At 39.7% G+C, this 144,179-nt stretch overlaps 5 protein-coding genes across 7 annotated transcripts; 2 read left to right on the top strand and 3 right to left on the bottom strand.

Annotated features, from left to right (window-relative positions):
• Nucleotides 1–16,082: 16,082 nt before the first annotated feature.
• On the bottom strand, nt 16,083–17,324 carry LOC138929206 (uncharacterized). The gene is made up of 3 exons (XM_070288519.1): nt 17,058–17,324; nt 16,791–17,004; nt 16,083–16,402 (listed from the first exon to the last, which is right to left on the bottom strand). The coding sequence occupies exons 1-3, from the start codon at nt 17,322–17,324 to the stop codon at nt 16,083–16,085; spliced, it is 801 nt and encodes a 266-aa protein (XP_070144620.1).
• A 10,696-nt stretch (nt 17,325–28,020) lies between these two features.
• On the top strand, nt 28,021–29,073 carry LOC121502196 (uncharacterized). Its single transcript, XM_041775200.1, has one exon. It carries the CDS (start codon nt 28,021–28,023, stop codon nt 29,071–29,073), a length of 1,053 nt encoding a protein of 350 aa, XP_041631134.1.
• Nucleotides 29,074–97,233: 68,160 nt separating this feature from the next.
• Nucleotides 97,234–99,532, top strand: LOC108086050 (cylicin-2). Of its 3 annotated transcripts, none has more exons than XM_070288375.1 (4): nt 97,234–97,386; nt 97,442–97,671; nt 97,732–99,310; nt 99,363–99,532. In XM_070288375.1, exons 1-4 carry the CDS (start codon nt 97,343–97,345, stop codon nt 99,436–99,438), a joined length of 1,929 nt encoding a protein of 642 aa, XP_070144476.1. In that variant the 5' UTR covers nt 97,234–97,342; the 3' UTR covers nt 99,439–99,532. The 3 variants fall into 3 exon arrangements, with proteins under 3 accessions (XP_070144476.1, XP_070144477.1, XP_070144475.1); XM_070288376.1 differs by having other exon boundaries at nt 97,245–97,386; nt 97,436–97,671; nt 99,405–99,532; XM_070288374.1 differs by having other exon boundaries at nt 97,245–97,386; nt 97,436–97,671.
• An 18,375-nt stretch (nt 99,533–117,907) lies between these two features.
• LOC121502197 (uncharacterized) lies at nt 117,908–120,405 on the bottom strand. Its single transcript, XM_041775201.1, has 4 exons — nt 120,105–120,405; nt 119,357–120,006; nt 118,311–119,246; nt 117,908–118,069 (listed from the first exon to the last, which is right to left on the bottom strand). The coding sequence occupies exons 1-4, from the start codon at nt 120,403–120,405 to the stop codon at nt 117,908–117,910; spliced, it is 2,049 nt and encodes a 682-aa protein (XP_041631135.1).
• A 307-nt stretch (nt 120,406–120,712) lies between these two features.
• Nucleotides 120,713–123,334, bottom strand: LOC138929205 (uncharacterized). The gene is made up of 4 exons (XM_070288518.1): nt 123,001–123,334; nt 122,391–122,911; nt 121,847–122,105; nt 120,713–121,761 (listed from the first exon to the last, which is right to left on the bottom strand). Exons 1-4 carry the CDS (start codon nt 123,332–123,334, stop codon nt 120,713–120,715), a joined length of 2,163 nt encoding a protein of 720 aa, XP_070144619.1.
• Nucleotides 123,335–144,179: the final 20,845 nt, after the last annotated feature.

Here is a 144,179-nt window from a genome sequence, read left to right as displayed (position 1 = left end):
GATTGTAATTCGTTAAAAGCTAGTCGTACCAAACTAGACTTAACGCCGAGGGTACACAGATGGTGGGCATTTTTACAGTCATTTGACTTTGACATAGAGTATAGAAAGGGTGAGCGAATGGCTCACGCAGATTGTCTATCTCGGAATCCAGTGCCAGATAAAAATAATGTTCCGAATAAAATACCTGAGAAACGAATAAATTTAACGGAGGTAACTGATAACTGGTTAATTTCGGAACAGCAGCGTGATAGTGAAGTATTAGAAATAGTAACGAAACTGAGAAACAATGAATTATCAGATAATTTGAGTAGCACATATGAACTGCGGAAGGGTGTTTTGCATAGGAAAATACAATGAAATGGGAAACCCAAATGTTTACCGGAAATTCCAAGATCCTTCATATGGGCCATTATAAATCATGTCCATGAATTAGTAATGCATCTTGGCTGGGAAAAGACACTAGATAAGGTTTATAGCTATTATTGGTTTGATCATATGTCAAAATACGTTCGCCGGTTCGTTGAAAACTGTATTACTTCTAAATTATCAAAGCCTCCAGTTGGAAAAGTACAACAAATGTACCATGGCACACAGTTCATATTGACATAACAGGAAGACTAAGTGGTAAAAACGACCTTAAGGAATATGTTATTGTTCTAATTGATGCGTTTACAAAATTTGTTTATTTTTACCACACGTTAAACTTAGACACTGAAAGTTGCGTTAAGGCCGTAAAGTGTGTTGTTTCTTTATTTGGCTTGCCAACTCGAATAGTAGCGGATCAAGGCCGATGTTTTTCAAGTATTGGTTTTCGGAATTTCTGTATATCACAGAAAATTAATTTGCATTTAATTGCTACTGGTGCAAGCAGGGCAAGTGGCCAAGTCGAGCGAGTAATGAGTACACTGAAAAGCATGTTAACAGCTGTAGAAACCAGTCAGAGGTCGTGGCAGGATGCTTTAGCAGAGGTGCAACTAGCCATGAATTGAATAGAACAACCAAATTTAGCCCATTAGAACTGCTAATTGGTAAGGAAGCTGGACCTTTGGGCTTACTACCAGTAGTCGAAGAATGTGATGACGAAATCGATAGGGAAACTTTAAGAAAACAGGCTTCACAAAATATGGTAGAGAGAGCACGATATGATAAAAACAGATTCGATAGCAATAGCGCAAAAATTATTAAACATAAGTTGGGTGATCACGTATTACTTAAAAATGAGGAGCGTCATCAAACCAAGTTAGACCCTAAATTTAAAGGACCCTTTGAGATCATTGAAATACTAGATGGAGATAGATATTTGTTAAAGTCTTTAACAAGTAAGCGAACTTACAAATATTCTCATGAATTTTTAAGGGCTATGCCAAATAATCAGTTAATAACCGAAGATAGAGACAGCATTATGGAAAATGCGTCTGAAGCTATGGAAAATGAGACCGCACCATAACAGAAGAACTTGTTATGGCGGGGGTCAAGAGAATAAAATTATGTAAAGTGTAAGAAAGATGTAAGAAATTAACGAAATGAAATGAGATGAAATGAACGAACAAAAATGTGTTAAAGGAATTACACAAAAATGTAAATGTGTTAAAGGAATTACACAAAAATGTAAATGTGTTAAAGGAATTACACAAAAATGTAAATGTGCTAAAGAAACTACACTGATGAGAAATTTTTTAAACAATGAAAAATGTAATTTTGATTTAATTTCGTAAATGAAAATTCGATAACTTGGTTAAGTTTTGTTAACTGTAAATAAAAAAAAAGATAATTTATTTAAGTGGTTTTGGTTAAAAATAAGCGAGATTAAGCACACGAGGACGTGTGAGTGGTCAGGAAGGCCGTGTCAGCGAATTAGTTGCTAAGTGAAAAACTGCTTAGTCATGCTAAGGAATGAGCCCTGGAATGCTTGTTTTCATGGCAACAGAATAATTCGGCATTCTCTGGTATTTGAGTCCTGTTAGCTTGACAGGTGTCGCCGGCGCGCAGGCGCAATGACAGTTGAGCATGTAACAGGACAAGGACAGAAGACAGTCTATTACTGAGTGAGGTCCGTTCGTCTGTCGCAAGAGAGAGAGAGAGAGACAGGTAGACATTGCCTAGGATTGTCGTTTGAGTGAAAGTGAGAAAAAGGTGAAAGGGTAAAAGGAAAAGTGGCGTGATACACATTCTCTTGGAGACGGCGAAGACGAACGGAACTAACTAGCTCAACGATGGCTGAGGAGATTATTCGTTCGTACACATGCATACACTTTTAGCCCTAAGCGAATGTACACACACACTAAGATAATCTGTGATATACAGGATACACAAAAAAAGAGAAGTAAAGAATAAAGAACAGTCTTGCCAGTGATCTGAAGCAGAACGGTCGTCATTATTGCTGCTACAATATCAGAAGTGGGCACAGAACCTCGTGCCAATGGCCATTCCTGCAAGATTTTATAACAAACACTATCTCTATACTGGATCCGGTTAACGCGAATGATTTTTCGGTTAACCAACTGTGCAATTGGTGTTCGGTCCTAAATTTGGCCACTCACGGCAGTAAGAGCACGTTGGCAGCAAGATTGAGTGAAGTGCACTTTCGCGGAAAATGTCCAAGTATGCCAAACGAAACATGTTCCAATAAACAGCGACAAGCAACTTCAAACGAAGCGGCGAATGCAGAGAATGTTCCAGAATTAGACAATAAATCAAACGAAACGGCGAATGCAGAGAATGTTCCAGAATTATATGAAAAATCAAACGAAACAGCGAATGCACAGAATATTCCAGAAACAGACGAGAAAGCAAACGAAGCGTCGATAAAGGAACGAGAGGAAGAATCGAACGAAGCGGCGTTAAACGAACGTGAGGGAAAAGCAAACGAAGCGGCGATGAACGAACGAGAGGAAGAATCAAATGAAATGACAAACGACGGAGAAGGAGAAGCATCAAACGAGATGTAAAACTGCGATGAAGACGGAGAATCAGAGGAAGATGCAAACGACGAGCCAAATGATGAGTATGAAGAAGCAGATCCAAACGAAGGAAAAGGAAAAGCAGAACCAAAAAGAGCGGCTAAAAACGAGCTGAAAAATCTAGAAAAATCTGGAAAAATACGGAACAAAGGAGAGAATGCAAATGACGAAAAGAAAGTGTATATTTTAAACGACATGCAACGAAAATTGGCGATTGAAAATGATTTGCAAAAGGAGAAATTAAAATTAATGACCAGAGAATTGGAGCTGATGCATTTTGAGAGAGAGCTACTGCGGAGGGAGAACGAATTATTGAGAGCATCTGAGAGAGTGAGTGAGAGAGAGACATCGGTCAGAGTTACGAAAGATGATAAAATTCTGTTTCAAAGCATAAAGGAAATGCTGCCAGATTTCGACGGAAAAACAAATGTTAGTGTATGGCGCACACATATAAACGTATTAAAAATAACGTATGTATTGACAGAAAATAAGCTTCGGTCGCTCATATTTAACAAAGTTAAAGGTGATGCGCAAGCCTGGGTGTACTCAAAGCCTGAGCTTGCAAATCAGAAGGTTGATACCCTGTTGACATCGATGGAGAAAGTATTTCTACCAAAAGAAAGTGCCATTACACTGCGCAAGAAGCTCGAAGCACGCAAATGGCAAACAAACGAATCGTTCACTGATTACTTTAATAATAAAGTAACACTGTCAAATGGATTAGAAATGCCAGAGTGCGAGTTAATTGATTACATCATCCACGGTATACCCGATCGTCAAATACGCACAAGCGCCAACATGATGTGTTTTAAGGAGAAGGATGCCCTACTGTCAGCCTTACAGCATGTAAATTTAGTAGCTCCAAGATCTGGAGGGGCTACTAATAACTCAGGGAAAATCGAGAAGCCAGTTTTCCGCTGCTACAATTGCAATTGTTTGGGACATATCGCCTCAGATTGCCGCAAACCGAAAAGAGAAGTTGGAGCCTGTTTTGTGTGCGGAAAAATGGGTCACCCTGCTGCGACCTGTGAAGAAAACAAGAAAACGTCGTTCCCAGCCACTCGCAGAGATGATTATGTAAGATATTTAAGTATGGAAATAGAGGGTAGTTCTTATGAACCTTTTTTATAGAATGCCTCTTAGACTCAGGGAGCCCAATCAGCTTTATGAAGAAAAATTGTGTTCCGGCTAGCGTTATTTTGAAGTCAGCGCCACCAGCCACGTATTTTGGTTTAAACTTCAGCCAATTAATTATCATTGGAAAAATTGTTGTTTTCATTACAATTTATAATAAAAGAATAAAACTTGGAATGTTAGTTGTTGAAAACGATTCAATGAATGGAAAGGTTATCTTGGGTAGAGATTTTCTAAATGCGAGTGGCGCTGGCATCGTCTGGGATGAAGATGAGATTATTTCAACAAATGAAAGTACAAACGAAAGTATGATTATAAATAACTCGAATGACATGATTAGATTTGATAGTGAAGACGATTTTCTAGCAAAAATTTGCATGATTGAGTATGAGAATAATAATGAAAACGTTAATGTAGGGGTAAATTTAAATGCATATGATAAAGTTCTTTTTGAAAATATGTTTCACAAATGTTATATCGGGGCTGCTCGACCAACTATGCCAGAAACAACGTGCGAAATGAGCTGTAGCCTCAGACGCCGTATGCTGAGAAAACTGAACTGCAAAAGATTTTGGATGAATATATTGCCAAAGAATATATTAGACCCAGCGAGTCTGAGTTTGTGTCGCCGATTGTACTAGTGAAGAAAGCAACTGGCGAAATTAGAATGTGTATTGACTTTAGGAAAATGAATAAATTAACAGCAAAGGACAGTTATCCCATTCCATTGATAGATGACCTCTTAGATCAAATGACAGATAAGAAATGGTTCACTAAGCTAGACCTAAAGAATGGATTCTACCATGTTTTTATGCAAGAGGAATCGGTGAAGTTCACTTCGTTCACGACACCTCTTGGCCAGTTTAAGTTTCTAAGAATGCCTTTTGGGCTGAAAAACGCACCATCTACGTTCCAGAGGTTTATTAATAAAGTCTTAAGTGACCTAATTAGAGAAGGAAAGGTTATTGTTTACTTAGATAACATAATGATAGCAACGAAAGACGTAAAGAGCCATCTGAAAATTTTAAATGAGGTGTTTGACAGACTAGTAGGTAATAATTTAGAATTGACGCTTAGTAAGTGTGAGTTTTTTCAAACGGAAGTCAAGTATCTAGGGTATACGATTAATGGGTTTGGCATCAAAGCTGATGGTAAAGGCATATCCGCTGTTAAAAATTTTCCAATTCCGACAAAAACTAGAGAGGTACAAAGTTTTCTAAGACTTTGTTCCTATTTTCGCAGGTTCATTAAAGACTTTTCAATTGTGGCGAAGCCTTTATACGATGTTACGAGAAAGAAGGAAAATTTTCGGTTTGGGGAATTGGAGCTAAAGACGTTTGAAGTTTAAAAGAAAAAGTTAATAGACTCACCAATACTTGCTTTGTACAGCCCAACAGATGAAACCGAACTGCACTGCGATGCGAGTTCGATTGGTTTTGGGTCAATATTGATGCAAAAGAAAAGGGATGGGCGTTTTCACCCGGTATTTTATTTCTCTAAGCGTACAACTGATGCTGAGTCGAGGTACCACAGTTTCGAGTTAGAAACGTTGGCAATAATTTATTCACTCAAACGATTTAGAGTATATTTGCACGGAATAAGTTTTAAAATTGTCACGGCTGCAATTCTCTTGCACTCACGTTAACTAAAAAAGAGATAAACCCTAGAAAAGCACGATGGGCTCTAGAGTTAGAAAACTATGATTATAGGCTAGAACATAGGTCTGGTATTAGAATGCAACACGTAGATGCCCTCAGTAGATGCACTAACATTATGGTAGTAGATACAAACTCGTTCGAAGAAAATCTGATTATATGCCAAAACAAAGATGAGAATATAGTCAGCTTGAAGAATTTACTAGAAAAAAATGAACACAAACTGTATGAGATGCGAAATGGAATCATTTATAGGAAATATCATGATTCTTTATTGTTTTACGTTCCAAAAGATTTGGAAACGCATGTACTTTTTAAATACCACAATAGTCTTGGACACGTTGGTATCGATAAAGTTCTGGAAGTTATTTTGAACCAGTAGGTCGGTTCCCTAAAATAAAGCAAAAGATAGGACAGCATATCAAAAATTGTTTAGAATGCATTGCATTTACAGCTAAAGGCAAGCACGAAGGCTATTTACACAATATTCAAAAACCTACAAAACCGTTTGAACAGGTACATATTGATCATTTAGGACCAGTTAATACGAAAGATAAGAAGTCAAGACATATTTTAGTGATTGTTGATTGCTGCACAAAGTTCGTTAGATTATATTCTACAAAAACCACAAAGACAACTGAAGCGATTGCAGCGTTGGGAAACTATTCTAGATCATATAGTATCCCCAAAAGTATAGTATCTGATCGAGGTTCCTGTTTTACCTCCTCAGAATTTTCAGCTTTTTTAAGGCTTCGCAATATAACTCATACACAAATAGCAACAGGTTCACCCGAGGCTAATGGACAGGTAGAGCGGATAAATCGAAGTATAGGCCCGATGCTTGCGAAATTATTGAGCTCAGAGCCGAATTGGGGTTTTTATAAAGATTCTAGAGGAAATTGAGTTTGCCATAAATACAGTTCATAGAATGATTAATCAACATCCAAGTGTAATGTTATTCGGAGTCGGACAGAGAGGGAGTTTAGTTGACTGCCTTAAAGAAAAATTAACAGGAAGGACAAAAGGAAGGAAGAACAATTGAAAGTATTAGGGAGAATGCCCAAGAAAGAGAAGCCCAATTACAAAATTATAATGAATCAACAAAAAATAGCAAACGGCTGAAGGCAACACTATATGAGCAGGGAGACTATGTTGTAGTTTTTTTTATATAAGTTCATATTTATTTATATGTTAATCAACCAAAGCAATGATTATAAAACGTAGGGACTTTTTTTTTATACCCTTGCAGGGTATTATAATTTCAGTCAGAAGTTTGCAACGCAGTGAAGGAGACGTTTCCGACTCTATAAAGTATATATATTCTATAAAAAATTATAACTTCGTTGTTTTTAAACGTATTTTAATCTAATTTGAGACATGAGCTTCTGGTATTATTTCAGAATTTTGGTATAAATTTTATGAAAATCGGACAACTATATCTTATAGCTGCCATAGGAACGATAGGGAAAGTAATAGACATATTTCAGAATTTTGGTAACAATATTATGAAAATCGGACAACTATATCATATAGCCATAGAAGCGATCCGTAGATGTAGAGAAAATGTATAGCTGGGAATGAATAACTGTAACTGTCAAACTGTAAACATAATAAGTATAGGTAAACTGTTATGAAACTCTATTTAGTGTCTGTTTTCGGCATTATAATCTATATATATAAAAATCAATTGCTGTTCGTTAGTCTCGCTAAAACTCGAGAATGGCTGAACGGATTTATCTTATCTTGGTCTTGAATTATTCGTGGAGGTCTAGGGAAGGTTTAAAAGGTGAGAAAAATTCGAATAATTGCCGGGAAAATCCTCAAAACAGTATTTTTCTATTTCCCATACAAACGTTTTCTAAATAAAATGGAGAGTCAATTTGTAATTTATTACCGCTGTATAAAGTTCAAATTCGCATGCGCGTTGGAGGATCTAATATCGCGTTCCGAAACTCAACAAAAGTGAAAGTGAATCGCGAACGCGACAAAATTGCATAGTCTCACAGCTTCATATAGCTTCGAGAAAATTAATTTTAGCTAACTTCAGTTGTTAATCTGTCTTTTGTTTTTAATAAGACTATATAGAAATCGAAAGATAAATCTTAAGTTTTGTCACAAACGTTAAATTATAAATCTTAAGTTAAATTTCTGAACGCAATCATAATATTTGACATTAGATTTGACAACCAACTAATATGTCAATCCATCCTGTCTGTCGCTTTTCAGTCAGAATGGCAGTTTCGGCAGGACAAGGAGGAATCTTCTTTTTTATGCACTCCTCCGAAACGGCTTTACCGATTCTCATGAAATTTAGTGTGCTTATGCAGTTTGGTTCAACTTGAGAGATAGGATAGCTAAGAGCTTTAACATCATGGCAGTTTCGGCAGGACAAGGAGGAATCTTATTTTTTTATGCACTCCTCCGAAACGGCTTTACCAATTCTCATGAAATTTAGTGCGCTTATGCAGTTTGGTTCAACTTGAGAGATAGGATAGCTAAGATCTTTTACATCATGGCAGTTTCGGCAGGACAAGGAGGAATCTTATTTTTTTATGCACTCCTCCGAAACGTTTTTACCGATTCTCATGAAATTTAGTGTGCTTATGCAGTTTGGTTCAACTTGAGAGATAGGATAGCTAAGATCTTTTACATCATGGCAGTTTCGGCAGAACAAGGAGGAATCTTCTTTTTTTATGCACTCCTCCGAAACGGCTTTACCGATTCTTATGGAATTTAGTGTGCTTATTTAACCAAATCTTTATGCTTTGCTCGGGCTATTTTGTTGATGAGTTTGCACCAAATTGGTTGAGCGGTTCTTCACGTATTACATATTTTGTAATATATTATTTCAATAAATCGCATTTCGTCAGAATGTCTTTTCTTTTATTGTCATTTGTCATTCATAATTATTGTTTTGTGTTTATAAGTGGTGAGTCTCTAAATTATCATTTGAAATACATTAAGAAGGTAAGATAATATTTTCAGCAAAATGCTACCGAAAAGATCGAATCTCAACAACGTAAGCAGCAGAGTGGCACGACGCAGACGTTTCGAAAGAGCTCATCAGTTGCCAGAACAAGTCAATACAAGAAATAGAGCTCAAAGAATTAGGACAGCAGAAGGTCGTGCACAAGAATCCCAGGAACAGCGTAGCGAACGTCTGCAGCAGAATATTACGAGAATCAGGGCGGCTCGAGATAGAAACATAGATATGTATAGTACGAGCACAAGTACGACAAAGGCAGCGGAACAGTCGCTCATTAGTTCGTACATCATTCGTTCGTCTTGCTTTTGAATATGCACCAGATATTAACTACTTTGCGCATTCAAAAATTGCTATCGGTGGAATGGACAAAGTATGTCAATATTGTCAAGCGTTTAAATTTCGGAATGAAACTGCCGGTATGTGCTGCGCAGCAGGAAAAGTCGTTTTGCAACCTCTACTTGCTCCGCCAGAACCTTTATTATCCCTTCTTGCTGGAAATTCAAATGACTCAAAATTATTTTTGCGTAAAATACGCAAATTTAATAGTTGCTTCCAAATGACGTCATTTGGGGCCACTAAAATTTGTGATCTTGCATCCGATGGACGTATTTTTGAAACTACATTCAAAATACAAGGCCAGATGTACCACAAACTTGGATTATTGATGCCTGATGATAATCCGAAATTTCTTCAAATTTATTTTATGGGCAATTGTGAAGAGCGCGTAACGACCCGATGCCAGTATCATTTTATTGAACAAGCAGAGGAAGCGGTTTAGGAGTCTATAGCGAACAAACATAGTGACAGGAGATTTTTATATATTAAGATTACTGTTGAAGGTTTAATATTTTATTTACTGACAACTCTGTAATATGCTCATTGTTTCCGTATTGTTTCCTACAAATAATATGCATGACAAAACAGTGTTTGCCGGGTCAACTATAATTAGTACGGGCCCAGCAAAGCGGGTCGGGTCTGCTAGTTTATAATATAAATATGAAAACCAATCTGCAAGGGTATACAAACTTCGGCGTGCCGAAGTTAGCTTCCTTTCTTGTTTTTTTTTTCGATTAATATTTATTGGTTTTATAAACTTTGCTGCTTTAAGCTTAATATCTACTATTCAATCATTGGTTCAATAACATGTAGCAGAGGAAACAATTCAAAAAAAATATTTAACTAGGTTATTCGCCGGGTGGCCAGCTCCCGTAACTAACATCAAACATAACATGGAAACATAACAGTAAACGATAAACAACAATTTTACAAAGGCATTTCATTTATTGGTGTAGGACTCGGGTTCTTTGCCTCCCTCTTAAGTTAAGAGTCTTAACCTATGTTGTAGTACAAAGTTTTGATTGTCATACGGGGGCTTCAAAGAAGCTTGTCCCGAAGTTTAAAGGACCTTTTGAAGTAGTAAAATGTCTAGGAAATGATCGCTACGTAGTTAAAGATGTCGACGGATTTCAACAATCTAGAATTCCATACACTGGTGTTTGGGCTGCAGCTAATATAAAGCCTTGGTTTGGTTGGTCGAAAGTTGAAGATGAGGATACAAATAAAGTTGAAGATGAGGATACAAATGAAGTTGAAGATGAGGATACAAGTGAAATGGAAAATGAAGAAACTAATGAAAGAGAAGAAAATGAAAATACAAATGAACGAGTTATCAAAAGGAATACAAATGATATGTTTGATGAGGCGAATGAAGTAGTAGAAAACCACATAGTAAATAGGCCAAATAAAAACACTAACTTAGAAACAAATGAAAGAAATATTGTTAAAGAGAATTAAAACGTTTGGAGTAAAAAGGATAGTTACTGTAGTAATAAGGTAGTCAAAGTGTATAAGAAGCAAAACCAAAAGAAAATAATGTAACTCAAAACTCAACCAGGATCAGGAGATCCTTGTCGGTCAGGACGGCAGAGTTGTAGTAGCCCTAAGCATAAGTTTGTACATACACTTTTATAGTAGCCCTAAGCATTCATTCCAAAGCCGGATGGAAGTGCACCTCAGAGTACGGCGCACAGCAATAAGAACTCCTCCTCGTCAAAAAATTTATTATTGAAGAAGTACTTGTTGAGCCAAGTTTCAACTAGAATAATGACATCATAATCGCAGGACGATGTGGCCAAATAGACAGCGCCAGTCTTTGTACGCATGCCAGATATATTTTGAAAATATATTTTCAGGCTGGGGGAATCGCTATTTATAGGGGAAGGAGAAGGTTGCGCAGTTTCTGAATAAGCGTGGGGCACCACCAGATCATCTATTGCAAAGTTAGGTGAGCCTCGGTGCGGTTTATGAGCAGCTAATCCAGAGGCAGCCTTAAATAGCGACATAGTTCCAACCTTAATTGGTTTAATAAAATCCAAGTGTGCCGAAGCAAATTGAAAAGAGCGAATATAATCTCTTAAGAGAGCCAGGCATGCAGAGAGCTGCAATCCAGCAGCAAAGACATCAGCCTGCATCAGCTGTTGTTGTTGATGGGCGAATCCATAAAGAGCATCAAGTGAGCGCCCCCAGCCAGCACACAGCATCCAAAGAAGACGGAGAAGATCCAACGGCAAACCCAAGCAAAGAGCGGCTTCTACATGCAGAGTAGACGGGGCGTTGAGAGCGTGGACGAAAGCGCCAAGCCAAGGCGAATATCGCATAAAAAAGACGGCAAAAGCACTGGATGATGTTGTTGTTGCAGCATAGAAAACGATGATGACGAGCGCAGGCGCGGAGAAAGATGAAGATGCTGCGAGCGCTGTTGGCTTAGCCCGAGCATATGATAACGGGGGGAATGAGCAAGAAGAGTAGTAGTCGACACCAGCGGCGCCGATCATTGGGGGTTTTTTGACGAATGAGTGGGGTTTGAGGTTCTTGCAGGTCCACCCAGCTCAATAATGGTATCCTCTTTATTTGTCCTCTCCCTATGGACAAACCTTTTGACTTTAACAGAGCAAGGCCAAAACTCATTACTGAAGACAGCATTATAATGTTGGTCAGGAACGCCGAGTTTGAAGTTGACGAATTTTAAAGTAGATATGTCCACATCTTTTTTTATAAGTTTGATGCAGGAAAACATTTTGCAATCAACATTTAATTTGGAAGAGACATAATTTAAAACAGCCTTGGGCTCCGTAGCCGCTGTAAACTTCAACACAGCCATCGCACTGCCACATTATATTGGGATTTAGTAAGAGTTTAATTGCATCAGCAGGCAAATCAACTCAAGCTGTATGAAATACCCGACGGCAAAGAGAAGCGCAGCGCACCGCCTCTGTGCAGCTGGGATGCCGAAACTTCTAAATTACACTCGGCACATAACATAACGATAGCAATAATGGCACGTCCGAACGAAAAGCTAGTCAACGACTGATATCTACTTCCAATTATATTTTTTTTTTAGAATTTCGGTTTTATTTAAATGTAAATTAAATATTCATTCATTTATGTTTATCAGTGAAAACCCCAAATAAATTAGAAGTCTTCATGTGTTGAGTTTTTGTAAGAAACTGATTTTATTCCATTCAAACCCTAGCTTATATAGCTAACATGAGAATGTATATTGTAGATCTTAGTTCTAGACCCACGCATCGGACAGTTCCCGATCGTGAGAAATATACGATAAGGGTGCAAACAGTCACCCCGAAAGAACATATCTTAAACAAACCCAGACCGCTCGCAGGAGGTCATATTTCGGGATACTTGTTACATAGGCTCAAGTGGCGGTTGTATTAATAGATAGATATGGTGCTAGGCCGTGCTCTGCTGCTGGCACTTTATCGCTAACAGATGCTTCTTATCTAAAACCGTGTTCATGTTTGAACATTCTGCCAAGGGCCAGCAAGATTCGGGGTACATTTAAATTAGTTGCAATTAAAATTAAGTGGACTGTATTTATTTTGTTTCATTCGATATAATTAATTTTGCAACTAATATTTTACAAAGCCCTCCGTATCATGGCTTAATACATGTACAATTTTATTTCTTTTTAACTTATAATTTTTAATTCATCAAAATTAGTTTATCCGCTTGTATTTCTTTTTTCTATTATTTTTGAACAATTTCCTTTATATTAAACAATTGGTATTGAAACTGACTTTATGACTTTAACTCCAGCTTTATAAATACCTCCGAAGTGAGGTCCTGCCGGGGGAATATTGCGTTAAGTAACTGCTGATTGAACTTTCTTTTTTTTTTAGTGCAATATTTATAAATTCTTTTTTTTTTTTACAAAATCAAAAAATTATTATAAAAACGAATTTTAATTAAGTTGACTTAGCTGCTGCTTCTGCCGCGCCGCCGTCGTCTTTAGTGTTGATGTTGTTGTTTTTGCTGCTGCTGTCGTCGCTGCCGCCGTTGTTTGTTGTAGGATGATTTCCTGATGCCGCCTGTTTCTGTATCGTCGCTGCGGCCGTCGTTGTTGTTGCAGGCTTATTTGTAGTTGCTGCCGTGAGGTCGTCCCTCCTTCTACTTTTCTCCGTCAAGGGCTGGGTAACTTCCACACAATATCTTAGCCGATTTCTCGACCCCAGAAAATTATTTTATTCTTATTTTCTGGTTGCCATATCTGGCATTTACAAAAAAAAAACCAACCAATGGAGTTGGAAAAAAAATATTAATAAGGACTCTTATTGTCCTTTAATTTTAAAAAACCAACCAATGGAGGTGGAACAATTTTTTGTTTTTTTTTTTTTTTAACAAAAAGGACTCTTTTTTATCCTTTTGCTTTTGGCAATTTCAAATGCCACAAAATCATTTTATTTATTATTTTCCAATTTAATGCACTTTTCTTTCCTTAGCACATTCACTACTGATGTTTTCTTTTATTTTTTTTTGAAAAAAAGGCCTCAGTACGCCTTCAAACCATATATTTCCATGGTATTTTATTCACTTCTGATGTTTTCTTTTATTTTTTTCAAAAGAAGGCCTCAGTACGCCTCCAAACCATATATCTCAATGGTATTACATTCACTACTGATGTTTTTTTATATTTTTTTCATAAAAAGGCCTCAGTATGCCTCCAAACCATATCTTTTAATGGTATTATAGCAACCTTTAGCTATGTCAAGCCTAAACGGTGCTTCAATTTAAACATAAAAGACTCTTTTGTGTCTTTTTGTTTTATAATATTATTCTCTGTTCCTTACCACGGGTGGGGGGAAACAAGAGATAATTATTTTTGCAGCCTTAATATTTTAAGGTGCTGATTTATAACTCTGAACCTCTTACCACAGGGGGGAAAGTTGCAGAGCGGTCGAAGGACCAAAATGAAAACCCCAAATAAATTAGAAGTCTTCATGTGTTGAGTTTTTGTAAGAAACTGATTTTATTCCATTCAAACCCTAGCTTATATAGCTAACATGAGAATGTACATTGTAGATCTTAGTTCTAGACCCACGCATCGGACAGTTCCCGATCGTGAGAAATATACGATAAGGATGCAAACAGTCACCCCGAAAGAACATATCTTAAACAAACCCAGACCGCTCGCAGGAGGTCATATTTCGGGATACTTGTTACATAGGCTCAAGTGGCGGTTGTATTAATAGATAGATATGGTGCTAGGCCGTGCTCTGCTGCTGGGACTTTATCGCTAACAGATGCTTCTTATCTAAAACCGTGTTCATGTTTGAACAATCAGCATCAGGTTTTTTCTTACATAATACTAATACTTATGAATGTTTATATTTTTTATAATTATATATATATATTTTTATATTTATAAATGTAGTTTTAATTTTTTTATTATTGGATCCACGATCCTGCGCATATGGAAAGTACTTTTGTGTTATTCTGTCAAAGTCGGCGTCGGCCAACGAAGATTTGTTCCTAAAAGCGTCTGTAAAAATATAAATTGATATACATAAGTAAATATTTATTAAAACTATATGAAAAATATACCTCTGCCGGACGTAGTTTGCGCATCCCTCTAATGCACAGTTTCGACTCCGTCCCACGACAGGAGCATGGCGCGCCACTTTACCACGGAAATCAGATCAGATATTAGCAGATTAGTACATATTAATAAATTATAATTTAACACTTACCGTTTTAAACAAGTGCGTTTTGTAAAAAACGGCTCTCGAGTCCGCACAACTCGCCGATCAAAAAGAAAAGAGACGCGACGGTATCAATTCCTCAAACCAAAAGAGTTGAGCAACAACAATGACAACGAGGCGACGAAGAGATGATACAAGAATAACTCCTCTCCCTCCATTTAGTATTTCCCTCTCGCTCATTGGCAAATAACAAGATACAGGCACGCGACAAAAGAAGGAAGGAGAAGAACCGATCACCGATTTCTAGAAGTTTCGCTGGCGACAAGATTTTTAACGCGAGCGTGTAGCATCCCTGTAGTACTGCGCGCTGGTTCGTAGCTGGTGAAATAAGTGCTTACCAGCAGACCACCCCTACTTACCCATCGGGCCCAAGCAATGCGATCTTTCATTTCCGCTTTTGTATGAAATGTCCGCAAATAGGGTCAATCGCCACCGTGTCGTTTACCCAGGAACTAGTGAAATAGTGCTCCATGGAATGGTCGGTAATGTAAGTACTTACATGGGACCCCATGGAATGGTCGGTAATGTAAGTACACAGAAAAAAAAATCCGGGATAATGTGCCCAAAGTCAATCTCAAGTGGTCATGATTTCGAGCTTAGCTCGGTTATTAAATTACTTATATTAATGTATAAATCTTATTAAAAGCCACTTAAACTTACTTTTCCTTGTTCCCGGTCGGGATTCGAACGCATGTCTTAGAAATCACAGACCGTCTGCTTACCAACTGGGCCACTGAGTCAAATCAAATGCTAATGTCGGGTACCCGAATACATACAATTTGAAGGTAAGAGCAAAAATAGATGTATCCCTTTATCTCTCTCTCTCTGAGCTAAAAATAGATTTGCTGCTCTCACCAAATTTTTAGAATCCAGCTAGTAGCTGGTTCGCAGCTCGTTTACCGTAGGGTCAGTATAGTAAGTACCCATATAGTAACCGACGAAGTAAGCAACTACGCAATGCCAATCGCCACCTACAGTACTACAGGGATATAACGTACATATCCGAGAAGGATCAGGGAGATGAGAAAACGAACGGACGGTCGGGGAGTCCTATTTCGCAGAGCACGTGATAATTTTCCGGCTCAGTGTTAGTCGGGCGTTGGGGAGGTTCCCTAGTTAATATTCTGCTAGGCTCATTGCTCGCGGGTATGGTAGGTAGGTATAAGTGGTGAGGCAGCCCTGGCCGCCTCCAATTAGAGCTGATCTCCGTTTTGTTCCACACCCTCGATTTGTTGTTGTCTGCGCCCTACTTAGCACCAGCCGGTGTCATTCAGGTAAGCTAGGATGGCCGCTACTGGCTGCCTTCCAACTCGAGCTGGTGTGCTCCGAAGTGTCGGGCTCTTTGTTTGTTGAGTGCCGGGCAGTGGCACAGCAGATGCTCTGGTGTCTCCTGCTCGCTTGGTTCCTTGCAGCTTCTGCATTGTGGGTTGTAGGGTAGACTCATTTTACAGGTTTGCGTGCCTATTGGCCAGTGGCCGGTGATGGTTGCCGCTATCCTCCTGATGTCCTTTTTGCTCTTGGAGATCAGCTCTGCGGTTCGCTTCCTATTGAATTCTGGCCAGCATAGTTTCGATCTTCTGTGCTCTACTTTCGTCGACCATTCCTTGCTGGCTAATTGTTTGAAATGGTCATGAATTTCCGTCTGGACTGAGTTCAGGGAGATCTGGATGTTTGTTGTTGCTGAGTGTTCTTCTGACCCTTTTCTGGCCTGCTCGTCTGCTTTCTCGTTTCCGTCTATGTCATTGTGTCCGGGTACCCAGGCTATTTGTACCCTGTTGTCTTCTGCTAGTCTGTTTAGTGCCCCTTTACATTTGGCCACTAGTTTTGAAGTCGTCCCTGCTTGTGCGAGGGATTTGATCGCCGCCTGGCTATCTGAGTATATCCTCACCTTGGTATTCCGGAGGCCTTGGTCTAGCGAAAGTTCGGCAGCTTTCAGTATCGCGAGAACCTCCGCCTGGAAAACCGTCGCTGACTCTGGGAGGTGGAAGTATTCCTCCACCTTCCAGCTTTCGGTAGATTCCGGCCCCTACTCCGCCGCTCATCTTTAAGCCGTCGGTGTAGAGTGATACTTCATCCGCTTCGGTTACTCTCCCTCTCTTCCAGTCTTCCCTTGTAGGGTATATAGTGGTGTATGTGTTACCGAATCGCAGTTCGGTTGTCATGTAGTGTAGTGTGTGTCTACTGTCCTCCGATAGTTTATCTCGTTCAGAATCCTGCAGTGCCCGGTGTGGTAGTCTTTCCAGCTTTGACTAGCCTTAAGTCGTACCGCACCTTGTGCTGCAGTGTTCCTGATGAAATGCTCTATCGGTATTATGTTCAGGATGGCGTTCAGCGCCGCCGCGGGGCATGATCTCAGTCCTCCCGTGGCTCCTGCGCATGCCGATCTCTGTATCCTTGTTAGTTTCTGGACGTTGTATGCCCTAGTTAATGCTGGCCACCATACTAGTGCTCCGTATGTGATTATGGGTCTTACCACCGCTGTGTAAAGCCGTATTATTATCTTGGGGTGGATGCCCCAGTTCTTTCCGAACATCTTCCTGCAGGAATTGAATGCTATGCTTGCTTTCTTGACTCTCTCGTTGATGTTTTGTTTCAATGAGAGTTTTGCATCTAGTATCACTCCCAGATACTTTGCCTGCTGTGATATCTCTAGTTCTATGCCATCTATCTTTGGCTTTGTGAATCTTGGGACCTTAGTTCTCCTGGTGAAGAGCATTAGTTCCGTTATACTTGGATTTATGCCCAATCCGCAGGCTTTTGCTCATGCATTGAGTTTAGTGAGTGCCCTTGTCATTAGTTCGCTGATGACGTCGGGGAATGGTCCTGGGATGAGTAGGACTACGTCGTCTGCGTATGCTACCACTTTTACTCCTTCGCTATTTAGTGTTCTTAGTACGTCGTCCATGTTTATCAGCCAGAGCAGTGGGGACAGGACTGCCCCTGAGGTGTGCCCCTCTTCACTAATCATGTGTGATGAGTGCCACTCAGTTCGGCTGTTATCCTCCTGCTCGTCAGCATTGCGCCAATCCATGCCCTGATGCCTCCTTCTACTCCTATACCGTTGAGGGAACTCAGGATGAAATCCGCATTGACGTTATTAAAGGCTCCTTCTATGTCCAGGAAGGTGGCCATGGCGTAGTTTTTGAAAAGTAAAGCCTTTTCTATGTATCGAACTACCTCGTGTAATGCTGTTTCCGTGGATCGGCCTTTCCTGTACGCATGTTGCGCATTGGAAAGGTTTTTCTCCGTTCTTTCTCTGATGTGGATATCAATGATCCTCAAGTGTTTTCATTAGAAAAGAGGTAAGGCTTATCGGCCTATAATCCTTGGCTTGGATGTGTCCCCTTCTTCCTGGTTTTGGTATGAAGACTACCCTCGCTTTCTTCCATTGAAGTGGTATGTGTGCTGTTTTAATGCATGCCTGGAAGATGCTTGCAGCCATTTTCCTGTGCTTGCTTTTGTTGTCTGTAGCATTGCTGGTATGATTCCGTCCGGACCCGGACTTTTGTATTTGTCGAAGGAATCTATCGCCCAATGGATTCTTTCCATGGTGATGATCTCTTCTATTTGTAACTGCTGGTCCGCCCCCTGGCTTTCCATTATTCTAGGTTCTTCTTTTTAGTTTCCTGGGAAATGCGTATTCAGCAGGATTTTCAGTGACTCTTCAGCCAACGTACTTCCTGTCCCATCGGGTTTGTTTATGAGCGTGGGGCTTGTGTGTCCTCTCGATAGGATTTTACTTAGCCTCGCCGTGTCTTTGACTCCTTCAAGCGATTCACAGTAATTGCTCCAAGATTCCTTCTTGGCTACGTAGATTGCCTTTTTGGTCTTTGGTTCCGTAACTTGTGTTGAAGGCTTTTCGAACTTTCTTTCTGAGCTCGCATAGCTCTTTGTTCCACCATGGTGGGTATGTCTTCTTAGAGTATGTTAGTCTGCATGACTCTTTGTAGGCTTTGTTCAGAATATTTGTGAAGTCCTCGACTTCCTTATCTATTCTCTCCGGGGTGGATCGGGTCTTGATCCTTCTGTCTTTGACCTTTGACTGTACAATCTTTCCGTATTTGTCCCAGTCAGTGTTTCGAGGGTTTCGCTTCGGCGCCGTTTCGCATACCGGCATCACGAGTTCAAAGAATATGTATCTGTGGTCTGAAAACGGGTCTTGTGTAGAGACTCTCCAGTTTCTTACCTTATAGTCGCTATGCTCCATTTGGAGGGTTATGTCTAGGACTTCTTCCCAGCCCTGAAATCCTTCCGTACTTGGAAAGATGAAGGTGGGCGTGTTTCCCTTGTTACAAATAGTGACGTCACGACATATAATACTATCGAAGAGAGACTCACCCCTTTCGTTTGTTTCCTTACTTCCCCACAGTGTGTGCCTTGCGTTGGCATCGCACCCGAGGATGAGCGTCGTTTTAGTCTCCTCGGCCCACTGCATCACCCTATTAAACGCTTCAGGTGGTGCAGGTTCGTCGTGGGCCATGTATCCGGAGGCTATTAGTATGGCTGTCCCATCCGCCGCCTTGAATCTTGCCACTGCTAGATCTAAGTTGCTGAGGTTGGGGTAAAGAAGAGCATTAAGATTGTTTTTAACGATTATACCCGCCCTCGGCCTACCTGTCGAGTTTGTGTATAGTGTTGTGTATCCCTTTATGGCCATGCCAGAGATTCGTCCGTCTCTAGTCCATGGCTCTTGTATAAGGCCGATGTCGATGTCCTTCTCCCGGAGAAGGACCCCCAGATTAGCTGAAGCGTGGGAGCTGCGCTTCAGGTTTATCTGAACGACCGTCGGCATTAGATTGGGGTGGCGTTGGGAGAGCTGTCGTCGATCGCCAAATCGTCCAGCAGCTTGTTGGCGTCCTCGACTTCATCTTCCAGAATATCGTCCGGTTCGTCTAGGAAGACCTTCACCTTGGCTTTCCTGATGCCGTACCGGACCTTGTTGTCTGCTGCCTTCAGCTGTTCTAGGCAGCGCTGGTTAATTAGGAACAGATATGGCTGGCTGGACTTCATTTCTCGCTGAGCTCTGAGAATGGCCCAGTCCTCCATGTCGACTCCCTTATTCATCGCTCGCAGAGTCTTGAGCACCCTTTCATGGCTAGACAGCCCCTTGGGCAACCAGATGCGAGCTCTGGGTCTCATTGGGATATCCTTGGCGGGGACTAGCTTTATGCTAATCCCCTTCCATGCTTTGGTTAAAATTCCGAAAATGACATCTATTCTGATTATAAACCCGTATTTATTTTTCATTTCGGACGCTCTGGAGACCCTGAATCGTGGCCGCCAGGACGACACCTTTTTTTCGACCACCAAGTTTGAAGTCTCATTACTCTTTGAAAAACCCTCGTATCGAGGCCAGAACAACTTTTTTAGTTACTTTGCACATTTCTGAATACAATAAATAAAAAAAGTTTTCAATTATTCTTTGCGTTTTCAAATAAGAATTTTTTTAAAAAGGGTCCAAAAAAGGGCTTTTGAATGAGAAGACCCCCTTAAAGTTAATATTTTATCCCGAAAAATGAATTTTTGTTTTTAAACCTGAACAAAAGTTCCGATTTCACGATTTTCTCCAGTTTTTCTTAGTTCATGTAGAAAATGCACTTATAAAAATGGAAAATTTTTTTGAATTTTTTGTTTCAGACAAGAATTACGAGCTGCACATTTCCCGCCAATTAGGGACTGCTGTGACGAGGCGCTTCAGTGAACTACTTATAAGTCCGCCATTTTGAAATATTTTTTTTTTTTTAATTTATTTAAGCACTTTAAATATGTATAAAAATATACCAAAAATTGCAAGAAGCTTAGTCGTTTCTTTACCTTCAAAAAAAAATCGCGAAAAACAACTAATTTTTGGCCTCCTGATTCAGGAAACCCCCTTAACGGACACTGAAACGTACAGTGGGCGGTCAGATAGCGGACATACCGCAATAGGTTTGCCTAATTGTCGAAACCTGGCCCGAAAACGGATACTGAAACGGACGAATACTGGGACCCGTGCAAATGCCCGAAAACGTCCCGCTATCGGACACTGAAACGCAACGCTTGTGGTAGCGCTTGTCACTAGCCACAGAGCCATCTGTCGGCTGAATTCAAACTAGGCGCCCTATCGGCTAGTATGATCAACAGCGCCACCTATGGGCGGAGTTGCCATACCATAGTTAAATTTATATCGCATACTTTATTTCATACTGGCCCAAAATACAAGCCTGGGCTTAGCGTAAGTGCAGCTAACTTTGCGCTGCCAATTTCCTTTTCCTCTAAGATCTTAAACCGGACAGACGTGGAATTGGTAAATAAAAATGAATCCTCCACCTGTCCGCCAATCTATAGTGTTTGAGTGTGCCAGACTCAAGGTATGTACTGGATATTATTTCAACCCAGAAAACTAATAAAAATTAATTTATTAGTTTCTGGCACTTTGTGCCTAATTGAGGATCGACTTGCCTCGAGGAGCAGCCCCGGCAGTACTACGGCCAACTGGGCCTAGCGGCAGAGCGGCCAGCAGAGTCCGAGGTCTGCATTTGGCTTCCACGGATCGAAGACCGAGCCAAAAGATTGAGTTTGGCCATCGAGGTCCCAATTTTTCCATTGGCCAGCGGAGCCCCATTGGCCAGCAACAACAAAAAGGGAAAGACCCTAACCTCCAGCTTTGAACAACAACAACAAGTGAAAATAACTTCAAGCCCCGCTTTGCATAACAATAACCAATAGGGACCCCATGTGACCATTTTTGTGTACAACAACAACAAGTGAAAATAACCTAAATTCAGGCAACAACAACTAATGACCATGTGCCCTTAGTTTTGGTACAACAACAACAAGTAAAAATGACCTAATTCGGTGCCTGAGTCAACAGCAACAACAAATAATAATAATAATAATAATTTAATTAATTAAATAGAAATAATTTGATTTATCTTGTTGTTTGCCGCATCTTAAATAATAACAATAAGAAATAATGAAAATTGCACAATATTAGATTAATTAATTTTCGACTATATTCATTTCCTTAATTATTTTTATTTTTTTATTTACCAACTTAATAATATAAATCAATTTAGATTGTGAATATGAGCGAGAAGAAATGAGAAAGGAGGCTCGAAGTACAGTGAAAGAAATAAAAATAATTAGTTCTACTTGTATAAAAAAATCCTTTTATTCTTTATTTTTTTATTTTGGTTATATAATTAGAAAGAAGACAGTAGGTAGGAATTTAATTAAATGCAAAAGCGAATCAAATTATAAATAATAAATAAAAAAATTGTTAGAAATATAGAAGTATATGGCAACGCCGTCTGTCAGCTGATTCTGATAGTTGCCTGCGAGCAACTCCATATCGTTGAGTATCGATACTATCGTAGTTGAGTCTATTCAGAAATTCCGCAACGTGTAGACGCGTCTCTGTAATTTTGTATTATTAAAACCTCGTAAATAAAGCATTAAAACATTTCTAATAGGTTATGGGCCCAGAGTGCCTTCATTGCGTGAAAAGAATACAAAGAGTTTTTAGCGGTCGTATTTACTAATCGCGGTAAATAAGTGAACTTGTCCCTGCGAGGAATGTTCTGGACTTAAGGCCGAGTAAATAGCTTCGCGCGAAAAAACTGTGGTTGCGGTTGTGTGTGTGTGTGTTATAGTTGCGGTAAAAAGTGATCTTGTCCCTGCGAGGAAAGTTCTGGACTTAAGGCTGTTAGTGGCTTCGCGACTAAACACGGGAAAATGAATCCAAGTATGAATTCGATCGAAAGACTTGACGATGAGAATTACAGCGCGTGGGCTGTGCAAATGAAAAGCGTTTTAGTATACGCAGATTTGTGGGCGGTGGTTTGCCGTCGTTTGGTAAAAAACGAACATGATAGTGAAGAAGTGAAGTCTGCATTTGATGTGAAAGACGAGAAAGCTCTTGCGAGCATTATGTTGCACATAAAACCGTCTCAGATAAACCATGTGAAACATTGTGTTAGTTCTGCAGAAGCCTGGGAGAAGCTTCTAGCAATACATAGGCCAACAGGGCCTGCGAGGCGTGTTTTTCTGCTTCGACAATTGCTGCGTATGAAAATGGCAGAAGATGACAATGTCGGAGCGCATATAAATAAGTTTTCGGACATTCTAGAAAAACTTAACGAAGTCGGGGTGACGCTACCCGAAGAAGTAACGGTTATTTTGTTGCTGTCTGGCCTAAGTGATGGTCTTGAAAATTTTGTTGTTGCTGTCGAGACGCGCGACAGATTGCCGTCGTTGCATCTCCTTAAAATAAAATTGCTGGAAGAAGGAGAGAGACGGAAGAACGACGAAACGGTTCGCGAGAAAGAAACAAGAATGTTCGCGTCGCGAAATGAAAAGAGTGCGGTTAAAACCGAATGGAAGAACAAAAACAAAAACAAGAGAGCGTGTTGGATATGCGGTCGTCAAGGGCATATCGCGGTTAACTGTCGTGAAAAAGGAAAGGACGAAAAGAAAGAAGGAGAAAAGAAGGAGAATAGTCGCAACTATTCAGTTTTCTCGTACGGGCCGAAGTTCGTAGAGCGTAAAGAGAGTGTTTGGTGTTTAGACAGTGGCGCCACGACGCATTTGTGCTGCGATCGTTCCAGTTTTACAGACATAAAGGAACACCGAGAGAAAATAATGTTGGCCGGTAGTAATAGCATCATGGCGGAAGGCCTTGGAAAAGTGCGCATACAGTGGAAGAAAAGTACGATCGATTTAGTGGATGTACTTTATGTAAAAGACTTGCAATGTAATTTTTTATCCGTATCGAGAGCGGTTGAAAACGGATTTCGTGCAGAGTTTTCTGGAAATAGTGCGCAGATAATAAACAAAAAGGGACATGTTGTTTTGAGTGCCGAAAAGAAAAATGATTTGTTTTTAATAGAAACAAACAAGAGTGTATGTTTTGCGGCAGAAGCGAAAGGCTCAGAAATAGTTAAGTGGCATCACAGATTTGGACATTTAAACTTTGGAAGCCTAATAAAAATGATAAAAAACAACATTGTGCGTGGTCTAAAGGCAAATCAGTGTGACATGCGAGATCATGTTTGCGAAACGTGTGCGAAGTGTAAAATCACTGTAAAGTCGTTTCCAAAGGCCGCAGAGAATCGGGCGAATAATATTTTGCAACGTGTACATACAGACATTTGCGGGCCGATGAGCAAGACATCAAACGGTGGATCTCGGTATTTCGTGACATTTATAGATGATAAATCGCGATATATGCATGTTTGTTTCCTGAAAACGCGTGATGAGGTTTTCGAAAAGTTCAAGGAGTTCAAAGCCTTGGTGGAGAAACAAACTGGAGAGAAGCTTAAAATCCTGAGAAGCGATAATGGACGTGAGTACTTGAGCGGAGTATTTACGCAGTTCCTGGTAAGCAATGGAATAAAGAGAGAGCTTACTGTACCGTATACACCTCAACAAAACGGTGTGGCGGAAAGAGCAAACAGGACACTGGTTGAGATGGCCAGGAGCATGTTGCAGTACGCTAATTTGGACGAAGCATTTTGGGCGGAAGCCATAGCTGCTGCAGCTTACTTGCGGAACAGGTCGGAGTCATCATCGCTGAGGAATATGACACCATTCGAAGCTTGGTTCGGACGGAAACCGAGTGTATCTCATCTCAAGATATTCGGAGTCAAGGCGATTGCTTTAGACAAGAAGCATTTCCGTAAATTCCAACCAAAGGGAATTGAGTACATTTTTGTAGGGTACTCAGATACGGCTGCTGCTTACCGTTTGTACAATCCTAGTACAGGAAAGCTTATAGAGTCTCGTGACGTAATATTTTTGGAGTACTTTCAGAAACAAGAAAGTATAGAACCAAATTTCGCTCCACAAATCGAAGAGACTGCAGCGTATGACGAAAATGAGCTTGACACAGATGTCAGCAGAGAAGAAGAACCACCAGAAGCAGAGGAAAAACCAGATGAAGATGTGCTGCCAGAAGAGGAGGTGTTTCCAGAGGAAGATGTGCTGCCAGAAGCAGAGGTGCTGCTTAGCGATAAACGGGGTCCAGGGAGACCAAAGCTGATTCGAACTGGGCGGCGTGGGAGACCTCGAAAGGAGTATCAAACCGTCAACGTCATTAAACGGGATGTTGAGGTTCCAGCAAGCGTAAACGATGCATTGAGTTCTAAATATGCAGAGGACTGGAAGAATTCTATGCAGCAGGAAATAAAGAGCCTGCAAGAAAGGAAAACTTGGACACTCGTCGAGTTACCTGAGGGAGAGAAGGCCATTGGATGCAAGTGGGTCTTCGCGGTCAAGCGAGATAAACATGGAAATGTGGAACGTCTGAAGTCACGGCTTGTCGCAAAGGGCTGTGGGCAAAAATATGGCATCAACTACTCTGAGACGTTTTCACCGGTGGCCAGATATTCATCAATAAGGCTGATGATTGCTGTAGCAGTTGAACGTGGTATGTATATGCACCAGCTTGATGTTTCGTCTGCTTATCTCAACAGTGAACTCCATGACGTGGTCTATATGAGACAACCTGAGGGGTTTACTGACGCAAAGCATCCAGGAAAGGTCCTTAAGCTGCACAAATCGCTGTACGGTCTAAAACAAAGTGGCCGTGAGTGGAATAGCAACCTGGACGAAGTCATCCTGAAGTTGGGGTTCTCAGCATGTCCGAGTGAACCCTGCATCTACAAAAGGGGTCAAGGTGACCAAATGAGCTTCATCATAGTCTACGTAGATGACATCATAGTTGCGAGCGACTCAGAAGCTGAGCTGAGCGAGATCAAGTACCTTATATCGAAGAGGTACGATGTTGTCGATGGCGGCATCCTGAAACATTTCCTAGGAATGGAAATTGAGCGAGATGGCGAAGTTGGCAGTGTTCGAGTGGGTCATAAGCAGTACATAGAGGCCTTATTGGAAGACTACGGGATGCAAAACTGTAAGGCATCCAATCTACCCCTTGAAGCTGGCTACCAAGTTCGATGCAGCAAGAAGGAGTGCATGAGAGCAAATCAGGTTGAGTACCAGTCCCTGATAGGCTCGCTCATGTATTTGGCTATAACTACGAGGCCAGATATACTACATTCCGTGGCGAAGCTTGCGCAACGGAACTCGGATCCTCATCAGGAGCACTTGGTGTGTGCCAAGCGTGTCTTGAGGTACCTGCAGGGTACGAAGACGTTCCAGCTCAACTATCAGCGAACTGGACAGGCTGTCTACTGTTATGTGGACGCCGACTGGGCTGGAGATGACAGCGACAGGAAGTCCTTCACCGGCTGGACATTTGTGGTCGCAGGCGCAGCGATCAATTGGGAGTCCAAGAAGCAGCCCGTGGTAGCTCTCTACCACAGAAGCAGAGTATATAGCACTTTCTTCAGCGGCAAAGGAAGCAGTATATATCCGTAAGCTTTGGAGTTAGATGGGTCTTGGTGAAGTCCCACCGATTGTAATACACAGCGATAACCAAAGCGCGCAGTGCCTAGTTAAGAATCCTGTATATCACGCGCGCAGCAAACATATAGACATTAAGTATCATCATGTAAGAGATATGTTTAAAGAAAAAATCATAGATTTGAGATATGTATCAACAGAGAACATGATGGCAGATGTGTTAACTAAGAATTTGAGCAAAGTTAAGCACTTGAAATGTATAAATATGATGGGTTTTCTGTAAATTATGTACTTTAGTTATCCTGTAAAATGACAAACAGCGTTGAGAAGGAGTGTTAGAAATATAGAAGTATATGGCAACGCCGTCTGTCAGCTGATTCTGATAGTTGCCTGCGAGCAACTCCATATCGTTGAGTATCGATACTATCGTAGTTGAGTCTATTCAGAAATTCCGCAACGTGTAGACGCGTCTCTGTAATTTTGTATTATTAAAACCTCGTAAATAAAGCATTAAAACATTTCTAATACAAATAATTAATATTAACCCCACCATTCAGCACCTGGAGAAAGATCTTTCGCCGAGGGAATAATGGACTACTGTAAGTCACCGAAACTCTTTATTATTTAATTTTATTATTTTTATTTGATCGCCTTTTCTTATCCTTTAATGAATTAATATATTAAATAATGTAACTTTAGCTATCAAAAGCAATTATATACTTCTTTTGAATTCTTAAAATACCCAGTAACGAAATACTAAACAAATATAACTAGATACACTGAAAAGAATCAGGGTGAAATAAAATGAATATAACTTTCAATTAATATTTTATTTATTATTATTATCTTACTTAGTTTTCGGTTAGTTTCTACTGTATAAAATAAATGCCATCTCATTATCTCGTCATAGTTAAATGAAAGAAAAACTAGTTAAAAGCGAAAGAAATGAAGACAATTTAATGAAGTATTATTATTAAAAATCGTTAGTAATTACATTAAGTTCTTATGTTAATGCCAACCCAAAATGAATTCTATTACTTCTATAATTAGTTCTTAATAAAAATTATAATGAAGCGTGAGTAGACGATTTTCTTCAGGAATCATGGCAATCGGAAATGGAGCAATGACTTAGCGGTTCGGCAACCGATCAAGGGATCGCCTAATATCCATTAGGAACACCTAGCACTGGCGATCATTGGTAGGGTGGGGATAACGCTGCTCAATACCACCTGAGTTGGCGCATACGGTTGTGTAGGACTCGTTGGCTTCCTCTCTCAGACTATTTCCTTTTTGCCTCTCTCTCTCTCTATAGTGACCCTCAAGACCAACGACTACACCAATACCCGCACGTGAATTTTATTTGTTATTGTGTATACCCGCGAGCGGGTGGTAAGGGTGTACCAATCCAAGGCAAAGTCAACAGGGCAACTGTTGATGAATATTCCTTGGCTCTAATGGTACACCAAGTCGACTCGTAGGTGAATATCGGTTTGATAGACACCACCTTCTCCAGGGAGAAGGTCCTCCGCGTGGTACCTCCTGGAAACGTACTGCGGTACGGCCAATGCGAGCGGCACCTCCAGTGAATCCCTCACCCAATAATCCTTTGACTCCCAATCCCTACCGAGACACGGGCAAGTCTTAAAACTACCTCCCCTCAAGTCAGGCATGTAAAGCGACCCGTGTCCACTGACTATAAGGTTCGCAGCTGAGGGGTTAAACCAGCTGTGTTAGAACGGAGCCTTCCCAGGGCCGGGCAACCCTGGGTCGGAACGAGCCTTGCCGTGGCTTAGGGGCAAAGCCACGGTCGACCTTCCTTCAATGCCCCGAACCCCTCGGGCCCGCCGCGCTCGCCCTGCCGAGCAACGCGGGCGTTTATGAAAATGAGCACAACAAAAAAATCCGCTTCGGACCTCGTGGGGGAGGTAAAACCCCATCACAAATCGACGGAAAGCGAATTGGACGAGGAGGACCTACTGCGCTCAGACGACGAGACGCTAGCTCCGTCCAATACAGAGGGAGGTGTAAAGACAAGCACACCTCAAACGACACAACCAAAGCACACTAAAGCGGCGGCAAGCCAAGCCAAAGCGACCGGCGAACACGGGAAGCCAAAACCGTGGACCCACCAACAACGAAAGGCGCAGGCAAGCAAAGCCCATTTCATCCTCGCCAAAATAGCGAGGAATGAAAAGGAGGGCAAAGCCGACCCGCGCGACGCTGCAGACAAAGCCAGATTTCTAGCAGTGATCGAGGAATACGAGCGCTACGAGAAGGAGCACCCAGAGACGTCTTTGCCTCCCCAAGCAAAGCGCAACCGCTCACAAGAGGTGAGCGAGAGCGCTCCGAAGAGAGCCAAGGACGCTAAGGGAGCACCGAGACCGACCACTTTCTTCAAACCGGCGAAAAAGTTCAGCGAGGTGGCCAGAGACAGCCTCGCAATGGCACTTATCGACGAGCTCAACGACGATGGGCGCCTTCTGATGGAGAAATGGGAGGAGGTCGAGACCCAGTTGGCGGAGATGGTAACCGACAAATTACTGTCCGAGCCAACGGGCCAGTCAGCCTCCTTTGACTCCTCGGACATGGTTAGGGGGCACCGGGTAATCAGGTGCGACGATGAGTTTTCGCGGGACTTCCTGGCGGATTGCGTTGCCAGACTAAGCAAAACATGGAAGGGGATTAGCTTAAAGCTAGTCCCCGCCAAGGATATCCCAATGAGACCCAGAGCTCGCAGCTGGTTGCCCAAGGGGCTGTCTAGCCATGAAAGGGTGCTCAAGACTCTGCGAGCGATGAATAAGGGAGTCGACATGGAGGGCTGGGCCATTCTCAGAGCTCAGCGAGAAATGAAGTCCAGCCAGCCATATCTGTTCCTAATTAACCAGCGCTGCCTAGAACAGCTGAAGGCAGCAGACAACAAGGTCCGGTTCGTCTAGGAAGACCTTCACCTTGGCTTTCCTGATGCCGTACCGGACCTTGTTGTCTGCTGCCTTCAGCTGTTCTAGGCAGCGCTTGCCGCCGCTTTAGTGTGCTTTGGTTGTGTCGTTTGAGGTGTGCTTGTCTTTACACCTCCCTCTGTATTGGACGGAGCTAGCGTCTCGTCGTCTGAGCGCAGTAGGTCCTCCTCGTCCAATTCGCTTTCCGTCGATTTGTGATGGGGTTTTACCTCCCCCACGAGGTCCGAAGCGGATTTTTTTGTTGTGCTCATTTTCATAAACGCCCGCGTTGCTCGGCAGGGCGAGCTCGGCGGGCCCGAGGGGTTCGGGGCATTGAAGGAAGGTCGACCGTGGCTTTGCCCCTAAGCCACGGCAAGGCTCGTTCCGACCCAGGGTTGCCCGGCCCTGGGAAGGCTCCGTTCTAACACAGCTGGTTTAACCCCTCAGCTGCGAACCTTATAGTCAGTGGGCACGGGTCGCTTTACATGCCTGACTTGAGGGGAGGTAGTTTTAAGACTTGCCCGTGTCTCGGTAGGGATTGGGAGTCAAAGGATTATTGGGTGAGGGATTCACTGGAGGTGCCTCTCGCATTGGCCGTACCGCAGTACGTTTCCAGGAGGTACCACGCGGAGGACCTTCTCCCTGGAGAAGGTGGTGTCTATCAAACCGATATTCACCTACGAGTCGACTTGGTGTACCATTAGAGCCAAGGAATATTCATCAACAGTTGCCCTGTTGACTTTGCCTTGGATTGGTACACCCTTACCACCCGCTCGCGGGTATACACAATAACAAATAAAATTCACGTGCGGGTATTGGTGTAGTCGTTGGTCTTGAGGGTCACTATAGAGAGAGAGAGGCAAAAAGGAAATAGTCTGAGAGAGGAAGCCAACGAGTCCTACACAACCGTATGCGCCAACTCAGGTGGTATTGAGCAGCGTTATCCCCACCCTACCAATGATCGCCAGAGCTAGGTGTTCCTAATGGATATTAGGCGATCCCTTGATCGGTTGCCGAACCGCTAAGTCATTGCTCCATTTCCGATTGCCATGATTCCTGAAGAAAATCGTCTACTCACGCTTCATTATAATTTTTATTAAGAACTAATTATAGAAGTAATAGAATTCATTTTGGGTTGGCATTAACATAAGAACTTAATGTAATTACTAACGATTTTTAATAATAATACTTCATTAAATTGTCTTCATTTCTTTCGCTTTTAACTAGTTATACCCTTGCAGGGTATTATAATTTCAGTCAGAAGTTTGCAACGCAGTGAAGGAGACGTTTCCGAACCTATAAAGTATATATATTCTTGATCAGCATCAACAGCCGAGTCGATCTAGCCATGTCCGTCTGTCCGTCTGTCCGTCTGTCCGTCTGTCCGTCTGTCCGTCTGTCTGTCTGTCTGTTTCTACGCAAACTAGTCCCTCAGTTTTAAAGCTATCTGAATGAAACTTTGCATATAGTCTTCTATATGCTCTCACTGCTATATATGTCGGAACGGGCCGGATCGGACGACTATATCATATAGCTGCCATACAAATGTTCGATAAATTTTTAGAAAAAAAATTATAACTTAGCTGTTTTTCAACATATGTGCACTATTTTTTACTTATGACCATTTTATATTATTTCTGAATTTTGGTAAAAATTTTATGAAAATCGGACGACTATATCATATAGCTGCCATAGGAACGATCAGCAAATTAATAGAAAAAAATTATAACTTCGTTGTTTTTCAAACTATTTTTATTTACTCTGAGATATAAGCTTATTTTATTAGTTCAGAATTTTGGTATAAATTTTATGAAAATCGGACAACTATATCATATAGCTGCCATATAAACCGATCGGTAGGTGTAGGGAAAATGTAAAACTGGGAATGTAAAACTGTAACTGTCAAACTCTCAACATAATAAGTATAGATAAAATGCAATGAAATAATATCTGCAAGGGTATACAAACTTCGGCGTGCCGAAGTTAGCTTCCTTTCTTGTTTTTCTTTCATTTAACTATGACGAGATAATGAGATGGCATTTATTTTATACAGTAGAAACTAACCGAAAACTAAGTAAGATAATAATAATAAATAAAATATTAATTGAAAGTTATATTCATTTTATTTCACCCTGATTCTTTTCAGTGTATCTAGTTATATTTGTTTAGTATTTCGTTACTGGGTATTTTAAGAATTCAAAAGAAGTATATAATTGCTTTTGATAGCTAAAGTTACATTATTTAATATATTAATTCATTAAAGGATAAGAAAAGGCGATCAAATAAAAATAATAAAATTAAATAATAAAGAGTTTGGGTGACTTACAGTAGTCCATTATTCCCTCGGCGAAAGATCTTTCTCCAGGTGCTGAATGGTGGGGTTAATATTAATTATTTGTTTATTTATTATTTATAATTTGATTCGCTTTTGCATTTAATTAAATTCCTACCTAGTCTTCTTTCTAATTATATAACCAAAATAAAAAAATAAAGAATAAAAGGATTTTTTTATACAAGTAGAACTAATTATTTTTATTTCTTTCACTGTACTTCGAGCCTCCTTTCTCATTTCTTCTCGCTCATATTCACAATCTAAATTGATTTATATTATTAAGTTGGTAAATAAAAAAATAAAAATAATTAAGGAAAAGAATATAGTCGAAAATTAATTAATCTAATATTGTGCAATTTTCATTATTTCTTATTGTTATTATTTAAGATGCGGCAAACAACAAGATAAATCAAATTATTTCTATTTAATTAATTAAATTATTATTATTATTATTATTTGTTGTTGCTGTTGACTCAGGCACCGAATTAGGTCATTTTTACTTGTTGTTGTTGTACCAAAACTAAGGGCACATGGTCATTAGTTAGTTAGTTAGTTATTTTCACTTGTTGTTGTTGTTCAAAGCTGGAGGTTAGGGTCTTTCCCTTGTTGTTGTTGCTGGCCAATGGGGCTCCGCTGGCCAATGGAAAAATTGGGACCTCGATGGCCAAACTCAATCTTTTGGCTCGGTCTTCGATCCGTGGAAGCCAAATGCAGACCTCGGACTCTGCTGGCCGCTCTGCCGCTAGGCCCAGTTGGCCGTAGTACTGCCGGGGGTGCTCCTCGAGGCAAGTCGATCCTCAATTAGGCACAAAGTGCCAGAAACTAATAAATTAATTTTTATTAGTTTTCTGGGTTGAAATAATTAGGTATCCAGTACATACCTTGAGTCTGGCACACTCAAACACTATAGATTGGCGGACAGGTGGAGGATTCATTTTTATTTACCAATTCCACGTCTGTCCGGTTTAAGATCTTAGAGGAAAAGGAAATTGGCAGCGCAAAGTTAGCTGCACTTACGCTAAGCCCAGGCTTGTATTTTGGGCCAGTATGAAATAAAGTATGCGATATAAATTTAACTATGGTATGGCAACTCCGCCCATAGGTGGCGCTGTTGATCATACTAGCCGATAGGGCGCCTAGTTTGAATTCAGCCGACAGATGGCTCTGTGGCTAGTGACAAGCGCTACCACAAGCGTTGCGTTTCAGTGTCCGATAGCGGGACGTTTTCGGGCATTTGCACGGGTCCCAGTATTCGTCCGTTTCAGTATCCGTTTTCGGGCCAGGTTTCGACAATTAGGCAAACCTATTGCGGTATGTCCGCTATCTGACCGCCCACTGTACGTTTCAGTGTCCGTTAAGGGGGTTTCCTGAATTAGGAGGCCAAAAATTAGTTGTTTTTCGCGATTTTTTTTTGAAGGTAAAGAAACGACCAAGCTTCTTGCAATTTTTGGTATATTTTTATACATATTTAAAGTGCTTAAATAAATTAAAAAAAAAAAAATATTTCAAAATGGCGGACTTATAAGTAGTTCACTGAAGCGCCTCGTCACAGCAGTCCCTAATTGGCGGGAAATGTGCAGCTCGTAATTCTTGTCTGAAACAAAAAATTCAAAAAAATTTAGTAGTTATTTAATGCTGATTTGAGCACAGCTACGCATGACTGCACACGGGGTGGGGGGTCATTAGTCACGCATGACTGCGCGCGAGGGGGGCGCAGGTGTCCTAATTAGCATAAAAAATCAATTAATTATTAGGGGGAAGGGGTTTAGGGTAAGATCCTCCCCCTCATTATTTTACGCATGCATGATCATGTGCAGTTTTGTGTGTTGTTAAGCGTGAGAAACTGATTGGGAGGGGTTAAAGGGATAAGGTGTGTGTGTTCAAGCATGGGAATTTGTGGGATTTTGTGAAGGAGGGAGGGATGAGACATAAGGAATTTGTGAGAATTTGTGAAGGAGGGAGGGATGAGGCATAATGCGTAAGAATTTATTAGGGTTCGTTATTGTGCGTATCCGGCTTGTGTTAATGTGATTCAATTTGGATAGCAGGTGTGTGTGTAAGTCACCCCAGTTATTTAACTTGTATAAACGTGTAATACCTTGTAACGGTTTTGTTTCTGTTGTCATGCGTGAGAATTTGTGAGATCGTGTGGTGGTAGATGGGGTGAGTTCTCATGCTTGTGCCAAGAAATTTCTAGCGAGGGTTGTTGTGAGACTTGCTTACCTGTTGATCTATGAATTTGTGAGATCGAGTGGCTTGTGCCCTGAACGGTTTGTACCTGGCCGACTCGTGTGGTGGTGGTGGTGGATGGGAAATGTTCTTATGCTTGTGTGTAGCTTGTGCCAAGAAATTTCTAGCGAGGGTTGTTGCTTACCTGTTGATCTATGAATTTGTAAGATCGTGTGTGTGTGGCTCGTGTCTACCCAGGCCTGCTTGTGTGTTTTAATTGGTGGAAAGTAGATTCAATTAACTTGGCTAAACATGTAATGATATATTTTGTTGTATAATTTGAAGGTGTCACCCACCCTACCCTTTTAAATAGAGAAAAAAAAATACATGTGAAATAAAAGTCAGAGTTTATTTTCATCAAAATTTAGTTTTTATTAAGTCTTTTAAATAAATTAATATATCGATCCATTAATTTTAAGGCATCTTGTTCTCTCTTCTCAACATGCATGCATCTACAGGTGTCAGGTCCAACTTTGCAATCGTCATAGGCCCAGGCGCAGTATGATAGGTGTTCCCCATACTTGGATCGAACTACCGGAGTGGCTTCCACATCTTTGAAATATGTTTGAAATGTCTTCAATTTCGTAACGTGTTCCTTAAAGATTTCGTTTCCATACTCTTTTAAAAATTCTTCAATTTTCTCCGAGATCATTTTGAGTTTGTGTTCTCCTCCGATGAAAATAGTTTGAGTGTTTATTTTAAACTGAAGGTACATCTAAATACCACATTACATTTATACACCTTTCATGAAAACAAAAAATGTGAAACCTGTTGCTATACCATACCCACCCTTGAAAAATAAAATTGTATTCAAAGAAGGGGGAGAGATGTTCAGTTTTCTTTTTTCTTTATTTTTTAATTTCGTTATATGATGAAATTAGTTGTTTGACTCTATGTTGCTGATTTACATAATGAAAGCATGCACAGGTTTCTATATTATCATAAGAAAATGTACATAAATTAATATGTTCTCCATATGTTGTTTTTTTAAACTCCTTTACTCCAGCGTCCATGAACATGTTCCTTGACTCCAACAGTAATTGTAAATCCTCTTTGGTAATCACATTTCGAAAATCATTGATAAATAAATTAATGTTATTTATCAGAGAGGAAGAATTAATATTACGAATGCTATTAGATTTATTCATTTCGTAAACTTCTTCTTCTTCTCTCAACTCTCAAACTGTGAATTAAGAAATCTAGTTACTAGAATTTTCGGGTACATAAAAATTTAAAATTTTGTAAGCATTGTTAAGTGCACAGACACCCTCCTGCAGATGTAGTGAGCAAAATGGAAACTGGTTTCCATCTATTGTTTTTAAAGCAGGACATCCGATTTCTTCAACATTCATTAAATCTCGTGTTTTTAGAAATTTTTTGAGGAAAAGTCTTTTTTCATGACCTTTACAAATAATTTCCTTATTCCTTATTATTTCTCTTAGATACGTTTGTGCTTCTTTGAAAAAGCTTATGCCATCGTTCCAATAAATTTTATGATGTTGTTTTGTTAACCAAGCAACTGTTTTTCTCGTTTTTTTATCCAATTCAGTGAAATCATATGGAGAGTGTATTATAAAATGTGAATTTAGTTTTGAATCTTTTTTAAACACCACTCCAATTTCTTTTAGAATAAATTTATTGTTATTCCCAATAAATCCTTGAATATCAATTGCAGCAGTATCCCCCCTCATGGTTGATTATTAAACAATTCGCTGAACTAGACCATTCAACGGGTTATATTCAACTAAACGATCATGTATCAGTACGCAATATACTTGAACAGTTTCACTAGGCGGTTGACTAAGTTCAGTCGAAATCCTAACATCAATCGGTCCTGATTTTACCGTCTCATTTTGATATGATAAATCTATCACGAAAATAGGAGCTTTAGTTTTGTATTCCACAGGCGCTAACAGTGGGGTTTCATTTCGATTATAGTAGCTAGATTGAAATTTGGAATACATTTCATATAGGTGAGCGAATCGATCCTTATCAAAGTCTATATTTAAATCGTCGTACGGGTATGTTTTAGAGTTTAGGTAAATCTTCAAATTTCTCAAATTATTTGTAACAAATTGATGATTATCTTTAAATACGATCAATGCAAATCGAGGACGTATTTCCAATATTTCATTTCTCATGCGTGATAGTTTCTGAGGAGATTTCCCCTTTAAGTCTTTCCCACGCACAAACATAGAAATAAGGGAAATGCTTACCTGTTGGTCAATAAATTTTCTAGGTATGAACAGCTAGGGTGTGTGTTGTGTGACATACTTACTTGCTTTTCTATGATTTTATTTTAAGACTTTCCCACGCACAAACATAGAAATAAGGGAAATGCTTACCTGTTGGTTGATAGATTTTCTAGGTATGAGCAGTGAGGGTGTGTGTATTGTGAGATATTCTTACCTGCTTTTCTATAAATTTCATTTAAGACTTTCCCACGCACAATCATAGAAATATGGGAAATGGGGGTGGTTTCTGAACCCTCAAAAAGTCATCTTTGAAATTAGATGTTGGGAAATGGATTTAGTTTTAAAAGTCGTTCACTCGCGTCAACATATTTTTTGTCGTTTGGAAAATTCACCTTGAATGAGATCGATATTCTACAAATTTAAAAACTTAACCAAGTGTATTTTAAAAATTAAGAAACAAAAATTAAAAAAGAATAGGAAGTGTGTGAATAGTGATGTGATGTTAAGTAAAGCAAAAATCTAAAAAGAGAAAGAAACAAAATAATAACACCATACTTCAAATAATCTGTGTGAAGACCTGCACCGGCACCCCCAACGGAAAAGCAGCAACCTATGTGAAGACCTGAATCGGCACCCCCAACGGAAAAGCAGCAACCTATGTGAAGACCTGAATCGGCACCCCCAACGGAAAAGCAGCAACCTATGTGAAGACCTGAATCGGCACCCCCAACGGAAAAGCAGCAACCTATGTGAAGACCTGAATCGGCACCCCCAACGGAAAAGCAGCAGCCTATGTGAAGACCTGAACCGGCACCCCCAACAGAAAAGCAGCAGCCTATGTGAAGACCTGAACCAGGGCCCCAAAAGAGAAGCAGTAGCCTGTGCAGTCAGCTCCAACACTATCTAACACAAAGCTTCACGTATTATTCACGTATTTATTTATAATAATAAAAAATTTAAAAATGAATACACAGGAAGTTATTAGGCATGTTTTCAATAATGAACCAAATTTTGATCATAACATTTCACAATTAGTCTCATCAACCCCGAGGAGCATATTAGAACTAGAATATGCTTATATGGATACTTATCAAGTGGAATTCTCGCCTTTGAGAAATTGTACTAAAACTCAAAAGGCAATAGTACTATCAACAATACCAAGACTAAAAGTTAAGTCAATTTTAAAAGAAAATGTTTATTTGGGAAAATCCATTGACTTTATAGTCTTTAAAAAATAAGTATGGAATGGAATGGATTGAATAAGAAAAAAATGATTAGTTTTATTATATTTATAATATTATAATTCAAAACAATTGTGTATTTTTAAACAATATTATTTTTTAAACAATATTAATTTTTTGAACAATAAAAATGACTAGTTTTATTTATATTCATTATATTTTTAAGAACAATTGTATATTTTCTTAATCAATTTAAAAAGTTAGTAATAATAACAATTTTAGAAAAAAAAAAAATTTTTATTTTTAAATAAAGAAACAATATAAATTTCAAAAAAATTTTTTTTAAATAATTTGATTCATTTCATTATTGGTGGAAAATTCTTCTTTTGGATCTAATATATTAGATTTCACAATTTGGGTGTAATTAGTTAATCCTCCCTCCATTAAAATTACATCATTTTCGTTTTGGTTTGTATCATCAACATCAACAAATGGAGGGGGGAGGGGGTTTTCATCTTCTTGGTCTATATTTAAAGGTAAGATTTGTTTATAATTTTCAACCCCGCCTTCCATATAAATAAGTTCATTTTCATATAACCGTCCTGCTTCTTCTTCCTCATCTGCGTCTACATAAAAAATCCCTTCATTGATTAGATTATTTTCCAAAGCCTTATCTGTAAACAAAATTAAATAAATAAAAAAATAATTAAGAAATATTCAACTATAAAAAAAAAAAAATAAAAAATATATATAAATATAAATTTAGTTCACTCACCTTTTTCATTCATATCATTTCCCCTATCTATAGAAAAATAAAAAGAGAAGAAAATAAAAGAAAAAAAAAAAAAAATTAGTATAATATTTCAAAATTGAAAATAAACATAAATTTAGTTTACTCACCTTTTTTATTAGTTGTATCATTTTGGATCTTGTTTTTCTCCCAGTTATAACCTTCACTAAATTTTATATTCTGGAAGAGAAATAACTTTTTACCTATGAAATTTCACCATTAAGTATTGATTGGAACTCATCAATGTTTTTAACCTTTATCTCATCGTTCGAAATCTGGGTTTCTTTTCTATTTAAATAATCATCTAACAGTCTATCTGCTATATTCCTCTTTTTTAAATATATTGCATTTATTTGCTCTGCCTCATCATTTCTAATTTCCCGCACTTGTGGTTCATCACTTAAATAACCATCGTTAATATCCTGATACCTGTTTTCTGTTGCAATTTGATGATCTGCCTCGCTCGAAATCTGTGTCCTAATTTTCTTGTCTTTCTTTCTCTCATTAACAAGAGCCTCTTGTGTTAACGCCTCAGCAAATTCAAAACAATTTATTCTAAGTGTTGATGGAGGAATATGATTTATTTTTTTATTGTCAGTATTTGAGGTGTGAGCTAATCTAGATCTATAGTGACATTTAATACCCACCTTGCCATTTGAATATGAAATAATAAAATATCTATTAGCCCCTCTGTGACCTAAATCGAAATGACCACCTATTTTTTTCTCCTGGGCTATTAATTTTTGCTTAAAGTTTTCTATTAATTTTTTTTTGGTTATGGCTATACCTGTGCTATTCATAGTTGAACTATTTTTTAATCTACGCGTCGTGTTTCTCTTCACTGGTATGCGACTTACATTATCCTCATCATTATCGGGTATCCCCAACATGATCTTAAATGAAGAACTATCATCCGCCATAGTATTCGCTGTAGTTGTAGAAGTTGAAGTAACAGCTGAAGTTGATGTTTCTGCTTCAAATGTTGAACTATTGAGTAATAGCCTTTCCCTGGTCATCACAAGAGTTGTATTTGATTCGTTTCCGGTAGTAGAAGGTAAAATTGGTTCCAACGTCATCGTCGTCGTCGATTGTTCTTCTCCATTCTCGAATAAAATTGGTGAGGGTGCAGGTTTATTTGTTGTTGTTGTTGTTGTTCCATCATCATTGTCATCATCATTGAAAATTGGTGAGGGTGCAGGTTTATTTGTTGTTGTTGTTGTTGTTGTTCCATCACCCTCACTAATGAGGGTTGTATCAACTTCTCTATTCTCATTCAAAATTGGTGCAAATTTATTTGTAGTTGTTGTTGTTGCTACATCGTCATCATCATCATCATCATTACCCCCATTAATGAGGGTTGTTTCCAGCGTTGAAGTCGATATTGCTCCTCCGTCCTCGATGAAAATTCGTGAGGGTGATGAAGGCGGGGTTGACGAAATTCGCAGCAGTGAAGGCACCATATTCTCACTCTCACTTTCACTTTCACTTTCAATTAATTTCTCATTTTTATCATTAATAATAGTTGAGGATATGTTTTTGTAAATTTCGGTATCTTCCAAAATTTCAAAATTAAATTCTATCCTCATTAATTTGTTCGAGGTAAATTCATTAAAAACTCAACTTCATTTGATGAATTCCATGAAGTTGAGTTTGTTAAATTAGCTAGTACATATTTAACCGGAGCAGTCTTCACGCCACACCAAATAGTCGCGAAAACGAAGATCACGACCGCGTTGAAAGACATCGTGATGTTTTCCAATGTAAGAATAGTGGGGAACTGATCTGGACCGAAAATTCATTCGCCCTTTTCACATTGAGAACGAGCAGAGAAATTAAACAAAACATAGACATTCACATGCACATACAAACAATTATCAAGATTTTTCTTCGGTTTGTATATAGAAGGTACTGCTCGCCACGCACTATCAGCCGCATACCACACACGCATATACACAGAGTATATACCACATCGCCCTCCACGCACATCGCCCTCCACGCACATCGCCCTCAACGCACATCGCCCTCCACGCACTATCCGTCACGCATTAATTATAGAATTTCGTTTTTATGGACCCAGCTATCTTCTGTCTTTGGAAAGCCTAGCCAGCGCACAAGCACACGATCCCCCTTCCGCTTCAAAATCTTCTCGACGAGATAAGTGTGGGGGAACAAAGTCTTTTTTATTTCTTGGGCATAGAAACCGCCTTCTATAGGGGTCCCCTTCAGATCTTCAAGTAAATAAGTGGTGGGGAATGTGTTGTTAACATGTCGTATTCGAAAAATTTCTGTGGTCCAACCCGCTATGTACCCCTTTGTGAATACATGTTTATATTTACTTATGCGTACAAATTCCCCTTCCCGTAAATTTTTATTATTTAAAAATACTTTTCGGTGATTGTAGACCGTTGATAAAAGTTGTTTCTCATTAGACGCATTGACGTCAATTGGTTTCATTTTTATTGTTCTATGCTTCCTGTTGTTGTAAATATCAATTAAGTTTTTATACATTTGAATCCATGTATATTTTCCATTGAAACTAAACTCACGCCACATAAGTTCTTTTAATGTTCTATTAAAACGTTCCACGATCGATGCTTTAAGAACGCTAAAAGTTGAGTAATGATGAATTTTAAATCGCGTCATTAATTCTTGAAATTGTTTATTATAGAACTCATTTCCATTATCTGTTTGTAAATTCTTGGGTGTCCCTCGACCAGACTTTAAAATGTTTAACATAGCTTTGGTGACATCTATTGCATTTTTTGATTTCACCGCCTCTCCCCACGCGAACTTAGAAAAACAATCCACAACTGTCAATAAATATTTATAGCCTTTATTGACAGTAGCATAAGGCCTCATCTCAACTAAATCAGCTTGCCACAAATCATTAATTCCTTTTACTATCACTCGACGTCGTGGGAAGTTTTTTAATGTGGGGCGATGTAATTCATTCACAATATCTCGCTTACTCATATTTTAATTTTATTCGGGATGAATGGTGTTCGCTCCTTAGATATTGTTTCACTTTTTAATATTGATTGCGGGTGAATTATATAGCTGAAAATACTATTTTCTATTTCATCAATTTGCATTATTATCTCACGAAGATTTTTCTTTAGATAATCAATTTTTGAAGAAATTTCATTCACTTTGCTCTCAACATGATTTATTCGGGGTTTTACTTTAAAAATTGACTGTTTCTGTGGTTGATTGGAAATTACAGTAGATATATTTGTTAATACTTTTCTTGTTTCATCATCAACATAATTCTTTGTTACTACATCATTTTCATGGATGGGAGGTAAACAATTTTTAAATCTTTTTCTCTGAAGATTTAAATTACCATCAGAGTCAGTGAGTAAGCTTTGAAATTTGATTACCCCCTTTTTAATCTCCCTTGAGTACTCTCTCTCAATTAAAAAACATCCAAACTTGTCGAGTGTCATTATTATTATAAATATAAAAGCTGAAGGAATGGTATATTTAACTTTCAACTAAATCAGTTTTCGGATCTCTTTCACGGTGTGCGAATGGGCTTTTTTTAAGCAAAGTTCCTTCTATTTCCACCTGTTGCGTACGAAGATTTGGTGGTGGTGGGTGTTTTGAGTTTATAAAACTATTAATATTTTCAATTTGATTAATTATGTTGTTCATCAAGATATCTATATGTTCTAATTGTGTAATCATTTTTATTGCTTTACTCTCCAACTCTGATACTCTTTTATTTCGATTCTCAAATGATTTGTCAATCGATTCCATTTGTAGTAATTTAACATCGTCAATTTTCTTGTCTACATATAGTTTAATGACTAAGTCATTACCATTTATTGGTTGTGAAGAGTTTTTTATTCTTTTTCTCTGTACATTTATATGGCCATCAGTATCAAGATAAACACCCGTGAGACTTTCAAGCTCTCTTTTGAAAAGTGAGGAAAATTCTCTATCATTCGAAAAATGACCAAACTTGTCAATTGACATTTTAATATTAATTAAAAATTATAAAGTGTCTTCTATTTTATTAATATATTATTTTTTCTTCTCGCAGTTCTTCTATTATCGATAAAATCTCATTAGAATGTCCATTATGTCCAGCAGCTTTTGAACTCATTAAAAGCTGTAACCTCTCTACAAGCTCGTTTACATTGTTCCAATAAATATACCTAGGTTTCGTTCGTTGAAGCTTCATATATGCTGACCCAGTATATTTTCGAGTGGGTGAGACAGCTGATGTCATAAGAGGTCTAATAATTGATGAATATTTCTTCGAGCGATTTCCTTTTAATTGTCCGTCGGGTTCATAGTTTCTTTTGTGAGCACTTGTCTCAATTAAAATTTGTTTATATATTTTTAAATCATCTTTAGTACAGTCACGAGGTGCGTTATGGAAAATTAGTGAGTATAGACCCTGTGTTAAGGTCCATGAGTTTCCACTCTCCAATTCCATTTTATTTTTTTGAATTTTAAGTGCACTGTTACCTAACATCAATATATTATTTTCTTTTCGAGGTCCATAACTATTATCTAGATGCTTTTGTTTCTTTAAATGACTAATGTTGAGATCGTACTCCACTCCTTTTTCTTTATTTACATTTTCTTGATCTTCTTCTTCTTCTTTTTCTTCATCTTCTTCTTCTTCTTCATTTGAATCAGAATCAGAATCAGAATCAGAATATCTTTCAGAATCTTGTGAAAAAAATTCATCTTCGCTTTCTTTTTCGCTCACATACTGTTTTCTCGCGACATGATGTTCCTCCTCCTTCTTTACCAATGATTTTTTCTCAGGTACATTACCATCATTGGAATTTTTAAATTTCTTATTATCAGCAAGAATTGCATGTAAAGACGCTGTAATTGGCTTAAAAGTTTCTTCTAAATTTGAAGCATTCTCATTTTTCATTTGTTTTAATTCATTGAACTTTCTTTTTAAAATATTTCTACTCTCTGTCAACTGTTTTAAGACTTGACGTTTCATTGCTCTAGTTTTCTCAGACACTCACTTGATACTGTGAGAAATGTAAATGTAATTAAATATTTATAACAAATTTATTTGTGTGTTTTGAAGAAATTTTATTTTTATTATTGCAAATATATAGCTTAAAAGTATTAAAAATGTATACATTTTTTTATGATTTCACAACTTTATTTAATTCCAAGTACAAATTATTATCATCCTTTTTCAAAATATAAAAACGGTTATTCTTTATAATGTTGATTGTTGCATCATCTAAGGTTGAGTAGCGCTCCGGTAAGTATAAAATATACTCCTCAAGTTCAAGAGCAAGGGAAGTTCCATAGCTGGTTTTTTTACGTTGAGCATTCATAATCGGGTAAAAGCAATTTGTTTTCATCTTGTTCTTGGTGAGTAGAGGTTTGGCCATCTTTCCATTGAAGTCCTTAATAACTTTCATTACCATTTCCGGGTTGGTCATATTGCAGATGATTCTTGTTTTTTTCTAATTGATGGAAAATAAATGGAAACAGATTGTTGTTATTATATAGTTTAATAGTTGTTTAATTGTTGTTAATATGCAGTTAATAGCTGTTCTTACCTGTTTTTTTAGCAGTTAATTGTTGTTAATATGCAGTTAATAGCTGTTCTTACCTGTTTTTTAGCAGTTAATCAACTGTTTTTTCCAGGCTGTTTATAGATGTTGTTGTTTGTTGTTTGTTGTCTGATTTTTAACTTTGACTGTGTGTTAAAATCATTTTCACACCGATTTTATAGTCGAGAGTAGAACAACCCTCTCAATTTTTGAAGACATTCTTTCATTTTAAATTCGGGAGCAGACCAATCAGAGAAGAGCATAGTTGAGACATAGGGTGGGTTTGAAACGATCTCAGAGAAAGTATTCTAAGATCTCACCCAACCATGAGGCAAATAGTTAAAAATAGGGTGGGTTTGAACGATCTCAGAGAAAGTATTCTAAGATCTCACCCAACCATGAGGCAAATAGTTAAAAATAGGGTGGGTTTGAAACGATCTCAGAGAAAACTAGAGAAGAGTGTAGACCAATCATGAGTTGATAGAGAGTAAAAATTGTAGAGACAGGTGTCCACAATTGTTTGTGTTAAAGGCTTGCTTTCTATCATAGTTATAGCTAATATTATTCCCCAAGTATTTCACAACTTCTTTTGGTGGTTGTAAATTTCCAAAACTATCAAAGTAGTGTATATTTTTTTTATTTTTATTATAAGCTACCCAATGTGTACCATTTGATGAGGCATCGCCTAGGTTTATAATTCCTGATTCATGAATCCAAGGTGATTTCGGTAGTGAGTCTCTCATAAATACACCTCGAAAATGAGGAATATATTTTTGAGCAAAATCTAAAATTTCAAAATTTGAAAGTGCCTTCTTGGGTAGCTTACTGATTAGTTTTTTTGATTTCCTCTAAATGGGTTAAGATATAATCCATACCCTTTTCTATAAGGTTTCAGAAACATACCTTCACCCACACTAATACTTTCCATTTTTTTATTATGACGTTTACTCTCTTCTAGTTGTTTTTTACTCGTTGATGCATTATTGATGGCTTTAGCAATAGCTGCGCTGCCAGAAGCAACACTACCCAGTGCACTAAGTGCAGTCAAAATGGGGACGAGTGGTAAAAAACCACCAACTTTGGGTACATTAATTATGCGAGGAATCTTTATTTTTTTCTTATTGCGACCAATTGATTTACTCACTGCTTTGCGTGCAACCTTAATAGCACTCATGAGATCTAATGGTTTCTGTTTTTTCAATGCTCGCATTCCTGTTTGAATAACATTTGAGAATGTCTTACCCTTTCCTCCCCTTTTCCTACACTTCCTCTTCACTCCCTTCTTCTTCTTTTTCATACCCATTCCGAATTTCTTTTTAGTTTTCATGATATTTGTGACTAAGTATGCAGCAGTTTTTTCACCCAAACTACTATCCCTTGAAGTAACACGATCCCACGCTTTATTTATTAAAACTGCATCCGCCTTGTGACGGTCACTTAACTCCTTGTGTTGTGAATATGCAATATCATGAGTTCTACATGCCTCATCTAATTGATTTATTCCACGATCTCCGCGCTCCAATCTCTGTTTTAACTTTGTAACAGGTCCACAAAAATTATAACCAGGAATATGTGCTTCAAATGGAAGCGTGTTAATTATTTTGTTAATAATGCCACTACCTCGCTTCAAGTTTGAATTCTGACTGCGATAATTATAAAAACTTTTACCCATTTTATATAATGTTTAATCAATGAGCATTTCTCGTTGAATGACCTACATTATACATGTGAATATGCGTTTAATACGTCAAAAACAACAGATTTGTATTAGAGACATTGAGGCTGGAGATGACTCATTTAAAAATTCATCACCACGACATAGTTTACTATTACCTGATACTATCCGAGCTCTGATTGTTGGATCATCGAGCTGTGGGAAAACCAATATTCTAATTAATCTTTTGGAAAGTCCGAATGGTCTAAAATTTGAGAATATATATATTTTCGCAAAAAGTTTGTATCAGCCAAAGTACCAGTATTTAGAGAAATTAGTTAAACCGATAAAGGGTATGGGGTACTACACATTCTCACAAAATTATGCAGTTTTACCACCTGAAAAGGCAAAAGAAAACTCCATCATGATCTTTGATGATGTCGCATGTGAGAAACAGACTAACATCCGTTCATATTTCTGTATGGGACGCCATAAAAAAATGGACTCATTTTATTTATCTCAAACATATACACATATCCCAAAGCACCTTGTACGCGATAATGCTAACATGATTATAGTGTTTAAACAAGATGATCTTAATTTACGAAACATATTTCGCGATCATATACATGGTGATATGACTTATGATTTATTCATGAAAGTTTGTCGAAAATGTTGGGAAGATAAATATGGTTTCTTAATGATAAGTAAAGATAATGATATGGATAATGGGCGATATAGAAAAGGTTTTAATGAATACATAATTATTTGAGAATATAAGTTTACATGTGTAAGCTCTATTTTCACAGTTTATTATCAGATTTCAAAATGAGTAGATCATTCACCCTTACATTAAATGGTAATGAACCCATTACGAACATAACTTATTTCCCACCCATTGAATTAAATAATGGTGAATTTGAGTGCGCACTAATTGATTTTCATATGTTCAATTCTATTCCCAATGTTGATAAAAGTAATAATCTATTCCATATCGGAAATAGGATAATTGAAATCCCCGTCGGATCTTATGAACTCGATGATATTCATGATTTTCTGAAAAATAAGCTTAGAGATTATGGTCTCGAGAAAACATTTCAGTTGGAAAGTAATAATAATACACTTCAAGTTCATATTTCAACCACCCAGGAAGCTATATATTTTAATAGAGAAAACTCGATTGGAAAATTGTTTGGTTTTAATAAAAGGGTGCTCAATCCTGATCAGAAAAAAACGTATATATCTGATCAACCAGTGAACATTTTAAAAATAAACACAATACGCTTAGTGTGTAATATTGTTAGTGGATCATATATTGATGGCAGACAGGATCATGCATTGTATGAATTTGGGATTAATGTTCCACCGGGCTATAAAATGAATATCACACCTCACAATCTCATTTATTTACCAGTCAACACTAGAGAAATAAGTACTCTCTCTATACACATAACTGATCAGAACGGTGATTTGATAAATTTACGTGGCGAAAACTATACGATCCGTCTACATTTGAGATTGATACAATGATTATATATAATAAAAGAGCTGATACTTTTCACAACCAACGCACTTTCAATCGTAAAGTTATAGGAAGAGGTTCGAAGTCAAGTACGAATACGCTCACATTAAAAAATAAATTAATTTTAAAATCATTGGGTTTCAAATTACGAGTTTAAAAAAAAAAAAGTTATGGGTTTGAACGAGGTATTAGCAGTACGAGAAAAGCCCCTTTCTGACGATAGTATATCGAAAAAGGAATACCACAGCTATTCACCATATCAACAATCATTTAAGTCAAATGATGAGATAAGAATAACCATTCAAAATCAAGATTTATATGTACTTCCTAGTGAGAGTTTTCTTAATTTTCAAGGAGTTATTAGCATCTTGGGGGAGGGTGATAGGTTGATAACCCGAGATGTAATTGGGAAATTGCGAAATAATTGTATGGCGTACTTCTTGGATGAAATACGATATGAAATAAATGGTGTTGAGATAGATAGAACAAGATTTGTTGGCGTTACTTCCACATTAAAAAACTTTGTCTCTTTAAGTCATCTTGAGAGCAAGAGACTTTACAATTCTGGATGGAGTGGAGGAGTCAACTTTAACATTTCCCATCACTTCAACTTTTCTGTGCCCCTTAAAAATCTAATGGGATTTTGTGAAGATTTCAAAAAAGTCATATTAAATTGTAAACATGAGCTGGTGCTATTAATAACTAAAAACATGAATGATGTATTTGAAGATAATGTATCAAATCAAAAGTTTCAAGTTGATATAACTAATATTATATGGAAAATTCCTCATGTGACACCAAGTGATTCATCAAAAATCAAAATGTATGATATTATAAAAAGTGGGGCAAATCTTCCAATTGCTTTCCGTAGTTGGGATACGTACATTAACCCGAAACTGAGTAATGGAACACATCATGTTTGGAATGTTAAACTAGCTGCTAACCGTGAACGTCCTCGATTTGCATTGATCGTATTTAAAGATAATCATCAATTTGTTACAAATAATTTGAGAAATTTGAAGATTTACCTAAACTCTGAAACATACCCGTACGACGATTTAAATATAGACTTTGATAAGGATCGATTCGCTCACCTATATGAAATGTATTCCAAATTTCAATCTAGCTACTATAATCGAAATGAAACCCCACTGTTAGCGCCTATGGAATACAAAACTAAAGCTCCTATTTTCGTGATAGATTTATCGTACCAAAATGAGACGGTAAAATCAGGACCGATTGATGTTAGGATTTCGACTGAACTTAGTCAACCGCCTAGTGAAACTGTTCAAGTATATTGCGTACTGATACATGATCGTTTAGTTGAATATAACCCGTTGAATGGTCTAGTTCAGCGAATTGTTTAATAATCAACCATGAGGGGGGATACTGCTGCAATTGATATTCAAGGATTTATTGGGAATAACAATAAATTTATTCTAAAAGAAATTGGAGTGGTGTTTAAAAAAGATTCAAAACTAAATTCATAATACATAAATTTATAATACACTCTCCATATGATTTCACTGAATTGGATAAAAAAACGAGAAAAACAGTTGCTTGGTTAACAAAACAACATCATAAAATTTATTGGAACGATGGCATAAGCTTTTTCAAAGAAGCACAAACGTATCTAAGAGAAATAATAAGGAATAAGGAAATTATTTGTAAAGGTCATGAAAAAAGACTTTTCCTCAAAAAATTTCTAAAAACACGAGATTTAATGAATGTTGAAGAAATCGGATGTCCTGCTTTAAAAACAATAGATGGAAACCAGTTTCCATTTTGCTCACTACATCTGCAGGAGGGTGTCTGTGCACTCAACAATGCTTACAAAATTTTAAATTTTTATGTACCCGAAAATTCTAGTAACTAGATTTCTTCATTCACAGTTTGAGAGTTGAGAGAAGAAGAAGAAGTTTACGAAATGAATAAATCCAATAGCATTCGTAATATTAATTCTTCCTCTTTGATAAATAACATTAATTTATTTATCAATGATTTTCGAAATGTGATTACCAAAGAGGATTTACAATTACTGTTGGAGTCAAGGAACATGTTCATGGACGCTGGAGTAAAGGAGTTTAAAACAAGAAAGGAAGCTAACTTCGGCACGCCGAAGTTTGTATACCCTTGCAGATTGGTTTCGATGTTTATATTATAGATTTAAATGCTGAAAACACTCACAAAACAGAGTTTCATTACATTTTACCTATACTTATTATGTTTACAGTTTGACAGTTACAGTTTTACATTCCCAGTTTTACATTTTCTCTACATCTACCGATCGGTTTATATGGCAGCTATATGATATAGTTGTCCGATTTTTATGAAATTTATACCATAATTCTAGAATAATAAAAAAAACTTATATCTCAGAGTAGATAAACATACGTTGAAAAACAACGAAACTATAATTTTTTTTCCTATTTATTTCTCGACCGTTCCTATGGCAGCTATATCATATAGTCGTCCGATTTTTATAAAATTTTTACCAAAATTCTGAAATAATATAGAATGGCCATATCTAAAAAATGGTGCAAAAATGTTGAAAAACAGCAAAGTTCTAATTTTTTTTCTACAAATATATCGAACATTTGTATGGCAGCTATATGATATAGTCGTCCGATCCGGCCCGTTCCGACATATATAGCAGTGAGAGCATATAGAAGACTATTTACAAAGTTTCATTCAGATAGCTTTAAAACTGAGGGACTAGTTTGCGTAGAAACAGACAGACAGACAGACAGACAGACAGACAGACAGACAGACAGACAGACAGACAGACGGACAGACGGACAGACGGACAGACAGACAGACGGACAGACGGACATGGCTAGATCGACTCGGCTGTTGATGCTGATCAAGAATATATATACTTTATAGGGTCGGAAACGTCTCCTTCACTGCGTTGCAAACTTCTGACTGAAATTATAATACCCTGCAAGGGTATAAAAACAACATATGGAGAACATATTAATTTATGTACATTTTCTTATGATAATATAGAAACCTGTGCATGCTTTCATTATGTAAATCAGCAACATAGAGTCAAACAACTAATTTCATCATATAACGAAATTAAAAAATAAAGAAAAAAGAAAACTGAACATCTCTCCCCCTTCTTTGAATACAATTTTATTTTTCAAGGGTGGGTATGGTATAGCAACAGGTTTCACATTTTTTGTTTTCATGAAAGGTGTATAAATGTAATGTGGTATTTAGATGTACCTTCAGTTTAAAATAAACACTCAAACTATTTTCATCGGAGGAGAACACAAACTCAAAATGATCTCGGAGAAAATTGAAGAATTTTTAAAAGAGTATGGAAACGAAATCTTTAAGGAACACGTTACGAAATTGAAGACATTTCAAACATATTTCAAAGATGTGGAAGCCACTCCGGTAGTTCGTTCCAAGTATGGGGAACACCTATCATACTGCGCCTGGGCCTATGACGATTGCAAAGTTGGACCTGACACCTGTAGATGCATGCATGTTGAGAAGAGAGAACAAGATGCCTTAAAATTAATGGATCGATATATTAATTTATTTAAAAGACTTAATAAAAACTAAATTTTGATGAGAATAAACTCTGACTTTTATTTCACATGTATTTTTTTTCTCTATTTAAAAGGGTAGGGTGGGTGACACCTTCAAATTATACAACAAAATATATCATTACATGTTTAGCCAAGTTAATTGAATCTACTTTCCACCAATTAAAACACACAAGCAGGCCTGGGTAGACACGAGCCACACACACGATCTTACAAATTCATAGATCAACAGGTCTCACAACAACCCTCGCTGTTCATACCTAGATTTCTTGGCACAAGCTACACACAAGCATGAGAACATTTCCCATCAACCACCACCACCACACGAGTCGGCCAGGTACAAACCGTTCGGGCACAAGCCACACGATCTTACAAATTCATAGATCAACAGGTAAGCAAGTCTCACAACAACCCTCGCTAGAAATTTCTTGGCACAAGCTACACACAAGCATAAGAACATTTCCCATCCACCACCACCACACGAGTCGGCCAGGTACAAACCGTTCAGGCACAAGCCACACGATCTCACAAATTCATAGATCAACAGGTAAGCAAGTCTCACAACAACCCTCGCTAGAAATTTCTTGGCACAAGCATGAGAACTCACCCCATCTACCACCACACGATCTCACAAATTCTCACGCATGACAACAGAAACAAAACCGTTACAATACCTTGTTACACGTTTATACAAGTTAAATAACTGGGGTGACTTACACACACACCTGCTATCCAAATTGAATCACATTAACACAAGCCGGATACGCACAATAACGAACCCTAATAAATTCTTACGCATTATGCCTCATCCCTCCCTCCTTCACAAATTCTCACAAATTCCTTATGTCTCATCCCTCCCTCCTTCACAAAATCCCACAAATTCCCATGCTTGAACACACACACCTTATCCCTTTAACCCCTCCCAATCAGTTTCTCACGCTTAACAACACACAAAACTGCACATGATCATGCATGCGTAAAATAATGAGGGGGAGGATCTTACCCTAAACCCCTTCCCCCTAATAATTAATTGATTTTTTATGCTAATTAGGACACCTGCGCCCCCCTCGCGCGCAGTCATGCGTGACTAATGACCCCCCACCCCGTGTGCAGTCATGCGTAGCTGTGGTCAAATCAGCAATATCCTTCTACTAAATTTTCCATTTTTATAAGTGCATTTTCTACATGAACTAAGATAAACTGGAGAAAATCGTGAAATCTGAACTTTTGTTCAGGTTTAAAAACAAAAATTCATTTTTCGGGATAAAATATTAACTTTAAGGGGGTCTTCTCATTCAAAAGCCCTTTTTTGGACCCTTTTTAAAAAAATTCTTATTTGAAAACGCAAAGAATAATTGAAAACTTTTTTTATTTATTGTATTCAGAAATGTTCAAAGTAACTAAAAAAGTTGTTCTGGCCTCGATACGAGGGTTTTTCAAAGAGTAATGAGACTTCAAACTTGGTGGTCGAAAAAAAAGGTGTCGTCCTGGCGGCCACGATTCAGGGTCTCCAGAGCGTCCGAAATGAAAAATAAATACTGGTTTATAATCAGAATAGATGTCATTTTCGGGTGACGGAACAGATTTTTTTTTTTAATTTTTTTAAACAAAATGGCGGCCATTCAAAAAAAAAATTTCGATTTCGGGCTTTTTTTTGTAGTTTAGTGTAAAAAAAAATAGAAAAAAAAATTAAAAAAAAATCTCTTCCGTCACCCGAGAATGGTGACAATTCTGCGTCGATTTCACTTTGTTTCATAAAAATCGGTTCAGTTGAACTGGAGATATCATGGCCGCCAGTTCGAAAAACGTGGTTTCGAGATAAACGCATTTAAAGTTTGAAAAAAGCCCATTTTGCGAAGAGCTTGCTTCCCAAAAATGGCTGTATCTTCTAAAGTATTTCGAATTTCCAAAAATCCTTTTGGGGACATATACACAACATCCCAAGCTATAAATAAATGCAAACAAAAAAAAAAAATCGAAAAAAAAAGTTGCCCAATGAGAAGACCCCCTTAACATGCTGTAAAAAATATAAAAGCGGTTTTCAACAACCGTTTTAGTTCATTTAGAAGAGAAATTAATTCTAAAGAAAATAAGCCTTTATTCGTTTCAATCGGTCAATACGTTTTTTTGTTATCTTTCCCGTCAATTCGAAAGAATCGTGAAAATGAAAAGTGGAGAAAACGCGCTTCAAAGTTCGCCCAAGCGCTCGCAAACCTGCTCGGCGCCTCCTCCTTTGCTTTCATCTCTATCGAATTGGCTTCTGAAATTTTTGTGGAATATTCTTAGATAGTTTATCTATCGATTTAAGCAATAAAAAAAAATTTTTTTGGGCTCCTAATTCAGGAAATGCCTTTACGGCATATGTCCGACGAACGCCACAGTTTGCGCGTCCGTTTTTGAGTATTCACCGAACCTAATGCGGAAGAGTAGAAGGAGAATGCTGATTTGAGCACAGCTACGCATGACTGCACACGGGGTGGGGGGTCATTAGTCACGCATGACTGCGCGCGAGGGGGGGAGGTGTCCTAATTAGCATAAAAAATCAATTAATTATTAGGGGGAAGGGGTTTAGGGTAAGATCCTCCCCCTCATTATTTTACGCATGCATAATCATGTGCAGTTTTGTGTGTTGTTAAGCGTGAGAAACTGATTGGGAGGGGTTAAAGGGATAAGGTGTGTGTGTTCAAGCATGGGAATTTGTGGGATTTTGTGAAGGAGGGAGGGATGAGACATAAGGAATTTGTGAGAATTTGTGAAGGAGGGAGGGATGAGGCATAATGCGTAAGAATTTATTAGGGTTAGTTATTGTGCGTATCCGGCTTGTGTTAATGTGATTCAATTAGGATAGCAGGTGTGTAAGTCACCCCAGTTATTTAACTTGTCTAAACGTGTAATACCTTGTAACGGTTTTGTTTCTGTTGTCATGCGTGAGAATTTGTGAGATCGTGTGGTGGTAGATGGGTTTTTTTTTTTTTTTTTTTTTTTTTTTTTTTAAAAGGTATAAGTATAATACATAGGTAGTAGAGTAAGAAAGAGAAGTGTCCGCTCCCGCGGGACTGCCGCAAAGCTATACTTCACGGGGCGGCTGGCGGTCAGTTGCCGCTCTTCAGGGCTCCGCTCTTCCGGTTTCCTTCAGGTGTCTTCAGTGCGTCGGATCTGCTCCCGGCGTCTAATCTCTCGCATCACGGTGGCTGCCATTTCCGCAACGGCATCCCAATTGGAGGGCATCTCTAGCATACATCTGATTAGATCTTCTGGTGTAAGGCGACGATTCGTGGCTGCTTCCAGCGCAGCTCGTTCTGCCGAGAATAGAGGGCACGCGAAAAAGACATGCTCCGCATCCTCGATAACTGCGCTCCCGCAGTAGTCGCAGTATGGATTGGCTTCGTGCTTGAACCTGTGCAGGTAAGCCTTAAAGCATCCATGGCCAGTTATGATCTGCGTGGTGTGAAAATCCAACTGCCCAGTGCGACGCTGGATCCAGGGTACCAGGTCAGGGATGAGCCTATGGGTCCATCGGCCTGTGCTCGCGTTGTTCCATCTCACTTGCCACCGTGCGATAGTGTCACTCCGTTGGGTTCTGCTGCCTGAGTTTCCGGTCCTTCGCTCTTCTGCCAGAAGTTCGATCGGTACGGTTCCCGATACCACTAGCGCCACCTCTTCCGAGACCGTGCAAAAGCAACTGGAAATTCGCAGTGCACAACGTCTGTAAACAGACTTGCATTGCCGGCTGTAGCTAACGGTCTTCATGGCATCAGCCCATATAGGCGCGGCATACAGGATGGTCGAGGTCACCACTGTCGCTATCAGTCGCCTGCTGTGCTGCTTGGGGCCACGGTTGTTGGCCATCATCCTCGAAATGGCAGCGGTAGCTTTGGATGCCTTGGCCGCAGCATATTCCAGATGGGTCTTGAAGTTCAGCCTGTGGTCGATCATGACTCCTAGGTACTTGATCACCGGGGTGGACTCAATGGTAGTCGAGCCGACCCTGAAGCTCACCTTCTCTACTATTTTTCTGCTGCTTATGAGCACTGCTTCCGTTTTGTGCTCGGCCAGCGAGAGCCCGTTGTCTGCGAGCCAGGACATCAGTATGTCGATGGCGCGGCTGCATTTTGTAGAGACTTCGGTTAGGTGCTTCTCCACCGTGACCAGTGCGATGTCGTCAGCGAACCCCACTACCGCGCAGCCAGGTGGTAATGGGAGCCTGAGAACCCCGTCATACATGACGTTCCACAGGATAGGCCCAAGAACTGAGCCTTGCGGTACGCCTCCTGTGACTTGGTGCTGTTGGTGGCCGGCATCAGATTCATATAGGAGCACTCGGTCTTTGAAATAGTCGGCTATTAACTTAATCAGGTATCCAGATATGCCAGCGCGCTGCAATGCCTGCAGGACTAGGCTCCAGTTTGCCGAATTAAATGCATTTTTGACGTCGAGGGTACATACAAGGCAGTATTGCTTAGTGCCACCCTGCCATCTTTCGCCTTCGATCGCATTTGCTGCAAGCTGGGTCACTTCTCGGATCGCGTCGATTGTGCTTCTCTTCTTTCGGGACCCATGCTGGTGGCCCGAGAGTGCTCCGCGTTCCTCGATTTCTCTCTCCAGTCTGCTGCAGATGATGCGCTCAAATATCTTCCCCAATGTGTTTAGCATACAGAGGGGTCGGTATGAAGAAGGATCGTCGTTCAGTTTACCAGGCTTCGGGATAAGCACAAGTCTTTGCTGCTTCCAAACTCTCGGGAAGGTACGCTCGCCGATGCACTTGTTGTACAGCTCTGTGAATAGGCTCGTATTTGCTCTGATTACGGCGTGCAGTGCCGCGTTTGGGATGCCATCTGGTCCCGGGGCCTTGGATATTTTGCTATTGGCCACCGCGCTCATGACTTCCTCTTCGCTGATGATGATAGCTTCGCTCGCCGCTATACTGGGTGGCATTAGGGGCGGCTGTGCAGGGAAGAGGGTGGAGATTATCGCTCCAAGCTGCTCCTGGGTAGATGGGGTGAGTTCTCATGCTTGTGCCATGAAATTTCTAGGTATGAAGAGCGAGGGTTGTTGTGAGACTTGCTTACCTGTTGATCTATGAATTTGTGAGATCGTGTGGCTTGTGCCTGAACGGTTTGTACCTGGCCGACTCGTGTGGTGGTGGTGGATGGGAAATGTTCTCATGCTTGTGTGTAGCTTGTGCCAAGAAATTTCTAGGTATGAACAGCGAGGGTTGTTGCTTACCTGTTGATCAATGAATTTGTAAGATCGTGTGTGTGGCTCGTGTCTACCCAGGCCTGCTTGTGTATTTTAATTGGTGGAAAGTAGATTCAATTAGCTTGGCTAAACATGTAATGATATATTTTGTTGTATAATTTGAAGGTGTAACCCACCATACCCTTTTAAATAGAGGAAAAATACATGTGAAATAAAAGTCAGAGTTTATTTTCATCAAAATTTAGTTTTTATTAAGTCTTTTAAATAAATTAATATATCGATCCATTAATTTTAAGGCATCTTGTTCTCTCTTCTCAACATGCATGCATCTACAGGTGTCAGGTCCAACTTTGCAATCGTCATAGGCCCAGGCGCAGTATGATAGGTGTTCCCCATACTTGGAACGAACTACCGGAGTGGCTTCCACGTCTTTGAAATATGTTTGAAATGTCTTCAATTTCGTAACGTGCTCCTTAAAGATTTCGTTTCCATACTCTTTTAAAAATTCTTCAATTTTCTCCGAGATCATTTTGAATTTGTGTTCTCCTCCGATGAAAATAGTTTGAGTGTTTATTTTAAACTGAAGGTACATCTAAATGCCACATTACATTTATACACCTTTTATGAAAACCAAAATGTGAAACCTGTTGCTATACCATGCCCACCCTTGAAAATAGAATTGTATTAAAAGAAGGGGAGAGATGTTCAGTTTTCTTTTTTCTTTATTTTTTAATTTCATTATATGATGAAATTAGTTGCTGATTTACATAATGAAAGCATGCACAGGTTTCTATATTATCATAAGAAAATGTACATAAATTATATTAATTTCTCCATATGTTGTTTTTTTAAACTCCTTTACTCCAGCATTCATGAACATGTTCCTTGACTCCAACAGTAATTGTAAATCCTCTTTGGTAATCACATTTCGAAAATCATTGATAAATAAATTAATGTTATTTATCAAAGAGGAAGAATTAATATTACGAATGTTATTAGATTTATTCATTTCGTAAACTTCTTCTTCTCTCAACTCTCAAACTGTGAATGAAGAAATCTAGTTACTAGAATTTTCGGGTGCATAAAAATTTAAAATTTTGTAGGCATTATTGAGTGCACAGACACCCTCCTGCAGATGTAGTGAGCAAAATGGAAACTGGTTTTCATCTATTGTTTTTAAAGCAGGACATCCGATTTCTTCAACATTCATTAAATCTCGTGTTTTTAGAAATTTTTTGAGGAAAAGTCTTTTTTCATGACCTTTACAAATTATTTCCTTATTCCTTATTATTTCTCTTAGATACGTTTGTGCTTCTTTGAAAAAGCTTATGCCGTCGTTCCAATAAATTTTATGATGTTGTTTTGTTAACCAAGCAACTGTTTTTCTCGTTTTTTTATCCAATTCAGTGAAATCTATGGAGAGTGTATTATAAAATGTGAATTTAGTTTTGAATCTTTTTTAAATACCACTCCTATTTCCTTTAGAATAAATTTATTGTTATTTCCAATAAATCCTTGAATATCAATTGCAGCAGTATCTCCCCTCATGGTTGATTATTAAACAATTCGCTGCACTAGACCATTCAACGGGTTATATTCAACTAAACGATCATGTATCAGTACGCAATATACTTGAACAGTTTCACTAGGCGGTTGACTAAGTTCAGTCGAAATCCTAACATCAATCGGCCCTGATTTTACCGTCTCATTTTGATACGATAAATCTATCACGAAAATAGGAGCTTTAGTTTTGTATTCCATAGGCGCTAACAGTAGGGTTTCATTTCGATTATAGTAGCTAGATTGAAATTTGGAATACATTTCATATAGGTGAGCGAATGGATCCTTATCAAAGTCTATATTTAAATCGTCGTACGGGTATGTTTCAGAGTTTAGGTAAATCTTTAAATTTCTCAAATTATTTGTAACAAATTGATGATTATCTTTAAATACGATCAATGCAAATCGAGGACGTTCACGGTTAGCAGCCAGTTTAACATTCCAAACGTGATGTGTTCCATTACTCAGTTTCGGGTTAATGTACGTATCCCAACTACGGAAAGCAATTGGAAGATTTGCCCCACTTTTTATAATATCATACATTTTGATTTTTGATGAATCACTTGGTGTCACATGAGGAATTTTCCATATAATATTAGTTATATCAACTTGAAACTTTTGATTTGATACATTATCTTCAAATACATCATTCATGTTTTTAGTTATTAATAGCACCAGCTCAAGTTTACAATTTAATATGACTTTCTTGAAATCTTCACAAAATCCCATTAGATTTTTAAGGGGCACAGAAAAGTTGAAATGGTGGGAAATGTTAAAGTTGACTCCTCCACTCCATCCAGAATTGTAAAGTCTCTTGCTCTCAAGATGACTTAAAGAGACAAAGTTTTTTAATGTGGAAGTAACGCCAACAAATCTTGTTCTATCTATCTCAACACCATTTATTTTATATCGTATTTCATCCAAGAAGTATGCCATACATTTATTTCGCAATTTCCCAATTACATCTCGGGTTATCAACCTATCACCCTCCCCCAAGATGCTAATAACTCCTTGAAAATTAAGAAAACTCTCACTAGGAAGTACATATAAATCTTGATTTTGAATGGATATTCTTATCTCATCATTTGGCTTAAATGATTGTTGATATGGTGAATAGCTGTGGTATTCCTTTTTCGATATACTATCGTCAGAAAGGGGCTTTTCTCGTACTGCTAATACCTCGTTCAAACCCATAACTTTTATTTAAACTCGTAATTTGAAACCCAATGATTTTAAAATTAATTTATTTTTTAATGTGAGCGTATTCGTACTCGACTTCGAACCTCTTCCTATAACTTTACGATTGAAAGTGCGTTGGTTGTGAAAAGTATCAGCTCTTTTATTATATATAATCATTGTATCAATCTCAAATGTAGACGGGTCGTGATCCACTGACAATATTACACACTAAGCGTATTGTATTTATTTTTAAAATGTTCACTGGTTGATCGGATATATACGTTTTTTTCTGATCAGGATTGAGCACCCTTTTATTAAAACCAAACAATTTTCCAATCGAGTTTTCTCTATTATGTTAAAATATATAGCTTCCTGGGTGGTTGAAATATGAACTTGAAGTGTATTATTATTACTTTCCAACTGAAATGTTTTCTCGAGACCATAATCTCTAAGCTTATTTTTCAGAAAATCATGAATATCATCGAGTTCATAAGATCTGATGGGGATTTCAATTATCCTATTTCCGATATGGAATAGATTATTACTTTTATCAACATTGGGAATAGAATTGTACATATGAAAATCAATTAGTGCGCACTCAAATTCACCATTATTTAATTCAATGGGTGGGAAATAAGTTATGTTCGTAATGGGTTCATTACCATTTAATGTAAGGGTGAATGATCTACTCATTTTGAAATCTAATAATAAACTGTGAAAATAGAGCTTACACATGTAAACTTATATTCTCAAATAATTATGTATTCATTAAAACCTTTTCTATATCGCCCATTATCCATATCATTATCTTTACTTATCATTAAGAAACCATATTTATCTTCCCAACATTTTCGACAAACTTTCATGAATAAATCATAAGTCATATCACCATGTATATGATCGCGAAATATGTTTCGTAAATTAAGATCATCTTGTTTAAACACTATAATCACGTTAGCATTATCGCGTACAAGGTGCTTTGGGATATGTGTATATGTTTGAGATAAATAAAATGAGTCAATTTTTTTATGGCGTCCCATACAGAAATATAAACGGATGTTAGTTTGTTTCTCACATGCGACATCATCAAAGATCATGATGGAGTTTTCTTTTGCCTTTTCAGGTGGTAAAACTGCATCATTTTGTGAGAATGTGTAGTACCCCATACCCATTATCGGTTTAATTAATTTCTCTAAATACTGGTACTTTGGCTGATACAAACTTTTTGCGAAAATATATATATTCTCAAATTTTAGACCATTCGGACTTTCCAAAAGATTAATTAGCATATTGGTTTTCCTACAGCTCGATGATCCAACAATCAGAGCTCTGATTGTATCAGGTAATAGTAAACTATGTCGTGGTGATGAATTTTTAAATGAGTCATCTCCAGCCTCAATGTCTCTAATACAAATCTGTTGTTTTTGACGTATTAAACGCATATTCACATGTATAATGTAGGTCATTCAACGAGAAATGCTCATTGATTAAACATTATATAAAATGGGTAAAAGTTTTTATAATTATCGCAGTCAGAATTCAAACTTGAAGCGAGGTAGTTGCATTATTAACAAAATAATTAACACGCTTCCATTTGAAGCACATATTCCTGGTTATAATTTTTGTGGACCTGTTACAAAGTTAAAACAGAGATTGGAGCGCGGAGATCGTGGAATAAATCAATTAGATGAGGCATGTAGAACTCATGATATTGCATATTCACAACACAAGGAGTTAAGTGACCGTCACAAGGCGGACGCAGTTTTAATAAATAAAGCGTGGGATCGTGTTACTTCAAGGGATAGTAGTTTGGGTGAAAAAACTGCTGCATACTTAGTCACAAATATCATGAAATCGAAAAAGAAATTCGGAATGGGTATGAAAAAGAAGAAGAAGGGAGTGAAGAGGAAGTGTAGGAAAAGGGGAGGAAAGGGTAAGACCTTTTCAAATGTTATTCAAACAGGAATGCGAGCATTGAAAAAACAGAAACCATTAGATCTCATGAGTGCTATTAAGGTTGCACGCAAAGCAGTGAGTAAATCAATTGGTCGCAATAAGAAAAAAATAAAAATTCCTCGCATAATTAATGTACCCAAAGTTGGTGGTTTTTTACCACTCGTACCCATTTTGACTGCACTTAGTGCACTTATAGAAAAGGGTATGGATTATATCTTAACCCATTTAGAGGAAATCAAAAAAACTAATCAGTAAGCTACCCAAGAAGGCACTTTCAAATTTTGAAATTTTAGATTTTGCTCAAAAATATATTCCTCATTTTCGAGGTGTATTTATGAGAGACTCACTACCGAAATCTCCTTGGATTCATGAATCAGGAATAATAAACCTAGGCGATGCCTCATCAAATGGTACACATTGGGTAGCTTATAATAAAAATAATAAAAATATACACTACTTTGATAGTTTTGGAAATTTACAACCACCAAAAGAAGTTGTGAAATAGTTGGGGAATAATATTAGCTATAACTATGATAGAAAGCAAGCCTTTAACACATACAATTGTGGACACCTGTCTCTACAATTTCTCTGAGATCGTTTCAAACCCACCCTATTTTTAACTAGTTGCTTCATGGTTGGGTGAGATCTTAGAATACTTTCTCTGAGATCGTTCAAACCCACCCTATTTTTTGCTATTTGCTTCATGGTTGGGTGAGATCTTAGAATACTTTCTCTGAGATCGTTTCAAACCCACCCTATTTTTAACTAGTTGCTTCATGGTTGGGCGAGATCTTAAAATACTTTCTCTGAGATCGTTTCAAACCCACCCTATGTCTCAACTATGCTCTTCTCTGATTGGTCTGCTCCCGAATTTAAAATGAAAGAATGTCTTCAAAAATTGAGAGGGTTGTTCTACTCTCGACTATAAAATCGGTGTGAAAATGATTTAAACACACAGTCAAAGTTAAAAATCAAACAACAACATCTATAAACAGCCTGGAAAAAACAGTTGATTAACTGCTAAAAAAAAAAACAGGTAAGAACAGCTATTAACTGCATATTAACAACAATTAACTGCTAAAAAAACGGTAAGAACAGCTATTAACTGCATATTAACAACAATTAAACAACTATTAAACTAGATAATAACAACAATCTGTTTCCATTTATTTTCCATCAATTAGAAAAAAACAAGAATCATCTGCAATATGACCAACCCGGAAATGGTAATGAAAGTTATTAAGGACTTCAATGGAAAGATGGCCAAACCTCTACTCACCAAGAACAAGATGAAAACAAATTGCTTTTACCCGATTATGAATGCTCAACGTAAAAAAAACCAGCTATGGAACTTCCCTTGCTCTTGAACTTGAGGAGTATATTTTATACTTACCGGAGCGCTACTCAACCTTAGATGATGCAACAATCAACATTATAAAGGATAACCGTTTTTATATTTTGAAAAAGGATGATAATAATTTGTACTTGGAATTAAATAAAGTTGTGAAATCATGAAAATTTATACATTTTTAATACTTTTAAGCTATATATTTGCAATAATAAAAATAAAATTTCTTCAAAACACACAAATAAATTTGTTATAAATATTTAATTACATTTACATTTCTCACAGTATCAAGTGAGTGTCTGAGAAAACTAGAGCAATGAAACGTCAAGTCTTAAAACAGTTGACAGAGAGTAGAAATATTTTAAAAAGAAAGTTCAATGAATTAAAACAAATGAAAAATGAGAATGCTTCAAATTTAGAAGAAACTTTTAAGCCAATTACAGCGCCTTTACATGCAATTCTTGCTGATAATAAGAAATTTAAAAATTCCAATGATGGTAATGTACCTGAGAAAAAATCATTGGTAAAGAAGGAGGAGGAACATCATGTCGCGAGAAAACAGTATGTGAGCGAAAAAGAAAGCGAAGATGAATTTTTTTCACAAGATTCTGAAAGATATTCTGATTCTGATTCTGATTCTGATTCAAATGAAGAAGAAGAAGAAGATGAAGAAAAAGAAGAAGAAGAAGATCAAGAAAATGTGAATAAAGAAATAGGGGTGGAATACGATCTCAACATTAGTCATTTAAAGAAAGAAAAGCATCTAGACAATAGTTATGGACCTCGAAAAGAAAATAATATATTGATGTTAGGTAATAGTGCACTTAAAATTCAAAAAAATAAAATGGAATTGGAGAGTGGAAACTCATGGACCTTAACACAAGGTCTATACTCATTAATTTTTCATAACGCACCTCGTGACTATTCTAAAGATGATTTAAAAATATATAAACAAATTTTAATTGAAACAAGTGCTCACAAAATAAACTATGAACCCGACGGACAATTAAAAGGAAATCGCTCGAAGAAATATTCATCAATTATTAGACCTCTTATGACATCAGCTGTCTCACCCACTCGAAAATATACTGGGTCAGCATATATGAAGCTTCAACGATCGAAACCTAGGTATATTTATTGGAATAATGTAAACGAGCTTGTAGAGAGGTTACAGCTTTTAATGAGTTCAAAAGCTGCTGGACATAATGGACATTCTAATGAGATTTTATCGATAATAGAAGAACTGCGAGAAGAAAAAATAATATATTAATAAAATAGAAGACACTTTATAATTATACCCTTGCAGGGTATTATAATTTCAGTCAGAAGTTTGCAACGCAGTGAAGGAGACGTTTCCGACCCTATAAAGTATATATATTCTTGATCAGCATCAACAGCCGAGTCGATCTAGCCATGTCCCTCTGTCCGTCTGTCCGTCTGTCCGTCTGTCTGTCTGTCTGTCTGTCTGTCTGTCTGTCCGTCTGTCTGTTTCTACGCAAACTAGTCCCTCAGTTTTAAAGCTATCTGAATGAAACTTTGCATATAGTCTTCTATATGCTCTCACTGCTATATATGTCGGAACGGGCCGGATCGGACGACTATATCATATAGCTGCCATACAAATGTTCGATATATTTGTAGAAAAAAAATTATAACTTTACTGTTTTTCAACATTTTTGCACCATTTTTTAGATATGGCCATGTTATATTGTTTCAGAATTTTGGTAAAAATTTTATGAAAATCGGACGACTATATGATATAGCTGCCATAGGAACGGTCGAGAAATAAATAGGAAAAAAAATTATAGTTTCGTTGTTTTTCAATGTATGTTTATCTACTCTGAGATATAAGCTTTTTTTATTATTCTAGAATTATGGTATAAATTTCATAAAAATCGGACAACTATATCATATAGCTACCATATAAACCGATCGGTAGATGTAGAGAAAATGTAAAACTGGGATTGTAAAACTGTAACTGTCAAACTGTAAACATAATAAGTATAGGTAAAATGTAAGGAAACTCTGTTTTGTGAGTGTTTTCAGCATTTAAATCTATAATATAAACATCGAAACCAATCTGCAAGGGTATACAAACTTCGGCGTGCCGAAGTTAGCTTCCTTTCTTGTTTTTAATTAATATTAAAATGTCAATTGACAAGTTTGGTCATTTTTCGAATGATAGAGAATTTTCCTCACTTTTCAAAAGGGAGCTTGAAAGTCTCACGGGTGTTTATCTTGATACTGATGGCCATATAAATGTGCAGAAAAAAAGAATAAAAAACTCTTCACAACCAATAAATGGTAATGACTTGGTCATTAAGCTATATGTAGACAAGAAAATTGACGATGTTAAATTACTACAAATGGAATCGATTGACAAATCATTTGAGAATCGAAATAAAAGAGTATCAGAGTTGGAGAGTAAAGCAATCAAAATGATTACACAATTAGAACATATAGATACCTTGATGAACAACATAATTAATCAAATTGAAAATATTAATATTTTTATAAACTCGAAAAACCCACCACCACCAAATCTTCGTACGCAACAGGTGGAACTAGAAGGAACTTTGCTTAAAAAAAGCCCATTCGCACACCGTGAAAGAGATCCCAAAACTGATTTAGTTGAAAGTTAAATATACCATTCCTTCAGCTTTTATATTTATAATAATAATGACACTCGACAAGTTTGGAAGTTTTTTAATTGAGAGAGAGTACTCAAGGGAGATTAAAAAGGGGGTAATCAAATTTCAAAGCTTACTCACTGACTCTGATGGTAATTTAAGTCTTCAGAGAAAAAGATTTAAAAATTGTTTACCTCCCATCCATGAAAATGATGTAGTAACAAAGAATTATGTTGATGATGAAACAAGAAAAGTATTAACAAATATATCTACTGTAATTTCCAATCAACCACAGAAACAGTCAATTTTTAAAGTAAAACCCCGAATAAATCATGTTGAGAGCAAAGTGAATGAAATTTCTTCAAAAATTTATTATCTAAAGAAAAATCTTCGTGAAATAATAATGCAAATTGATGAAATAGAAAATAGTATTTTCAGCTATATAATTCACCCGCAATCAATATTAAAAAGTGAAACAATATCTAAGGAGCGAACACCATTCATCACGAATAAAATTAAAATATGAGTAAGCGAGATATTGTGAATGAATTACATCGCCCCACATTAAAAAACTTCCCACGACGTCGAGTGATAGTAAAAGGAATTAATGATTTATGGCAAGCTGATTTAGTTGAGATGAGGCCTTATGCCACTGTCAACAAAGGCTATAAATATTTATTGACAGTGGTTGATTGTTTCTCTAAGTTCGCCTGGGGGGAGGCGGTGAAATCAAAAAATGCAACAGATGTCACCAAAGCTATGTTAAACATTTTAAAGTCTGGTCGAGGGACACCCAAGAATTTACAAACAGATAATGGAAATGAGTTCTATAATAAACAATTTCAAGAATTAATGACGCGATTTAAAATTCATCATTACTCAACTTTTAGCGTTCTTAAAGCATCGATGGTGGAACGTTTTAATAGAACATTAAAAGAACTTATGTGGCGTGAGTTTAGTTTCAATGGAAAATATACATGGATTCAGATGTATAAAAACTTAATTGATATTTACAACAACAGGAAGCATAGAACAATAAAAATGAATCCAATTGACGTCAATGCGTCTAATGAGAAACAACTTTTATCAACGGTCTACAATCACCGAAAAGTATTTTTAAATAAGAAAAATTTACGGGAAGGGGAATTTGTACGCATAAGTAAATATAAACATGTATTCACAAAGGGGTACATAGCGGGCTGGACCACGGAAATTTTTCGAATACGACATGTTAACAACACATTCCCCACCACTTATTTACTTGAAGATCTGAAGGGGACCCCTATAGAAGGCGGTTTCTATGCCCAAGAAATAAAAAAGACTTTGTTCCCCCACACTTATCTCGTCGAGAAGATTTTGAAGCGGAAGGGGGATCATGTGCTTGTGCGCTGGCTAGGCGTTCCAAAGACAGAAGATAGCTGGGTCCATAAAAACGAAATTCTATAATTAATGCGTGACGGATAGTGCGTGGAGGGAGATGTGCGTTGAGGGCGATGTGCGTGGAGGGCGATGTGGTATATACTCTGTGTGTATATGTGTGTGGTATGCGGCTGATAGTGCGTGGTGAGCAGTACCTTCTATATACAAACTGAAGAAAAATCTTGATAATTGTTTGTATGTGTATGTGAATGTCTATGTTTTGTTTAATTTCTCTGCTCGTTCTCAATGTGAAAAGGGCGAATGAATTTTCGGTCCAGATCAGTTCCCAACTATTCTTACATTGGAAAACATCACGATGTCTTTCAACGCGGTCGTGATCTTCGTTTTCGCGACTATTTGGTAGTAGCTAATTTAACAAACTCTACTTCATGGATTTCATCAAATGAAGTTGAGTTTTTAATGAATTTACCGAACTCGAACAAAATAATGAGGATAGAATTTAATTTTGAAATTTTGAAAGATACCGAAATTTACAAAAAACATATCCTCAACTATTATTAATGATAAAAATGAGAAATTAATTGAAAGTGAAAGTGAAAGTGAGAGTGAAAATATGGTGCCTTCACTGCTGCGAATTTCGTCAAGCACACCTTCATCACCCTCACGAATTTTCATCGAGGATGGAGGAGCAATATCAACTTCAACGCTGGAAACAACCCTCATTAGTGGGGGTAATGATGATGATGATGATGGAGCAACAACAACAACGACAAATAAACCTGCACCCTCACCAATTTTATTCGAGAATGGAGAAGAACAATCGACGATGACGACGACGACGTTGGAACCAATTTTACCTTCTACTACCGGAAACGAATCAAATACAACTCTTGTGATGACCAGGGAAAGGCTATTACTCAATAGTTCAACATTTGAAGTAGAAACATCAACTTCAGCTGTTACTTCAACTTCTACAACTACAGCGAATACTATGGCGGATGATAGTTCTTCATTTAAGATCATGTTGGGGATACCCGATAATGATGAGGATAATGTAAGTCGCATACCAGTGAAGAGAAACACGACGCGTAGATTAAAAAATAGTTCAACTATGAATAGCACAGGTATAGCCATAACCAAAAAAAAATTAATTGAAAACTTTAAGCAAAAATTAATAGCCCAGGAGAAAAAAATAGGTGGTCATTTCGATTTAGGTCACAGAGGGGCTAATAGATATTTTATTATTTCATATTCAAATGGCAAAGTTTGTATTAAATGTCACTATAGATCTAGATTAGCTCACACCTCAAATACTGACAATAAAAAAATAAATCATATTCCTCCATCAACACTTAGAATAAATTGTTTTGAATTTGCTGAGGCGTTAACACAAGAGGCTCTTGTTAATGAGAGAAAGAAAGACAAGAAAATTAGGACACAGATTTCGAGCGAGGCAGATCATCAAATTGCAGCAGAAAACAGGTATCAGGATATTAACGATGGCTATTTAAGTGGTGAACCACAAGTGCGGGAAATTAGAAATGATGAGGCAGAGCAAATAAATGCAATATATTTAAAAAAGAGGAATATAGCAGATAGACTGTTAGATGATTATTTAAATAGAAAAGAAACCCAGATTTCGAACGATGAAATAAAGGTTAAAAACATTGATGAGTTCCAATCAATACTTAATGATGAAATTTCATAGGTAAAAAGTTATTTCTCTTCCAGAATATAAAATTTAGTGAAGGTTATGACTGGGAGAAAAACAAGATTCAAAATGATACAACTAATAAAAAAGGTGAGTAAACTAAATTTATGTTTATTTTCAATTTTGAAATATTATACTAATTTTTTTTTTTTTTTTTTCTTTTATTTTCTTCTCTTTAATTCTCTTTTTATTTTTCTATAGATAGGGGAAATGATATGAATGAAAAAGGTGAGTGAACTAAATTTGTATTTATATATATTTTTTATTTTTTTATATAGTTGAATATTTCTTAATTATTTTTTATTTATTTAATTTTGTTTACAAATAAGGCTTTGGAAAATAATCTAATCAATGAAGGGATTTTTTATGTAAACGCAGATGAAGAAGAAGAAGCAGGACGGTTATATGAAAATGAACTTATTTATATGGAAGGCGGGGTTGAAAATTATAAACAAATCTTACCTTTAAATATAGACCAAGAAGATGAAAACCCCCTCCCCCCTCCATTTGTTGATGTTGATGATACAAACCAAAACGAATATGATGTAATTTTAATGGAGGGAGGATTAACTAATTACACCCAAATTGTGAAATCTAATATATTAGATCCAAAAGAAGAATTTCCCACCAATAATGAAATGAATCAAGTTATTTAAAAAAAATTTTTGATATATATATAGTTTCTTTATTTAAAAATAAAAATATTTTTTTCTAAAATTGTTGTTTAGGAGTGGGGTGGCTGGTAAATCCTCCGCAAAAGGTTCAATAAAAGTTTATCCCACGAAGCAGAAAAACGCAGAAAAAAGGTCCAGAAATTCGGGGGTCGAAAAATGACATCGGCGGAGTGCCCGTAGCATACATATATTTTCGCATTCAATTTGGAACTAAACTTAGCTTAGCCTAAGGGCCCGCTGCCGGCCGAGAAGCCCAGCTTAACGGCGCGAGAGCGGGAGAACAGTGAACTAGAGCGGCGTAGCCGCCCCTAGAAGCGAGCGACGATCGGGAACACGGAGCGTGCGATCGGTAATACCGAGGAGCGGAGAGCGGGCGAGCGTTGCTAAGCTGGGAGCGCTTAAGCTTTTGGACGCTCGGTGGCCAGAGGGGGAGCAGGGGCCTCCTGGCGTAAACATTCTCCCCCCCCTTGCAATCACTCGGGTTGCAATAAACCCGTACAGGACGATGGTATGGAGGGGCGTCAGAGCGCCGCGTAGATCGTTGATGCTGGAGCGACGAGGAGCGATGAAAGACGGATGAGTGCCAAGGAGAGGCGGATGATTGCCATGGAGAGGCGGGAGCTTGTCGCAAGGAGCTTGCTGAACAAGGCGGAGGCGTCGAATGCCGTGACCAGGACGCATCACTGTGCGCTAGAAGACGTCGAACTTTCCGTAGCGGACGAACGTTGGCAGACTCGGCAATGGTAGGACTAAGAACCTCGAGTACGTCTGCCTTCCAGAGCGATCGCGGTGTGTGGAAATTAAGCCCTCGTATGTGATCTGGATGAAAGAAGATGACATGGAGATGAGTGATGGTCAAGTAAATGCGAACTAGAAGTATGGGGGTGACCGATGCTGCGAGCGGAGTGGATGCTCTGGACGGTCATGCGGATGCAGGAGAGTGTGGTGGTGCTGATTGCACGTCTTGCATCGGTCACCGCTGCGGCAGGTTCCCTCGGAATGTTCGTGGGCCAAACAGTTCGAACAATAGCGGTGGTCGAGAACCGCTCGGAGCCTCTTCTCAGCGCAGAGTTTGAGGAACTGTTGGCACTTCCGGAGCGGATGGTTCCCTTGGCAGACTCGGCATTGGTAGAATAAAACACCTCGGGAACGCCTGCTCTTGCTGTCGTCGTACGGAACCCAGTAATTGGAGGAATCGGCAGAAGTGGTCACTCGTGTGGAGAACGAGGAAATTCTTTGGGTGGGTGCAGGTCGAGGACTAGATGGAGCGGAGGGTCTTGGAACATTAGTAGTAGGATTGTCGCGGTGCAGCAGAGTGTGATGCCGGCTGTGGCACGTAAAGCAGGAATGGGCACTAGTACAGTCCCGTTGCTGGTGCCCTCGCGAAAAACAATTCAAGCAGAGTTGCTTTCTTCGGATGAAGTCTGTCCGCTCATTGACATTCATGTCTAGGAAAAGCGGACATATACGGATAGGGTGGTCTTCTCTGGAACATAAATTACACCTTCTCGGTGTTGGAGCCACCCTAGCTTCGTATGAATTGAGCCTGCGCACCGGGGGATTGGAATTTGCTGACCTTGGCGGAAAATGCCCAGAGCCGCTAGGCCTGACGTCGTCGGTGGCCTCCAAAGTGCGATGGCGCTCGGTCAGAAACGCGTCCAACTCACGCCAGGTTGGAATTTCGGCCTTATTGTGAATTGATTGCTCCCACAAGGAAAGCGTAATCTTGGGAAGCTTCGAGGAGACCATATACACAAGAAGGCAGTCCCACGCCTCGACTTCAATGGAGGACATTTGTAACGCGGTCAAACAGCTTTGAATTGTGCCTTGGAGCTCTTTTAGAGCGACTCCGGATTCTTGAGGAACAGCCTGGATGTTAAAAAGAATTTTTAACTGACTGTTGACTAACAAGCGCTTATTTTCGAAGCGGTCGGAAAGGCTGCTCCATGCTGAGACGAAACCCTCGTTGGTCAGAGGGGCCTTTGAAACGATGGCATGAGCATCGCCGCTTGTCTTCGTAAGTAGGTGGAATAACCTCTCCACAGGCGTAAGTCGGGAATTATTAATGTAAATCGCCGTGAAGAGGTCCCGGAAGGTGGGCCACCGAAGATAATCGCCTGTGAAGACCTCGGTGTCCACTGGTGGCAATCGACAACCCATGGACGGGGGTGTGGGCGCAGGGGCGGAAGCCTGAATGGACTGGGAGGCGGCCTTGTCGATAATTTCCTGCAGCTGTACAAGACATCTCGAATATACGGAGTAGCACTCACTGTACTTGGATTCAAGCTCAGTGGCGGTGGCTGTACTGTCGGAGGACACGGAAAGAAGATCGGAGCAGCTTTCATAGCTTTTCTCCACCTTGTCCCACAGGGCACAGATTTGGTCCCGATGGACTCTGCACATGGCAGGGGAAAATCTCTCCGTGTCAGGAGCGCTCGGAATGTGGATGTTAGCTTCGAATTGGCTAACACGGGCTGTCGTCGAAATTAACTTTCGCAGGGCGATGTCTAGGGCATTTTGAGCCATTTTGGAAACCGACTGAGCGAGTCTTGGCGAAGGAACGGGACCAGAATCGACGGACTTGTCGCTTTTTGCCCTTGGGTTGGCAGTGGCTTTTTGTTGTTTCCCATAGACAAACTCAATTTGGGACTCGGCGGATCAGCGGTTGTCGACTGACCTGAGCGAAGGATGCCTGATTCGAAGTGGAAAGCAGAGTCGAGAACCAGAACGTAGACCGTACTGTCCGTGATCGTGGTGGAGTAGGAAGCAGAGATGTCTATATATATTCCGTGGCTCGGAAGTGGAGCTTGTCTAAATTGGAAAATTAATTTATTAATTATAATCCGTGATAACAAAAATTATTAATTAATTATTAATGTCGGAAATAATTAATGTGAATTATTTAAGTATTTGCACGTAATTAATACGGAGCCGGAAAGGCGGAATTAAAAATAAACCTTGGCTTTGACTTGGGAAAAACGCACTGGGCTATACCGTCGGCAAAGCAGTGCATAAGTGAGGCTCAGGAGAGAGAACAAAAACGTAACCCAAAGAACCGCCACAAAAACAACACGTTTGCTGCGGCGGTTGTGCAGATTTGGAGAAATAAACACTTGCACTTGAATATTTAATCTTGGTTATTTTGTTTGTTATTGTTTGGTTGTAATTTAATTCCTGTATGGACGGGCAGCGAATATAAATACATATGTATGTATGTAGTTTGATAAGCATGCAGAATATGTATGGATGAGTTGTCTTTATTTTGGACAGTGGAAACCCGATAACCGGACTGTGGTTGTAAGGGCGTACGAAAAGTATTGAAGGCAGAAAATATATTTTGTACAGTGGAAACCCGATAACTGGACTGGAGTTGTGAGGGCGTACGAAAATATTGGAGGCCGAAAATATATTTATATATTGGCATAAGTACAGTAGAGCATCGAGAAGTGGACTGTATTATTTGAAGTTGAAGGAATTGTGTTCAAGAAAATATCGAGGCGGCGGGAAACACACAGTGACCAAATATACATATGATAATAAAATCTCGGGTAGGGGGCCGAATTCGGCAACACGAAATATTCACTGTAGAATTTTCACTGCCGCGGCGCTCGACTTGAAACACACGTTCACTTATTTTATTATTATAATTTTTGTATATATTGTTCGGCTGAAGGTTGAGGATGTCAATTACCACTCTAAGTAAGTGACCAACCAACTCGCGGAGTAATGCGCGCCGATTTACATACGTATGTATGTCCGTATGTCAATACCGTTTTATTCGTTGATGTACGGCCGAATACACAGGAACACAAAATTAAACTTTGTGAAATTTCCACGAACCATTTCAAGTTTTCCATGATATTTGGGTGCTCCTGAGTAAAAGTCCCATACAAAATTATTTCCCATCACCTACAGGTTCCGCGGTATACCTAAGAATACAAAAAACCGATGTTTGCCGACATTTTGAATTACGTGGCCTATATAATTGGACTTACCTTTATTATTTTCGGTAGGACCTATTCTCAATACATCACGGCACTACTAAAAAATAGTCCCAATCGTGGACCATTGCCCATGTCTTTGGAATTCGACGCCAAAGTTGAAACTCCCAAAATTTTCAACATTTCTGTGATGAAAAAACAATTCTGAGAATTAAATCTTTTATGGAACTAATTTTAAATATTCATTGAATCTATTGTTCATTGTATTCTTTAATTTCGGTTTAAAGCGTTTTCATGAGGACATTTTATTGGATTTATTAAACGAATAAAACCGCTTTTTTGGATTGATTATCTACTACTATTTTCTGTCAAAATTCAAATAAGTCAAGGCAACCTATAGAATGGTAGTAAAAAATCTAAATTTATATTATATATAAAAAGATACATATTTACTCGCATTCTAAAGGTTGCCTTGACTTATTTGAATTTTGACAGAAAATAGTAGTAGATAATCAAACCAAAAAAGCGGTTTTATTCGTTTAATAAATCCAATAAAATGTCCTCATGAAAACGCTTTAAACCGAAATTAAAGAATACAATGAACAATAGATTCAATGAATATTTAAAATTAGTTCCATATAAGATTTAATTCTCAGAATTGTTTTTTCATCACAGAAATGTTGAAAATTTTGGGAGTTTCAACTTTGGCGTCGAATTCCAAAGCCATGGGCAATGGTCCACGATTGGGACTATTTTTTAGTAGTGCCGTGATGTATTGAGAGTAGGTCCTACCGAAAATAATAAAGGTAAGTCCAATTATATAGACCACGTAATTCAAAATGTCGGCAAACATCGGTTTTTTGTATTCTTAGGTATACCGCGGAACCTGTAGGTGATGGGAAATAATTTTGTATGGGACTTTTACTCAGGAGCACCCAAATATCATGGAAAACTTGAAATGGTTCGTGGAAATTTTTGGCTGTGTACCTGTGATATAGGGACGTATGTGTGTATGTACGGAGAAATGTACAACGGGCCGACGAAGTGGAGTAAAAAGCGGCGATAATTATGCCGTTGCAGAACGAAGTGCAGGCAAATGGAAGTGGAGAAAATTGGCTTTGGAAATGATTTTTAAGTTGTCTAATTGCCGTGGTGTCGGAAAACTCGGACGAGGAGTTGACAAAAAATCGTCCGCAGGTTGAGCGAAATTTAAATTTCGGACAACTGTTGACGACCGGCAATTAGAGACGGGAGGAAACTTTTTACTTATCTTTTCTGCGGCGGCACCACCAAAGCTGCTGGGAAAAAAGGATTCCAGGACGATATCCTTATCCGGCTCGAAGGACCATGTTTAGGAGTGGGGTGGCTGGTAAATCCTCCGCAAAAGGATCAATAAAAGTTTATCCCACGAAGCAGAAAAACGCAGAAAAAAGGTCCAGAAATTCGGTGGTCGAAAAATGACATCGGCGGAGTGCCCGTAGCATACATATATTTTCGCATTCAATTTGGAACTAAACTTAGCTTAGCCTAAGGGCCCGCTGCCGGCCGAGAAGCCCAGCTTAACGGCGCGAGAGCGGGAGAACAGTGAACTAGAGCGGCGTAGCCGCCCCTAGAAGCGAGCGACGATCGGGAACACGGAGCGTGCGATCGGTAATACCGAGGAGCGGAGAGCGGGAGAGCGTTGCTAAGCTGGGAGCGCTTAAGCTTTTGGACGCTCGGTGGCCAGAGGGGGAGCAGGGGCCTCTTGGCGTAAACAAGAGAGATCAAGAGGGCGAGAGCGGCATTGATGTTTATTATTACTAACTTTTTAAATTGATTAAGAAAATATACAATTGTTCTTAAAAATATAATGAATATAAATAAAACTAATAATTTTTATTGTTCAAAAAATTAATATTGTTTAAAAAATATACATTTGTTCTTAGAATTAAGTTTTTACATGTTTCACAATGTTTTCTTAAATAAAATTGTACTTGTTTATTATAAGATATTATCTAAATACTTTTTATTTAAAATCATCAGATTTTCTTATAAATAGGTCTTGTTCTAATTCCTTGACTTCCAATTTAAATTGGTCTTCCTCTCTTTTTTGTAAATATTCTTCTAATTTTTTTTGTTCTAAATTACTCCTATTTGTACAATTTTCAATTTTTTTTATTTTCTCATTCCATTCGAAAATACTTACATCTAACTCAGCTATTTTACATTCTAAATCTTTTTCTTCTATTTTATAATGCCCATATGCCATAGTACCCATTTTATTAGAATCTATAATTCTTTTATCATCTTTACTATTAAGTATAATTTTATTACACCTAATAGTAGATACTACGTGATTTGATGATCGAATCATTGCCATTGACCCTATCACAGACTCCTCAGAAAGCAAACACTTTTTATAATCATGAAAGTCTATTTTCTCTATCGCGCTTCGTTTGACACCTTTTGATTTTTTTATTGTTTTTTCAGCGCTACCATCACCATCACTAAATTTAAATGAATACATTTTCGAGCGTAAACCAACAAACGCGAGCATGGGTTTCCCATTGAGTTCATCTTTGAAAAACCCTAACTTTTTTTTATTGGTTTTAGGAAAATTATACGTTTCTGCAATTTTATCTGGAAATTCAGATGTATCAAAATATGACTCTATATCATTTTTAATATCATTATAGAAGTCATCAGTTTTGATGGTATATATAAATGAATCTGTATCCATGTAATTCAATTGTATGTTTTCATTAAATTTTGGCTTCATATAATTATAATGAAAACCATACATCTTCCATTTTGAAATTTCTAAAATTGAAAAACCTAAATATAATGGTTTATTATATAAAACATTTAATTTATTCATTTGAAGTGCATAAAAATGATCCGAAAATTTTTTGAGACTATGAAAGTTAGATTTGGAAATCAGTGAACGGGCGCAATCTCTTTTACGACCAGGAGAATCATTTGGAGTTGCACTTTCCCATTCTGAAATTAATTTAATATTAACGCGTTTATCAACGTTCTCCATGGTCTTTCCAAATATCGCATTGTTTGATAATTTATAAAAATCTTTATCAAATGGAGTTTTAGCATTTGTACGATGAAAATTATTAAGATCAATATATTTCTTCAACCAAGGTTTTTGGAAGAAGCGAAGACCTTTATGAATTTTTTTCAATTGTAACCCACATTCTAAGCACTGTTTCAAATTTCTATAGTGGATTAAATATTTATTTTTATCTTTTAGATCTGCAATTAATTTTTTTACTTTAGATGATGGTGTTGGTAGCTGATTACTACAACAAAATGGTAAGTCATTATGAGTCTCATGCAAGCTAAACGGATAATCTAAATCTACCTCGAAAATGTAGCCATATTCAGAATCATCTGGGTGCTCTAATATATTTATATTATCAAGGGTTTCCCTTGATACCCATTCAAATCCTCCATATGGCAAAGGTTGGGACATGGCCCATCCATACAAATTGTTGGCATCAATATATGATAAATATTGGGATTCTTTTTTATCGTCATAAGAATCCAAATATTTATGATTAGCTTTCGAATATCGATTTACGCATTGCACGAGACCACCACGAATGCCCGATTGTAGAAATTTTAATTGATCTATATCTGTTAACAGTTCTAGCTCAATTTCGGTATATTTTAACATGGCCTCCCATGATAAACCAGGTAAGGTGTAAAAATGCGCAGGGTCTAATGAGTGAATTTTCATGCAGATATTTCGAAAGTTTTCAAAAACATCTGTCATTAAGAAGACATCTGTTTTCAAATACAATTCCAAATAATCTTTTAAATTTTGACATGAAAATTTATTCCAAACCCTCTGTGCATGAGTGTAATTTTCTTCCGAACAATTAGTTTATGTTAGGGAGCTATAGAATGCTTCTCGGGGAGGTAAAGAAGTTTCTGAGAGCCTCTCAACTGAATCTAAATATTCATAAGGAAATACACCCTTACGTCTCATCAAAGAAAACTCTTCCTGATTTTTAAAGAAGGTTTTCGTTGTTACTAATTCATCATCATCTAGGTTTGATGCAAGTGTGTCTAAGGCGGACGACATGAAGCGGAAAGAATCAAGGAAGCGAATCTGAAAACTTCCCCCATCATCAGTAGTTGTAGTTTTTGAGAGGGAAATATAGTGCTCCTTATTTGATGGAATAACACTCATTTCTCCAGGTATGAGAGCCAATTCTTTCACGAATAAATGACAATCATACCTGGAGAAATTATGGAAAAAAACTGGGATGAAATCTGGGACTTGATATTTTAAATTGCATGCATTATGTGCAGCACCTCTGAATTTACCAGTAAAATGGCAATGATCCCTCACCCTATCTAATAAAAGGGGACTATGGCAGATATGGCATTTATCAGTTTTTTGGAATTCTTCTTCCTCATCCATAGACATTTGGATGGGAACTTCTTTTGAAATATAATTTGAATAAATACATTTTAAATTTGTAATGAGTGAATTCACAAAATTTTGCCCTGCTTCTAAGGTCGTTTCAATTTCAATCTTACTTAGACTATCATCATACGCACACTTAATATAATATGCATATGCTATAGGCACATGTGTATTTATTTTAAATAGTTTTTGACTAATAGCCTTCTCATCAGGCTGCAGTATAGCTTCAAAGTCAGCATATACTGAAAATGGCACCTTAACCTCCTTATGAACATTCGTGTAGCGGAGGGTGGCGTTCTTCGGATGGGGCAGTCTGGAAACTATTTTGCTACACACTTCAGAATGACGTTTGGCGGCTTCCTCAGTTAAGGAATAGTTTAGACATCTATTACAGAACCTCTGCTTTCTTCCGCCTCTCCCCATCTGAGAGGAAACCAAACTAAAACAATAAATAATAAAAAATAAGCTATTAGCTAAAATCCCCTAACGTTTAACTATATATATATATAAAGGTGAATAGAAAATTAAAAAAAAAAAAAAAGCGAATAGAAAATTTTAAAAAGGCGAATAGAAAATGAAAAAAAAATAAGGTATGGAATAAAAATAAAATAATAAAATAATAGAAATAAAAAAAAAAAATAATAATAATAAAATAGGAAAATAATAAAAATAATAAATAAGACTCACCCTGAAAGATTTGTGATCCATGTGTAGTGCTCTTTATTTCCTTCCTCCAAAAGCAGCATATTTATGTGGCGGGGTTTCACCTCAGGTGGGTAAAAAATGGGTCCATAAATTAGCCCATCACCATATCCAAAAACAGATACGCTCAGCTCCAGGTTTTTTTTCATAAAATCCGTGATATGTCGGGGGTTGAGAGGGAACTCCAATCCACTGAAATCCAATTGATACCCGTTTTGGAGGGTGATAACATCATCTTCAATGTTAACCCTATACCCGCTGCATCTACTCCGATTGGTTGGTCTGCTCATGATTGCCGCAATTATCGTCCACTTGAAACAAAACTCATCATTCAAGTTTTATTTTCCAGTGCCTTGGGTAGCTTGATAAATGACGATCCTCATATTGGTGAATATTGGTTCACGTTCATCTCAAGCCGAGTGATGTGGACCAATGTCCATCCACTATCCCTCTCTTGGAACTCATCCATTTTTCCAATTATTTTCTCCGCGTGTTCCTCATATTCATTGTTAATGTCTGAGTGCATGGAGAGAATTGTCATTTTCGATTGAAATGACTTCATCTCCATACACTCCTCTTCATCTTTTAATAGCTTATACAAACCGAAAAGTTCAAAATTAACTTTTACGGATGCATAGCTTTCCAAAATTGTTGCTAGATGAGGCAGAAATGCGTCTCCTGCCTCTCGTAGAAATGATGCCGGGAATATCACTCCTGCCTGCGTATTCTCGAACAGGTAGTGAAGGATCCTCCCTCGAAATCCATCTGCTACTTTTTTGACCGGGAATCCACGGGTTCAATAGCATTCATTTTATGCTTCTCCGTTCGCACATGCTGATTCCATTCAGCAGAGGAATTTGTGGGCATATTGCACTTTTCACAGAATCGATACATTTTTGTTCTTGTTGTGGTGGTCGGTGGTCGGTGTGGGAAAGTCTTAAGGATATTTAGGGTATATTTTATCGTTTCCCAGAAAATGTATCTTTTAGTTCACATGCTTTCTCTATTAATTCAAACATCTGCGATCATCCACCCTCACATGCACACAACTCTTTCTTTCATGCGGTGTGGGAAAGTCTTGAAGATATTTTGGGATATATTCAAATTTATTCGATTCCTTTCACATGCTTTCTTTATTAATTTAAACGTCTACGATCGCCCACCCTTTCCCACGGAATACCTTCTCACTATTAAGGGGGTGATATTCATATACACACATCTATAACCTTCTATATCATCATCTACTCTCCACTTATGTCATACATATACTCATCCTATATGCACATAACTAGAAAATAGAATACAACAAAATATATCATTACAAGTTTAGCCAAGTTAATTGAATCTACTTTCCACCAATTAAAACACACAAGCAGGCCTGGGTAGACACGAGCCACACACACGATCTTACAAATTCATAGATCAACAGGTAAGCAACAACCCTCGCTGTTCATACCTAGAAATTTCTTGGCACAAGCTACACACAAGCATGAGAACATTTCCCATCCACCACCACCACACGAGTCGGCCAGGTACAAACCGTTCAGGCACAAGCCACACGATCTCACAAATTCATAGATCAACAGGTAAGCAAGTCTCACAACAACCCTCGCTCTTCATACCTAGAAATTTCATGGCACAAGCATGAGAACTCACCCCATCTACCACCACACGATCCCACAAATTCTCACGCATGACAACAGAAACAAAACCGTTACAAGGTATTACACGTTTAGACAAGTTAAATAACTGGGGTGACTTACACACCTGCTATCCTAATTGAATCACATTAAAACAAGCCGGATACGCACAATAACTAACCCTAATAAATTCTTACGCATTATGCCTCATCCCTCCCTCCTTCACAAATTCTCACAAATTCCTTATGTCTCATCCCTCCCTCCTTCACAAAATCCCACAAATTCCCATGCTTGAACACACACAGCTTATCCCTTTAACCCCTCCCAATCAGTTTCTCACGCTTAACAACACACAAAACTGCACATGATCATGCATGCGTATAATAATGAGGGGGAGGATCTTACCCTAAACCCCTTCCCCCTAATAATTTTTGTATTCTTAGGTATACCGCGGAACCTGTAGGTGATGGGAAATAATTTTGTATGGGACTTTTACTCAGGAGCACCCAAATATCATGGAAAACTTGAAATGGTTCGTGGAAATTTTTGGCTGTGTACCTGTGATATAGGGACGTATGTGTGTATGTACGGAGAAATGTACAACGGGCCGACGAAGTGGAGTAAAAAGCGGCGATAATTATGCCGTTGCAGAACGAAGTGCAGGCAAATGGAAGTGGAGAAAATTGGCTTTGGAAATGATTTTTAAGTTGTCTAATTGCCGTGGTGTCGGAAAACTCGGACGAGGAGTTGACAAAAAATCGTCCGCAGGTTGAGCGAAATTTAAATTTCGGACAACTGTTGACGACCGGCAATTAGAGACGGGAGGAAACTTTTTACTTATCTTTTCTGCGGCGGCACCACCAAAGCTGCTGGGAAAAAAGGATTCCAGGACGATATCCTTATCCGGCTCGAAGGACCATGTTTAGGAGTGGGGTGGCTGGTAAATCCTCCGCAAAAGGATCAATAAAAGTTTATCCCACGAAGCAGAAAAACGCAGAAAAAAGGTCCAGAAATTCGGTGGTCGAAAAATGACATCGGCGGAGTGCCCGTAGCATACATATATTTTCGCATTCAATTTGGAACTAAACTTAGCTTAGCCTAAGGGCCCGCTGCCGGCCGAGAAGCCCAGCTTAACGGCGCGAGAGCGGGAGAACAGTGAGCTAGAGCGGCGTAGCCGCCCCTAGAAGCGAGCGGCGATCGGGAACACGGAGCGTGCGATCGGTAATACCGAGGAGCGGAGAGCGGGAGAGCGTTGCTAAGCTCGGAGCGCTTAAGCTTTTGGACGCTCGGTGGCCAGAGGGGGAGCAGGGGCCTCCTGGCGTAAACAAGAGAGATCAAGAGGGCGAGAGCGGCATTGATGTTTATTATTACTAACTTTTTAAATTAATTAAGAAAATACACAATTGTTCTTAAAAATATAATGAATATAAATAAAACTAATCATTTTTATTGTTAAAAAAAAAAAAAATAAATAAATAATATTGTTAAAAAAAAAAAAAAATACACATTTGTTCTTAGAATTAAGTTTTTACATGTTTTACAATGTTTTCTTAAATAAAATTGTACTTGTTTATTATAATATATTATCTAAATACTTTTTATTTAAAATCATCAGATTTTCTTATTATAAATAGGTCTTGTTCTAATTCCTTGACTTCCAATTTAAATTGGTCTTCCTCTCTTTTTTGTAAATATTCTTCTAATTTTTTTTGTTCTAAATTACTCCTATTTGTACAACTTTCAATTTTTTTTATTTTCTCATTCCTTTCGAAAATACTTACATCTAATTCAGCTATTTTACATTCTAAATCTTTTTCTTCTATTTTATAATGCCCATATGCCATAGTACCCATTTTATTAGAATCTATAATTCTTTTATCATCTTTACTATTAAGTATAATTTTATTACACCTAATAGTAGATACTACATGATTTGATGATCGAATCATTGCCATTGACCCTATCACAGACTCCTCAGAAAGCAAACACTTTTTATAATCATGAAAGTCTATTTTCTCTATCGCGCTTCGTTTGACACCTTTTGATTTTTTTATTGTTTTTTCAGCGCTACCATCACCATCACTAAATTTAAATGAATACATTTTCGAGCGTAAACCAACAAACGCGAGCATGGGTTTCCCATTGAGTTCATCTTTGAAAAACCCTAACTTTTTTTTATTGGTTTTAGGAAAATTATACGTTTCTGCAATTTTATCTGGAAATTCAGATGTATCAAAATATGACTCTATATCATTTTTAATATCATTATAGAAGTCATCAGTTTTGATGGTATATATAAATGAATCTGTATCCATGTAATTCAATTGTATGTTTTCATTAAATTTTGGCTTCATATAATTATAATGAAAATCATACATCTTCCATTTTGAAATTTCTAAAATTGAAAAACCTAAATATAATGGTTTATTATATAAAACATTTAATTTATTCATTTGAAGTGCATAAAAATGATCCGAAAATTTTTTGAGACTATGAAAGTTAGATTTGGAAATCAGTGAACGGGCGCAATCTCTTTTACGACCAGGAGAATCCCATTCTGAAATTAATTTAATATTAACGCGTTTATCAACGTTCTCCATGGTCTTTCCAAATATCGCATTGTTTGATAATTTATAAAAATCTTTATCAAATGGAGTTTTAGCATTTGTACGATGAAAATTATTAAGATCAATATATTTCTTCAACCAAGGTTTTTGGAAGAAGCGAAGACCTTTATGAATTTTTTTCAATTGTAACCCACATTCTAAGCACTGTTTCAAATTTCTATAGTGGATTAAATATTTATTTTTATCTTTTAGATCTGCAATTAATTTTTTTACTTTAGATGATGGTGTTGGTAGCTGATTACTACAACAAAATGGTAAGTCATTATGAGTCTCATGCAAGCTAAACGGATAATCTAAATCTACCTCGAAAATGTAGCCATATTCAGTATCATCTGGGTGCTCTAATATATTTATATTATCAAGGGTTTCCCTTGATACCCATTCAAATCCTCCATATGGCAAAGGTTGGGACATGGCCCATCCATACAAATTGTTGGCATCAATATATGATAAATATTGGGATTCTTTTTTATCGTCATAAGAATCCAAATATTTATGATTAGCTTTCGAATATCGATTTACGCATTGCACGAGACCACCACGAATGCCCGATTGTAGAAATTTTAATTGATCTATATCTGTTAACAGTTCTAGCTCAATTTCGGTATATTTTAACATGGCCTCCCATGATAAACCAGGTAAGGTGTAAAAATGCGCAGGGTCTAATGAGTGAATTTTCATGCAGATATTTCGAAAGTTTTCAAAAACATCTGTCATTAACAAGACATCTGTTTTCAAATACAATTCCAAATAATCTTTTAAATTTTGACATGAAAATTTATTCCAAACCCTCTGTGCATGAGTGTAATTTTCTTCCGAACAATTAGTTTATGTTAGGGAGCTATAGAATGCTTCTCGGGGAGGTAAAGAAGTTTCTGAGAGCCTCTCAACTGAATCTAAATATTCATAAGGAAATACACCCTTACGTCTCATCAAAGAAAATTCTTCCTGATTTTTAAAGAAGGTTTTCGTTGTTACTAATTCATCATCATCTAGGTTTGATGCAAGTGTGTCTAAGGCGGACGACATGAAGCGGAAAGAATCAAGGAAGCGAATCTGAAAACTTCCCCCATCATCAGTAGTTGTAGTTTTTGAGAGGGAAATATAGTGCTCCTTATTTGATGGAATAACACTCATTTCTCCAGGTATGAGAGCCAATTCTTTCACGAATAAATGACAATCATACCTGGAGAAATTATGGAAAAAAACTGGGATGAAATCTGGGACTTGATATTTTAAATTGCATGCATTATGTGCAGCACCTCTGAATTTACCAGTAAAATGGCAATGATCCCTCACCCTATCTAATACAACGGGACTATGGCAGATATGGCATTTATCAGTTTTTTGGAATTCTTCTTCCTCATCCATAGACATTTGGATGGGAACTTCTTTTGAAATATAATTTGAATAAATACATTTTAAATTTGTAATGAGTGAATTCACAAAATTTTGCCCTGCTTCTAAGGTCGTTTCAATTTCAATCTTACTTAGACTATCATCATACGCACACTTAATATAATATGCATATGCTATAGGCACATGTGTATTTATTTTAAATAGTTTTTGACTAATAGCCTTCTCATCAGGCTGCAGTATAGCTTCAAAGTCAGCATATACTGAAAATGGCACCTTAACCTCCTTATGAACATTCGTGTAGCGGAGGGTGGCGTTCTTCGGATGGGGCAGTCTGGAAACTATTTTGCTACACACTTCAGAATGACGTTTGGCGGCTTCCTCAGTTAAGGAATAGTTTAGACATCTATTACAGAACCTCTGCTTTCTTCCGCCTCTCCCCATCTGAGAGGAAACTAAACTAAAACAATAAATAATAAAAAATAAGCTATTAGCTAAAATCCCCTAACGTTTAACTATATATATATATAAAGGTGAATAGAAAATTAAAAAAAAAAAAGCGAATAGAAAATTTTAAAAAGGCGAATAGAAAATTTAAAAAAAAAAAAAAGGTATGGAATAAAAATAAAATAATAAAATAATAGAAATAAAAAAAAAAAATAATAATAATAAAATAGGAAAATAATAAAAATAATAAATAAGACTCACCCTGAAAGATTTGTGATCCATGTGTAGTGCGCTTTATTTCCTTCCTCCAAAAGCAGCATATTTATGTGGCGGGGTTTCACCTCAGGTGGGTAAAAAATGGGTCCATAAATTAGCCCATCACCATATCCAAAAACAGATACGCTCAGCTCCAGGTTTTTTTTCATAAAATCCGTGATATGTCGGGGGTTGAGAGGGAACTCCAATCCACTGAAATCCAATTGATACCCGTTTTGGAGGGTGATAACATCATCTTCAATGTTAACCCTATACCCGCTGCATCTACTCCGATTGGTTGGTCTGCTCATGATTGCCGCAATTATCGTCCACTTGAAACAAAACTCATCATTCAAGTTTTTCACATTCACAATGGATGTTTTATTTTCCAGTGCCTTGGGTAGCTTGATAAATGACGATCCTCATATTGGTGAATATTGGTTCACGTTCATCTCAAGCCGAGTGATGTGGACCAATGTCCATCCACTATCCCTCTCTTGGAACTCATCCATTTTTCCAATTATTTTCTCCGCGTGTTCCTCATATTCATTGTTAATGTCTGAGTGCATGGAGAGAATTGTCATTTTCGATTGAAATGACTTCATCTCCATACACTCCTCTTCATCTTTTAATAGCTTATACAAACCGAAAAGTTCAAAATTAACTTTTACGGATGCATAGCTTTCCAAAATTGTTGCTAGATGAGGCAGAAATGCGTCTCCTGCCTCTCGTAGAAATGATGCCGGGAATATCACTCCTGCCTGCGTATTCTCGAACAGGTAGTGAAGGATCCTCCCTCGAAATCCATCTGCTACTTTTTTGACCCGGGAATCCACGGGTTCAATAGCATTCATTTTATGCTTCTCCGTTCGCACATGCTGATTCCATTCAGCAGAGGAATTTGTGGGCATATTGCACTTTTCACAGAATCGATACATTTTTGTTCTTGTTGTGGTGGTCGGTGGTCGGTGTGGGAAAGTCTTAAGGATATTTAGGGTATATTTTATCGTTTCCCAGAAAATGTATCTTTTAGTTCACATGCTTTCTCTATTAATTCAAACATCTGCGATCATCCACCCTCACATGCACACAACTCTTTCTTTCATGCGGTGTGGGAAAGTCTTGAAGATATTTTGGGATATATTCAAATTTCTTCGATTCCTTTCACATGCTTTCTTTATTAATTTAAACGTTTACGATCGCCCACCCTTTCCCACGGAATACCTTCTCACTATTAAGGGGGTGATATTCATATACACACATCTATAACCTTCTATATCATCATCTACTCTCCACTTATGTCATACATATACTCATCCTATATGCACATAACTAGAAAATAGAATACAACAAAATATATCATTACATGTTTAGCCAAGTTAATTGAATCTACTTTCCACCAATTAAAACACACAAGCAGGCCTGGGTAGTCACGAGCCACACACACGATCTTACAAATTCATAGATCAACAGGTAAGCAACAACCCTCGCTGTTCATACCTAGAAATTTCTTGGCACAAGCTACACACAAGCATGAGAACATTTCCCATCCACCGCCACCACACGAGTCGGCCAGGTACAAACCGTTCAGGCACAAGCCACACGATCTCACAAATTCATAGATCAACAGGTAAGCAAGTCTCACAACAACCCTCGCTCTTCATACCTAGAAATTTCATGGCACAAGCATGAGAACTCACCCCATCTACCACCACACGATCCCACAAATTCTCACGCATGACAACAGAAACAAAACCGTTACAAGGTATTACACGTTTAGACAAGTTAAATAACTGGGGTGACTTACACACCTGCTATCCTAATTGAATCACATTAAAACAAGCCGGATACGCACAATAACTAACCCTAATAAATTCTTACGCATTATGCCTCATCCCTCCCTCCTTCACAAATTCTCACAAATTCCTTATGTCTCATCCCTCCCTCCTTCACAAAATCCCACAAATTCCCATGCTTGAACACACACACCTTATCCCTTTAACCCCTCCCAATCAGTTTCTCACGCTTAACAACACACAAAACTGCACATGATCATGCATGCGTAAAATAATGAGGGGGAGGATCTTACCCTAAACCCCTTCCCCCTAATAATTAATTGATTTTTTATGCTAATTAGGACACCTGCGCCCCCCTCGCGCGCAGTCATGCGTGACTAATGACCCCCCACCCCGTGTGCAGTCATGCGTAGCTGTGCTCAAATCAGCATTCTCCTTCTACTCGGAAGCTCCGATTCTTTGTCCGCATGTAATATTTTTAGCGGACATTTTTCGGATCCATCCGCACTAAATCTACTCTGTGTCTGCTGGGTAACTCTAACCTACACATACACATAAGGTGAAAGATAAGATCCACTGTACTAGGGTGGTCCGATAAATACTTAGCCTCAACGACTGAGGTGTTCCAAATCGGTTATTGATATTACTATCGATTAAAATATTGTTTTGGACGACTACTGTAAAAATTTCAATCGAATCGGTCCCAAAGCTTTTTTGAATCCACGTGTGGAAGTTGGCCAGCTCGAAAATAAAATAAATTAGAAATAAGGAAATTAATTTGTAAACATTGCGAAAATGCAAGTCATATTTAAATTCGCATAGCCTACGGAAAAGGAGAAAAGCACGCCGTTAGGTGAAGTTTGGCAACGCTGCAATTGCGTACAGCTAACTTCTCGAGTCAGAGTTCTCGCTCATTTCATTTTGGCACTGAGAACGTTCGCATGCAAACCGCTGCTGATCGTCAGAGTTAATAGTGGAAAATTTTCAATCGCGTGGCCGAAAATTTCAAAGTGTTTTCTGGCCGAGCAAAAGGAGTTCACCAGTGCAGAAGGAATTTCGGAGAAACGAACCCAGCACAAGGGGTAAATATTTCTGTGAAAAGTGCAAAGGCAGTGTTTAAGTGCATATTTTTGTGTATGAAAGAGACCGAATATACGTCGGCCGGCAACTTCAGCGCCAGAGCGGCAGTATTACGCCAGTTCTTGGGTGTTGGTCACCGGCTGGTGGACAGTTTTAGAGGTTGCTGGCCAAGATCGGTGCAACAACTGCCGTATTTTTGGACGTGCCGCGTGCTGATTACCACGTTTTGAGGTTGGAATCAACCTGCGCGTGAGCACGCCCAACACCAATCGGATTTAACTAGAGCGGGATGCAATAAGGAGAACAGACCTGTCGTCTGGCATGCGAAGACGCCGAACCCTTCGTATGCGGTGGCTTGATCAGGAGACTTGGAGGAGAATGCCGCAAGGAGGCATCGTCATGTGCAGAGCTGCAGCCAATTAACGTTGACGTGAGCTGCAGATCATTTTCTTTGTTTAGGGATTGAAGCCACAGTGCTAAATTTTAAGTTTAAATTCTTTGATGGTTGCTCATGCAGCATATTTTTTTGTATTCAAGTAATGTAAATTTAGAATCGTTTGATCAAGCAACACAAAAATAATTTTTGGTCAGAAGTTTTTTTTTTTTTTTTTTTTTTTTCTTTTTTTTTTAGGGTGGTTTTCGAGGCGATTCACATATCTGATTGCCAAATCTTGGAGAACGTCTCCGACCATCGGGACCTTCAGGTTCCTCTCGATGTCCTTATTTCTGACATACCAGGGAACACCAGAAATTTTTCTTAGGATCTTGGATTGTGCTACCCTTATTTTGTTCAAGTTCGTTTTAGCTGCAGTACCATATATTTGAAAAGCGTATTTCCATATGGGAGATAAAATCGTCTTGTATATGGCAACTTTATTATGTAGAGTTAGCTTGTTTTGCGGTGAGAGTAGCCACTCCATTTTCTTTGCCTTCTGCAAGACAGAGTGCTTGACCATTGTGGTGTGGGCTTTGAAGTTGAGCGACCTGTCAAGTATGACCCCCAGGTATTTATGCGAGGCTTTGTGCTCCAGTTCAGAGCCCAACATCGTGATCACGCCGCAGGATTTGGTCCTTGTTGCAAAGGTTACGTTTGCACATTTACTACTGTTGACACCTATATTCCATTTTTTTTGTCCAAATTTCGAAGGTGTCAACATAGCTCTGTAGAGCTCGCCAAGCCGTATGTATAAACGAGCTTTTTGTCAACACGGCAGTGTCGTCGCAAACGTTGCAATAAGTACGTCGTCTTCTTCAATCCCTGCTATCGTGTTAGCGGTTGGCATATCGGCTGTGAATAGCGTGTAAAGTGTTGGGCCAAGCACGCTGCCATACAAATGTTCGATAAATTTGTAGAAAAAAATGTATAACTTTGCTGTTTTTCATCATTTTTTCACCATTTTTTAAATATGGCCATTTTATATTATGTCACAATTTCGATAAGACTTTTATGAAAATCGGACGACTATATGATATAGCTGCCATAGGAACGATCGGGAAATTAATAGAAAAAAAATTATAGCTTGGTTGTTTTCAACGTATTTTTATCAACTCTAAGATATAGGCTTAGTCATAATTATTTAAAAATCATGCCTCCCAATACGTCAAGGGGTCTCAAGTGTCAGGAATGTTTTCTTTTTCCATAAATTGCCTTGTGGCAATAATGCCATCGGCTCTGGTAGACTTTACTTTAGGCTTATTTTGCAAAAATGAAAATTTGCTGCTTGCCTGCTTCCGCGGAAGATGCAGCACGTAGTGGGTGAGTTTCTCGTTGTGGTCTTTGCACATGATTTTTGATATTCTGCAGGTTGCGGAATAACTCCTCCACCAGCTTTTTGCGCTTGCGTCAGCCCGTCTCTCTAGCTCGCTTTGGAACGTTCTTAGGGAGATAGGGACGTTTTCTGTTCTTTCACTCACCAGTCCAACGCCTTCCTTTGCAAGTTCGTCCGCGGTTTCGTTACCGTCTATGCCTTAGTGGCTGGGAACCCTGTAGATCCTCACTGACTTATTCGTGCTTAGGCTATCTAGTGACTCCCTGCTTGCCAGTACATTTTTGGAACTGACCGCTGATGACTGCATGGATCTTATCGCCGCTCGACTGTCTACGAACAAATTGACCGCCTCATGTGGACGGTTTATGCTCTGCGCAAACTCTGCTGCTTTCCTGATGGCGAATACTTCCGCCTGGAATATACTGCAGTAGCTTGGTAGCTTATACGACAGCCTCATTTTAGGGTCTGAACAGTATATGCCCGCTCCAACTCCTCCTTCTATCTTGGAGCCGTCGGTATGTCGGTGTATATATAGAGGTGTTGAGCAGAGTCCTGGCCTGACTTCCAGTTATTTGGTCCCATGAATACTGTTGTGTTTACATCCGGGCATGTTCTGGGTATCATGTAGTCAGATGACTGCTCATGTGTCGACCAATTGAACAGTGCCCGAAACCTTGTAGCGACCAGTTTCCTGATGCAACCAGACGTTGTGCCGCCTTTCCTGCTGTCAGTTGCGCTTGGATATCTAGGGGATATATACCGATTATGGTTTTGAGTGCTTTGGTGGGGGTTGACCTCAGCGCCCCTGATATGCAGAGCAGTGCCTGCCGCTGGGTTCTCTCAATAAGCTTATTATACGTTTTCTTCTCCGTGACTTGCCACCACACTAAGACTCCATACAGCAGAGTAGGACGCACCACCGATATGTAGACCCAATGCATTAGAGCGAGTGAGAGGCCCCATGTGCTGCTAAGCATCTTCTTGGATGCATATAGCGCTATGGTGGCCTTTTTGATCCTCTCTAATACATTTGCTCTCCACGTCAGCTTGCTGTCAAGTACAATGCCGAGGTATTTGACTTGTGTTTTCGGGGTCAGCCTGGTATTGTTAATTTTCGGGGGGATCCATTGCGGCACCTTGTATCTCTTGGTGAAGAGAATAAGGTCCGTCTTATCCGCATTGATATTGAGTCCTACCTTCTCCGCCCACTTACATATCTCCCTGAGTGTTGTTTCCATGATCGAGCTGAGGATCGATGGACAGACTCCCGTGATAATTATGCTTATGTCATTCGCATAAGCTGTTATCGTTGGTGCTTTCCTCTCGAATCTCTTGATTAGGTCGTCTACAACCAGATTCCATAGGAGGGGCGACAGAACCCCACCTTGCGGCGTGCCTCTGTGCGCTCCTCTCACCATGGAAGCGGTGCCCGAATCTGATTGTACCCGCCTGCAACTTAAAAGATTTTTTATCCACAAGTTGATAGCGGGGGACGAGTTGGTCGCTTCTAGGCGATCCATTATTGCGTCCGTGCTAACGTTGTTGAATGCCCCGGATATGTCCACGAACACTCCAAGTGCATACTCCTTATTGTTTAGGGCTCTCTCAATGGTGGCTACCAACGAATGTAGTGCCGTCTCCACTGATTTCCCCTTCGTGTAGGCTTGCTGGTTGGTCGACAGTTGTCTCCCTACATCGTTCCAGATGTATAGGTCCAGCAGCTTTTTCAGCGTTTTAAGTAGGAATGAGGTGATCGCTTATCGGTCTGTAATCCTTGGGGCTCACTTGGCTGCACTTTCCTGCTTTGGGCAGGAAGACAATCCGAGAGGTCCTCCATTGGATAGGGATATAGCCCGTGCTTAAACAAGCTGTATACATTTATTGCGTAAAGCAATGGGGTGATCACCTCCTTGGTCACCTGCAGCATGGCTGGGAATATTCCATCTGGTCCTGGTGCGAGGATTACCTCGCAAAGGAGTCTATAGCCCAGTGGATTCTACCAGAGGATATTAAACCTTTTTGGAGATGCTCTACTCCAGTTGCTAGGTCCTGGTGCTCATTTGCATCGGGTACCTCAGTGCATCCTGGGAAATGCGCGTGCATTAGTGCTGTTAGGGCCTCTTCGCTGCCCTCAGTCCACTGTCCGTCGTCGCATTTGAGCTGACTCTGTATGGTTGGCTGCTTCGATAGCAGCTTCCGGAGTCTAGCTGTTTCCGGGGCAGTCTCTATATTGGAGCAGAAGTTTCTCTATGAGTTTCTCTGAGCCTTGCGTATTTCCTTCTTGTAGTCCCTAAGTAGGACTTTGTATTCCTCATTGATTATGTCATCTTTCGCCTGCTTGGCGATTTTGAAGAATTCTTTAAGTTTGTTGCGTCGGAGTGAAAGGTCCTTATTCCACCAAGGTGGCCTGGTCCTCTTTCTCGTGTCCGATATAGGGCATGATGCGTGGTACGCATCCAGCAGTTCTTTGGAGAGTGTCTCTAGGAACTTTTCTATGTCTTCCGCGGATTCTACTATGCCCGGAGGGATCGCGAGCCGTGTCACGATAGTCTAGTTGAACTTTCCCCAGTTAGTATTCCGGGGGTTCCTGAAGACTGATGGTTTTGGAGAGTGTTCGAATGCGTATTGGAACCGTATGTACTTATGATCTGAGAAGGATGGTCTTTCAAGGACTCTCCATTCTGATACCAAAGTACCTTGTCCCCTTACCAGAGTAAGATCTAGCACGTTTGAGGAGGTGGGACCTACATAGGTGTGTTCCTCCCCCACGTTTGCTATAGTCAGGTTGGTTGAGAGTATAAAGTCTAAGAGGGACTCACCTCTGTCGTTTATGTCGGGGCTCCCCCATACGCAATGGTGCGCGTTGGCGTCTGCACCCACGAGCAGTTGCTGGTGCTTCGGGATGGCTTCTACCAAGCTCATGAGTTCTTCTGGTGGGGACGTTCTGTCGTGTGCCATGTAGCAGGAAGCTACCAAAAGGAGCTTTTCCCGCTCTCTAGCATCACCACGGTCAGGTCATCAGAGCTGTAGTGAGACATAAGGTTAGCGTGTAGACCCTTCCGTACAGGTACGGCGGTTCTATTCCTGCTTACCGTTGGTGGATGGAGCAGATTGTAATTTGCGGACTTCAGTCCGGCGATGGCATTGCCTGAGGCGATCCATGGCTTCTGGACCAAAGCTATGTCGGCGGATCCTTGCTCCATGGCTATGAGGAGTTCCGCCGACGCGACCTTGCTCTGATGGAGGTTGAGCTGCAGCACCCTGAGTGTCATGGGTACTGGCCTCACCTCCATACGACGGGTTGACTACTACGGTCAGGTCACCGTCCTCTCCTTCGTCGGACTCATCCAGCGTCATTTCCCGGTCGGCATCCATGATGGTTTCCAGACCTAGGTCCTTCTCCACCACATCTGCTTTCAGGGTGCGAGCAACCTTATCCCCGGGGTGGCGCTTTTTGAGGCGCAGGTACACGCTACCCATGCCCCACGCCATCTTCCCGTATCTGGGATAAAGGATGTCCTCTGCCTCCTTGTTTATCTGGAGGACTGCACTTTGCACTTTTGATGGGGCCGCAACGTGCAGAACCTTCCAGTCCGCGGTTGGGATATCCGGGCTCTGACGCTGCAGCAGCTTCAGCGCCCGGTCCGCTTTGATTGTGATGGGGAAGAGTACCTTCGCTTTTGGAGTGGATGGGATTAGCTCCCGGTCCACTACCTCTAGCTTGGCTCTCTCCCACAGCGCCTCCAACTGGCAGACCGCTTGCGTCAGCCACTTTCTCGTCGGGTCATCCATGCACTTTAGGATTTTAACCCCATTTAGCCACCCAGCGCCATCGAAGGTGGGCATGGGAGCTTCGGGATCATCCTCCATCCGTGCGTACAATGTCTCAACGAGCCGCGCATGCACCATCTTCCACTGCTCCTCGGTCATTTTGCCGGCTTCGTCGCTTCTGTCAATGAGGGCCACGATCAGGTGTCGTTTGGTCACCTCACTGACTTTTGCGTTTTTTTGGGCTTTTTCGCCATTTGAGGAGGGCCTGCTTCCTTAGGCCCGCGTTGCCGCTTGCTCCCCGGTGCGTCCATAGAGGCGCTTTCTGTTGAACGTTGCCTTTTGTTGGCAAGCGTCTCCTCCACCTTATTGGCGAATCCGCGAGTCGAACTCATATGGGGGAGTTTGGCGAAGTGAAGCCTCCCCTCAGCGATTTTCTCCTCAGCCCAGGTAAGCTTTGCCTTTTCCTCTGGGGATAGGGCGGCTTTTTTCTGGAGCCGATCATGGATGCGGAGGGCAGCCTTGTACATCGCCTTGGCCTTCATTCCCTCGCTTGACCGCTTTGGCCCGTCCCTGCGCCGGAAGCTGGTGCCTGGTTTCGGTGAGTGGAGAAGCTGCACGCTCTCAAGGTCCGAGTCTGTATCGACTATGGCACGTGAGCGGCTCAACTTCCCCTGCGTAGCTTTTTCGGCAGTAGCGTTGCAACTGACATGACCTGCTCCCGTCACATCAGAGGTGTAACCGCTGGCGACACGCAGAGAGGATTGCTCCCCCCCGTGCCCGCCGGTGGTAGCGGTCACGCCTTCCACCGACGTTTGGGCTGACATCCCAGCCCTGGTTTCTTTCTTTAAACCCTCCAGAATGGATTCTTTTTCAGGGGTACCACCCACTTGCGTTTTATGCCTTCCGCCAGGCACCTCCACCCATGGCTAACGGTTCACTTCCTTTGGCTTTTTAGGGCAGAAGGAGTTGAACCGTGGCCTTAGCTAGACACTGTATTATCGCGGACGGGACAAGCAGCAATGCATAACCCCTGTCCGGACTAATATAGTGCCCATTGCCCAGCCGGTACCCTCGGGGAGGGTTCAGATGGAGGATTTTTGCCAGGCCTCCAATAAATATAAGTCATACAAAATTTACCAATCTTCTCTTTGGCTATTAAACGTGAAATTAAATGAGCAACTGAGCCATCTAAAGATCAACACATCTACAATCGACTTTGTGACGTAATTCGCCGTTGAAAGGGGAAAACATGAACAGGGTATCGTTGTTCTCGATCATACCTCCGAGTGTTAACCACATTCAGGCTTATCGACCCTTACCCATCAGCTGAGCGGGACCCATTGATTCCTAGCTCTAGCGGGAGATGTGGGGGGGGGGGGGGGTTTTGCTGCGGATAAGGATTCTTACGTCTTAGGTTTTATTATAGAGTCCCTCCTGAATCTACACAATAAGACGATCCTCATTCGAAACCAACACGCAAATAATTGTCTCAAAATTAGTAAAATATGAAACAAGGCAAAACTAAACTGCGAGAAAAAAAATTGAGAAACGAGAAAGCACGAATTAGTATTTGAGCCTGCAGGGGTGTCCTTAGGTGTTGTTCGACACACCCTATATCTTTACCCTCCCAACCATGGTCCTTCTTGTAATCGTTAGCGAAAGACCCCAAAAGTATTTAAATATGCATCAATTCGTTAGTCTCCCATGCCATAAATAAGAAAACTTAAAAGTTCATCATCATTACAATATTTTTTTAATAATCAAACAAAAATTCCTTTTTCGATATTTTTCAGTGTACATCTCTCCAATTAACAATAATAAACAAAGTCCTAATATAATTATGTTTCTACTTTCATGGCTGCTAGATATCAAGGCCTAATTTATTTAATTATTAATTTCTATACCATATCATTACATAGCCTATTTTATTTACTTATGGTTTATATAATTATTTATTTAATCATTAAAATTTTTTTTTTCAGTGTCATTATAATCCCATTTTATTTAGTTTAAACAATGATAATGGTAATGTGGTGCCTTATTATGATGCTATAAAATATTATAAATATATAACTATACCCATTTAATTGTTTTTATTTTTGTTGTTTTTTTTTTCGTTTTGGGTCTACCTAATTTTATTTCTCTATTATTATTCTATTTTTGTTTAGCTTCAACAACCTACATCGCACAATTACAATAAAACAGTTTCTATTGCTGAAAAAAAAAGAAATATGTATATGCAAAGGTAACAAAATAATTAGGTTTTCATTCTCTGAGTGTAGCCTTTTGGCTTTACATTTAAGTGCTTTCAATTTACGATGAATTAGAATAAAAAGAGGAATTGGCAAAATAACAAAAATCAATCGATGCTGATAAGCATTAATGCCGGTAATTAGTCTTTACACTGGGCGACATAATTTGTTTTCTGTTTTCACTCACCCACTTTGTTGTTCTCGATGATGTGTTGGTGTATATTAGGGGAAAATTAGAAATTACCAATATAGCCGAATAATCTTAATTTGTTTGTTTGGTTTTTTTTCTGATTAATATTTAAAATATTGAGAAGTTATTATTATTATTTTTTTTTTTTTTCAGTTACCTTTTTCATATTTGGTATTAATTTTATATATACATATTATTTATTTTATTTTCTTGTGTTTACTTACGTTTTAATTTTTTTGTATTCTTACTGGCAACGAAACTTTTTATTGCAGTGTACGACTTTAGTTGGATTTGCTAAGCTCACGCTCTTGTTTTTTTTTTCTATCATATTGACTGCTCATATGCATCACCATCACTACCGCTGTCTGTTTTTTACACCTTTTACATGCGTATTTTAAATTTTATTTCTTATCCGATTTGAGATATTTATTTCATAATTTGGTAATAATGATGATGTTTCGATATGGTTTTAACTCTAGTGGTATTTAATTGAACAAAAAAAATCATTTTTATATCTATGTATTTACACTAATTTGCATGTTTGTTTTTTTTTCCGTTTTGAGGTCGGGTTTTTTTCTTAAGGGGTTATATACAGTTGTACCGCGCAAAAAAATGCAATTTTGCCGATTTTTTTTGACATCATAAAAAATATTTATTAAAAATGTTTTGCCGACGTTGTTTAGTACATATTTCTGTGTACTTTATAAAATTTTTTCATAAAAAAATATTAAATATTAAAAATGTTATGGCCGAATTCCAAGATCGTCTTTTTTTCGATGGTGACTTGCGGTGGACATCATATCCCGAGAACGGTTCATCCGAAATCAAAAATTAAACAAATTTTCGTTAGTATATTGTATTGCCTAGTCCTCTAGACCATGGATTTGTAAAACTTTTGATTAAAAAAAAAATGGCGACAGTTTTAACAAAAAATTTACTTTTTCGAGGTATAACATTTTCGATTTTTATGCTTTAAAAAAAAAAATTTTTCAAAAAAAATTAAAAATTCTTCGTTAGAGGACTAGCTATTGTTATAATAAATAAGTGGTCAAAATTCGGTGTTGTTCGGATCAATAGTTTTTTAGTAATCGTGTCCACCGCAAAGGTAACTTCGAAAAAAAACGCTTCTGAGATAATCGCGTTTAAAGTTTCAAGTTTGTTCAAGCCGATGTGCAGGTCGTGCACTATAAATAGCTACAACTTCTGTTCTAATGCTCCGATCGTTATGAATTTTTGTGAGAATATTCTCAACAGTATATACTTGAAGAATATGAAATAAAAAAAAAGTCGATTTTTTTATCATCACAACTGTATATAAGATTTAAGATTTTACATTTTAACTAGTCGTGTGTTTTATGAGTTGTTTTAACCCATTTTAATTTGTCACTAGGTTTTAAGGGTTTTTAATTTTAATTTTTTTTTTTAATCTGCACTGTGTTTTACACGTTTTATTTTTGAGTCACTTTTTGGTGGGTTTTTTCCGATCCAAGCTGCGGCGAACTCCAAATAAAGTTTTCCCCCAGCAGAGATAGCTGCTCCAGACGCCCTTTTTGGCCGGCGCTGAATAGCGTAACCAATCTGCTCTGCTGCCTTGTTTAGCTGCAGCAATTAAATTAATTAATGTTGTGCAAACGAGCCCAGGAATTTTTAGAAATATTTACCCAGTGCTTCCTTTTCTTGTATTTTGCTGCTCAATCGACCTAGCGATTTCTCAACGTGTAGTCGAAGAAAACAAGCGTGACCTACACGTGCAAAAATAATGTTATTTATACGCCTCTGTTTGGACACATTTTATTTAAAATAATTACCTTGCCGACACGGTAATCTTTGGCAGCCGGTAAATTGGCGTTTGTTGATGGCCTTTTTCAACCGATGCCGAAATATCAGTAGGATTAGGGTTCGGAGCACATGTGAATATGCTCGCTCGTATATTTTCTCTGCTGGGTTCGGGACCAACTTCTCAGCTTGACGATGCCAATGTAAAAGATCGAAGCCAGAAGCTGGAGACCCGAAGAACCCTTCACCGATTTGCACATCGGTATTCACCAGCTGGTGGTTTCAACTGTCATTTTTAAGACGTTGCCAGATAAGGGGTCGATACTAATTATCGCTATTATTTTTAGGCGCGAATCATTTTAATTAAAAAAAAAAAATACTTAAAAAGTTTTTATATGAGTCCATTACAACTTCGGACCCGGCTGAAATTGCCCCTAATCCTAAAAGACACGGAGATCAAAGAGGATCTGGCGCGTCTGGGACCTCTACTAAGATGTCTGCTTAACTGCGTTGCAAACTTATGACTGAAATTATAATACCCTGCAATTATTACGGTGCCTGATATTTATACACATCATATAATAATTGGGTTTTGATAAAACTAAAAAAAAAAGAAAGTTTAATAGTTAAAAGAAAACTATATTTTTAATTTAAATCTCTAATATAATAAACATTATAAATTTAATTTGTTTTTGTTAGAATCGACCTATAACTGATAAGAATTTGTAAAGTTCTTCAGACTCGAGGTCTCAAATCGGCTGTAAATTTATAAAAATCAAAGGTTCGACTTTTTATACATTTTACTGCTGAAAAACATAGTAAACAAAGTTTTATTACATTTTACGTATACCGTACGTATATACGTATTAATCACAGTTTGACAGTTACAGTTTTACACTCCCAGATTTACATTTTTTTGTACATCTTCCGGTCGTTTCCATGGAAGCGTTAAGATATCGTCGTACGATTAAAAAAAATATATAACCGAAATTCTAAAATAATAAAAAAATAAATATCTCAAAAATTATGAAAATATGTTGAAAAACAGCCAACATTTTTCGATCATTTTCTATGGCAGCTATATGACTAGACTATATGCAAAGTTTCATTCAGATAGCTTTAAAACCGACGGACTAGTTTGCGTAAAAACGGACAGAAAGACAGACGGACGAACAGACGGACGGACAGACGGACATGGCCAGATGAACTCGGCTGTTTATGCCGGCCAAGAATATACATACATATATACTTTATAGGGCCGAAAATGTTTCCTTCATTGCGTTGCAAACTTCTGACCCTGCAAGACTATAAAAACTGTAACTGCAAAACTGAAAATACAATATCTATAATAATTTGCAATGGGCTTTAGACTCGAGGTCAAGTCGGCTTTTTTATAAAATCAAAGGCGTGACTTGAATATAATAAAATATTGCAAGCTTTTGCTGCAATTATAATACTCTATATAGTTTAACTCAATTGACTTTACACTACAAGGCAAGTTTTTTGTATGTAGCTAGGCGTTTAATGTCTATTTCAAAAAGTTGTTAACTAAATTATATATTCAAAATTTTCCTTTAAAAAATGTATAATTTTGTATAATGGAAAAGTATATAGAGTACAAATGCTGCAATCCGGCATCTAGGTATAACCATCTGAGATGCTCCTTATTGAATAACAATTAACTTTACTAGCCTCAGCACGTCTAGCTCAACAAAAATATTTTGTGATGGGGAAAAACTGTGCAATCCATGTGGATGTTATCGTTGCTGTAAGTCCGCATTTTTTAATGATCATACCTATTCTATCTTGAAGAGGATATGTCATAAGATAATACAAAATCAAAGCCGGCAAAGGTGTCGCGAAAACTATTCCGTTTTCGATGGTGGCAATAGCACAATCATTAGACCCGCATTCAAAGGACAACAAGGTTAATTCGATATATGACACATTTTTAGTTACAAATGTTCCTTATATAAGTTTTTTTTAGATGGGACTGATCTATTTAATAATTGTATTCCGACCCAAAGTGTGTCACTCAAAAGCGGACATAGAGAACAAAAACATGAATATGTTCGTGTGCCTGACTTAAAAAGAAATGAAATTGGAAAAAGCAATGCTGCATGGTATGAGAATATGGGTCAAAGGCAAAATAGTAAAAAGCCTTATATTTCGGGAGACAATGATGAAACTAATATTGGGAGGGAGACCAAAATGATACGAAAAGGGCCAATCCGCTATCAAAAGGGAAATAAGAACGAGGAGACTGTAACCAAAAACAATATAGATGTTTTGGAAAACGGTCTTAACAAATACAGCAAAGAAAACAATAACAAAGATACTTCAATTTTAAAAAAAGGTGATCGACGGACGGACGATGACAAAAATGGATCAAAAAAGTCAGCAAGGCCGAACAGTTCAGATAGAAATTTTTATAAAGATGAAAAATTCGTGAGAGATAAAAATCAAGGAAAAAGTGAAGGAAAAGATAGCAAAAATAGAGAGACTAAAGCTAAACAATTAAAACTTGAGAAGAATGTGGATCATGATGAAATGAATAAGAATGAAGAGAGTGAAAGAAAAGAAAAAAAAAGTGGAGAAAGTAAAGCTAAACAGGCGAATATTGAAAGAAATGGGGAGCAAGGTAAAATAAATAATAATGAAGAGAAGGAAGGGAAATATAGGGAAAAAAAAACACTTAAAGCACAAAAAAGCAAAATTGATAAGAATTTGGATCAAGGTGAAATAAAGAAGAATGAAGAGAAGGAAGGAAGAGAAAAAAAGAATGGAGAAAGTGAAGCTAAACAATCCAAATTTGAAAGGAATGTGGATCAAGATAAAATAAATAAGAATAATGAGAAGGAAGGGAAATACAGAAAAAATAGAATATTTAAAGCAGAAAAAAACCAAATTGAAAAGAATGTGGATCAAGGTGAAATAAATAGGAATGAAGAAGAAGAAAAAGATAGAAAAAATAGCACAAGTAAAATAAGCCCAACCAAAAATTATAATGTAGATCCAGGTAAAATAACTAAGAACGAAGAAGCTTTAAAAATATCTAAAAAATCGGGAAAAAGAAGGGAAAAGCGGATAGGCGAGTTAAATCAGGAAAATGGCAATAAAAAAGATGAACAGAAGGGCGGAAAAGATAATAAAATAAAAAAAAGAAAAATTGATAGTAATGATAAGGACAAAAACGGCCAAAGTTATCAAGCTATGTCAAAGAAGCAAAATGCTGAAATCTTTGTCCAAAAGGATCTCGTCGACGACATGAAAACTCAGAGTAGAGAGGGCAAGCCCAAAAGAATTGCATTAGGGCCCACTAGTAAAAAAAATGCAAAGTCAAAATTTAATACGGGTTATAGAAAAAGTAATCAACTTTTTGAAAAGAAAGACATATTTTTTAAAAAACGCATTACAAAAGGACAAAATTCAAAAATATTATCTAATAGAAAAAAGTATAGTTCCAAAGGGATATTATTCATGCCGCGCGAGTTACAATCGTGTCGATATGTACGACCCTGTGATATTCTTCGTGTAAAATTGGAGGAGCGAGATTTGTCTAGATGGTATGTATATTTAAAAGCACCTATTATGATTTTGACAACCATATAATCACAGTATTGCCTGCTGTTTTCCGTTCCGACCATATGTATCTTGCAGTTCCTACCAATGTGGCTTACCTTGTGGGGAGTAGGATAGCAAAACTTTAATTCTTTCAAAAAAGTGTGCTCAAAATTTTAGCTTGACTTACTTGGTATTGGTACCCAAATAAAAAAAAACGAAACAAATTTATATTGTGTAAGTAGTTAAATAACCCGGGTGACGGGACCTTTGATGTCGGTAAAAAGGGTAATAAAAATGCAATTAATGGATTAGCTGTCAAACTTAGAGTGGTTTAGGTAATTAAAATGCACTTAATTAGGGGGAGATATGAATCTGTCATAAGAGGGGGTAATAAAGATGGAATAAATTAGCGTCAGTGCATGTAAAAGGACATTTGAGATCAAGTGTTCAAGGTTCCCACAGGGATATGGATACGAGTGCGAATGCAACGGAGCGATCCCGGTAGCGACCCCGGATCGATGCACGTGCACCGACGACCCCTCACTTAGAGCGTGAGGCAATTGAAAAAGGGCGCACCGGGGAGATCCTGCTCCGACCGGAGTGAGCCTGACCCACACGTGTACGTTTACCCACTTAAGGCAATTGAAAAAGGGCGCACGGCGGCGGTGCTGCTCCGCCCGGATAAGGCAATTGAAAAAGGGCGCACGGCGGCGGTGCTGCTCCGCCCGGATATGGCAATTGAAAAAGGGCGCACGGCGGCGATCTTCCGTGTACGTTTACCCACGATCCTCGTTTGAAAAAGGGACGGGGTGGATCCTCGTTGGAAAAAGGGACGGTGTGGATCCTCGCTTGAAAAAGGAACAGGGTGTAAGTGAACAAGGGCGCCAGACGTGTACGTTCAGGCAACATCCACTTGAAAAAGGGACGGGGTGTAAGTGAACAAGGGCGCCAGAGTCGAAACATTTTCCCACCCACGACTCAGGACTGTGAATTTCCCTATGAGATACCTCACTTGAAAAAGGTCACTTGTATTCCCACTGAAGGGCCGCTGGAAAGAGGATCAGAGCAGTCAAATTTTCCCACCCTCATCCCACCTACACTAGATCAAGTGCGTGCAACAACCTGCTCAATTAGCTCACCAAAATCTGGATGGTGAAGGATGCACTTGTAACGGTTTCTCAACAGTCTGTGCAATGTGAAACACCCCATCCATCCAAAACTCAAATCCACAGTCAATCTGAAAAGTAAAGGCTGCAAAAGAAATATTCCATATCCCATTTCCACCATTAAAAAAATGCTGTCTATTTATTTTTGTTTAAATATAATTGTATTTTTCAAGTATAATAATCAAAAGCGATGTTCCAAATTAACATACATTTTCATAATTTTTAATGATTTTTGTGAGCGGACAGTAAAGAAATGGCAAGCACATGTATCAACTGCATTCTCGACATTAACAACAACAAGATGTGAAATGTTGTCCATGAATATTGGAAACCAGCGGTGTATCAGCCATCCTTTTATAAAAATATTTGAGCGACTCCTCCAGATATTTCTCATGTTCGGGGAAAATTTGATGTTTAAACATTTTCATGAAATTAATTATTTTTATTACAAATTGTTGAATGCTATTACTGGTTGAGATGATGTCTTTGTTTTTTAGTGTTAGCATTTTGATGGATCCGTGTACGTCTACTTGCAATGAATTCAAAAATTTAAATTAAGTAATCCTTACCAAATTGTTAGACGATACGTTGAACCAATCCAGTTAATGGTGAGTATTCAACTAGTCGATCATGGATGAGAAGGCAATATGCCTTTGTATTTATCTCATTCGCAACAGTTAGCTCAGTGGAAATTTTTATATCAGTCGCTCCTGATTTGACACTCTCGTTCTGGTATGAGAGATCAACAACCACAATAGGAGCCTTCGACATGAATTATATCGGAGATAAAAGAGCTCGGGGTTCTCGATTGTAATAGCTCTCTTGAAATTTTGTATACATGTCATACAAGACAGCAAACCGATTCTCATTATATTTAACATTCAAATCCTCATAGGGATATACTTCAGAATTAAGATATACCTTTGCATTTCTCAAATTGTTTGCAATTAGTTCTCCATTCAATGTAAATGCAATAACAGCAAAACGTGGACGTTCTCTATTTGCAGACATCTTAACATTCCATATATGATGTGTTCCCTGAACCAATGTCGGATTTATATAACAATCCCAACTCCGGAATGCGAGTGGGAGGCTAGCTCCACTCTTTACTACATTAAACATTTTAATTTTACCACTGTCACTTGGAACGATGTGGGGGATCTTCCAACTTATACTATTTATAGCAATATTATGGATTTTTCCATCAACATTTTTCACAAACATATCATCAGGGTTTTTCGTAAGTAACAGAACGAGCTCATGTTTACAGTTTAAGACGACTTTCTTATAGTCTTCAGCGAACCCCATCAACATTTTTAAAGGTACAGAAAAACTGAAATGTCCTCCAGAAGGGATATTGTCCCCGCCACTCCACCCCGCATTGCGATAGGCCGATCCTTCCTGTTGGCCGACTGAGAGAAAGTTCTTAATAGTCGTTGTTATTCCAGTAAACCGCGTCCTATCCAATTCACAACCATTCAACTCATATCTTATTTCATCCAGAAAATAGGCCATGCAATTACTTTTGAGCAAACCGCTAACGCCATTTGTACTAGTCGTTCCTGTATTTGAGTCAATAATTTTGCTAAGCGTTCCTTCAAAATGGAGAAATCTTTCACATGGAAGGACATACAAATCTTGGTTTTGCAAACTGATCCGTACTTCATCATTTGCTTTGAAGTTCTGCTGATATGGATAATATGAATGAAACTCTTTTTTAATAATAGATTCATCGTTAGTAGGCTTTTCCTGGACATAAAAGATCTCATTCATTTGAATATTAGTTGATAAACTTTATTTAATATTAAATCCCAACGATTTCAAAATCAATCTATTTTTTAATGTGAGGGCCGGGCGTTGATGTGAAGATGATGGTGCTTTCACTTCAGCTTTAGATTTGATAATGTTATCAAAGGATCGATGAGTACCCCTTTTATTGTAAATAATCATTTTCTCGGTCGTAAGTGGAGACGGATTGATACAGTTTCTCCACGCAAATTAACTAAATCTCCGTCCTGATCAGTTATCCGTATCTCGAGTGTGCTTATTTCTCTGGTGTTCACAGACAAATAAATCAAATTTCGTGGTGTTATGTTCATTTTATATCCAGGGGGGACATTGATTCCAAATTCATGAAGCACATGATTTGATTTATGACCCGCTTATAATGTTGCATTCCAATCTAACAGAATTTATTTTTAAAATATTTACAGGATTATCCGAGATGTAAACTTCTTTCTCATGTGGTCTTAATTTTCGTTTAATAAATCCGAATAAACGACCATTTGATCGTTCATGATTAAAATATACGGTCTCATTTTTATACCCTTGCAGGGTATTATAATTTCAGTCAGAAGTTTGCAACGCAGTGAAGGAGACGTTTCCGACCCTATAAAGTATATATATTCTTGATCAGCATCAACAGCCGAGTCGATCTAGCCATGTCCGTCTGTCCGTCTGTCCTTCTGTCCACCTGTCCGTTTCTACGCAAACTAGTCCCTCAGTTTTAAAGCTATCTGAATGAAACTTTGCATATAGTCTTCTATGTACTCTCACTGCTATGTCGGAACGGGCCAGATCAGATGACTATATCATATAGCTGCCATACAAATGATCGATAAATTTTTAGAAAAAAAATTATAACTTTGCTGTTTTTCAATATTTTTGCACCATTTTTTAGATATGGCCATTTTATATTATTTCTAAATTTTGATTAAAATTTTATGAAAATCGACTATATGATATAGCTGCCATAGGAACGATCGGGAAATTAATAGGAAAAAAATTATAGCTTCGTTGTTTTTCAACGTATTATTATCTACTCTGAGATATAGACTTTTTTATTGTTCTAGAATTTTGGTATAAATTTCATAAAAATCGGGCAACTATATCATATAGCTGCCATAGAAGCGATCGGTAATTGTATAAAATATGTAAAGCTGGGAATGTAAAACTGTAACTGTCAAACTGTAAACATAATAAGTTTAGGTAAACTGTAATGAAACTCTGTTTTGTGAGTGTTTTCAACATTTATATCTATAATATAAACATCAAAACCAATCTGCAAGGGTATACAAACTTCGGCGTGCCGAAGTTAGCTTCCTTTCTTGTTAGTAATAACTTGAACTTGTGAAGTGTTGATATTACACTCTATTTTTATACTGTCTTGAAGCTCATACTCCTTGAGCTTATTAATAATATATTTTGAAATATCCTCAAACTCATATGAGCCAATTGGTATTTCAATGACTTTGTTCCCAATATGAAATAAGTTGTTCCCCTTATCAACATTCGGTATAGAATTGAATGTATAAAAATCAATTAGAGCACATTCATAATTACGTTTTAGCTCAATTTGTGGGAAAAAATTCTCGCTAAGTACAGATGTATTGCCATTTAGAGCTATTGTCAATGATGTAGTCATTATGATGCTTGAGTCTGAACTGACTTTATTCCCAATAATATTATTATATTTATATTATCATTATTATTTATTCAAGTACTAGCAGACCCGACCCGCTTTGCTGGGCCCGTACTAATTATAGTTGACCCGGCAAACACTGTTTTGTCATGCATATTATTTGTAGGAAACAATACGGAAACAATGAGCATATTACAGAGTTGTCAGTAAATAAAATATTAAACCTTCAACAGTAATCTTAATATATAAAAATCTCCTGTCACTATGTTTGTTCGCTATAGACTCCTAAACCGCTTCCTCTGCTTGTTCAATAAAAGGATACTGGCATCGGGTCGTTACGCGCTCTTCACAATTGCCCATAAAATAAATTTGAAGAAATTTCGGATTATCATCAGGCATCAATAATCCAATTTTGTGGTACATCTGGCCTTGTATTTTGAATGTAGTTTCAAAATTACGTCCATCGGATGCAAGTTCACAAATTTTAGTGGCCCCAAATGACGTCATTTGGAAGCAACTATTAAATTTGCGTATTTTACGCAAAAATAATTTTGAGTCATTTGAATTTCCAGCAAGAAGGGATAATAAAGGTTCTGGCGGAGCAAGTAGAGGTTGCAAAACGACTTTTCCTGCTGCGCAGCACATACCGGCAGTTTCATTCCGAAATTTAAACGCCTGACAATATTGACATACTTTGTCCATTCCACCGATAGCAATTTTTGAATGCGCAAAGTAGTTAATATCTGGTGCATATTCAAAAGCAAGACGAACGAATGATGTACGAACTAATGAGCGACTGTTCCGCTGCCTTTGTCGTACTTGTGCTCGTACTATACATATCTATGTTTCTATCTCGAGCCGCCCTGATTCTCGTAATATTCTGCTGCAGACGTTCGCTACGCTGTTCCTGGGATTCTTGTGCACGACCTTCTGCTGTCCTAATTCTTTGAGCTCTATTTCTTGTATTGACTTGTTCTGGCAACTGATGAGCTCTTTCGAAACGTCTGCGTCGTGCCACTCTGCTGCTTACGTTGTTGAGATTCGATCTTTTCGGTGGCATTTTGCTGAAATTAATATCTTACCTTCTTAATGTATTTCAAATGAGAATTTAGAGACTCACCACTTATAAACACAAAACAATAATTATGAATGACAAATGACAATAAAAGAAAAGACAATCTGACAAAATGCGATTTATTGAAATAATTTATTACAAAATATGTAATACGTGAAGAACCGCTCAACCAATTTGGTGCAAACTCATCAACAAAATAGCCCGAGCAAAGCATAAAGATTTGGTTAAATAAGCACACTAAATTCCATAAGAATCGGTAAAGCCGTTTCGGAGGAGTGCATAAAAAAAGAAGATTCCTCCTTGTTCTGCCGAAACTGCCATGATGTAAAAGATCTTAGCTATCCTATCTCTCAAGTTGAACCAAACTGCATAAGCACACTAAATTTCATGAGAATCGGTAAAAACGTTTCGGAGGAGTGCATAAAAATTAAGATTCCTCCTTGTCCTGCCGAAACTGCCATGATGTAAAAGATCTTAGCTATCCTATCTCTCAAGTTGAACCAAACTGCATAAGCACACTAAATTCCATAAGAATCGGTAAAGCCGTTTCGGAGGAGTGCATAAAAAAAGAAGATTCCTCCTTGTTCTGCCGAAACTGCCATGATGTAAAAGATCTTAGCTATCCTATCTCTCAAGTTGAACCAAACTGCATAAGCACACTAAATTCCATAAGAATCGGTAAAGCCGTTTCGAAGGAGTGCATAAAAAAGAAGATTCCTCCTTGTCCTGCCGAAACTGCCATGATTAGCTATCCTAACTCTCAAGTTGAACCAAACTGCATAAGCGCACTAAATTTCATGAGAATTGGTAAAGCCGTTTCGGAGGAGTGCATAAAAAAATAAGATTCCTCCTTGTCCTGCCGAAACTGCCATGATGTAAAAAATCTTAGCTATCCTATCTATCAAGTTGAACCAAACTGCATAAGCACACTAAATTTCATGAGAATCGGTAAAGCCGTTTCGAAGGAGTGCATAAAAAAGAAGATTCCTCCTTGTCCTGCCGAAACTGCCATGATTAGCTATCCTAACTCTCAAGTTGAACCAAACTGCATAAGCGCACTAAATTTCATGAGAATTGGTAAAGCCGTTTCGGAGGAGTGCATAAAAAAATAAGATTCCTCCTTGTCCTGCCGAAACTGCCATGATGTTAAAGATCTTAGCTATCCTATCTCTCAAGTTGAACCAAACTGCATAAGCACACTAAATTTCATGAGAATCGGTAAAGCCGTTTCGGAGGAGTGCATAAAAAAGAAGATTCCTCCTTGTCCTGCCGAAACTGCCATTCTGACTGAAAAGCGACAGACAGGATGGATTGACATATTAGTTGGTTGTCAAATCTAATGTCAAATATTATGATTGCGTTCAGAAATTTAACTTAAGATTTATAATTTAACGTTTGTGACAAAACTTAAGATTTATCTTTCGATTTCTATATAGTCTTATTAAAAACAAAAGACAGATTAACAACTGAAGTTAGCTAAAATTAATTTTCTCGAAGCTATATGAAGCTGTGAGACTATGCAATTTTGTCGCGTTCGCGATTCACTTTCACTTTTGTTGAGTTTCGGAACGCGATATTAGATCCTCCAACGCGCATGCGAATTTGAACTTTATACAGCGGTAATAAATTACAAATTGACTCTCCATTTTATTTAGAAAACGTTTGTATGGGAAATAGAAAAATACTGTTTTGAGGATTTTCCCGGCAATTATTCGAATTTTTCTCACCTTTTAAACCTTCCCTAGACCTCCACGAATAATTCAAGACCAAGATAAGATAAATCCGTTCAGCCATTCTCGAGTTTTAGCGAGACTAATGAACAGCAATTGATTTTTATATATATAGATAATAAATTGGTCAAATCCTTTTCTATATCGTCCAGCTTTCCTATCATCTGTTCATTCGCTGCAATATATATATAATTCATAATCATAACAATACATAATCTGTAATTCGTCAGTCGCAGCACTCTCATATGCTGCCAAAATAAAGTATCTTTTACCAGGTCAAGCGCATATGTAGATTCTGCTGACGCGATGAAAGGGGATGGAGCAATAGCCTCATTCTGCATATACCATTATCACCTACATTATTCTTGCACATCAATATTTGTAACCAGAAGAATATTTGTTTCCGCATGCACTAGCAACTTACATTATTCTTTATCATTAATATTCGTAAATGCAAGCACATTTGTTAGCTATAAATATCGTTAAGTTTGAATCAATAAAGTCAGTAATCATCTGTAACTCAAAGAGATCTTTACTCCTCCAACTGCAGTCCACCTAGTTCAAGTGCTGGGTGCGACACAAACAAGGCAATTAGTTTATGTGCTATTTTGCCAGGCATCGAAGCCAACTCACACTAACAAACACTCATACAAACATTTTGGTGACCCCGATAGTTCACGTCCTGCCGACAATTCACGTCTTGATGTCCTGCCGACAATTCACGTCCTGACGACAATTCACGTCCTGACGACAATTCACGTCCTAACAATCAAATCCTAAGGACAATTCAGGTCCTGACGATCAAGTCCTAAGGACAATTCAAGTCCCACGAGTCAAGTTCCCCAACTCTTGGAACAATCCTGGGCATCCTTTGAAAACATCCTTCCACTAGAACTTAGAGTCTAGTGTGTTCTCCAAGTCAATTGAACAAGTGCTAATTTTGTAGACCACTAAACGGTTGCAAATAGGAGCGTATCCAGCTTAAAAAGCGAATAAAACACTCCCAACGGGTCAAGAATATAGCACTTTTCATTATGACTAGCGTGGAGGAGCAAGCAGCCACAGAGGCGTTAGACTTGCAGGAAGAGATCAGTCAAGAGATCTCAAAACTGATCCGCAATTTCAAGAAAGATTCTGCGGAGAGAACACAAAACCCAACATACTTTCAATCTAAGTTGGCCGCAATCGATGAAGCGTGGAATCGATTTGCGGAAAATGACCGTAATGTTCTGGAGAAATATAGAACCTCGGAATATCTAAGGTTTTACAAAGACTGTCGTGACTCCTACGACAAGTATCGAAGCGCCAGAACTGACGTAATGGCTCAAACTACGAGCCATGCCCAAGGAAACGCAGACGCTGCAAGCATACAGCAGCCTGTGGGCAAACTCATGTCGGCATGTCGCCGACAAAGAGCCATATCAGACTCTATCCATCGGGCTCTGAAAGAATTTTTAGAGACTGGAAAAACCATTACAAGTGATTTGATAAAATCACTATGGTCACAAGTTCAAGAGATCCACTTCGCTGTTCATGAAGAACACGAAGACCCGGTCAAGGGAGGAAACGACATGCAGTCATTTCTCCGACTGGAAAGGGACATCCAAAAGGTATTAGGGGCAAAAACTAATGCATCGAGGAATGAAGATGTACACTTGCCCAGAGTTAGCATCCCCAAATTCGATGGGGATCTACTCAAATGGACGCAGTTTTTTGATTTATTCAAATGCATGGTCCATGACACCAACATGCCGACAGTATGGAAAATGTGGTATCTAAAAACCACCGTAACTGGAGAGGCAGAGAGATTGATAAGACACATCGATCTAAAACAAGAAAACTACACAAGCGCATGGGGCATATTGGTTGACGAATACAACAATCCCCGACACGTAGCCGACACGATTCTTAATCGTCTCTTGCAACACCACACAAATAGTGACGATCCGAAATCACTGAAAGAGTTGCATATAACAACTACCGAGTCCCTGGCATCATTAAGGGGACTAGGAATCGATGTATCCAGCTGGGATACAATATTGATTGCTATCATTAAGCAAAAATTCGATATTGCTAATAGAGCCTTGTACGAACAGTCGTTGGATGGTTCTCGACAACTGCAAGGTCTCGACACAATACTTAACTTCCTCGACCAAAGAATTCGCGTACTGGGAACAGGAAAAAGAAGTCAGCAAGCAAAAAGGGTTCAGAAGGGACCAACATGCTCTTCTGCCAGCGCTGGAAAATTACCAAGCTGTCCATTTTGCAAACGGAATCATTGGCTATACAAATGTGATGACTTCCGTAATAAACCAATACCCGAACGACTTAATTGGGTTCAAAAACAACGAATGTGTGTCAACTGCTTCAGCAGCGACCACAAGGCAAAGAAATGCCGAGGCCGTTTGTGTTTTAAATGCGATAAAAAACACCATACTTTGGTGCATCTTGAAACTTCATCAGGTGCAGCAACTGAACCACATTCACCTTCTGTAGGGGCAGCAAGTAACAAGAGTTACAATCTGCTGGTCACAGTCAAGGTATCAGTAAAAGCAAGCAATGGTCAGGTGGCCACTTTTAGAGCTCTGCTTGATTCAGGAACGCAAATAAACTTGATCTCTGAACGAATGGCTTCAAAGCTATCATTAAGGCTCCACGGTACTTCATTACGTATCGAAGGTATTGGAGGCAATCCTAAGACTAGTCGAGCTAGAGTGAATGTGCAAATGAAATCAATGCACAACGACTTTACTCAGCAAGTCGAGGCTTTTGTGTTACCACACATTATAGCTGATCAACCGGCTCATCAGCTAGATCCTACAAATCTACTACTCCCTCAAAACATCGCTTTGGCAGATGCAAACTTTGATAAGCCAGGAAAGATTGACATGCTTATCGGAGCTGAGCACTACTATTCGTTACTACTGCCAAACCAGATGATGTTAAAACCAGGCGGCCCGGTCCTACAAAATACTAAACTTGGTTGGATTGTCGCCGGAAAAGTATCTGCAGAAAACAGCCAAGCAGCAATTTGCGCGCCTGTAACCACAGAGGACCAAATCGACACGCTTTTGGAACGTTTCTGGACTTTGGAAAACCTAGAAACGGAAGAGAAACCAAAATCACCGATAGAGGCTCATTGCGAAAGACACTTCCTAGGAAATCTCCAATTCGCAGCAGATGGAAGGTTCATAGTAAAACTTCCTTTTTCTGAACAATCATCAGCCCTGGGGGCATCGCAGAAAACTGCAACTAACAGGTTCCTGGCACTAGAGCGCAGAACATCACCTGAAGTCTGAAGAGGTTACGTAGATTTTATGGACGAGTATGAAAGCCTTGGACACATGAAAGAAGTGCCTCCCACAAGGATACCTACGGATCACTACTTTATCCCGCACCACTGTGTGCTAAAACCTGAAAGCAGCACGACAAAACTTCGGGTAGTGTTCGATGCTTCCTGCAAGACCACCAGCAACAAGTCGTTAAATGATATTTTGTATGCTGGACCCACCGTACAGAGCGAACTGTTTGCAATCTTGCTACGGATCCGCACTCACAAGTACGTGTTCACAGCCGATATAGAGAAAATGTATCGCCAGGTATGGATACACCCTGATCATCAATTTCATCAATACGGTACAACATCAGCTCCATTTCTAGCTACAAAATGCTTGGATTACTTGGCTGAGAAAACCAAGAAGAATTTACCGCTTGGAGCATCTGTGCTCAAGCATGATTTTTATGTTGACGACTGTCTCACAGGAGCAAATAGCATCCCAGAAGCAGTTCAGATTCAACAAGAGCTAAACAAAATACTGCTACCAGCCGGATTCAAGCTCCGAAAGTGGTGCTCCAACAATGACGAAGTTCTCGCACAAATTCCAAAGGAAGACATAGTCAACCACGTCAAATTAGACGAAACCCTTCAACACTACAGTGTGAAAACATTGGGTTTGATCTGGGTACCAAATAAGGATCAGCTATGTGGGCGATCCCAAAAAAGTGAAGCGTCAACCATCACCAAACGAGTGGTGAGCTCGGAGGCGTCACAAATTTTCGATCCACTAGGACTATTCGCTCCTGTTGTGGTAAAGGCTAAGATATTCATGCAAAGCCTGTGGGAGCTGAAGATGGGCTGGGACGAGGAGCTTCCTCAACTGCTGCAAACTGAGTGGAAAAATTATCGTGCTGATCTACAAGAATTGAACAATTTACAAATTCCACGGCACATCTTTGACGGAAAGGTGCCCATTAATCAGGAAATTCACACGTTTGTCGATGCGTCAGAGCGGGCATACGGAGCAGCAATCTATGTCCGAGCAACATCTAAGAACAATCAAGTGTCTGTTCGGCTACTGTGCTCAAAGTCAAGAGTAGCGCCGACAGCAAAAGAGACGTTGCCTCGCCTGGAACTATGCGCCGCAGTCTTGGGAGCGGAGCTAACCCACAGGGTGAGGAAAGATTTACGTATACCAAACGATAAGATACCTGGATACTTATGGTCAGATTCGACTGTGGTGCTGTCCTGGATAAACGCATCAGCATCATCATATCACACGTTTGTGGCAAATCGAATCGCAAAAATCCAAGCTGTTTCAGACCAATCTCAGTGGTGTCACGTGTCATCAGCTAACAATCCAGCAGATGTACTATCAAAAGGAATTGCCGCCAGCAAGTTAGCAGAACACAATCTATGGCTATATGGACCTCTGCTTCTTCATGGCTCTCGCGACAAGTGGGCTCAGGTACCAACTACCACCCCAAGCGATCTAGAACGCAGGCTCAATCACATAAGATTGCCAACATGTCAAAACAAAATTGGCAGTGTACTCTACAAGTGCAACCACAGCAACTCCTTCAATAAGCTACAACGTATTGTAGCATATATGATGCGTTTCTGTAACAAGAAAAACAGATCACCCACAACTACATTGTGTGTCGGTGAGTTAACCAATGCAAGGACCATCATTCTGCGGACTGTCCAGCAAACTGATTTTAGTGCTAAATACAAACAACTCCGGATCCACAAAACGGTGGACAAAAGGAGCTCGATTGTCTCCCTGTGTCTTATAATCGGAAACGACGGACTGATCAGAGTCGGAGGTAGATTAGAAGAATCTAGCCTTTCATATAGCGCGAAGCATCAAATTTTGCTTCCATACAACGATCCACTTGTGAAAATGCTACTGCGAGAGATGCATGAAGAGAACATGCATTGCGGGGCTCAAGCTCTAAGAGCCATTGCCAGACAACAATATTGGATTCTCAATGATAAAACAATGGCAAGAAGCATAATTCACAGCTGTGTCAGATGTACAAAGGCACGGCCCAAGTTGATGCAACAAATCATGGGCAACCTACCAGCAGACCGAGTAACACAAGCTCGGCCATTCTTTAACTCTGGTGTTGACTACTGTGGACCAATTTGGATTCATCACAAACTACGTGGAAAAAGACCTGATAAGGCTTACATTGCAGTCTTCTGCTGTTTTGCAACAAAGGCAGTTCATCTGGAGTTAGTAAGTGATTTGACAACAGATGCATTTTTAGCTGCACTTCGACGATTTTTGGGTCGACGCGGAAAATGTCAGACTATTCACTGTGACAACGCAACAAACTTTGTCGGTGCCAATAATCAATTGAAGGCCCTAGAGGGAGCTATATTCACCGACAAGGCTCAAGAACAGATTATAAACCATTGCAATAAAAAGCAAGTGGTGTTTAAGTTCATACCGCCCCGAGCACCATCGTTTGACGGGCTTTGGGAAGCTGCGGTGAAATCTGCGAAGCGGCTGCTAGTATCAGTCACAGCCACAGCTTCATTAACATTTGAGGAGCTTAACACCGTAGTCGTGGAAGTCGAAGCAATCCTCACTTCCCGACCGCTGACACTGATGTCATCTGATCCAACAGATACATCAGCTCTCACTCCTGGCCATTTTTTGATTGGTGAACCGTTGACCGCCGCTCCCGATGCAAATCTAGCCTCACCAGGGAAAACGTTGGTGAAGAGATGGGAATTAGTGTCCAGATTAAAGCAAATGTTCTGGGACCAATGGTCTATGGAGTATCTACAAGAGCTTCAGATGCGCAACAAGGGGAAAACCGCATCACAAAACGTGAACGAGGGACTACTTGTGCCAGTCAAGGAAGACAACGTGCCTGTGATGGGTTGGTCAATGGGACGAATAGTGAAGACTTAGCCCGGTAAGGACAACCATGTCCGAGTAGTAGATGTAAAGACTGCATCTGGGATCTTCAAACGGTCAGTAACTCGTCTCGCGCCACTGTTAAAAGAAGAAACAGCCGTCAAACGTCCGCACAGTTCCATCGAAGATACAACGGCAACGGATAAAATGGCAACACAGAAGAAGAAGGTGGCACCTTTGGCAACATCAACAAGATTAGAATAGAAGAGACACTGAAACCAGTCGATGACTCAACAACCGAGTAAAACCGACGCCGAATTAGATGCGAATTAGATGCCCTACAACAACAACTCACCAAACTAAAGAATGCGAAGTACGAAAATCAAGTCAGCGCTGTACACCATCATCACGTAGCCGCATATGTGGCACTATCAATATCAATACTACTGGTCGTGACCCTGAGTCTACGATATCGACGAATCAATTGGAGAACACCACAATGCAGCCCCAATCCCCGGACAACAAGTGAACAGCCAGCACCCGAATCTACCCCACGGAGTTTTTCGTTCGACATCACTGAAGGTTGAACACCCGTTCAACGGCCGGGAGAATGTTCAGTCGCTGCAATATATATATAATTCATAATCATAACATTACATAATCTGTAATTCGTCAGTCGCAGCAATCTCATATGCGACCAAAATAAAGTATAGATTACCGGGTCAAGCGCATATGTAGATTCTGCTGACGCGATGAAGTGGGATGGAGCAATAGCCCCATTCCGCATATACCATTACAACCTACATTATTCTTGCACATCAATATTTGTAACCAGAAGCATATTTTTTTCCGCATGCACTAGCAACCTACATTATTCTTTATCATTTTCTTTTTTTTTTTTTTTTTTTTCGCATAATATTTATTGGTTTTATAAGCTTTGCTGCTTTAAGCTTAATATCTACTATTCAATCATTGGTTCAATAACATGTAGCAGAGGAAACAATTCAAAAAAATATTTAACTAGGTTATTCGCCGGGTGGGCAGCTCCCGTATGATGACTCTCCTAAGTCGTCGTCTTCCTCTTGCAGCTGGCAGTGCTCTCGCCAGCGGGTTGGGGTGTCGAATTAACCTGGTTCGGTGTCGGGCGGCAATGGTGTTTATGGAGTCTCCCACAGCAGGGACATGTAGCTCTGTCCGTATATCCCGGTTCCTGATATACCACTCAGCACCTGTAATACGCCTTAGGAATCTGCCTTGGAAGGCTTGTATCCTTCGCAGATGCGATCTGGCTGCAGTGCCATATACAGCCACACCGTATTGCCAAATCGGTGCCAGTAGGGACTGATACAGGCGAGTCTTGCACCTAAGGCTCAGCTTCGATTTAGGGCCTGTGAGCCAGCTAATGCGCCTGGCAGTGTTTTCCAATTTGGCCCTAATCTGCTTGATATGTGTGCTGAACGTCAGTCTCTTATCAAGCACCAGTCCCAGGTATGTGTGTTCCACAAGTTGTGGCAGAAGCTGGCCGTGAAGGAAGACACCTGGGCATGTGCTTCGCTTCAGGGTGTATGTGACCACCGCACACTTCTCCGTATTGATGGCCACATTCCACCTACAGGCCCAGTTTTCAAACCTCTTGAGGAGAATCTGAAGTTTATCAGTGGCACTATAGATGCAGCTGGATCTAGCCATTACTGCGGTGTCGTCTGCATATGTAGCAGCACACGCGCGCTCAGAGCTTAGATGAAGCGGGGCATCATGAGCGAATAGATTGTAGAGCGTGGGTCCTAATACGCTTCCTTGAGGGACACCAGCTCTGATATTCCTGGTGGAGGAGGCAACTCCATCCTGCACCACCTGGAAGCTCCTATCCTTGAGGTAGCTGCAGATGATCTCAAAGAGCTGTGGTGGCAGGAGCTCTTTGATCTTGGACAGAAGTCCCTCGTGCCAGACCCTGTCGAAAGCCTGCTGAATATCGAGAAATGCAGCCACGACATACTGGTTCCTTTGGTACCCCTCGACAATAAAATCTACGACTCGGTGGAGCTGTTCAGGAGTACCATGTCCTTTCAGAAATCCGAACTGGTGTCTTGGTATCGCCTCGATGACTTCAGGTAGCCTCTGGATCCTGTCAAGTATGCACCTCTCGAACACCTTGGCAAACGTGGGAAGGAGGCTGATCGGCCTGTAGCTGGCTACGTTGTTGCAGCATTTCCCCTTTTTGTGGATCATTACCACGTTTGCGTTTTTCCAGGAGAGCGGGAAGTGTCCGAGTCTTAAAGCAGCATTGTATACCAGGACCAGGAAGAGGAGTGCCTTAACCGGAAGGAATTTAGCAACTCTATTGGTGATGCCATCCGCTCCTGGCGACTTCCAGTTCTTCAACTTCCTGATCCTGGCCCGCACTTCTGGAAGCAGGATCGGTGAAATGGGAGGCGTCATTTGGTGAGGTATTTCTAGAGAAGCACGGACCTTTTCCGTCCTTTCCTGAGAGGATGTTGCGAAAGGGGTAAATCGCTCCTCCAGACTTTCGGCGAAGGCTTCCGCTCGGTCCTGTGGTGACTTTGCCCAATTTCCATCCGCTTTTCTCACAGGAAACTTGGGGGTTACTTGCCTTTTACTCTGCCCGGCAAGTTTCCAAAGCGCGTAGTCCGTGTCCCTGTCTGGTGTTGCCTCCTGGAGCTCCTTGTCAATGCGCTCCTGGCGTAGAAGTCTCAGCAGCTTCCTGAAACGGTGTGCCAGTCTTCGGTACACCCTCAGCACCCTGGCTTCATGCGTCCTGGAGTATTCCCTCCTGAGCCTGTGTTTGGTGTCAATCAGTGCCCTGATGTCCGGTGGTAGAGAAAGGCGGGGCACAGAGTGGCGGTTTCCATCAGGGGGCATTGCGAGCTCTGCTGCAGCCTTGATTTTATCCTCCAGAAGTATGGCAGCGTCATCTACGTCCTCGGCAGAGTTAATCTCCATATGCAGGTGTATTGAGTCCTCCAAGGTTCTTTTAAACATCCTGACGTCAGATCCGGGGGGCAGGAGCGTCCTTCTTGGCACATAAGCGCTTCCTGGCAGGTGTAGGTTGACTATGAGTGGGATATGATCCGAGCTAAGCTCAAAGGATTCATTAATAGTCAGCCGACGTCCATGGAGTCCTTTAAGTAGGGCGAAATCCAGAGCAGAAGGGGTTCTGCCGTTGCAGGGAAAGCACGTAGGTCTGCCAGTGGCCAGGATTTGTGTGTTCGTGTTATCCAGGGCCTCAACCAGCATTGTGCCTCGCCTGTCAGCTCGGAAGTTGCCCCAGTTGCGGTGCTTGGCGTTGAAGTCTCCTCCTAAGATGGCTTTATCTCCACAAAGGTTAAGCAGAGCCTCAAATCCATCACATGTCCAGGTTGGGCGAGGGGGAAGGTAGACCGCTGCCACATCCAGATCTCCAAAAGGCGAGTTGAGAGTGATCATCGCCATCTGTGCCAATCCCAGGCGTATCGGGTTGTGCTGAAAGTAGGTCAGTCCACTTCTGACCAAAATCGCAGCTTCACCTCTGGTTACAGCACCAGGGAAGTCAGCTCTATGGAGGAAGTACCCAGGAATGTTGAAGAATACTCCGTGTTTAAGGAAGGTCTCAGACACAAGCATAATGTCAATGCTATGTCTTGAGAGGTACACCAGAAGCTCTTTATCATTAATATTCGTAAATGCAAGCACATTTGTTAGCTTTAAATATCGTTAAGTTTCAAGCAATAAAGTCAGTAATCATCTTCACGTCGAAAAGATCTTTACTCCTCCAACTGCAGTCCACCTAGTTCAAGTGCTGGGTGCGACACAAACAAGGCAATTAGTTTATGTGCTATTTTGTCAGGCATCGAAGCCTACTCACACTAACAAACACTCATACAAACATCATCGTCTTTAGAGAATACAAGAAATCCAAATTTATCGTCCCAACACTTTCGTGAAATTTCCATGAATGTTTCAAAATTCATATCAAAATGAACATGATCTCCATATATGTGACGAAGGTTCATATCGTTCTGCTTAAACATTATAATAAAATTTGCATTATCTCGTATTAAATGTTTTGGAATATGTGTATACGTTTGACAAAAATAGAATGAATCAATATTTCTATGTCGCCCCATACAAAAATAATTTCGAATAGCAGTTTGCTTTTCACACGCTACGTCATCAAACACCATGATGGAATTGTTTTTAGCTTCCTTTGGTGACAAAACGCTGTCATTCGCTGAAAATGTATAATATCCCATTCCTCGTATTGGTTTTACAAGTTTTTCCTAATGCTCATATTTCGGTAGATAACTCTTTGAATACACGTAAATATTTTCGAATTTCAGGCCGTTTGTGTCCTCGATTAGGCAATCATCACATTAGTTTTTCCGCTATTGGACGGACCTACCACCAAAGCTCTAATCGCGTTTGGTAGCAGTGAGCTGAGACGCGGATGTTTACTCTCACCATCACCACCACTTTCAATGTTTTTTACTATTGAAGCTGTCGGGGGCCGTGGCAGTACGATTCCAAAAGATTCCCAATAAAAAGAAAGCAGATTTCGATGGGTTGACTGGATGACGATCCGTTGATCCGTCTTCTTTGAGTTTTATTCTTAGAGTGCCAAAAGAAAAGAACAATAAATATGGCGACAGGTACATATGTCCGCAGTGATGCTCCCCTGGCGATATTGCCCCTTGTGCAGCATGAACATTCCCCCCACCCCCGCGCAAGAGGCATACTTGCGATCTACGAGAGGGAGCATCGTCCGGAAAGGATCCATCCCAGCGTCGTGTGTTGTGCCATTGGCAAGCCGTCCTGACCCGGGAGGATACCCGGGGCATCAGGTCAGCGTAGACATCCGCCCCAAGCACAACCGACACTAGAGATGGGTGGAACCACCGGTCATCCGCCAATGTGACATTCTGAAACATGTCTTGCACCTTCGGATCCAGCGATTGCCCCGGCGTTCGTGTCTGCATCTGCTCGTCCACCAGCATCAGAAGCTGCTTGCTCATCTTGGAGCACACCCGTTGCTCGTGTGCCAGACGGTTCGCGCAGAACTTGTTAATTAGTACCACGCGGAGCCGCTTCACCGATGGCAGTTGAAGAAACCGTTGGCAAACCCTCAGAGCGTGGACTCCCCTGCAGACTCGGCATCTGTATACATTGCTCCCTGATGAGCGACGAGGATTTTGGTGAGTCGTTGGAGCCATTGTATACACGGATCTAAGTTAAAAAGAGAGATGGATAAATATGAAAATGAAGTGTTATGGATGAGGATGAACAAGACACGTGGACGGAACGACGACGTTGGATGACACAACTTAGGACTAGTACATGTCAATTGGAAGGACTAATCTATTGAGGAGTCACTATGGTCAATGGGGCCATCCATTGGGAGGCGAATCATTTTCGCCACTGGCCGTCGGATGACGCCCCGTGCTGTAAGCACGTCTGCAACTCTGACCTTGCCGTCGGCGCCCGGACATACCAACTGGATACGCCCAAGCCGCCATTCGTTGGCTGGCAAGCTCTCCTCCTTGATCACAACCATGTCTCCCGCTTGGAGATCTCGCGATGGGAACTTCCATTTGTTCCTTTTGTGGAGCTCCTTCAGATATTCCTCCTTCCAACGCACACAGAACTGCTGATGCAGGGCCTTCAACCTTCGCCACCGATTGATGATGGAAATAGGATTTTCCTCAATCAGAGGCTCCGATACCGCAAGAAGTGGTCCATCGATTAGAAAATGTCCGGGGCTAAGAGCCACAAGGTCAGTGGGATCTTCGGACATTGGCGAAATAGGCCTGGAGTTTAAACAGGCCTCAATTTTCGCAAGGAGGGTAGCCAGTTCTTCGAAGGGGTACTTCCCTGCTGCTGTGTACTTGTAGAAGTAAGCCTTGAAACTTTTCACACCCGCCTCCCAGAGCCCTCCCATGTGAGGCGCGCCAGGAGGGTTGAAATGCCAGGCCAAGTTCTGAAGGCTGTGTTTGGAGAGGATCAGTGTTCTGGTTGACTCCATAAAGTCTCTGGATAAGGACGTAGAGGCTCCGACAAACGTTTTCCCGTTGTCAGAGTAGACATGTTGTGGACACCCACGGCGAGCAGAAAAAAGAGAAAAGGCATCTAAAAATGTCTCTGTCGTCAAGTCGGACGTCGCTTCGAGATGGATGGCCATGGTACTGAAGCAAACAAAAACGCAGACGTATCCCTTTGTGATTTTGCAGGCTCGACCGACATAACTCTTGATGTCAAATGGCCCCGCGAAATCCATGCCTGTATGAGTGAATGGCCTCGAGAAAGAGGATCTCGCCCGGGGCAATTCCCTCATCAACTGCCTCTGCAGGTTCTTCTTGTGGATGACACAAACTCGGCACGAGTGAATTGTTTGTTTCACCGATCTCTGAAGCTTAGGAATCCAGAATTTAGACCGAATCAGTCTCACCATTAACTGATTCCCCCCATGCAAGGATATGCGATGGGTAAACAGGGCTTGTAGTTTCGCGAACCTACATCGCGCTGGGATGATGATAGGATGTTTTTCATCATAACTGAGCATGTCAGATGCTTGTAAACGGCCGCTAGCTCCAAGACCCCCTTTCTGTCAAGAAAGGGGTTTAGGTTAGAAATTGTACTTGAGGATGGAATTTGCAGCTTGTTACTTAAAGCCTTATATTCGACGGGAAACTCGTTCTGTTGAGTGAACACGATTAACCGCTCTTGCACGTCGGACAACTCCGCCGAAGTGAGTGCTGACGATGGGGGTATATCTTCCTTTTTGCAATTTTTCGCAAAACGGATCACGTATGCTAGAACCCGCAGCGCCCTGTCGAAGGTTGAAAAACGCTCTAGGATATCCACTGCTGGCGGCACTGTGGCACTGTGACATTCGATAGGCCGTTGCTCCATCTTGGTTTCCGGATTAAGCAGTGGTTGACTCGGCCACTGCTCCTGCTTGAGTGGCAGCCAAGCCGGCCCGTGCCACCAAAGTGTGCTGTCCTTAAGCTCTTGGGGCGAGACGCCCCGGCTTGCCAGATCAGAAGGATTGTCTTCGGATCGTACATGGCCCCATTTGCTTTCGTTGGTGCGCTGTTCGATCTTTGCGACCCTGTTGGCCACGAATGTCGTCCAGGTGCATGCTGGCTTGCCTAGCCATGCAAGAACTATGGTAGAGGCGGTCCAATAAAAAATCTCATAAGCTTTAGGAGGCAATTCGGAAATTACTGATGCTGCTAGCTCAGTGAGCAGCACTGCTCCGCACAACTCCAGGCGGGGTATGGAGATGGACCTGACAGGAGCGACTCTGGTCTTGATGCCAGCAAATGGGCACAACAGCCGTCAGCCGTTTCGACTCGGACGAAAATAGAAGCCCCATATGCGTCCTGCGACGCATCGCAAAACGCATGGTACTGCACCTTGGCAGCAGGATGGAAACGCACCCATCTCGGAATACGAATTTCCCTCAGGGTCGGATACCCTTTCAAGAACTCTTGCCACTTGGTCACCAGGTCGGTGGGGAGTGGCTGATCCCAGCCTAGCTCCCGTAGCCAAATTTCCTGCATGAAAATCTTGGCTCGGATTACGAAAGGCGATAACCACCCTGCCGGGTCGAAAAGTTTTGCTATCTGAGATAAGACCTCTCGTTTGGTGTAGCCAGTTTGCAGGGGGATCACCATTGGAACAAAAAAGAAACTATCGGATGTAGCTTGCCAATGGATCCCAAGAGTTTTCGCCGTGCTGGCATCTTCCAGCTCAAGGAAGTCTGCACTGATCAAATGTTCCCTCGGAATCGCTTGTAGGAGTCTCCTTTCGTTGGAGGTCCACTTGCGCAGTGGAAAACCGGCACTCTCGAGAGCCAGCCGAAGCTCTTTAATGGCTAAAACTGCCGACTGCCACGTACATAAAGTTCAAAATGATGTCGCTGGCCAAAGGATATTGGCCTTGGATGTCCTGAGCCAACTGCTGAAGCACTCTGATGGCCAGGAAGGGCGCACAATTTACGCCGAAGGTGACTGTGTCGAGTTCATAGTCACAGAGCTCACCGTATTTGTTGGGGAATAAGATTCTCTGAAAGCGCGTGTGATCAGGATTGACCCGGATTTGCCGATACATCTTGGTGATGTCCGCATTAAAAACATACTTAAAGAAACGCCATTTTAGAATCTGAATAGTCAGATCGGACTGTAGTACAGGCCCCGCATGAAGGATATCATTGAGGCTGTTCCCGTTTGATGAGGGATTGAAAGCGTTGAACACGACGCGAACCTTCGTCGTGGTGCTATCTGGTTTGAAGACAGCGTGATGAGGCAGATAAAAACTGCTGGAGTCGTCAGGGGAGACTTGGTGCACATGACCTAAGTCTAAGTACTCTCGAATGACTGAGTCGTACTGCTCCTTCAATGGAAGATCTTTACTTAATCGCATTTCGTTTCGAAGGTACTGAGCTAGTGCGATGGGTCTGGAATGTCCCAGCTTAATATTGTCCGGCTCTTTAAGGGGCAACGAAACAACATATCTTCCATCCTGACTTCTTTTGGTGGATCGGATAAAGTTCTCCTCGCAAACCGAGGTGGATTCCTTAACCAGCTTCACTGGAACATCCTCCACCTCCCAAAATTTTGTGAGGATTCTGTCTAGTTTGGATTCCTTGACTGCTAATCGGGCTGAAAAGGAGCGGATTCTGCTCATGGGACTCGTTGCAATAGGACCGCAAAGAATCCACCCGAATATGGTCTCTTGACCCAGGAGTGTTCCACAAATATTGGAATGGGAGCCACTGAGGAGGATCGATGGCAGGATATCGGCACCAATAAGCACGTCAATCTGCGAGCTTCGGAAGAAATTTGGATCTGCTAGTTGCAACGGTGGAAGATCCTTTAATGAGGCCTCTGGTAAAGTGTAGGATGGGAGATTACCAGCTAGCTGGGGTAACACGTATGCACAGGTTTCAATCTGGATCTGGATTCTTGACGGGAGAACCTATGTTGAGTTGACACCTCTTACGAGGCTGAGCGGCAACGGAAAGGTTGACCCCCGAAACTTGAGCCTGAATGGACTCATACGGCAACTTAATTAGGTTGAACAACCGTTCTGAGATGAAGGTTGCCTCAGAACCTGAGTCAATGAGTACCCGTGCTGAGTATTTGATGCCCAAATGGCAATCTTCTATTAATGCCGTACTCAGGAGGACCCTTTGCGTGTTAACGACAAGAAACGTTTGCACATTCGCTTGACTCGTCGATGGAGTGGACTGTATGTGTTGCTGGATTGTTGTGGATGAATGGGACTGTTGGTCAGGTATGACCACTGACTGGACTGGCGGAGGGCCGCTTCGATGCAGGAGAGTATTGTGACGTCCACTGCAGGTTTAGCAATTATGCGTGCTGTTGCAGTCCCGGAGAAGATGCGTTCTTGCGAAGCAGTTCAAGCACAACTTCTGCTGTTTCACATGTTTCTCTCGATCTGCGACTGACATTCGCAAGAATAGAGGACATACTCGGATTGGATGGTTCTCCTGTGCGCAGAGTTTACAGGATTGCGGGTTTACCGTAACTCTGTTCTCAAAGGTCTGGATTGACCGCGAGCTATTGTCAGCCCTCAGTGCCCTGGATTGAACGCTCGCGTTCGGCTTGAACTCTTCAATCGCCTCAAGCGTTCGATGACGATCCTTTAAGAATACCTGGAATTCAGCCCAGAGTGGAATCTCAGACTTACTTAGAAGGGACTGCTCCCAAAGAGACAACGTTAGTTTTGGCAACTCGGAAGAGCAAAGGAAAACCAGCAGGCAATCCCAATTAGTGGTCTCGACCCTTGCTATTTGCAAGGCCGTTAAACAACCTTGGATGGTGTTCACTAAATGCTTCAAGGATTGACCACATTCCTGGGCAACAGAAGGCAAATTGAAAAAAATCTTCAATTGGCTGTTGACCAGTAGCCTCTTATTCTCGAACCGATTCTGCAAATTTCTCCACGCTGACTCAAAACCATCGTTGGTCAACGGAGACAAGGCGACAATGGATTTGGCCTCGCCACTAGTCTTTGCATTGAGATGGAACAGTTTTTCGACTTCTGAAAGCCGAGGATTGCGTATATAGATGGCTGAAAAAAGGTCCCGAAATGTGGGCCATTGAACATAGTCACCATTGAAAACTTCGCACTCGACTGGAGGCGACATCCGCCCTGCGACGGCGTCAGACTGGAGGACTGAACAGACTGTGGCGCGCGTGAATCTTCAATGATCTCATTGAGGTTTGCTGCGCACCGCTCGTAAACGGTATAACAGTAGTCATACTTGGATTGCATGACTGTTATTGAGTCCTTGCAGTTTACACTGGCCAGCACTTCGGAGCACGTCTCGTACTCCCTTTCCACCTTGTCACAGAGGGCCCTGATCTGCTCGAGTCGAACCCTACTCGTGTGGATGGACGGACCTTGGTCAGTCGGGGTGTTGAATCTGACTTCGAACTGACCTATCCTATCGGTTATGGTCATGAATTTCACCAAGGCCTTGTCTCCCTCAGCTTGAGCCCTTCTTTCAGTTGCTCTAGTGACCTGGGAAGACACGACTGATTTCGCGGCCTTTATGGATGGTGCAGGCGGTGGAACTTCGAGCGACGTGCTCGTAGATTTACGTGGAGTGGTTGTTGCTAATGGGCTTTTGCTTCGAGAGGGATATTCGCTTTCGGAAAGCACAGAGGATTCACTCGTTGCCCTGCCTCTGGAAGACGCCTCCGCTGTAGAAACGGTCAGAAGGGGTTTTGGTTCCTCACCGTCGCCGTTTTCTATGTTAAACTCTTGTTGGGGCCGCTCGATAAGCGCAGGAAAACAGAGTTAATCGTAAAAATTATATTTATCGATTCGGAATAAGTGCAGGGACGCTGGATAACCGTAAATAAACAAATAATACTCGAAAAGGATGTTATCGATTTTAAATCAATACAGGGACGCTGGATAAAGCGTTCAAAATTTAAGGTTATCGATTTGAGGGATACGGGGACGCTGGATGACGCGTTGGCACGGATGTACTCGGTTCGAAAGATATGGGGCGCTGGATAACGCGTAGAAAAAATTAATCGAAAAAATGCTATCGATTTCCAATTAATACAGGGACGCTGGATAACGCGTTCACCGAATTAATCGAAAAAAAAGTTGCTAGAAATTTCAAATCACTACGAGGACGCTGGATAAAGCGTTTAAAAATTATGGGTATCGATTTGGAATAAATACCAGGCGCTGGATGAAGCGTTTAAAAATTATGGTTATCGATTCGGGAAAGTGTGTACGTTAGAAAACGCGTAGAAGAAATTAGTCGAAAAACTGCTATCGATTTCAATTTAATACGGGAACGCTGGATGACGCGTTGACAAGGATGCACTCGATTCAAATTAATATGGGGGCGCTGGATAACGCGAAAAACAAAATTAATCGAAAAAGAATGCTATCGATTTCAAAGGAATTAAAAAATAAAAAAAAAATCGTCGAAAAAGGTTTTTATCGATTTGGGTACGAAGAGAGGGGAAAAAAACGTGTAGAATTAATTATTCAGGGACAAATAAATGTTCGTCAAAAATACTGTGGGGCTAGAAAGTGAGAAAAAGATTAATCGAAAACTGATGTGTATCGCCTTGGAAGAAATGCTTGGACGCTGGATAAAGCGTACCACAAAATAATCGGAACTGATGTACACGATTTGGAAACAAAAGGGCGCTGGATATCGCGTAGAGAAAATCAGTACCCAATTGAAACCCAAAAAACCAAGAAAATATGAAAAAGCACCCAAGTGTGAACGGCTCATTAACATACTAAGCCGTGTATGGTAATAGTGTCGCAACCTTGGCGGCCAGTACCTACATACATATGTATTTACACAGAATAAACAAATCAAACTATTAAAAAAAACGCTAATTTGTTTTTAATTCTGTTTGTTTCACTTTGTTTGTGTTCGGGAGCAGCGACACTGTTAGCTGCCGATGCTCAATTGCCGGTCCAGCAATATGTATGGACATGTGCATATACATATGTTTTTTTTTTTTTTTTTTTTTTTTTTAAAAAAGAATATAGAGTTAAGTGTAATATACAAAAAGGGAAAGAGTGGAAGAGTCCGCACCCGTGGGACTGCCGCAAAGCTATACTTCACGGGGGCGGCTGGCGGTCCTAATGCCGCTCATCGGCCTTCAGTGCGACGGGTCTGCTCCCGGCGCCTCAGCTCTCGCATCACGGATGCTGCCATTTCAGCAACCGCTTCCCATTTGGAGGGGGTCTCCATCATGCAGCAGACTAAGATGTCGGGTGTCAGGCGGCAGTTCATTGCCACTTCCAGCGCGGCTCGTTCCGCCGAGAATAGGGGGCATACGAAGAATGCATGCTCCGCGTCCTCAGTAAAAGCGCTGCCACAGTAGTCGCAGTACGGGTCGACCTCATGCTTAAACCTGTGCAGGTAAGCCTTGAAGCAACCATGTCCTGTGATGATCTGCGTGGTGTAGTAGTCCAGCTGACCATGTCGTCTCTGCAACCAGGGAACCAGATCGGGGATGAGCCTGTAGGTCCATCGTCCTGTGCTCGCGTTGTTCCATCTATCCTGCCATCGAGCCATGGTGCTGCTTCTCTGGATTCTGCTACCTGAATTCCCAGTCCTGCGCTCCTCTGCCAGTAGGTCTATTGGGATTGCTCCCGATACCACCAATGCAGCTTCTTCTGACACCGTGCAGAAGCAGCTCGAGATGCGCAAAGCACAGCGTCTGTAGACAGACTTACACTGCCGGCTGTAGCTGACAGTCCTCATGGCTTCCGCCCAAATCGGAGCGGCGTACAAGATGGTCGAGGTCACCACTGTAGCTATTAATCGTCTGCTATGCTGCTTTGGGCCACGGGTGTTGGCCATCATCCTAGAGATAGCGGCAGTGGCCTTAGATGACTTGGCCGCTGCGTACTCCAGGTGGCTCTTAAAATTCAGCCTATGGTCGATCATGACTGCGAGGTACTTGATCGCCGGACTGGACTCGACGTATGTCGAGCCGACCCGGAAGGTGACCTTCTCTACGGTCTTTCTACTGCTTATGAGCACTGCTTCCGTTTTGTGTTCGGCGAGCGAGAGACCGTTGTCTTTCAGCCAAGACATCATCATGTCGATTGCAAGGCTGCATTTAGCAGAGACATCGGACAGGTGCTTCTCCACCGTGACCAGCGCTATATCGTCAGCGAACCCTACTACGGCGCAGCCATTTGGTAGTGGAAGTCTTAGTATCCCGTCATACATGGCGTTCCACAGGATTGGCCCAAGAACAGATCCCTGGGGTACACCACCTGTCACGTGGTGCATCTGGTTGCCGTCGTCGGATGTGTACAGAAGGACGCGATCTTTGAAGTAGTCCGCTATCAGGAGGGTGAGGTTCCCTGATATGCCGCCGTGTTGGAGTGCCTGCAGGACTAAGCTCCAATTTGCTGAGTTAAAAGCGTTTTTGACATCTAGGGTGCAGACCAGGCAGTATTGCTTGGTGCCTCCCTGCCATCTTTCGCCTCCGTGCTCCGCTTCTTCCTGAAACCGTGCTGCTGATTCGATAGGGCTCCTCGCTCTTCGATCTCTCTCTCCAACTTGTTGCAGATTATGCGCTCAAATATCTTCCCCAGTGTGTTGAGCATGCACAGGGGGCGATATGAGGACGGGTCGTCATTCATTTTGCCTGGTTTAGGGATAAGCACTAGTCTCTGCTGCTTCCATACTCTTGGAAAAGTGCGCTCCGCAATGCACCTGTTGTATACCTGTGCAAATAGGCTTGGGTATGACTTCATTATGGCATGAAGTGCTGCGTTGGGAATGCCATCGGGTCCCGGGGCTTTGGCTGCCTTGCTGCTGGCCACCGCGCACAGTATTTCCTCCTCGCTGGTGAAGATCGCTTCACTCGCAGCTATGTTTGGCAGCACGAGGGGCGGCTGCGACGGGAACAGCGTGGAGATTGTAGCTCCAAGTTGTTCCTGGGAGGTTGGAGTCGGCGGTCTGTAGAGCTTGCCCATGACCAGCTTGTAGGCCGAGCCAAAGGGTTCCTGGTCTGCTGCATCGCACAGCTCTTGGAAGCACCTGCTCTTACTCGTCTTAATAGCGATTTTGAGGGCTTTTTTCTTCTCCTTGTAGCGCGTCTCGAACAGCTCTTGCGTGGGACGCCCTCTACTTCGTTGACATCTTCGCCTTGCAGAGAGGCACTCGCTCCTGGCGACGGATATCTCATGATTCCACCAGGGGACTGGTCTCCTTCCATTTCCTCTAGTGGAGCTCGCCATGGCGGCATCACAAGCAGCCTTGATTCTCGCAGCTAATATGTCGGCGCAGGTGTTGGCGTCGCCAGTGATGACGTTGCCATCCATACTGCTTAGGAGTGTATCTGCGTTAAGGGTGTGTACCTTGTACGCAATTTGCCGGAGAGACGGGCTCTGCTGGTTGTGCGTCGTCTGGGTGATAATGGCTGCGTGGTCACTATATGTGAGCAAATCCGTGACCTTCCAGTGGCTGGTCCGGCAGAGCTCCGGGCTGGCGAAAGTCAGGTCAATGTCTGCCTGCCTTGCTAAAGGTGCATCTAGCTCCAACGTTCAGGAGACAAACGTCTAATGTGGCCAGGGCGTCCAGAAGGATGGTTCCCCGCTGAGTCGTTTTCGAGCTCCCCCAGGCGGTGGACCACGCATTGAAGTCCCCAGCGATTAGTACTGGGGATCTTCCGCGGGCGTCTCGGGCGATCTCCTGCAAGATGTCTCTAAAGGCATCTATATGCAAGCTCGGGGCTAGGTAGCAGCTGTAGATGGTGGTTGCTTGGACCTTAGCCCTTGCATAGCCAGGTCTCGACGCCCTCTGCGACAGGTGTCCGGGGGATTGCCCGCAGCTCCAAATGGCTGCACCACCATCCGCACTCTGTTGCCATACTCCCTCGGCCTTTGACTTGTACGGTTCACTCAGTACAGCAATGTCAATTTTCTCCTCGAAAACCGTCTGTGACAGCAGATCTTGGGCAGCTCTGCAGTGGTTTAAGTTAAGCTGTAAAAACTTAACCATTCTGCGTGTTATGGGTGGCCTTCAGGTACTCAGGGCAGATCCTGCTCAAAGTAGCGTGCGCAGCTTCACCCGCGGGTTTGCCTCCTCTGGTGCATAGGATACACCTGGGCTTGGCTTGGCACGTGTAGTGCTTGTGGCCTTCTTCCCCGCATCTGAAGCAGGAGTTTTGTGTGGCCTTGGCTACTGAGTCTGAGGCCCTGCATCTCGTCGAGGTATGCCCATAGCCCATGCATTTGAAGCACCTCCTTAGCTCGGTCTTCTGTCTGATGCGGCAGACGACCCATCCGATTCGGATTTTGCCCTTATCGAGCAGTCTCCGCGCATGATCTGGCCTGAGGTTGACGGTTGCTCTTTGCGTGCCGCCAAACTCCTTCCGCATCCTAGGTGCAGCGTTGCTTGGGATGTCGGCATCCTCTCCGGCAAACAGAGCCATCGTGACTTCTTCGCCGCTGGTCATCTCGTCCAGGTCGCGAATCTCCACTTGCACAGTTTCCTGCATGACCGCCACCTCTGCTTTATCGGATATGGCCGTCCTGAGTGCTGCCTGCAGCTGCTGTGTGGACGGGTCCTGAGGCTTCTGCATTCTCAATAGGAGTCCGCCATTTGCAGTTCTTCGCAAGCCTTGAACATTATCTTTGAGTCCCTGGAGGGAGGGCTCAGTTTTGACCAGCTTCAACATATCTGCGTACGAGCCTTCGATGCACTTTATTAAAATAGCGTCGGCGCGCTGCTTCCTGGGCATGATAGCGTTTGGTGCTCGAATCCCTTTGGGTTCGCTGCTCTCCGGTCTCCGGGGATTCCTGGGTTTAGGCTTGGCCCTGACCTGTTGCCATGCCGAATTTCCTGGCCCGGTGGTACAGGCCGCTTTGGGGATCGTGGCTGTCAGCGTGGGAGTGGTCTGCTGGCTTACGCTCGAGGTAGAGCCCTTGGTGTGGCCCTCGGCCAGCGCTGCACTGATGTCGACCTGCAGCTTTTTCATCGCCAGCATGGAGTCGATTGTCCCCTGGGTGACGTGGCGGACCACCTTTTTGTTGTTGGTCTTGGTATCCGTGAACTTGGCGATCATCTCGTCTAGCATCTTCCCCAGCTTTTCGGCTAGTGCTGGTGCGCTAGTGTCCACTCTCTGCTTCTTGTGCGCTCCTGACTGGTTCACGTATGCACGTATGATCGGCCAGCTGGAGGAGGGGGCTAACTTTATTTATCTTTTTTTTTGTTTTGTTGTTGTGCAGTGGATGGAAAATATGTACATATGTATATTTGTGGTAGATGGAATATGATCTTTATTTCTTTTTTTCTCTTTTAAATGCCGCCGATTTGTGACCCAAAGGTAATGTACATATGTATGTTCATAAATCGGCAATGTTCATACATACATACATATATGTGTATGCAAATTGTGTAAGTATGTACGTACATATGTTCACTACGGAAATCGGTGTGGATGTATGGTTTTTTATGTATGAAAAACCTGGATGTAAGCCTTTTTGGATTTTGGCTGATTTCGAACATGTATTGGAGAGGGGCATATAGCCATATAAACACATTATGCAGGACGTTGATGCACTATGTACAGTACATATCAAGTGGAACTTGCGACACCAAGCACGTGCTTGTTCTGTTAGCAATTAGTAAACGCGAAGGACTTAAAAAAAAGGATGCAGGGAAACTACTACTGGCGTACTGCCGGATTGGTTGCTTGCATGCGTAAGTAGGTTAAGATTGAAGTTTTTAGTTTTGGGAGGCTATCAACATTAGATATTATTGTGTACAAATCCTTATAATGTGCACAGAGGACTCTAAAGGGTTCATGCAGTTCAAAGGATGTTCTACAGTGGGGCAAAACTATTGGTAAAAAGGATCTAGTGTTTCGTATTGGTACGTGAAAATTTAGCTGACCGAGCAAGTCCGTACTTTCCACGTCACCACGGATTAAGTTGAATAAGAATGTAATACCTAGCATTGTTCTACGATTGGATAAGGAGGGTAAGTTAATTAGTAAGAGTCTACTAGAATAAGACGGTAACCTCTGGTTTGCATCCCAGTTTAAACCGCGTAAAGCGAAAAGTAAGAAGTTCTTTTGAACCGATTCTATGCGTTTACTATGGACGCCATACTGAGGGCTCCAAACGCAGGATCCATATTCTAAAATAGGACGAACCAGTGAAGTATATAACGTTTTTGTTACATAGGGGTCATTGAATTCCTTCGACCACCGTTTAATGAAACCAAGCACACCCCTGGCTTTATTCACCATGCACGAAATATGATCGATAAAGTCTAGTTTAGGATCCAGACGGACACCTAAATCATGAACTATATTAATTTTTTCCAAAGAGCAGCCGTTTAGCGTATAAGTTGCAGGCTTAGGAGTGACACGGGAGAATGTCATTAGCTTGCACTTAGAGCCGTTTAAGTTTAATAAGTTCACGCAGCACCATGTTTGAAAATTGTTAAGATCTGTCTGTAAGTCTGATTGGCAAGTAGCATCGTTATATTGCACACAAAGCTTGACGTCATCAGCATACATAAGTACTCTGGAGTTGGACAAAACTTCGGGCAGATCGTTGATAAATAATGTAAACAGTAGGGGACCCAAATGACTCCCTTGCGGGACGCCAGATGTAACCCTAAGAACATTAGATAGTTTATTTTCGAAAAGGACCTTCTGCGTCCTGCCATTTAGATAACCTGCGATCCAATTAAGAAGATCAGTCGGAAATCCCATTAAATCGAGTTTCCGAACAAGAAGAGAATGGTTAACAGAGTCAAAGGCTTTACTGAAATCAGTATAGATTACATCTGTCTGAAAGTTATTTCGGTATCCCTTTATAATAAAGGAAGTAAGCTCCAACAGATTCGTTGTAATTGATCTTCGCCTAATAAAACCATGTTGACATGGAGAAATAATGGACCTACAAAGGTGCTGCAGATGAGGAGTAATAACATTTTCGAACAGTTTAGGGATGGCCGACAACTTAGAGATACCTCTGTAATTGTTGGCATCCAATTTGCTACCTTTTTTGTGGAGAGGAATAACGAATGATTCCTTCCAAATAAGGGGAAAGTGGGAGGTTTCTAAGGATAAGGTAAACAATTTGAGAAGTGGATTGCACAGGGCTTCGGCACAATTCCTAAGCACCCAGCCTGGTATTCCGTCGGGACCTGGTAAAAAAAACTGGCTTAACACGATGAAGATATATAAGAAAAGAGCTTTCGTTCAAGGTAGGACTGAAGATTTGGTTCGATTTAGGGATGATGTAAGGATAAGCTTGATTTGGGTCTATTAAGTTTCAAAAAACTAAGCAAAAAGGTCGGCTATTGCCTGATCATTATCTGCTGTTGAATTATCAAAAGAGAGCGAGGACGGATGAGTAATGGGTTTACGCTTAGATTTAACAAAATTATAAAACTGTTTTGGGTCCTCAGAAAACTGGGACCTGCAACGAGTCAAATAATTATTGTAGCACTGCGCGTTATACACAGTAAAAGTGGATCGAGCTGATAAATAACTAGATAGGACAATCGGAGAACCGGTACGTTGATATTTAGCATATACATTTGATTTTCTATTTTTGAGGCGGGTCAACTCTTTGGTAAACCAAAGAGGCTTGTTTGATATAGACGGACAGTATAACGGAACACAGTCAATAAAAAATGAATTCATAACACGATAAAAAATACCCACGGCTTCCGCCATGTCAGTGCATGTGTATAGGTCGGACCAGTTGTAATTAATTATGAAATTATTCAGCCGTACGAAATCCGTCTTGCTAAAGCAGAAGACTTCTTGGCCTGAACAGCAGATTTATTTCATGAAACAGTCCCTATGTCGATAGTCACATCGAAAGTGGGATGATAGGGATATTCGGGTTGCGTCAGGGGCGACACCCTAGCTAAACTAACTCTTGTCGGATCTGAGACAAAACAAAGATGAAGCAAGCGCTCTAAGGAATTTCGAACATGATTGACTTGGGACAGCGAAATGTCAAACAAGCCAGCAATAAAATCATGATGTGTTGTCGTAAAAAGTGTGTTAGTGGAATTATCTAGGGTCCAAATAGCCCCTGGGATGTTAAAATCACCAAGAACAACTAAATGGTCCCTATCCGAAATTCTTTTAGAGACCAACTGAATGGCGGAAAGATGGTTCCAATAAATAGGAAGTTCCGACAATGGGGGAATATAGGAACATGTAACAAAAATGGACTTACAATTAACTGATAGCTTCACGCAAAGGAATTCAACATTGTTGGATTCCTCGAAAATTATTAATTCGGACGTGAGAGTGGAGTCGACCGCTATAAGGACACCTCCCCCACGTCTGATAGGCCGATCTAGCCGGTATACTGTGAACGCAGCTGGAAAAACTTCGGAGCTCAGAGTCTTCGGCTTTAACCAGGTTTCTGTGAACACAAAAACTTGGGAAGCAAATGTGACGCTGTCAGAATACAATTTAGGAAGCTTACTGCGTAAGCCTCTTGCATTCTGATAGGAAATATCAAGGGAACTGGTTAGTTTTTTGGGACGGAATTGAAAGACGAAGACGGAGCATTGGCCAAATCTGGCCTAGGAAGAGTAATTCCTACAGGCCGCTTTTTCTTTTTCGTACCTTCAAACTCTTTGACAACCACATACTGTGGCCAGCTTTGGGCAGAGCATAGAGTGCCAAAGACTTCGTCAGGAACATTTATCTTGAAAGACGAAATGTTCCTAGGGTAAGAAATTTTAAATTTTTCCACCTTAATTTTTTCTCTATCGACTTTTACTTTGCCTTGGATAAAAGCTTTGACACCTTCCGATGTCTGATCAGGGGAAAGCCGCGAAACAAATAACTGTTTTGTTGGTGGAATTGCCGTAAGGGGTTTTGGCACGGCAGACTGACCCACCATACCACTTTCGGCCGGTAGTCCGGACCTGATACCCTGGCAGGGACTGGGATTAGGGCTCTGAGAGGGCTGAGACAACAGTTGGGACCCCCCAGTGGACAAAACGGAACTGGGCAACACCGGCGACGCATTCGGATACCGAATCTTTTTTAGCGCTCGATCCCAGGATTCTTGGAATTTGTCCCGGGGTCGGGGGAGGCTGCTGTGCAGTGCCTATCACTGGTGGCTGGGATCCGCCAATATGCTGCCCACCAGTTGCGGTTTTTTTACGCCTAGGAGACTCTTTTAACAGCTTGAGGCTATTAAATTGAGTATCCAGCGCCAAGAGCATATTTTGAGTTTTGCGAAAACTCAATAATAGCTCTTTAAAACCACCCCTGGTTTGCCGCATAAAAGACATCATTTCCCTCTCCACCTCGCGGCAGGCCTCGCAGCAGTAACGTACGCCGATATTTTTGGCCACGTCATCTACTGTCCGTGCAACAACGCCAATGGACTTGGCATGTACTATGTCGTCACACAGCCAACAGGTGATGGTGAGTTCACCGTAAGTAATATTTTTCTTACAATTTTTGGCGAAGCAGACCATATTATGGGACATTATAAGGACTTACCACTGTACTTCGACTATTTAAGAGAGGGCGCAAGGGATTAACTGCAGCGGCACTTGAAGAGCGGGGGGGCAAAGAGCAGGAGAGCGAGAGATAAGCACTGAGTAGAACCGTTTATAGCAGGGACTGTAACGGTTATAATTAAAAAAGCAAAAAATTACAAAATAATTATTAAATATCAATTTTTATATAAAAATTACGCAATAACTTTTATTTTCAATTTTTATTATATAAATTGAAAAATAAGAATTATTCGATAACTTTTATTTTAAAAATTGAAAATAAAGATTGAATCTATATATCTTTTGATCTGTAGAAGCCAGATCCAATATATATGTATATATATATATACATATTTATTATATACCATATGAAAGGTATTGATGTGTAGATCATATATATACATATATATTGGATCTGGCTTCTACGGATCAAAAGATATATAGATTCAATCTTTATTTTCAATTTTTAAAATAAAAGTTATCGAATAATTCTTATTTTTCAATTTATATAATAAAAATTGAAAATAAAAGTTATTGCGTAATTTTTATACAAAAATTGAAAAAAAAACATTTATCTTGTTTTTGAATTCGCCATGAAAATTTAACTTATGACAATTTTTTCCAATTTTTTTGGAGACTGTTTTGGGCTTCAATTTTTTTAAACTCATAATAATTATTTGCGGTCCCTGGTTTATAGCTGTCGCGGCAACGCAAACAACAACAAACGCTAAAGGCACAAAAGGGAATGCAAAAAGAGCAAAATGCAAAGCAACCCCAGCAGCCCAAACTGAAATGCAATTTAAATTGAATTAAATAGCACAAAATAAACAAGTAGCATGCACACGCGAAGTGAACGGGAATTATTTGAAACACCAAATATTAAATGTTAGTAAACCCCGGAGGTTTTTAGACAAATTCTACACAAATCGGGAGCGCAAGAAAAAAACACGTCCGTTCACTTTGAAGGAAGAATTGAATTGAATTGCATATATATACATATACTACTGCCCAAATTGGTAGTGTTTTAAATAAATTGGATGCAGCAATATATCTACATATATATGCATGTATGTACATACACAGAAAAAATTATCGTGGGTAAATCCAACCATTTCGTGGGTTAAAAGGCAACAACCTAAATCTTGGGTTCCATGGACTGTACGCTGCAGTATAACGACGTAACGCGTTACGTAACATGTACTGCTCTACAGTAAATGGAACCACGATTTTGCGGTTAAAAAGCGCCAAACCACGAAAATAGTGAAATACACTATTTTACTGTAGAAACTGCACCCATTGTTGTGAAAGAATTTTTTATTTAAATCTGTAATTATAGAGCTACAAATGGTTATTAAATTATATAAATTAGTGTATAAATCCTATTAAAAGCCAATTAAACTTACATTTCCTGATCCCCGGCCGGGATTCGAACCCATGTCTCAGAATTCACAGTCCGCCCGCTTACCAACTGGGCCACGCAAATACATACAATACCAAGGGAAAATCAAAAATATATCTATCTCTCTCTCTCTCTGAGCTAAAAATAGATTTTTTTTTCGTAAAACCTATTTAAGTGTGCCCGAAATCGTTTTCTCAAGAAACGCTTGCATAATACTAGAAGTTTAGAAATATATACCAGAATTATACCAGAAAGTATTTTAGTGGGCAAAGAAGGTTCTGGATTTTAATAAAAAATTTAATAAAATTAAAAAAAATTGTCGATAAAGCTTATAATTTATTTGCTACTTAGCTTGGGAATGCAAAAATACATAGCCGAGACCAAAAAAGAACAAAAAATACATAAAAGTTATTACGAAAAACCTACAGTATTTTCACTGCAGCTGACAGTCACGACAGTTCGCAAAGCCAACAACAAAAAACACACCGAGTCTCGTACGTAAGGGTGACTGTAATTGACTGTCATATAAACTGTCGTGCAGTCACCAAATCCAACAACAAAATACATGGACAGTAGGTTTACTGTTATTCAACCAAAAGAAATTGTTAATTTAACCCACCAGAATTTTTTCTGTGTACATATATGATGGGAATTTCGGCTTCGTACTTATCTTGGCAAAAAAGCGCTGGAATATCCGGCTCGAAGGACCAAAAATGAAGCTGTCAGGGGCCGTGGCAGTACGATTCCAAAAGATTCCCAATAAAAAGAAAGCAGAGTTCGATGGGTTGTCTGGATGACAATCCGTTGATCCGTCTTCTTTGAGTTTTATTCTTAGAGTGCCAAAAGAAAAGTACAATAAATATGGCGACAAGTAAATTTGTCCCCAGTGATGCTCCCCTGGCGATATTGCCCCTTGTTCAGCATGAACAACTATGATTTTTTTATTTTGTCTTAATAAACGCATGTTTTAGAGATAAGTACTTCATTCAAAAACAACCAGTCGTTAATTGAGGTTGATATAAAATGGGTAAACATTTTTATAATATTATCAGTCATAAATCAAATGTCAAACAGGGTACAGGTCTCATAAATAATTTAATAAACACTCTCCCCTTTGAGGGTCATATACCTGGGTATAGTTACTGTGGACCTGATACGAAGCTAGAGAAACGATTAGCTCACGGTGATCGGGGGATCAACGGCTTAGACGAAGCTTGTAGGGAACACGATATAGCATATTCAAATACAAAGGATTTGGGGGAACGTCATAAAGCAGACTCGATTTTAATTGATAGGGCTTGGGATCGAGTAAAAGCAGCGGATAGCAGCATTAGTGAGAGGGCTGCATCATATTTTGTTACAAACATGATGAAGCTAAAAAAGATATTTGGTATGGGAGCAAAGCAACAGAAAAAGAAAGTGGTGAAAAAATCTCTTGCATCAATTATCAAAAAGGCAACCATCGAATTGCGAAAGAATAAGCCACTCGACATATTGAATGCTGTTAAAGTGGCACGCAGTGCAGTATCAAAATCAATGGGATGTAAGAAAAATGTTGTAATTCCACGGGTAATAGCAGTTAACAAAGTTGGTGGTTTTTTACGATTGGTACTTATTTTCACAGCCTTTAGCGCTGTGGGTAGCTTAGCGTCAGGTAGCGCTGCAATTGTAAAATTTATTAACAATGCAAAGATGGCTACAACATGAGGAAAACCAGAGACATAACAGAAAAATGGAATCTGTATCGTTGGGTAAAGGCTTGTACCTACAACCATACAAGAAAGGCTATGGTATATCATTTTCAAAAAATAATAATAAACAAAAATGCAATCAAAAAACTATTAAATGAGCTACCCAAGAAAGCACTTTCCAATTTCGATATATTGATGTTTGCCTTTAAAAATATTCCACATTTTCGGGGGGTTTATATGAGAGATGAGATACCCAAAGTACCACATTATTCAGAGTGTAGAATAATAAATTTAGCAGACTCATCATCAGAAGGAACGCATTGGGTGGCGTATTATAAGAAAGGACCAGACTCGTACTACTTTGACAGTTTTGGTAACTTGCAGCCGCCTTTAGAAATAATTAGATATTTAGGGAAAAAAATAAGATATAATTATCAGCGTTTCTAAAAATTTGATACTTTTAACTGTGGACATTTATGCCTTAAATTTTTGCTAGACTGTAATTCTTCCCATACCTTTCGTAACCACTTCACATGAAGTGGACACTTTGAGCTTTTACAAAGCTAGACGTTCTATCCCTTGAGACCGAATACCATAGTACAAGTGGATAGCAGTGGGAGGAGAAATATGTTCCTTGGCGGGTATAAATTCAGGGACCTCGTCTAGGAAAAATATCATTCAGCGACCAGCAAGCGTGACGAGCAGCCACCAGCAAAGATATAAACAAAGACGATGATATGAAAGCTGGACGATATAGAAAAGGATTCGACCAATTTATTATACTTGAATAAATAATAATGATAATATAAATATAATAATATTATTGGGAATAAAGACAGTTCAGACTCAAGCATCATAATGACTACATCATTGACAATAGCTCTTAATGGCAATACATCTGTACTTAGCGAGAATTTTTTCCCACAAATTGAGCTAAAACGTAATTATGAATGTGCTCTAATTGATTTTTATACATTCAATTCTATACCGAATGTTGATAAGGGGAACAACCTATTTCATATTGGGAATAAAGTCATTGAAATAACAATTGGCTTATATGAGTTTGATGATATTTCAAAATATATTATTAATAAGCTCAAGGAGTATGAGCTTCAAGACAGTATAAAAATAGAATGTAATATCAACTCACTTTACAAGTTCAAGTTATTACTAAAAATGGGACCGTATATTTTAATCATGAACGATCAATTGGTCGTTTATTCGGATTTAATAAACGAAAATTAAGACCACATGAGAAAGAAGTTTACATCTCGGATAATCCTGTAAATATTTTAAAAATAAATTCTGTTAGATTGGAATGCAACATTATAAGCGGGTCATAAATCAAATCATGTGCTTCATGAATTTGGAATCAATGTCCCCCTGGATGTAAAATGAACATAACACTACGAAATTTGATTTATTTGTCTGTGAACACCAGAGAAATAAGCACTCTCGAAATACGGATAACTGATCAGGACGGAGATTTAGTTAATTTGCGTGGAGAAACTGTATCAATCCGTCTCCACTTACGACCGAGAGAATGATTATTTACAATAAAAGGGGTACTCATCGATCCTTTGATAACATTATCAAATCTAAAGCTGAAGTGAAAGCACCATCATCTTCACATCAACGCCCGGCCCTCACATTAAAAAATAAATTGATTTTGAAATCGTTGGGATTTAATATTAAATAAAGTTTATCAACTAATATTCAAATGAATGAGATATTTTATGTCCAGGAAAAGCCTGCTAACGATGAATCTATTATTAAACAAGAAATAAAGCTAACTTTGGCCAGCCAAAGTTTGTATACCCTTGCAGGTAACAATTAAAATATATCATAACTAAGCCAAAAATGCATTAATTTTGATTCGGAAAGCACTTTTGTGTTATTTTTTATTAATTTAAAAAACTGCATACCAAATTTAAAATTTTAAGAAATCAAAATTTTTGGCCATTTTTGCTAATTTTAATGGTTACATCTTATCAAATTTCGCAAAAATGGCCAAAAATCGATTTTTTTCTGACATATCTAGAAAGATTCCCCTGTTGATGCTGATCAAGAATATGGGGTCGAAAATGATTCCTTCACTTAGAAAAATATTATTTTGTATTATAAAATCAGATTTTTTATATTAAAAAACTTCTTCATTATTTTAAAATTAACAAGAAAGGAAGCTAACTTGCAGATTGGTTTTGATGTTTATATTATAGTTTTAAATGCTGAGTACACTCACAAAACAAAGTTTCATTACATTTTACCTATACTTATTATGTTTACAGTTTGACAGTTACAGTTTTACATTCGCAGCTTTACATATTTTATACAATTACCGATCGCTTCTATGGCAGCTATATGATATAGTTGCCCGATTTTTATGAAATTTATACCAAAATTCTAGAACAATAAAAAAGTCTATATCTCAGAGTAGATAATAATACGTTGAAAAACAACGAAGCTATAATTTTTTTCCTATTAATTTCCCGATCGTTCCTATGGCAGCTATATCATATAGTCGATTTTCATAAAATTTTTACAAAAATTCTAAGATAATATTAAATGACCATATCTAAAAAATGGTGCAAAAATGTTAAAAAACATCAAAGTTATAATTTGTTTTCTAAAAATTTATCGAACATTTGTATGGCAGCTATATGATATAGTCGTCCGATCCGGCCCGTTCCGACATATATAGCAGTGAGAGCATATAGAAGACTATATGCAAAGTTTCATTCAGATAGCTTTAAAACTGAGGGACTAGTTTGCGTAGAAACAGACAGACAGACAGACAGACAGACAGACAGACAGACGGACAGACGGACAGACGGACATGGCTAGATCGACTCGGCTGTTGATGCTGATCAAGAATATATATACTTTATAGGGTCGGAAAGGTCTCCTTCAATGCGTTGCAAACTTCTGACTGAAATTATAATACCCTGCAAGGGTATAAAAAGAGTTTCATTCATATTATCCATATCAGCAGAACTTCAAAGCAAAGTACGGATCAGTTTGCAAAACCAAGATTTGTATGTATGAAAGTTTTCTCCATTTTGAAGGAACGCTTAGCAAAATTATTGACTCAAATACAGGAACGACTAGTACAAATGGCGTTAGCGGTTTGCTCAAAAATAATCGGTTTGCTCAAAAAGGATCGGCCTATCGCAATGCGGGGTGGAGTGGCGGGGACAATATGCCTTCTGGAGGACATTTCAGTTTTTCTGTACCTTTAAAAATGTTGATGGGGTTCGCTGAAGACTATAAGAAAGTCGTCTTAAACTGTAAACATGAGCTCGTTCTGTTACTTACGAAAAACCCTGATGCTATGTTTGTGAAAAATGTTGATGGAAAAATCCATAATATTGCTATAAATAGTATAAGTTGGAAGATCCCCCACATCGTTCCAAGTGACAGTGGTAAAATTAAAATGTTTAATGTAGTAAAGAGTGGAGCTAGCCTCCCACTCGCATTCCGGAGTTGGGATTGTTATATAAATCCGACATTGGTTCAGGGAACACATCATATATGGAATGTTAAGATGTCTGCAAATAGAGAACGTCCACGTTTTGCTGTTATTGCATTTACATTGAATGGAGAACTAATTGCAAACAATTTGAGAAATGCAAAGGTATATCTTAATTCTGAAGTATATCCCTATGAGGATTTGAATGTTAAATATAATGAGAATCGGTTTGCTGTCTTGTATGACATGTATACAAAATTTCAAGAGAGCTATTACAATCGAGAACCCCGAGCTCTTTTATCTCCGATATAATTCATGTCGAAGGCTCCTATTGTGGTTGTTGATCTCTCATACCAGAACGAGAGTGTCAAATCAGGAGCGACTGATATAAAAATTTCCACTGAGCTAACTGTTGCGAATGAGATAAATACAAAGGCATATTGCCTTCTCATCCATGATCGACTAGTTGAATACTCACCATTAACTGGATTGGTTCAACGTATCGTCTAACAATTTGGTAAGGATTACTTAATTTAAATTTTTGAATTCATTGCAAGTAGACGTACACGGATCCATCAAAATGCTAACACTAAAAAACAAAGACATCATCTCAACCAGTAATAGCATTCAACAATTTGTAATAAAAATAATTAATTTCATGAAAATGTTTAAACATCAAATTTTCCCCGAACATGAGCAATATCTGGAGGAGTCGCTCAAATATTTTTATAAAAGGATGGCTGATACACCGCTGGTTTCCAATATTCATGGACAACATTTCACATCTTGTTGTTGTTAATGTCGAGAATGCAGTTGATACATGTGCTTGCCATTTCTTTACTGTCCGCTCACAAAAATCATTAAAAATTATGAAAATGTATGTTAATTTGGAACATCGCTTTTGATTATTATACTTGAAAAATAAAATTATATTTAAACAAAAATAAATAGACAGCATTTTTTTAATGGTGGAAATGGGATATGGGATATTTCTTTTGCAGCCTTTACTTTTCAGATTGACTGTGGATTTGAGTTTTGGGTGGATGGGGTGTTTCACATTGCACAGACTGTTGAGAAACCGTTACAAGTGCATCCTTCACCATCCAGATTTTGGTGAGCTAATTGAGCAGGTTGTTGCACGCACTTGATCTAGTGTTGGTGGGATGAGGGTGGGAAAATTTGACTGCTCTGATCCTCTTTCCAGCGGCCCTTCAGTGGGAATACAAGTGACCTTTTTCAAGTGAGGTATCTCATAGGGAAATTCACAGTCCTGAGTCGTGGGTGGGAACATGTTTCGACTCTGGCGCCCTTGTTCACTTACACCCCGTCCCTTTTTCAAGTGGATGTTGCCTGAACGTACACGTCTGGCGCCCTTGTTCACTTACACCCTGTTCCTTTTTTAAGCGAGGATCCACACCGTCCCTTTTTCCAACGAGGATCCACCCCGTCCCTTTTTCAAACGAGGATCGTGGGTAAACGTACACGGAGGATCGCCGCCGTGCGCCCTTTTTCAATTGCCTTATCCGGGCGGAGCAGCACCGCCGCCGTGCGCCCTTTTTCAATTGCCTTAAGTGGGTGAACGTACACATGTGGGTCAGGCTCACTCCGGTCGGAGCAGGATCTCCCCGGTGCGCCCTTTTTCAATTGCCTCACGCTCTAAGTGAGGGGTCGTCGGTGCACGTGCATCGCTCCGGGATCGCAACCGAGATCGCTCCGTTGCATTCGCACTCGTATCCATATCGCTGTGGGAACCCTTGAACACTTGATCCCAAGTGTCCTTTTACATGCACTGACGCTAATTTATTCCATCTTTATTACCCCCTCTTATGACAGATTCATATCTCTCACTAACTAAGTGCATTTTATTATCTAAACCACTCTAATTTTGACAGCTAATCCATTAATTGCATTTTTATTACCCTTTTTACCGACATCAAAGGTCCCGTCACCCGGGTTATTTAACTACTTGTGTATATTGTAGATAAGAGTGGTGAGACATTTTATAGCCCTTTCTATGGCCTCCAATTTCAGACAATCTCTCTATTTCCTTGTTGTAACTGCGCCTTCTTCAGCACTTACCTGAAGCGTTGAGAAACACAAGAATAGCTGAAATCATTAGATTTCCTCGTCTCCTTGAGTTTCCACTAGTATGTACCAAAAGGACGCATTCCAATATGGTTGAGTGCTCAACAATGACTGAGCAAGTGCTCTGGTCTTTTATAATCCACTGTTTCCATGCAGCTTTTGCAGTTTGTGTTATAGGGCAGCGCCACCTGCACAGTGTGCGAACCTATCGCCCAGTGACCGGTGAGGGCTGCTGAGATTCAACAGATTTGCCGCTTACTTTAGGATATCAGTTCTTTTCTTCGCTTTCTTTTTAAGTTCGGCCAACATATCTGCGATTTTCCATCCTTTTCTCTATAATATACCCCAGCACTCAGGACAACTGTGAGGTTGTTTTGACTGCTGTCAGAGATTTGATAGCCACTTGGCTACCTGAGTAAATCCCTAAGGCCCCGTTGTATTGAGAGTCTGGTAGCCTCCAAAACAGGGAGTACCTCAGCGTGAAAGTCTGTCACTGAGTGAATCAGTTCTCAGAAAACAACTGAACGGTCGTATTTTTTTCTTGCGCTACCGGTATACCCTTAGTAATTATACCCTTGCAGGGTATTATACATTCAGTCAGAAGTTTGCAACGCAGTGAAGGAGACCTTTCCGAACCTATAAAGTATATATGTAGGAATTAAATATTCGATACAATGATTTTTTTTGGGATTTTGCTTAAACATAAGTGCTTATACTAGTTCTACAAAGTTATTTTCTTTTAGTTTTCAAGAGCTCTTATTTCACGACTTCTTCTTTTCTGTCTCGACGATCTAGTGATGACAAAACATGACTTCTTCGCTTTTCTTAATTCTGCTTATTCTAACTATCGAGTAGTATTTCATCTCGTGATGCCAGATAACTTAAACCGCTTCGAGTGTGCCGCGAAGAAAACCCGCCTGTTTCAAATCCTACATTCGGCCCTCCTGACTGTTCATTCGCCTCGAATGGACCTGACCGTGGCTTCAAAAATTTAGAAACTGTCGATGTTTTAAACGGACCCTCTGTATCTCCAATGCGTTCAATCTCGTATGGCCCTAAGAACTTTCCCTTAAGCTTCAATCCGACACCGTACTGGGTTCTCTTTATCGCAACTAGGTCATTGATTTTATAAACTCGTTCTTGTTTTTTTTTTTGAATCAAACGCTTTCTTATTTTCGTCCTGTACCGCTTTTATGCTGTCTCTGGCTGTTTGGCGATATTTTCCCTTTCTTCATCCAGCTCTTTCACTACAAGCTCATGCATCAAATCTCTCAGTTCGTTGAAATCGGTCAGCCGCATCTCTACTCCTGTTAAAAGCTTGTACGGCGTGATCTTCGTGCTTCTCGGCTCAGTGCTATTGATAATCTGCTGAACTCTTCCGATGTATTTATACCATGCAAACGGACTTTCATAACTCAGCTTTGCCAGCATTGGTACAACGATCTTGTGAATCCTTTCGACTTGGCCATTCCCGCGCGGTACGCCTGTTGCTATAAGAAGATGCTGAATGTTCTTCGACTCGCAATACTCCTTGAACGCTAAAGAGGTAAAAGCTGTGCCTCTGTCGCTTACTATGCGAAACGGATTACCAAAGTGTGCAGCTTGTTTTTCCAGGCAAGCTAAGACTTCTTCGACACCAGTACTACGTGTTGGGTAGAGCCACACATGTTTAGAAAAGCCATCAACTATGACAACGATATGATTGTAGCGTTTGGTCGGCATCTCCATTGGCCCGACGTGATCGATGTGGTATGTGACAAAAGGTAGCTCACCTTTGTCAATAGGAGTTAAAAACCCTTTCCTCTTTCCTGCTTTGACATTTACGATTATGCATCTGATGCAACTTTCGACTATTCGCTCTGTCTTTCCTTTCAACTTGGGAATGAAGTAGGACTTTTCGATGAGATCCTGTGTCTTTTTGGTTGAGAAATGTCCTTGATTATGCGCGTTTTGGATTATTTCATTTTCCATGGCCAAAGGTACAACAAGTAGTTCGCGATTTGGGTCTTGAAAAGAACGTCGTTTTGAATGTAGAAATCCTGGTAAGCATCCTTTTCCACAAGGCTCCTAACTGCTTGAGTCCACTCATCCTTATCTTGAGCTTTCTTTAAACGATGTGTTGCGGAGTCCGATAAGAAATAACACGAAGCTCGGCT

Source organism: Drosophila kikkawai, chromosome X, assembly GCF_030179895.1.
Source record: "Drosophila kikkawai strain 14028-0561.14 chromosome X, DkikHiC1v2, whole genome shotgun sequence".
NCBI lineage: Eukaryota > Metazoa > Arthropoda > Insecta > Diptera > Drosophilidae > Drosophila > Drosophila kikkawai.
Note: the sequence above shows the minus strand (reverse complement) of the source record. Positions and strands in the feature narration are given on the sequence as shown.

Bases quoted from the DNA above. Each gene is read 5' to 3' on its own strand.
- LOC108086050 (XM_070288374.1), top strand. From the start codon at position 97,343: ATGGAAAAGTATATAGAGTACAAATGCTGCAATCCGGCATCTAG. The intron at 97,387-97,435 runs GTATAACCATCT...TAACTTTACTAG, and splicing joins TGCTGCAATCCGGCATCTAG to CCTCAGCACGTCTAGCTCAA. The intron at 97,672-97,731 runs GTTAATTCGATA...AGTTTTTTTTAG, and splicing joins CGCATTCAAAGGACAACAAG to ATGGGACTGATCTATTTAAT.
- LOC121502197 (XM_041775201.1), bottom strand. From the start codon at position 120,405: ATGCAGGAAATTTGGCTACGGGAGCTAGGCTGGGATCAGCCACTCCCC. The intron at 120,007-120,104 runs GTGCGGAGCAGT...CCTCTACCATAG, and splicing joins TCCATACCCCGCCTGGAGTT to TTCTTGCATGGCTAGGCAAG. The intron at 118,070-118,310 runs GTCAGAGTTGCA...TTTTTAACTTAG, and splicing joins GTCCGGGCGCCGACGGCAAG to ATCCGTGTATACAATGGCTC.
- LOC138929205 (XM_070288518.1), bottom strand. From the start codon at position 123,334: ATGACCATAACCGATAGGATAGGTCAGTTCGAAGTCAGATTCAACACC. The intron at 122,912-123,000 runs GTGCGAAGTTTT...CTCGGCTTTCAG, and splicing joins CGGATGTCGCCTCCAGTCGA to AAGTCGAAAAACTGTTCCAT. The intron at 121,762-121,846 runs GTAAGAGGTGTC...TACCCCAGCTAG, and splicing joins TTCCGTTGCCGCTCAGCCTC to CTGGTAATCTCCCATCCTAC.
- LOC121502196 (XM_041775200.1), top strand. From the start codon at position 28,021: ATGAGCACAACAAAAAAATCCGCTTCGGACCTCGTGGGGGAGGTAAAA.
- LOC138929206 (XM_070288519.1), bottom strand. From the start codon at position 17,324: ATGTTCGGAAAGAACTGGGGCATCCACCCCAAGATAATAATACGGCTT. The intron at 17,005-17,057 runs GTACGACTTAAG...CGGGCACTGCAG, and splicing joins ACACTGCAGCACAAGGTGCG to GATTCTGAACGAGATAAACT. The intron at 16,403-16,790 runs GTGGAGGAATAC...TCAAACAATTAG, and splicing joins AATCTACCGAAAGCTGGAAG to CCAGCAAGGAATGGTCGACG.